The sequence below is a fragment of the Jaculus jaculus genome, chromosome 1 (genome assembly GCF_020740685.1).
Source record: "Jaculus jaculus isolate mJacJac1 chromosome 1, mJacJac1.mat.Y.cur, whole genome shotgun sequence".
In the NCBI taxonomy this organism is placed as follows: domain Eukaryota; kingdom Metazoa; phylum Chordata; class Mammalia; order Rodentia; family Dipodidae; genus Jaculus; species Jaculus jaculus.
Genome location: NC_059102.1, coordinates 156,180,504 through 156,322,254, shown reverse-complemented (window position 1 = coordinate 156,322,254; position 141,751 = coordinate 156,180,504). Strand labels below are relative to the sequence as shown.

At 47.4% G+C, this 141,751-nt stretch overlaps 2 protein-coding genes, 1 non-coding gene and 2 pseudogenes across 10 annotated transcripts; all 5 read left to right on the top strand.

Moving 5' to 3' along the window:
• Nucleotides 1–5,304, top strand: part of LOC101600415 — an 8,689-nt pseudogene extending 3,385 nt beyond the window's left edge.
• Nucleotides 5,305–13,497: 8,193 nt separating this feature from the next.
• On the top strand, nucleotides 13,498–15,040 carry LOC101600120 (annotated as a pseudogene).
• Nucleotides 15,041–28,226: 13,186 nt separating this feature from the next.
• Cars1 (cysteinyl-tRNA synthetase 1) lies at nucleotides 28,227–82,196 on the top strand. Of its 4 annotated transcripts, none has more exons than XM_004654230.2 (23): nucleotides 28,253–28,356; nucleotides 38,265–38,513; nucleotides 42,562–42,653; nucleotides 43,700–43,788; nucleotides 44,398–44,494; nucleotides 45,074–45,172; nucleotides 46,484–46,633; nucleotides 58,854–58,994; nucleotides 60,128–60,216; nucleotides 61,372–61,493; nucleotides 68,068–68,180; nucleotides 68,751–68,879; nucleotides 69,466–69,595; nucleotides 69,681–69,784; nucleotides 70,426–70,523; nucleotides 70,749–70,938; nucleotides 72,894–72,962; nucleotides 75,424–75,505; nucleotides 78,550–78,630; nucleotides 79,596–79,663; nucleotides 80,422–80,481; nucleotides 80,887–80,970; nucleotides 81,750–82,196. In XM_004654230.2, the coding sequence occupies exons 1-23, from the start codon at nucleotides 28,332–28,334 to the stop codon at nucleotides 81,882–81,884; spliced, it is 2,496 nt and encodes an 831-aa protein (XP_004654287.2). In that variant the 5' UTR covers nucleotides 28,253–28,331; the 3' UTR covers nucleotides 81,885–82,196. The 4 variants fall into 4 exon arrangements, with proteins under 4 accessions (XP_045010671.1, XP_004654287.2, XP_045010665.1 ...); XM_045154730.1 differs by lacking the exon at nucleotides 38,265–38,513 and adding an exon at nucleotides 31,926–32,118 and having other exon boundaries at nucleotides 28,259–28,356; XM_045154745.1 differs by lacking the exon at nucleotides 38,265–38,513 and adding an exon at nucleotides 31,926–32,125 and having other exon boundaries at nucleotides 28,259–28,356.
• A 9,729-nt stretch (nucleotides 82,197–91,925) lies between these two features.
• On the top strand, nucleotides 91,926–136,281 carry Nap1l4 (nucleosome assembly protein 1 like 4). 5 transcript variants are annotated; one of them, XM_004654229.2, is made up of 16 exons: nucleotides 91,945–92,004; nucleotides 103,759–103,788; nucleotides 104,885–104,943; nucleotides 107,193–107,292; nucleotides 109,940–110,081; nucleotides 110,216–110,302; nucleotides 115,023–115,157; nucleotides 117,268–117,339; nucleotides 120,810–120,949; nucleotides 123,074–123,219; nucleotides 125,519–125,541; nucleotides 126,009–126,128; nucleotides 129,419–129,448; nucleotides 130,427–130,483; nucleotides 132,141–132,178; nucleotides 135,181–136,281. In XM_004654229.2, the coding sequence occupies exons 2-15, from the start codon at nucleotides 103,775–103,777 to the stop codon at nucleotides 132,144–132,146; spliced, it is 1,131 nt and encodes a 376-aa protein (XP_004654286.1). In that variant the 5' UTR covers nucleotides 91,945–92,004; nucleotides 103,759–103,774; the 3' UTR covers nucleotides 132,147–132,178; nucleotides 135,181–136,281. The 5 variants fall into 5 exon arrangements, with proteins under 5 accessions (XP_045013475.1, XP_004654286.1, XP_045013478.1 ...); XM_045157540.1 differs by lacking the exon at nucleotides 132,141–132,178 and having other exon boundaries at nucleotides 91,926–92,004; XM_045157543.1 differs by lacking the exons at nucleotides 91,945–92,004; nucleotides 132,141–132,178 and adding an exon at nucleotides 92,006–92,028.
• On the top strand, nucleotides 117,875–117,997 carry LOC123457869. Its single transcript, XR_006635228.1, has one exon. It is a non-coding gene; the product is annotated as a small nucleolar RNA SNORA54 (small nucleolar RNA).
• Nucleotides 136,282–141,751: the final 5,470 nt, after the last annotated feature.

The following is a 141,751-nucleotide window of genomic DNA, read 5'->3' as shown; positions in this document are numbered from 1 at the left end:
GCGTACATTGAACCATCCCTGCATCTCTGGGATAAAGCCTACTTGGTCAGGGTGAATGATCTTTCTGATATACTCTTGTATTCTGCTTGCTAATATTTTGTTGAGAATTTTTGCATCTATGTTCATTACAGAGATTGGTCTGTAATTTTCTTTCTTTCTTTTTTTTTTTTTTTTCTATCCTTGCCTGGTTTTGGTATCAGGGTGATGCTGGCCTCATAGAAGGAGTTTGGTAGAATTCCTTCTTTTTCTATTTCCTGGAAAAGCTTAAGAAATAATGGTGTTAGTTCTTCCTTAAAGGTCTGGTAAAATTCAGCAGTGAATCCCTCTGGGCCTAGGATTTTTTTAGTTGGGAGATTATTGATAACTGTTTGGATCTCCATGTTTGTTATAGGTCTATTTAAGTGATTAACCTCATTTTGATTTAATTTAGGTAGGTCATATAAATCAAGGAAATCATCCATTTCTTTCAGATTTTCATACTTTGTGGAGTATATGCTTTTATAGTATGTCCTTATGAGTTTTTGAATTTCTCTGGAATCTGTTGTGATGTTACCTTTTTTCATCTCTAAATTTATTAATTTGTGTCTCTTCTCTCTTTCTTTTGGTCAGAGTTGCTAAGGGTTTATCAATCTTGTTTATCCTTTCAAAGAACCAACTCTTTGTTTCATTAATTCTTTGGATTGTTTTTTTGTTTGTTTCTATTTCATTAATTTCTGCCCTAATCTTTATTATTTCTTCCCGTCTACTGATTTTTGGTTTGCCTTGTTCTTCTTTTTCCAAGGCTTTAAGATGAAGCATTAGGTTGTTTACTTGCGACCTTTCTAATTTCTTAATACAGGCACTTAAGACTATAAATTTACCTCTTAGAACTGCCTTAATTGTGTCCCAGAGATTTTGGTATGTTGTATTCTCATTATCGTTTGACTCTATAAATTTTTTGATTTCCTTCTTGATTTCTTCATTGACCCATTCATCATTTAGTAGTGTATTGTTTAGTTTCCATGATTTTGTGTATGCTCTATAGCCTTTCTTGCTACTGATTTGTAGTTTAATTCCATTGTGGTCAGATAGAATGTAAGGAATTATTTAAATTTTCCTGAATTTGTTAAGATTTGCTTTGTGTCCTAATATATGGTCTACTTTAGAGAATGTTCCATGTGCTGCTGAAAAGAATGTATATGCTGCAGCCTTTGGATGAAATGTCCTGTATATATCTGTTAGGTCCATTCCTTCTATGACCTCATTTAGTCCAGATGCCTCTCTATTTAGTTTTTCCCAGGATTACCTGTCAATTGATGAGAGTGGGGTGTTAAAGTCACCCACCACCACTGTGTTTGGTGTTATCTGTGACCTTAGTTCTAATAGTGTTTGAGGAATTTGGGAGCCCCCATGTTAGGTGCATATATGTTTAGGATTGTAATGTCCTCCCTTTGGAGTATGCCCTTAATCAATATAAAGTGACCTTCCTTATCTTTCTTGACCAACATTGGACTGAAGTCTACCTTGTCAGATATTAGGATAGCAACCCCTTCTTGTTTTCTAGGCCCATTTGCTTGAAACACCGTTTTCCATTCTTTCACCCTAAGATAATGTCCATCCTTTGTAGAAAGGTGAGTTTCTTGGAGACAACAAATTGTAGGATCCTGCTTTTTAACCCAGTCTGCAAACCTATGTCTTTTCATTGGGGCATTGAGGCCATTGATATTAAGAGATATTATTGAAAGGTGTGTATTTATGTTTGACTTTTTTTTTTTTTTTGTCATTCCAGTTCTACCTTTGCTTTCTTGTGTTAACTAGTATTTGAGTATTGCTTGTTTTTTCCAGGTTTCTTATATGTGTGCTTTTCCTTTTCTTCAGCATGGAGGATCCTGTGAAGTATTTTCTGTAGAGCTACTTTTGTCTTCAAATACTCCTTTAACCTGCTTTTGTCATGGAATGTCCTTATTTCTTCAGTTATTTGAATGGATAGCTTTGCAGGATAAAGTAACCTTGGTTGACAGTTGTTATCTTTCAGAACTTGGAATACATCACTCCAAGTGCTTCTGGCTTTTAAAGTTTGTGTTGAATAATCTGCTGTTATTCTGATGGGCTTGCCTTTGTAGGTAACTTGATTTTTCTCTCTAACTGCTTTCAGTATTTTTTCCTTGGTTTGTATGTTTGGTAGTTTGATTATAATATGGCGAGGAGAGGTTCTTTCCAGGTTTTGTCTGGCTGGGGTTCTAAAGCCTTCCTGTATCTGCATTGGCACCTCTTTCCCAATTTGGGGGAAGTTTTCTTCTATGATTTTGTTGAAGACGCCTACTATGCCTTTGGAGTGGAATTCTTCTCCTTCTACTATGCCCTGAATTCTTATATTCGATCTTTTCATAGTGTCCCAAATATCTTGAAATTCCCACTCATACTTTTCTATAAGTTTGTCTTTCTCTTTGTTGGACTGTATTAGATCTGCCAGCTGGTCTTCTAGCTTAGATATTTTGTCCTCTCCTTCATCCATTCCACTGGTGAGATTTTTTGTTTGTTTGTTTGTTTTTGTTTTTTCAAGGTAGGGTCTCACTCTAGCCCAGGCTGACCTGGAATTCACTATGGAGTCTCAGGGTGGCCTCAAACTCACTGCAATCCTCTTACCTCTGCCTCCCGAGTGCTGGGATTAAAGGCATGCGCCACCATGCCCAGCCACTCTACTGGTGAGATTTTCTACAGAGTTTTTTTATTTCATTAACTGTGTTCTTCATTGCTAGCAATTCTGACTGGTTTTTCTTTATTATTTCTATTTCCTTATTTATGTTTTTATTGCCTTCTTTATTTCATGAAATTGGTGTCTTGCATCTTCTTTGATTCCTTTGATTTCCTCTTTGAGTTCCTCTTTGACTCCTTTGATTTGTTCTCTGACTTCTTTGAACATATTTACATTCTTTTGAAATCTTTCTCAGGCATTTCCTCTAACTCATTCCCACTGGAGGTCATTTCTGATGTTTTAATAGTGTTAGGCAGATTTATATTGTCTTGCTTTTTAGTGTTTCTTGTGTTATAATGTATATATTTTTGCATCTTGGATTAAGTTAATGTTTGGATTTTCTAGCTAGCTAGGTATTCTTAGCTGTATCAATTGATTTGATGTTATATATCTTCAGGATAGGAGCTTAAGATGTTAGGTGTGGCTCTTAAGGCTCTCAGTGTATCTACAAAGGTGTTCCTAGGGGTTGCATTTCCCTGATATGGGAGTATTCAAGTAAGCTGAGTGGAATAAAATACAGGTAGATTCTAAAATTTAACTAAACACTGTACACATTCAATCAAAAACAGCCCTGAATATTTATGCAAGAGTAGTTATTATAACAACCAGATCCTTTAGCAACAAAGAGGTTAAGATTTCTGATCTGTTGAGGGATCTAAGTCAGCTTGTGACCAAGTGAGACCCTTCCCTGGTGCAATCAATCCCAGTTACCTTTTTGGATGATTTTGGTCTCAGTCAAGCTGCTGGCTGGGTCGTTGGGCTGCTGTTCTGATTTCTGGAGCTGGGCACTGGCTTTTCCTGTGGGGCAAATCGAACCTGGCAACTGTGTCCCTGCAGATGGGCACCCCCGCTGCTGGAACCACTGCTGCTAAAGCTGCTGCTCCTGGGTCTGTCACTTCTTCTGGGTCTACTGCTGCTGCTGCTTTAGCTGCCACTGCCGGATCCTCCGCTGCTGCTGCTGGAGCTGCGACTGCTGCCCCTGAAGCTGCTGGGGCCACTGCTGCTGGTGCCGGAGCTGCCGATGTTGCTACCGGACTCTGCTCCTGCTTGGGTCTCGCTCTTCGCTCAAGTTGGCGTGGCCGGTCCCGGGCCGCTGCTCTGTTCGCTGGAGCTGTGCACAGGCGGTGGGGGAGGGGAGGGAGCCGCGGCTGCTCTGGTTCTCTCGCTGCTCCACGTGTTCTTCTACCTCGCGGTCTTCTCCGCTGCTCGCTGCCGCTCTCCCCTCATGTTTCCCGAGTTGCGAAGAGCGCGGTGTGAGGGGAAAATCCCGCACCTGGCTTGTCCTGCGGCTGGAGCCGAGCCTGGCGGCTTTCTGGTGCGCCCTGCCGCCATGGTGGGCAGACCTGCCAGGGCCACTTTTGCTGGCCTGTGTGGGCTCTGGATGCTCTGGATCTCTTTACTTCTCCACTGCTGTTTCATTTCCTATACACCTCACTTTTTAGTAAAAGTGTGTATTTTGCTGAGTTTTTTCGGTCTTTTTCCCCCCTAGGCTGCTTTGGCGTGGTACCTACACCGCCATCTTAACTGGAAGTCCCTTTTTATTTTTTAAATGAGAGAGAGAGGGAGAAAGATTTTAAAAAATTACTTTCTTTGGGGAGGCAGGTGGGAGAACCTGTGAGCTCAAGACAGCTGGCACCCAAGGTCTGGCCCCCACCCAGCTGCCGGTGCTGCCTCCTCCTGCCTCCAGGGGACTGTCCTCACAGCTGTTGCCAGTAGAGCTTGGGGCTGTCACCACCAAGTCCACTACAGAAGGCGCAGGACAGCATCCTGGATCTCAAAGCAGCTGCAGATAATTTGGCTGTGAAGCAGAAAATAATTTAATTTGTAATATCACCAGTGTCTCAGAAGGAATTGATCTGATTGGAAAAAAATCAAAAACTAGTATCCAATGGAAAGGTGTTGGTGCTGGCTATAATACAAAAGAAGTTAAAGATAAAGATTTCTTATAGCTGAAATTGAAGATCTAGAACTAAAGGAAAGGATCTAAAACTAACTTGACCAACAGAAATTGTGGCTACAACAGTACATCACAAATCTGATGGATGACTACATTAATAGATTTTCCTTTGTAACTCATGAAGACGTCTGAAATTGCTTTAATGCTGATACACTGTTGGACATTCAGGCACCCTCTGGTACACAGTTGGAGGTACGAGAAATGCGTCAGAAAGGACAAAAGAAATACTAGATACAGCTAAGGAGTCACTCAGGATCTCTATCCACATGCTGCTTATAAATAGAGTCCAGTTCATCTACACCTGTGGTGTTTCCTATTACTCACCTGATGACTTCACACACCTTCCTCCCAGCCTTCCGCTCCAGTGACTCCACAGATGTCCAGCATAGCAGCTGGACAGAACCTGCCTGCGCAACATGCTCTTGGAAGAAGCCAGACTTTCAGCAGACACCAGCTACAGAAATATCTTCAGCAGGATCTATTGGCGGAGATATCGATGTCTTCTGATGTGTTTCCTCTCTTACAGCTTTCTCCACCCCCAGCAGATAACAACTTTAATTTGAATGATAATGAAGGAGTTTGTGATCTGTTTGATGTCCAGATACCAAATTAATAGATTCCATGGAAACTTGGGACTGTTATCATCTACCTCTAACTGTGTAACGTTTTAGAATTCTTAGCAACCTAAATATTTAAAGTAATAAATGTGATACTTTCTTTTAGTTCACTGGTTCTGAAGTGTTCATCTAATGATTGTTTACATACTTCACAAAACCTCTACCATACAAACAAAGGGCTCTGGCTGCCTCGGAGGGAGTGGTAAAATGCCCACTAGCTGCAGCCTGTCTGGCCTCCGAAGTAACTATTGCATTATGCAATAGTATATTACTATTATTATATTATATGTTATTATACATTAATATATAATGTACATTTATTAAATTAAAATTGTTAACTATATAATATATAGATATATAGTATATTTCTATTGCGTTATGTAATAGTAACTATTGCATTCCATTCCCACTGCTGAGCCCTTGTTGTTTCTGCTTCAGAGAGGAAATTTTTTTTGTTTATTTTTATTTATTTATTTGAGAGTGACAGAGAAAGAAAGAGACAGAGAGAGAGAGAGAGAGAGAGAGAGAGAGAGAGAGAGAGAGAGCAAATGGGCACGCCAGGCCTCCAGCCACTGCAAATGAACTCCAGACACATGCGCCCTCTTGTGCATCTGGCTAACATGGGTCCTGGCGAATCGAGCCTCAAACAATGGTCCTTAGGCTTCACAGGCAAGCACTTAACTGCTAAGCCATCTCTCCAACTCCAAAGAGGAAATTTAAAGCAGATTTCAGGTCACCAAAAGCAAGACAGTTGGGCACTCAATAATTTATCTTTTACTGCAATGAAGTTATATTTCTGCATGTCCTTCAAACAGATGTCGACTGCCACTTATGAAGTGAAGGATGTAAAAGAGGATGTATAACTATTTCAGTGAACAGATTTTGTGAAGTGCCTTCAGTTTTAGCACTTTAAGTTAACAGCTTGACTTCTGACATTCCTAGAGCACAGGAAAGATCTGTTTATGTAGTTTGTTCTCAAAATGTGTTTATGTCTGTACATTAATAAGATTTTAAAAAATAAAGTTGTAGGGGTAGTCATGACCCCTAGGGGTGTAACGATTGCTGCTGTCTGGCTAAATGTATATACTATGCTCACCAAACTGCCCAGCTCTCTTAATGTTCATACCCGTATATTAATGCTACTCTCACCTTTGGTTCGAGAAGCTTCTCTTTTCAGATGGCAGTGACCTTGGGATGACTCAGAAGGCACCATGGTGCTGAGAAGAAGTGACAAAGGAGTGCTCAGCACTGAAATATCTCTATCACACTTTCCAAGGCTCAGGGTCCACTGCAGAAGAGGTGGCAGAAAGAATGTAAGAGCCAAAGGAAGGGTAGGACTCCTTACAACATGCTCCTCCAGACACAAAATGGCCTGGATATCCATGACCTCATAGTGCCTGACACTCCCTGCACAAGACCATCATAATAGGATAAAAAGATCATGACATCAAAATAAAAGAGACAAAGGGGAAAGTGGGGGGGGGGGGGGAATTACCATGGGATTTTTTTTATAATCATGGAAAATGCTAATTAAAATTAAAAAAATAAAATAAAATAAAAGACAGATTAAGAGAGGGAGAGGACATAATGGAGAGTGGAATTTCAAAGGGGAAAGGAGGGAATTACCATGGGATATTGTTTACAATCATGGAAGTTGTCAATAAAAAAAATTAAAGGAAACCCTAAAAAAATAAGTTGTACAAAACATTAAAAAGTTGAGCCTGGTATGGTGGCGCACACCTTTAATCCCAGCACTCAGGAAGCAGAGGTAGGAGGATCATCCTGAGTTCAAGGGCACCCTGAGACTACAAAGGAAATTCCTGAATTCTCAGGTCAGCCTGAGCTAGAGTGAGACCCTACCTCAAAAAAAAAAAAAAACAAAACAAAATCCACAAAAAATTACTTTTTAAAAAATATTAAAGCTGGGCATGGTGGCATGTGCCTTTCATCCCAGCACTCAGGAGGCAGAGGTATGGGGATAGCCATGAGTTTAAGGCCACCCCGAGAATACATAGTGAATTCCAGGTCAGCCTGGACTAGAGTGAGACCCTACCTCGAAAATAAATAAATAAATAAAACAACTTAGGGCTTGACAGGTTCAGTGCCATTGTTTCCTCCTGAGCTTCACGATCAGAGGAGACAAGCACTCAGTGAGTCACAGTGAGGAGGAAGCAGCATGAGGTGTCTTCCAGACTATGCTAGCTGTTATTTTTTTTCATTCTTCATTTTTTTTCTGAGAGAGAGGGAAAGAGAGTGTGAGAGAATTGGCACACCAGGGCCTCCAGCCACCACAAGCTAACTCCAGACATGTGTGCATGTCTGACCTTGTACACTTGCATCACCTTATGTGTCTGGCTTACTTGGGATCTGGAGAGTCCTCAGGCTTCACATGCAAGCTCCTTAACTGCTAAGCCATCTCTCCAGCTCTCTTTTTATAAACATTTTTATTTATTTATTTATTTACTTATTTATTTACTTATTTATTTAAGAGGGAGAGAGAAAGAGAGAATGGGCATGCCAGGGCCTCCAGCCACTGCCAACAAACTCCAGATGCATGTGTCACCTTGTGCATCTGACTTATGTGGGTACTGGGGAATCAAACCTGGGTCCTTCGGCTTTATAGGCAAGCATCTTAACCGCTAAACAATCTCTCCAGCCCTATTTTCCTTTGCTTTTCTTTTTCTTTCTTTCTTTCTTTCTTTCTTTCTTTCTTTCTTTCTTTCTTTCTTTCTTTCTTTCGTGTGTGTGTGTGTGTGTGTGTGTGTGTGTGTGTGTGTGTGTATTATAGAGATGGAGGCCAGAGAAAAACTACCAGTTTCATTCCTCAGGGGCATTTTTTCAGGTGCTTTCCACCTTTTGTTTGAGACAGAATTGTTTTCATTGGCCTGAAACTTTACCAAGTAGGCTACATTTAGCTGGCCTGCAGGCTGCAGGGATCTTCCCAGTTTTTCTTCCTATGTCCCATCGCTGGAATTACAAACTAAGGCCACCAAGCCCAGCTTTTAAAAATATTTATTTATTTGCAAGGAGGGGGGAGGGAGTGTGTGTGTGTGTGTGTGTGTGTGTGAGAGAGAGAGAGAGAGAGAGAGAGAGAGAGAGAGAGAGAGAGAGAGAGAATATGTATGGGCATGCCAAGACTTATTACCACTGCAAACAAACTCCAGATGTATGCACCACTTTGTGGACCTGGCTTTATGTGGATACTGGGGAATTGAACTTGGGCTGGTAGACTTTGTAAGCAAGTACCTTTAACAACTGAACCACCTCCTCAGTTCCCCACCCCCTGTTTTTTATGTGGGTTCTGGCTATGGCAACTCAAGTCCTCATGCTTGCAGGAAAAAGTGCTTTACTATCTGAGCCAAATTCCCAGCCCCTGCTTTTCATATATATATATATGGATATATATGGATATATATGTTATTTGAGAAGGAGAAACAGAGAAAATGGGTGTGCCAGGGCCTCTTGCCACTGCGAATAAGCTTTAGATTCATGTGCCACTTTGTGCATCTGGCTTCACATGGGTATTGGGGAATCAAACCCGTGCCAGCAGGCTTTGCAAGCACCTTTGATTGCTGAACCATCTCCCACCCCACTTTTCGGTTTTTTTAAATTTTACTTTTATTTATGTATTTATTTATGTGAGAAAGAGAGAGAGCATGCCAGGGCCTCTAGCCACTGCAAATGAACTCCAGACGCATATGCCACCACGTGCATCTGGCTTATGTGGGTTCTAAGGAATTGAACCTGGGTCCTTAGTGCCTTAACCACTAAGTCATCTCTCTAGCCCTGTTTTGTTTTGTTTGTTTGTTTGTTTTATTTCCAAGGTAGGGTCACAGTCTAGTACAGGCTGACTTGGCAACTCACTGGAAGGTATCCCATCCCTGGCACTGAAAATTTTCTAGCAACAATTTATAGCCCCTGAGTGTTCCATTGTCCAAAACAAGCAGGTTTCCATATGATTTGTTTATATCCTCTTAGATTTTGATTAGGCCTCCTTCTACCTTTCCATTACTCAATTTCTTCCCCTGACCTCACTTGGGCCTTTTCACCCCCATTAATCTATTCTGCTACTTACATATATACAATACCATCCTGTTAAGTACCCCCTCCCTTCCTTTCTCTTCCCTCTGTATCTCTTTTCTACCTTACTGGCTGTTGCTACTGAGTTTTCTTCCTACTCACACAGAAGTCCAATCATCTGTAGACAGGATCCACATATGAGAGAGAACATATGACATTTGGCTTTGTGGGCCTGGGTTACCTCACTTAGTATAATCCTTTCCAGATCCATCCATTTTCCTGAAAATTTCATAACTTCTTTTTTTCTTTACCGCTGAGTAGAACTCCATTGTATAAATGTGCCATATCTTCATTATCCACTCATCAGTTGAGGGACATCTAGGCTGGTTCCATTTCCCAGCTATTGTGAATTGAGCAGCAATAAACATGATTGAACAAGTATCTCTAAGGTAATGAGACGAGTTCTTAGGATATATGCCTAGGAGTGCTGTAGCTGGATCATATGGTAGGTCTATTTTTAGCTGTCTCAGGAACCTCCACACTGATTTCCACAATGGCTGGACCAGATTGCCTTCCCACCAACAGTGTAGAAGGGTTCCTCTTTTTCCACATCCTCGCCAGCATTTATGATCATTTGTTTTCATGATGGTAGCCAATCTGACAGGAGTGAGATGGAAACTCAATGTAGTTTTAATCTGCATTTCCCTGATGACTAGGGATGTAGAACATTTTTTAGATGCTTACATGCCATCTGTATTTCTTCTTTTGAGAATTCTCTATTTAGTTCCATAGCCATTTTTAATTGGATTGTTTTATTTCTTATTATTTAATTTTTTGAGTTCTTTGTATATCCTAGATCAGATGTATAGCTGGCAAATATTTTTTCCCATTCTGTAGTGTGCCTCTTTGCTTTCTTCAGTGTCCTTTGCTGTACAAAATCTTTGTAACTTCATGAGGTCCCAGCAGTTAATCTGTGGTTTTGTTCCCTGAGCAATTGGGGTTATATTCAGATAGTCCTTGCCAAGACCAATATGTTGAAGGGTTTCCACTACTCTTTCCTCTAGCAGTTTCAGAGTTTCAGGTCTGATGTTAAGGTCTTTAATCCATTTGGGCTTAATTCTTGTGCATGGAAAGAGAGAAGAATCTATTTTCATCCTTCTACAGACACATATCCAGTTTTCCCAGCACCATTTGCTGAAGAAGCTGTCTTTTCTTCAATGAGTATTTTTGGCATTTTTATCAAATATCAGGTGGCTATAGCTACCCGGACTTACATCTGGGTCCTCTATTCTGTTCCATTGATCTACATGTCTGTTTTTGTGCCAGTACCACACTGTTTTTGTTACTATGGCTCTGTAGTATAAGTTAAAATCAGGTATGGTGATACCACCAGCCTTATTTTTGTTGCTCAGTATTATTTTAGATATTCGAGGGTTTTTGTGATTCCAAATGAATTTTGGGATTGTTTTTTTCTATTTTCGCTAAGAATTCCATTGGAATTTTGATGAGGATTGCATTAAATGTGTAGATTGCTTTTGGTAAGATTGCCATTTTCACAATATTGATTCTTCCAATCCAAGAACAAGGGATGTCTTTCCATTTCCTAGTGTCTTCTGCAATTTCTCACTTGAGTGTTTTTAAGTTTTCATTGTAGAGATCTTTCACTTCCTTGGTTAGGTTTATTCCAAGGTACTTTTTTCTGATGTAATTATGAATGGAAGTGATTCTCTGATTCTATCCTGTGTGTGTTTGTAGTTAGCATATAGGAAGGCTACTGATTTCTGTGTGTTTGTTTTGTATCTTGCTACATGGCTATCGGTGTTTATCAGCTCTAACAGTTTGCTGGTAGAGTCTTTAGGGTCCTTTATGTATAGAATCATGTCATCTGCAAATAATGATAACTTGATTTCTTCCTTTCCAATTTGTATACCTTTTATGTGTGTCTCTTGCCTTATTGCTATGGCTAAGACTTCCAGTACTACATTAAATAAAAGTGGGGACAATGGGCACCCTTGTCTTGTTCCTCATTTTAGTGGAAAAGCTTCCAGTTTTTCATCATTTAGTAATATGTTGGCTGTAGGCTTGTCATAAATAGCCTTTATTTTGTTGAGATATGTTAGGAATTTTTTCTTTTAGCAGAGAGAAAATGAGAGAAAAGGATCAAGGCATATGCCAGGACCTCTTGCCACTGCAAGTGAAGACTAGATATATGCACCACTTTGTACATCTGGCTTTACATAGGTCCTGGGGAATTGAACCCAGGCCATCAGGCTTTGCAAGCAAGCACCTTTAAACACTGAGCCATCTCTCTAGCAGGAATTTTTAAAAACAGCTTTATTAATTTGTGTGTGTATGTGCCTACACGTGTATTGTGTGCTGTTGTTTCCTGGATCCTGGCAGACAAATCCCTACTTTCCTTTGCCAAGGAACAAACCCAGAGGGCATAATTGAGGTGTACTACACTGAACCGTTTGTGGTCATAAGGGATCTTTGACACGGGGGTAAGGAGCACTGGGTATGTACTTTGAATACTCTGGTTTATGGCTCAGATTCTGGACTAGTCAGTGGTTCCATCTGCTTTTCTTACAGGAAGTCCTGGGGTCTTATAGGGCGACAATGCAGAGTTTGAGGAGTCCATCCTCTAGGAGACCCTTAATAATTGGAGTTAATCCTTTCCTCCTGTGGGACAATTTCTGTAGGGGATGTGAGGTTTGAATGGGGTATAGTTTTAATCCCCCCCACCACCACTTAGTTCTCTGTTTCACCCATTCTTCAGGATTTCTTTTCCACCTCTGAGGCCAGGAGATGTGGGGACACAGAATTCAGCTTCATCTATTTTCAATCCTATTTTTAGTTTGCTCATCCCTTCCTAAGAGGTTTATCCTGGTTTTTGAGAAGAGGAGAAATTAGATACAGGCTTCATTCTGTTTATCTCTAACTTAGTATCTTTTCTATGGAAACCTTAAATCCTTTATTTATTTATTTATTTTTGTTTTTTGAGGTAGGGTCTCCCTCTAGCCCAGGTTGACCTGGAATTCACTATGTAGTCTCAGGGTGGCCTTGAATTCACAGTGATCCTTTTACCTCTGCCTCCCAAGTGCTGGGATTAAAGACATGTGCCACCATCCATAGCCTTCAATCCTTTCTTAATCTCTGAAATTTGTAAGTGTTCCCAGAAGGAGAAAGGAAGGAAAAAAGAAAGGTCAAGAGGAACAGTTTACCTCAGGGTCTATTAAAAAGGTTATTTCAGGCTGGAGAGATGGCTTAGAAGTTAAGGCACTTGCCTGTGAAGCCTAAGGACCCATGTTCAACTCTTCAGATCCCATGTAAGCCAGACACACAAGGTGATGCAAGCACAAGGTTACACATGCACACAAGCTGGCACATGCATCTGGAGTTAGATTACAGTGGCTGGAGTCCCTGGCATGCCAATTCTCTCTCTTGTTCTTGCTCTCACTCTCTCACATAAAAAAAAAAAAGGTTATTTCTTCTTAGACACTTCTACCGGAGTCAGAATGTCATATCCAGACTATCTCCCATCCCTGGATATCCTCCTGCAAGTCAGGAGTCATGTGCCCCCGGTTGGCATCTTTATCCTAGGGGCTTTCCTCCAATGGTAGGAGGTGCCTACCCACCAGAGCCAAGTAGTACCGACCGCCACTGGGGACTGTTCTGCACCTGAAGGTTACCCACCCCAGGAGGTGCCCCACAGCCAAGGGGAGCTCCATGTTATCCCAAAGCCTGACAATTTGGAGCCTCACTGGGTGAAGCAGGCTTTTCTGGGTATCCATAGCCACATTCACAGTTTTATTTTGTTGTGTTTTGTTTTTAGAGAAAGCATTTTATTCTCCCAGCAACACACATCATCTCATCAATTTATTTATCTATCTGGGCGTAGATGGTCCTACTGCTGCTCCATACTTTAGACACAAAACCAAAATGGAGATGTTAAGAAGCCAGCACAAAACCAAACCAAACAACAACAACAAAAGTCTACTGGGCGTGGTGATGCACACCTTTAATACCAGCACTCAAGAAGCATAGGTAGGAGGATGCTGTGAGCTGGAGGCCAGCCTGGGGCTACAGAGCAAGTTGCATATCAGCCTAGGATAGAGTGAGAGCCAAGCTTGTGGGGGCGGGAGGGTGGGGGGAGAAGCCAGTGCGAGGCCATGCAGTAATAGATGGCAGAGGGATCTGGACCCATGCCTACAAAACTACTGTATTAGTCAGGGTTCTCTAGAGGAACAGAACAGATAGAATAAATTGTTAAAAAAAAAAAAAAGGTAATTTATTAGATTACCTTATGGCAGCAGTCCAACATTAGCAATTTGCAGGCCTGAGAGTCAAGGAACCCCAGGAGCTGCTCAGTTCATGAGGCTGGATGCCTCAGTAGTTCCAATCCAGCACTGAAGGCCTGGAGGCTTCCTGGAAAGCAACTGGTCTTCAGTCCACGCTGGACAGCAGCAGCAGCACCGGCAGCCAGGTGGGAGAAGCCCACCTTCACAGTCTTACAGTGGTGAACTAGCTCCAGCCCCAAGGCCTGGCAGTTTTCCTGAATACAAATGCCCTCTCAGTACCCTGGAGGACACCCTCTGTTTCCTAGCCAGCCTACTGGGAAGACTCAGGGCACTGAAGACAATCCGAGCAGCTGCCAACTTTCATGTCATGAGAGATGCTTAAAATTCCCCGCAAAGCAATGAAGGGGCACTATGGATGTTGTAACCAACTGTGCCAATGATCAGAGGCAAAATGTTAAGTCAGCTCTTAAGACCATGTACAGCAAGGGTTAAAGATCTCAAATCAAAGTTGAGGAGAAACATGGAAGAACTAACTGATCCTCGCGCTGCTTATGCCATCGTTGTATTATGATGCCTTGAGTTTGTGGCAGGTAATGTAGGGACCACTGAGGAACATGTGTTAGGACTTTGTGCACAAGAACAAACCAAGAAATCTCAGAGATTATCAGATGTTATAAATCAGAATTTGGAGAAGCCATGTCTGGTGGCACATGCCTTTAATCCCAATACTCAGGAGGCAGAGGTAAGAGGATCACAGGGAGTTCAAGGCTAGCCTGATACTACATAGTGAATTCCAGGTCAACCTGGACCAGAGGGAGACCTTCCCTCCAAAAAAAAAAAGAAAAGAAAAAAAAGAAAAACAGAAAATAAATAAAAGAGTTTAGACAAGACCGTGAAAAGGATATTAGGTCTGATGCCTCAGGGCATTTTGAACGTCTATTTGTTTCCATGTGCCAGGGAAACTATGGTGAAAATGAGTGTAAGCCACCAGATGATTTGGGAAGATGCGCAGTGTCTCTAACGAGCCGGTGAAGGGAGACTAGGGACAGATGAGCCTTGCTTTACATGATCCTTGCCATAAGGAACTTTCCTCAGCTGAAAGCTTATTCCAGGATGGCTAGTTGAGATCTGCTAAGCAGTGTCTGCCTTGACTTTTCTGGACCTGTTGAAAGAGGTTTGAAGACCATCCTGCAGTGTGCTCAGAACCATCCCACCTTCTTGGCCGAGCTTGTAGACTAACTAGTCCAGGAAAGGCGCCGGCACAGATGACGCCCCCCTGGTCAGCATCCTGGGGAAAGTGAGATCAACCTTGTACAAATAAGACACGTTCACTCAGATGTGCCAGAAGACCCTGGCCACAATGATGGCAAGGGACACAAGTGGAGATTACCAAAAGCTGCTTCTGGCCAGTGTGGGAAAATTTTTTTTTTTTTTTTCGAATGAGTGAAGCTATTCCTAGCTTATCTTCAAAGGAATGAGGCCTACATGCATCAAGATGGGCAATCACCTAACCAAAACAGCTTTGACTGAGGATTGTCAGGGTAATGTGCTTACTTTGCACATGCTGTTATTGCCTTAATTCAAATGAGGTTTTTGGTTGTTGTTGTTTTGAATTTTTTTTGTTTTTTGTTTTTTGAGGTAGGCTCTCACTCTAGCCCAGGATAACCTGAAACTCACTATGTCGTGGCCTTGAACCCATGGTGATCCTATCTCTGCCTTCCAAGTGCTGGGATTAAAGATGTACCCCACCACACCCGGCTAATGTTATTTTTTCATCTATGTCCAATCAATGCAAAAGCCATTTCAGTGATGTAGTAACTGATCCACATGAGCAAATGTTTGCTGTTAACATTTTAGGCTTTTCAGATCACCTGGCCTCTGTACTCATTACTCAATTCTGCTGCAGCAAGAACAGAAGCCAGAGATGATAAGTAAATGAATGTGCTTGGCCATGTGCCAATAAAACTTTATTTACAAAAGCTGGTAATGGGCCAGAGTTAGCCTATAGGCTGAAGGCCATAGTCCCTATATCAGTAAGCAAACAGAACTTCAGAGACTATCTGCAGTTCCCCCCACCACCACACCCCTTCTGCTCCCTAGGCACAATACCACCAGGTCTCAAGCTAAGGTCCATATGAGTCTGTTTGGGTTTGATGTGTGTCTGTTGGCCAGGTTCTGCTTTCATGGTAGGTTATATCCAAGGCCTCTTTGTCCTCCTTCCACAGTATGTTATGAGCAACTCTCCATCCTGTGACATGTCAATTTATATCTTAAAATCAGCTTGTCCACTTCCATAAAAGTTTTTTTGTTTATTTTTTGTTTTTTTGAGGTAGGGTCTCACTCTAGTCTAGGCTAGAATTTACTATGTAGTCTTGAACTCACAGTGATCCTCCTACCTCTGCCTCCCAAGTGCTGGGATTAAAGGCATGTGCTACCACGCCCAGCTCCAAAAAGTTTTATTAAAAAGCCTGAGCTAGAATGAAACCCTACCTCAAAAAAATAAAAAAAAATGGATACTACCTTATGATGAAAGGATGAAAAATGCTATTTCAAGCAAATGGGCCTAGAAAACAAGCAAGTGTGGCTATTCTAGTATCTGACAGGATAGACTTCAAACCAACATTAGTTAGGAAAGATAAAGAGGGTGATTTTGTATTTGTTAACAGAACAATCCAACAGGAGGACATTAAATTCTAAATATATATGCACTGAACATGGGGGTTCCCAATTTCATCAAACAAACACCATTAGATTTAAGGTCACAGATAACATGAAACACAGTTATATTTGGTGACTTCAATACCCCACTCTTATCAATTGATAGGTCATTCCAGCAAAAAATAAACAGAGAAACATCTGGATTAAGTGATGTCATAGAACGACTGGACCTAACATATATCTATAGAACATTCCATCCAAATTCTGTAGAACACACATTTTTTTCAGCAGCAGATGGACCATTCTTTAAAATAAACCATATATTAGGATGCAAAGCAAATCTTAACAAATATAGGAAAATTGAAATGATTCCTTGCACTCGGTCTGATCACAATGGGATTAAAATACAAATCAACAGCAAGAAAATCTATAGAGGGGGCTGGAGAGATGGCTTAGTGGTCAAGCACTTGCCTGTGAAGCCTAAGGACCCAGGTTCGAGGCTCGATTCCTCAGTACCCATGGAAGCCAGATGCACGAGGTGGCGCATGCATCTAGAGTTCATTTGCAGTGGCTGGAGGCCCTGATGTGCCCATTCTGTGTGTGTGTGTGTGTGTGTGTGTGTGTGTGTGTGTGTGTCTAAATCTGCCTCTTTCTCTCTCTGTCACTGTCAAATAAATAAATAAGAATAAACCATAAAAGCAGTGAATAAAAAAAAGAAAAGCTATAGAGCATACACAGTATCATGGAAACTAAACAGTACACTACTAAATGGATAAATGGGTCAATGAAGAAATCAAGAAGGAAATCAAAAAATTCATAGAATCAAATGATAAATAGCTGGGCATGGTCATGCACACCTTGAATGCTAGCACTTGGGAGGCATTGGTAGGAGGAGTATTGTGAGTTCAAGGACAGCCTGAGACTTCATAGTGAATTGCAGGTAAGCCTGAGCTAGAATGAGACCCTACCTCAAAAAACATAAAAAGATGATAATGAGAACTCAACATACTAAAACCTTTGGGACACAATAAAAGAAGTCGATAGCTTTAAGTACCTATATTAATAAATTACATTTACGTCACATGTGTCTGGCTTACATGGGATCTGGAGGGTTGAACATGATTCCTTAGGCTTCGTAGGCAAGCGCCTTAACTGCTAAGTCATCTTTTCAGTCCCATGTTTTTGTTTTATTTACAAGCAGAGAGATATAGAAATGAGAGAGAGAGAAATAGAATGGATGCACCAAGGCTTCTAGCTGCTGTAAACAAACTCCAGATGCATGTGCCACTTTGTGCATCTAGCTTTATGTGGGTACTGGGGAATCAAATCTCACATCATGAAGCATTTCAGGCAAGTGCCTTAACTGCTGAGCCATCTCTCCAGCCACATCCCTTATTTTTGTTTACTTCAGAGAGCTTCTGAATTATAGATGGTGACAAATATGTTAATTAATGAACACAAATACATTCATTAACACAGTATGTTATTAAAAAATTAGAAAGGTTTCAAGTGAACAATTTAATGCTTCACCTTAAGGCCTTGGAAAAATAAGAACAAGGCAAACCAAAAATCAGTAGATGGGAAGAAATAACAAAGATTAGGGGCAGAAATTAATGAAATAGATTAGGGGCAGAAATTAATGAAATAGAAACAAAAAAAAATATACAAAGAATCAATGAAACAAAGAGTTGGTACTTTGAAAGGATACAAGATAACAAGATTGATAAGCCCTTAACAAATCTGACCAAAAGAAAGAGACAAGAGACACTAATCAATAAAATTAGAGATGAAAAAGGTACCAATACAACAGATACCAATAAAACCCAGGAAATCATAAGGACATATTTTAAGAACACATATTCCACTAAGTTTGAAAATCTGAAAGAAATGAATGATTTCCTTGATTTATATGTCCTACCAAAATTAAATCAAGATGAGATAAATCATTTAAACAGACCTATAACAAGCATGAAGATGAAAACAGTTATAAATTCTCCCAACTAAAAAGTCCAGGCCCAGATGGATTCACAGGTGAATTTTACCAGACCTTCATGGAAGAACTAACACCAATGCTTCTCAAACTTTTTCATGAAACAGAAATAGAAGGTATTCTATCAAACTCCTTGTATGAAGCCAGCATTATCCTGAAACCAAAACTAGACAAAGATAGAACAAAAAAAAAATTACAGACCAATCTCCCTTATGAACATAGATGCAAAAAGTCTCAGCAAAATACTGGCAAGCAGACTACAAGAATATATGAAAAAGATCATTCACCCTGACCAAGTAGGTGTTATCCCAGAGATACAGGCATGGTTCAACATATGCAAATTGATAAATATAGTATACTATATAAGTGAATTGAAGGACAAAAATCACATGAGCATCTCAATAGATGCAGAAAAGGCATTTGACAAAATCTAACATCCCTTCATGGTAAAAGAAACTGGAAACAAAAGGAATATATCTCAACATAATAAAGGCTATTTATGACAAACCTACAGACAACATAATACTAAATGGGGAAAAACTTAAAGCTTTTCCACTAAAATCAGGAAAAAGACAAGGGTGTCCACTGTCCCCAGCTGCAAAAAGGCAAGAGACACATATAAAAGGGATACAAATTGGAAAGGAAGAGATCAAATTATCATTATTTGTAGATGATATGATTCTATACATTAGAGACCCTAAAGACTCTACCAGCAAAATGTTAGAACTGATAAACTCTTTTAGCAATGTAGCAGGATACAAAATAAACACATAGAAATCAGTAGCCTTCCTATATACTAACAAAAACCATGCTGAGGGTGCTGGAGGGATGGCTTAGCGGTTAAGGTGTTTGCCTGCAAAGCCAAAGAACCCAGGTTCTATTTCCCCAGGACACACATTAGCTAGATGCACAAGGGAATGCACGTGTCTGGAGTTCATTTGCAATGGCTGGAGGCTCTGGTGTGCCCATTCTCTATCTCTTTCTCTGTCAAATAAATAGATTAAAAAATAAAATACTTAAAAAAAATCTTATTAGAAAAAACATGCTGAGGATGAGTTGGGTGTGGTGACACACACATTTAATCCCAGCACTCCAGAGGCAGAGGTAGGAGTATCATGCTGAGTTCAAGGCTACCCTGAGACTACATAGAAAATTCCAGGTCAGCCTGGGCTAGAGTGAAACCCTACCTTGCAAAACCAAAAAAAATGCTGAGGATGAAATCAGGGAATCACTCATCACTCCCTTTAACAATTGCCTTAAAAAAAAAAAAGCATCCTGGAATAAATCTAACCAAGTAAGTGAAGGATCTCTACAATGAAAACTTAAAAACACTCAAGAGAGAAATTGTAAAAGACACTAGGAGATGGAAAGACATCTCATGTTCTAGGATTGGAAGAATCAATATTGTGAAATTGTCATTTTTTTAACAATGTCAGTCTTATCAAAAGAAATCTACACATTTAATGCAAGCCCCATCAAAATTCCAATGGCAAAAAAATTCCAATGATATTCTTCATGGAAATAGAAAAAAATCCTAAAATTCATTTGCAAGCACAAAAACCTTGAATATCCAAAACAATTGTAAGCAACAAAAATAAGGCTGGTGGTATGACCTGAGTTTAACCTACATTACAGAGGCATAATAACAAAAACAGCATGGTACTGGCACAAAAACAGACAGGTGGATCAATGGAACAGAATAGAAGACCAGGTGTAAGTCCAGGCAGCTAGAGCCACCTGATTTTCAACAAAACTGTCAAAAATATTCCCTGGAGAAAAGAAACCCTCTTCAACAAATGGTGCTGGGAAAACTGGATATCTATACATAGGAGGATGAAAATAGATCCTTTCCTCTCTCTCCAAGCACAAGAACCAAGTCCAAATAGATCAAAGACCTTAACATTAGACCTAAACCTCTGAAACTGCCTGTGAAGCCTAAGGACCATGATTCAAGGCTTGATTCCCCAGGATCCACGTAAGCCAGATGCACAAGGTGGTGCATGCATCTGGAGTGCTTTTGCAGTAGCTGGAGGCCCTGGCTTGGCCCCCCCCCCCCTTCACTCTGTTTCTGTCTCTTTCAAATAAATAAATAATAATAATAAATACAAAAAAGTTTTAAGTACAGGACACCTTCAACATATTGGCATAGGCAATGACTTTCTGAATATAACACTAGTTTCTCAGGAAATAAAACCACTAATTAACCACTGGAACTTCACAAAATCAAAAAGCTTTTGTATAGCAAAGGACACTGTAAATAGAGCAAACAGGCAACCTACAACCTACAGAATGGGAGAAAATATTTGCCAGCTATACATCTGATAGAGGATTAATATCTAGGATATACAAATACCTTAAAAATTAAATAATATGAAATCAAACAACCCAATTAAAAAATGGGCTATGGAACTAAATAGAGAGTTCTCAAAACAAGAAATACGGATGGCATATAAGCATGTAAAATTTTTTTCTACATCTCTAGTCATCAGGGAAATGCAGATTAAAACTACATTGAGATTCCATCTCACTCCTGTCAAATTGGCTACCATCATGAAAACAAATGACCATAAATGCTGGTGAGGATGCAGAAAAAGAGGAACCCTTCTACACTGTTGGTGGGAAGGCAGTCTGGTCCAGCCATTGTGGAAATCAGTATGGAGGTTCCTGAGACAGCTAAAAATAGACCTACCATATGACCCAGCTATAGTACTCCTAGGCATATATCCTAAGGACTCATCTCACCACCTTAGAGATACTTGTTCAACCATGTTTATTGCCGATCTATTCACAATAGCTAGGAAGTGGAACCAGCCTAGATGTCTCTCAACTGATGAGTGGATAATGAAGATATGGCACATTTACACAATGGAGTTCTGCTCAGCGGTAAAGAAAAATGAGTTATGAAATTTGCAGGAAAATGGATGGACCTGGAAAGGATTATACTAAGTGAGGTAACTCAGGCCCAGAAAGCCAAACGTCACATGTTCTCTCTCATATGTGGATCCTAGCTACAGATGATTGGACTTCTGTGTGACTAGGAAGAAAACTCAATAGCAGAGGCCAGTAAGCTAGAAAGGAGATAGAAAGGGAACAGAAAGGCAGGGAGAGGAGGACTTACTAGGATGGTATTGTGTGTATGTAAGTAGAAGAACAGATTAATTTGGGTGAAAAGGCCTAAGTGAGGTCAAGGAAAGAGATTGAGTAGAGGAAAAATGGAGGGTGGCTAATCAAAACCCAATAAATCATATGTAAACCTACTTTTTTGGACAATGGAATACACAGGAGCCATAGATTGTTACTAGAAAATTTCCAGTGCCAGGGATAGGATACCTTCTAGTGAGTTTTTAGCCAGAGAGGTCCCTGATGCCCCCAAAACATTACAGGCCATTGCCAAGGCCCTTGGATTCCCACCAGGAATAGATGGTAAGATCCTATTGTTAAAGACTCCACATACTTGGGCCGCAAGGCCACTGAGAAATCCTGCTGGAACTGAGCTGATAACCTCTTCCATGTAGACCAGCTGACAGAAAGCTGAAAAAAGCCATTCTGCATGCAGTTCCATGGGAGAAAGAGAAATCAACAATAAAGATACTCCACAGTGGACACTGCAAGTCTTATATTTATCCAAACAGGCCAAATAAGCCAATGGGTACAATAGTGGGATGTCTGTTTGGGGGAAACCAACTGCCCTCTAATTTGACTGGAGGCCCACTCCATGGGAAGGAATATATCCCTAATACTGAAAACGTAAAACAGGGGAAGTCATGAGCCCTAGGGTTGTAATATCTGCTGCTATCTGGCTAAATGTATATATTATGCTCATCAAACTGCCCAGGAAGCACGTCTCTTAATGTTCATACCCATATATTAATGCTACACTCACTTTTTCATTAGAGAACTTTCTCTTTTCAGATGGCAGAGACCTTGGGATGACTCAGAAGGCATCATGGTGCTGAGAAGAAGTGACAGAGGAGCGCTCAGCACTGCAACATCTCTATCACACCTTCCAAGGCTCAGGGTCGATTGCGGAAGAGGTGGCGGAAAGAATGTAAGAGCCAAAGGGTAGGACTCATTACAATGTTCTCCTGCAGACACAAAATGGCCTGGATATCCATGACCTCACAGTGCCTGACACTACCTACACAAGACTATCATAATAGGAGGAAAAGATCATGACATCAAAATAAAAGAGAGACTGATTGAGAGGGGGAGGGGATATGATAGAGAATGGAGCTTCAAAAGGGGAAGTGGTGAAGGGAGGGAATTACCATGGGATATTGTTTACAATCATGGAAGTTGTTGATTATTAAATTCTTTTTTTTTTTTTTTTTTTTGTTTGGTTTTTCGAGGTAGGGTCTCACTCTGGTCCAGGCTGACCTGGAATTCACTCTGTCATCTCAGGGTGGCCTTGAACCCACGGTGATCCTCCTACCTCTGCCTCCCGAGTGCTGGGATTAAAGGCGTGCGCCACCACGCCTGGCGATTATTAAATTCTTTAAATTAGAGATAAATGAAACATTTTATAAGAATAAACGTCCAAACAAATAAGAATTTTAAAAGGAATTGTTCTAGCTGAGGCTAAAAAAAAGCCTTTGAAATTTGAGGAGATGGATCAGTGGGTAAAGTGCCTGTCATGCAAACATGAGGACCTGAATTCACATCCCCAGCACTCACTGAAAGATGCACATGGTGGTACTAACCTGTAATCTCAGGGTTAAAGAGTCAGAGACAGAAGGATCCTCAGGACTTATTTACCTAGTTAGTCTAGCCAAATCAGTGAGCTCCAGGTTCAAGAGAGATCCTGTCTCAAAAAATAAGGTGGTTGCCAGGCACTGTAGGGTATGCCTTTAATCCCAGCACTCAGGAGGCTGAGGCAAGAGGATCATTGTGAACTGAATGCCAGCCTAGAGCTACAAAGTGAGTTCCAGGTCAGCCTGGGCTAGAATAAGACTCTATCTCAAAAAAAAAACAAAAAATAAAAAAATAATAAGGTGGAGAACAATTGAGGAAGACACATGATGTCAGCGCCTGGCATCCACATGCATGAGCACACACCCACACACCCACATGCATACAAACACACATACATGCATACCACACACAGAGAGCAGAAAAGCATTTTGGATAAACAATGATGGTGGTGATGTGTGAAATGTTGACTCCACTGACCCTCTGTCACTCACTCAGGGGGTGGGGGATAGGAGTTATCATGGTTTATTGTCCATACTTATGGAAGCTGTTAATAAAAATTTTTTTAAAGATTTCATCCCTCTCTGCTCATTGACATCTGTGGTGTCAGGCAGCACAAGCTCCAATCATTTGATGATACAGGAGCCAGTGTGGGGGCCTTCTGTGTCCCCAGGGGTTTTGACTATGTATTGCCAAGTTCTGGAGGCACACGTGCACTACTTTGCTGTGAGTTTAGGCATTCCCGTTCACTCACAGAAGTCATTGTACCAGTTAGTGTAAACACACTCTCTATCTCTTTTCTGATTTCAGGAAAGCAGAGGGAGCCAGAGCCCTTTATTATGCTGGTATCTGGAACCAACCCTCCCAGGAATTCCTGACAGGCCCCACCTGTCACTGAGTGCTCAGGGGTCATGGTGGGGGCATGGTAGTGTGATCCTGGAGAGTCCAGGAGAGGTGTGGGGCAGCACAGGCCTTGCCTGTGCCCACTTGTGCTATGTATTTTTTTCCTTTATAAGAGCTGCATTCTTTGTTGGGAAAAGACTGATGTTGGGTTGGACCACTGAGTGGAAACTGAGGCACAGGGGTCAAAGAGCTTTATATGAGCATCTTAGACTGTTATAATAGATGACCACAAAGTAGATGTTGTCACGGCAAGAATGTACTGTCTGACCATAGTGGTGACCAGAAGCCTAAGATGTGGCCAGAGGTAGTTCCGTGGGCAGCTCAGAGTGTCAAGGCTGCCCCTCCTGCTTCTGGGAGTTTCCAGCAGTCCTTGACTTGTGACCATCACTTCAGTCTCTGCCGCCATCGTCATAGAGTCTTCTTTTGCCTGAGTCTCTTCTCATGAGGACACTAGTCCTTGGGTTTAGGTCTCACAATGACCCAGTGTGATCTTAACTTGGTAAATCTGTGAAGACCTATTCCCAAACAAGAAGATAGAAACCAGAGGTTAGGATGTAGGCATATCTTGAGGAGAGGGTACAGCTTACCCTATGACGGACTTGTCTTGGGTCTCCCCACGTTCTGACACTGACTGGTCTTGATTGCTAAAGCTTCTTGGACCTGAATAGCTTCTTAGATCCGTGTCATTTCTTCTTCCAAACATGGCTTGGGCAGAGTCCATCAACATATTGACTGTCTATTAGTCCAGACAGGCACTGTCACTCCTGGGTGCTGGAAGCCTCAGTGAGAAAGCAAGTCAAAGCCAACCCCCAGAGACTGTGCATCCCAAGGCTTCTGAACTTCCTGGGAGAAGGAACTAGAGGCTCCTTACAGAGATAAGGCTGTGCCATTCTGGGCTTGGATGGTCCCTGATCCTTTTTTATATGAGAGAGAGAGGGAGGATGGGTACACCACCAGGGTCTCTAGCCACTGCAAAGGGACTCCAGATGCATGGGCCACCTTGGGCATCTGGCTTATAGTGGGCCCAGGGGAATTGAACCAGGGTCCTTTGGCTTCACAGACAGGTGCCTTAACCACAAAGCCATCTCTCCAGAACCCTGATCCTTGAGTCACAAATGAAGAACAGAGTGAGAGTCATGATCAGCCCTGGGCTGACCTCTGGAATTACCTGAGCAGCAGAGTTACAGCAAATGCTACAAATTTCTAGAACATTCCAGGAATGTAAACAGACTTTGCTTCTTCTTGTTGTTGCTTTCAGCCATCAGTTACCTCAAATGTGACAAGAAGTTTTTGAGAGAAAATGGAAGATGTTGATGAGGTCTAGTTGACTTGAAGGAGATTGAGACTCAGAGAAGAAAGTCAAGGCATGGGAGAGCATCACAAGATGCTCCTCAAGGGAACATGCTAGGTCTAGACTCATGATTGTCCTCCTTATGATGGAGTAACATGTCTTTGGAAATGCTTACAAACAAGTGGGCTGCTTAAAAATGTGGTTCCTGCCGGGCATGGTGGTGCACGCCTTTAATCCCAGCACTCGGGAGGCAGAGGTAGGAGGATCGCGTGAATTTGAAGCCACCCTGAGACTACATAGTGAATTCCAGGTCAGCCTGAGCTAGAGTGAAACCCTACCTTGAAAAACAAAAAACCAAACAAACAAACAAAAAAAATGTGGTTCCTAAGCATGTAGGTACTTACACTTGGTTCCTATCTTCCAAATAACCAGTAGCAGCCGGGCGTGGTGGCTCACGGCTTTAATCCCAGCACTTGGGAGGCAGAGGTGGGAGGATTGCCATGAGACTTCATAGTGAATTCCAGGTCAGCCTGGGCTACAGTGAGACCCTACCTCGAAAAACAAAACAAAAAACAAAAAATAAATAAATAAATAAAAATAAACAAAAGAAAAAAAAAAAGAAAAAACCAAATAACCAGTAGCAGGGGTGCTGATTGTGACAGTCACTAAGACTTTCAAGGGCCCCTGCCCCTTCCTCTTGCTCATTTCAAACATCAAATCTAGCATCAGCCCTGGGAAATAAATATTCGCCAGTCTCTGCTAACCTTCATCCAGTGACAAGCATCTTCAACTTCTGGGTCTTCATTAAATCAAACGTCCCACCAGGCTCCTCCCCAGACTCAGCCTGGGGCTCCATTGGCTTCTTGCTTCCTGCCTCCTCCTAATCCACTACTTGCTGACCTCCTAGCCTAAGCCATTTCCTTGCCTGCACCTGTTTTGAGACAGGATGCCCCTTAGTCCAGACTAGCCTTGAACTTGAAGCAGTCCTCCTGCTTCAGACTCCTAAGTGCTATGATTACCAATGTGAATCACCACACCTAGCTTCTCCCTCCTCAAAGCCCGAATGTGGTGGTTTGAATTGGTTGTCCCCCATAAATTCATGTGTTCTGGGTGTTAGGTCCACAGCTGATGGTAGTTTGGAAATTGGAGCCTCTTGGAGAAGGTATGTTGTTGGGAATGGACTTATGGGTGTGATAGCCAGCTTCCCCTTGCCAGTTGTTTGGCACATACTCCTGCTGATGCTGTCCACCCAATATTGGCCAAGAGGTGATGTCCAGCCTCTGCTCATGCCACGTTTTCTCCTGCCATCATGGAGTTTTTCTTCAAGTCTGTGATCCAAAATAAACCCTTTCCTCCCACAAGGTGCATTTGGTTGGGTGTCACTAACCACAACACCTGGTTTACCCAGGAAGCGTGAATTGTGAACGAGGCTTCCAGGAAAGAAAATGCATCTCCAAGATAATCACCTTCCGTGACTCTGGGGAGTTGGGATGATTCAGGGCCACAGCCAAGTTGTCCTGGGCTACCCCAGCTCCCTAAACAGCCGTTTATTGTCTACTTCCTTGTGTGATCTAGCATCAGTATAACTATTAGGTAGGTCCTTTTGGAATGCATAAACAGACTCTTGTTTTCACCGACCCAAAGGCCAATAATGTCTTGACAGCATTTGAGGCCTGTGAGAGAGATTTTCCCACTTTCCTATAACTGGTTTACCTGACTTTTTTCCTCCAATGTATTTGAAAAGTGGTTTTGTTTTGTTTTGTTTTCAAGGTAGGGTTTCGCACTAGCTCAGGCTAACCTGGAATTCACTATGTAGTCTCAGGCTGGCCTCAAATTTACAGTGATCCTCCTACCTCTGCCTCCCGAGTGCTGGGATTAAAGGCATGCACCACCGCCAGGCTTGAAAAGTGTTTTGATTTATAACTTTCTTCGTTCTGTTACTATAAAAATTTCATGAAACTAGGGCTGTTGAGAGGGCTCAGCAGTTAAGGCGCTTGCCTGCAAAGCCTAGTGACCTGAGCTCCATTCCCCAGGAGCCACATAAAACCAGATGCACAAAGTGGCCCATGCATCTGGAGTTCATTTGAAGTGGCAACAGGTCTTGGCATTCCTATCTGTATCTCTTTCTCTCTCTCTCTCTCTCTTTGCTTGCAAATAAATAAATAAATATTCTTAAAAAAATTTCATGAAACTCTCACCATGTTGGAGCATGGACTTTGGAGAGTCACCTAAATCTGTGTTCTTGGGTCATGGTCACTCAGATTTTGCTCCAAAATAAACTTTTCCTTTTTTTAAAAAAATATTTTTATTTATTTATTTGAGATAGAGAGGGAGAGAGCTAGAGAGGGAGAAGAGGTATGCCAGGGCCTCTAGCCACTGCAAACAAACTCCAGATACATGTGCCACCACGTGCATCTTAAGTGGGACCTGGAGAATGGAACTTGGGAACCTCCAAGCCATCTGTCCAGCCCAGGAATAAACTATTCTTTTGAGTCCCAGATGAGATGTGTGCGCGTTTTCTGCTCCCCACCCCGCCCCGACTCGCTTTACTTCTTCCGAGACCTCTGGTAAGCCTGCCTCCCTGCGCTTTGCCGGCAAAAATGCTTCACAAGGTAGTGGTCCACCATTCCCATACCTGCCGTCCTGAACTCCTCACAGCGGGCTATCTCAGCGTTGCTGGGCAGGGCGTCCTCACCTGCACCCCCTATTCACCCTCCCCCTCTTCCCATCCGGGCCCTTCTCCCATAGCCCCTTCTACCGTAGCCCCGATCCATGTCCCCTACTCCCGGCCCACTGCCTTTAGCCCAGCCACGCCCCTCCCCCCGCCTTCCCCTCTCCCTCTGCCCTTCCGTGCCCGCCTTCTCCCCGCCCACCTCCCTTCGCCACGCCCACCTCCCTTCGCCACGCCCCTCCCGCCCTCGCCCCGCCCCTCCCGCCCTCGCCCCGCCCCGCCCCGCCCCGCCCCGCCCCGCTAGCCTAGCCAGTCTCGTCCCTGACCTGGCGGATGGCCCGGCGTCGTCTCCCGTGATGCCTCACTGCCGGCGTCGGCGGCGCGGTTGCCTAGCGACCGGACTGCCCGGAAGAAGGCCGGCAGGGCGGGACTTCCGGGTCAGCAGTTGCATCAGATTCTAGGAAGCTCCTGTGGCCGGGGCCACGGTTCGGGGAGTCCCAACGATGGCAGGTTGCTCCGGGGAGCAGGGTGAGTGGCGAGGAACGCGGGGCCGTAAGGGACTGCGGGCAGCGCGCGCGCATCGGGGTCCGGGGAGGCCAGGTGGGCAGGCCAGGACTCCGGGACTGGCGGGGCCCGAGTGGGCAGGAGGCACTCTAAAGATGTGGAGATCCCAGTGGGCAGACTAGGGACGTGGACACAGCAGGGCCGTAGTGGGCAGTTGGTACAGCATTGGGCAGGTGGGGCCTCTGGGAACAGCAGGGGCCTGAGTGGGCTTGGCCAGGCCAGGGTCCTGGAGACGGCAAGGGTCAGAGTGGGCTAGTGGTTAGGCCAGGGTTCTGGGGAAAGTAGGATCTTGAGTGGGCAGTGTCCAGACCAGAGCTCTGGAAGATGGCGGGTCTTTGCGGCCAGCACTTGGGACCTGACATCTGACGGGTAGCTTCTAGGATTTTCTGAAGCTGGAGCACCTGCTTGTTAGGGACTTGACCCCTAGTCTATACAGCCATCTCTTCCCCAGCGTCAGTTTCTTTTTTTTTTTTTTTTTTTCAATGGGTAGGAGCCAAGGTCTCCGAGCAAAGGAGATGCCCTGTGTTAGACAGCATGTCTCCAACCGATGCCTGGATGGGACCTCACCCCCTTCCTGCCCTTCTTGGACTTTGGGGGCCAGGCAAAGGCCCAAAGATTGTTTTGGTTTTCTGCCCAACCTGGTGGGCGGAACCAGGAAGTTTGTACTTGGAGAAGTAGGGCAGAGGAAATGAGAGCTCCGTGTAAACAATCATGAAAGGGCTTGGGGCTTTGTGAAGGCTTTCATCTGCAATGTGGCCAGCAGTCACCATAGGGACCCGCCTTGTCAGAGCATCACTGCGCACTTTATTGCCAACTGGGAGGTTTCTTCAGGCAGCCCTGTCAGCTCCCTCAAGTCACTCAGGTCTCTAGAGAGCAGGGTCTTTTCTCGCTTGTCCCTACAGTAAGTTTTCAGGTGCTGAAAAGAGTAGAGACTGTGGCCCAGATCCCTGACCATCAGGAACAGGCCTTCAAAAGCAGCGTACTCAGTGTAGGCTGTGATCTTGTATTTATTTCTTTTTGCTTTTTTCGAGGTAGGACCTACTGTAGCCTAGGCTGACCTGGAACTCAGTCTGTAGTTCCAGGCTGGCCTCTAACTCAAAGCGATCCTTCTACCTCTGCCTCCCAAGTGCTGGGATTAGACTGTAATCTTTGTTGGCAGAAATAACATGTGAATCCTGAGTCCTCCACTCTCTACATCCAGGGTGGGGGAGGTACCAAGATTTCTGTGGTATCCTGTGGTACCCAATTACTCTGAAGACCTTGCTGGGTTCTGATCACCTGTGTCACCCAGTGACATGGGCACCCAGATGACAGAACTGCTTACTTACCCTGTACCTAGTGGTAGAGATACCTACCTTTCAGGCGCACTGCATTCCACTCAAATTACATGCCCAGATTCCTACCCGTCCCAGAGCCAGGCAATTCCCAGCAGTCCACCCAGACTCCTATGACCCAACAACATGGCTGGCAGCCCCACCCTGAGTCCGCCTGGCAGGGCAGGGGTATCATTTCTGTTCACCCTCACAGCAACATGAGAGGGCACCATGAAGTGTGCTGTGGGCCTTAAATGAGTTTGTGGACAAAAAGAACTTGGGGACTGGGGAGATGGCTCAGTGGCTAAAGGTCCTTGTTCCACAAACCTGCTGACTAGAGTTCAGATCCCCAGCACCTACTTTAAAAAGCTGGATGCACAGTGGTGCATGCGTCTGTAGTCCCAGTGCACTTAACAGCAGTGGGAGGTGCAGTCAGGAGAATCCTGAAGCTTGTGAGCCAGCTGGTCTAGCCTTCCCAGGAGCAAAACAAGAGAGACTGTGTCTCAAACAAGGTAGAAGGAGAAGACCAGCATCCTGAGGTTGTCCTCTGACCCTCACATGTGTGCTGTGGCACATGCACACCAATACGTGCGTGCACACACACACACACACACACACACACAATAGTAATAGTAGAAATAGTAAATAATAATAATAGACAACAAGGACTTACAATAGTGCCTGACATGTAAGCACTGTGTCTGTGTTGAAAATGAGAGTCTACTGGACGTTTATATATTTATTGTTGTTTTTTAATGTTTTCATTTATTTGGGAGAGAGACATACAGAAAGAGAGCGAGTATGAGCTCCTGCCATTTCAGATGAACTCCAGACACATTGCCACTTTGTGCATCTGGCATTATGTGGGTACTGAGAAATTGAACCCGGGCTGCCAGGCTTTCAGGCTTTGCAAGCAAGCACCTTTAAGCACTAAACCATTTCTCCAGCCCCTCCCTGTTGTCAGTTTGGAGACAGCATCTCATTTATCCTCAGTTGGCCATAACCCTGCTGTATAGTCAGCAACTCCTGATCCTCCTTACTCAGCCTCCCAAATATTGGGATTATAGATATGGGCCACTACACCTGTCTTCCCATTTTTTTAAATATAAATGTATAACTAGTTCATTTGTGAATGGCATGTAGTGGGTTTTTTAAATAAAATGTTTTATTTATTTATTTGAGAGAGAGGAAGAGGCAGATAGAAAGAGAGAGAGAATGGGTGTGCCAGAGCCCCCAGCTACTGCAAATGAACTCCAGACGCCTGTGCCACCTTGTGCATCTGGCTTATATGGGTACGGGGGAATTGAACCCCAGACCTTAGGCTTCACAGCCAAGTGCCTTAACTGCTAAGCCATCTCTCCAGCCCGTTGTGGGTTTTTTAGTTGGTTTCTTGTTTGTTTTTACTTGCTTCAGAACATCAGGGCAGCAGAGCCCTGTAAGAATTGGCTTGTTGGGGGAGACGGTGTTGGCTGAGATGAAGCCCTAAGAGCTGAGTTTTCCAGTCTGAAGCCACGGGGCTTTGGCTCTCTCCAGCATGCGGCTTCTGTCCTCCCCTGCCCTGTGCTGTGTACACACACAGTCCCTGTATCCTCTGAGGAAATGATATCAAGAGCAGCCAGGAAGCCTGCCTGTAACTGCCAGAGGCCTTCATGGTTCTGTGTGTTTCCAGTGTGAGTGGCTTTTGTTGTTTTGAGGTAGGGTCGGTCTATTTAACCCAGGCTGGCCTCCAACTTGCCACCCTCGTGTTTCCCAGGGTGTAAGGATTAAGGGATGGATTACCTTGTCTAGCTCTGAGTCCCTTTTATTCCCAAGATTGCATTTGTCTAAATCACTGTCTTCTTGAATTTTCAAAGAAACCCTGGACCATCTTGAGTAGACTGAGAACCTGGGCATCTCCTTTATGGACTTGGTAGTCACAGCCTCTTGTCTCTGGTCTTGGTGCTGGTGGGATAATGTGGGCCTGTTTGATAGGACTGTCTCACTTCAGGACCAGAGTGGGCCAGGGAGACTCAGGTTTTTCCTGCAGATAGGATGCTACTTTGGTGGCCACTGTTGGACTAGACTTAGTTTGATTTTTTTTTTCTTCCCCCAAGTCTAGCCAAAGGGTCTGAACAATCAACACCACTAGCCTCTCTCAGCACAAGTCTGTGCCAGGCACTGTTCTCCCTGTGGTCCTGGAGTAGCTCTTTGTGGCAGATTCTGCTGTATCTTTCTGTGCAGATGGACACCCTGAAGTCCAGCAAGGTCAAGTGACGAGTCTGCCATCACATAGCCAGCAGGAGACAAAGCCAGGCCTCCACTGGAGCTGGAATCTCAGACGCCATGCTGGTCCACCTCTGCAGTTCTGTTAGAGTGACCAGGAGGGCTTCAGCGCTCTAGAGCATGAAGACAGGAGAGCAGCAGCAGTTGTCAGGTGGCTGGTCAGTGAGTGGAATCAAACACCTACCCCTTGCTGATTGGGCTGATCTCCCTGGGAACACAGATGAGCCTTTTAGTAGGCTGTCTGCCTGCTCCCTAGTGAGTCTAGAAGCCTGGTTCACAAGCACAGGAAACTCCCCCCCCCCCCCCCCCCGCCACACACACACATGCTTGTTTGAATCCATTTGCTTGGCCTACCCGTAGAAGTTCTGAGTAGCATGTGACCTGAGAATATGGGAGCATGGCTGGGAGACCCTTCAGGGAAAGAAGGGGGACAGTAACAGACTGGAGAGCAGGTGGAAGTGCTGATGAAAGGAGCCAGACAAGAGGGGTTCCTAGCTGTTCCTAGTGTGGGCCATTTGAAGTGTTTGGTTCACCCCAGTGCCAAGTGCTGTGTGGTCTCAGTTAGTGTTTGGCAGACTCCAGCATTGTAGGCTCTGGCACTCACCATCCACCTTTGGGACGTTCCTCCCATCAGAGGGCTCTTACTTGTGATGTTCATGGACTGAGCCATGGTCTGCCTGGCTGTGACTTACCCTCCTTGGAGGCAGAGCAGAGTTTGCACATGGCCAAGTTAGTCTTAGTGGGCCTGGGAAGAAGTCTTCTTGCTCCCAAGTGACCACCTCTGCCTGGATCAGGTAGATGGTCAGCCACAGTGGCTCACCACTCTGTGAAACCTCCTGTGCTTCTATTCCAGGCACACCCAAACCTCTCCCACCTATCCTGCCCACCCTGGAGAACCCTTACCTAGCTTCAGTGGTTCAGGCTATTCCTCACAGTATCTCTAGAGATGTATGTGTGATTCTGGCATATTGCCCCAGGAACTCTAGGAGTGACATGTGGTTATAATCACCTTCATAATGCAGGGATGATTACAGTGCTGGAGGCAGACAGGGTACTGGCTGCATGCCAGAGGGTTTTAAAGCATTTTATAAGTGTAATTCCACTTAGTGCGCCACAGTTTTACAAGGCGACTGTTGTTATGAGTGTGATTACACGTGAGGGAGGCAGGTGCTCAGCCGGTGGTCTGGATCTGACTCCCAGAGATCTTGCAGCCAGTGCCTTCCTCACCATATGCCACAGCACTTGCTGGGATGGTGTAGTTCCTCACCATGAGGCCACTGCACTTGCTGGGATGCTGTAGTTCCTCACCATGAGGTCACTGCACTTGCTGAGACAGTGTAGTTCCTCACCATGAGGCCACTGCACTTGCTGGGATGCTGTAGTTTCTCACCATGAGGCCACTGCACTTGCTGGGACGGTGAAGATGCTTTGCTCATAAGAGTGTCCTATACTTAGTGTAGAAACTAGGAACAGTGAAGACAGAGAAAATAAACCTTTGGGCAAGGACTGGGAGGTGTGGCTCCATTGGTAGAATGCTTGCCTAGCATGCATGAGGCCCTGAGTTTGATCCCCAGCACTGCATAAAACTAGGCATGGTGGCACTGTCTGTCATCCAGCACTCTGGAGGTTGTGGCCGGAGAATCATGAGTTCAGAGTCATCGTTGGCTGCATAGTGAGTTTGAGATCAGCCAAATGAGACTCTTGTCTCAAAAATAAACAAGGGCTGAAGCAAGCACTCAATGGGCAAGAAAACTTGCCAATCAAATGTGAGGATCTGAGAGGGCTTGAGACTGAGTTTGATCCCCAGTACCCTATAAACAGCTGAACATGGCCAAGCAATGTCTGTAATCCTAGTCTTGTGGAGGGAGCGTGGAAGTAGAGACAGGAAAATCTCTTGAGGCTTGCTGGTCAGCTAGTCTGACCAAAAATGGCAGCAAGGAAGCAATGTGGAATAGCCAGAGGATGCTGGACATTCTCCTCTGGCCTCAGTATGTGTACATTGTGTACACACACATATATACATTACACATACATTCACCACACCACATACCACACACACACACACACACACACACACCAAAAACTGTTTCCAGAGTCTCCAATGCTCTCTCATATTCACAAGAATGCACTGTGGGATCAGGTCCTTGTACTTGTTGTGGGGGAGTAAACAGGAATCCAGAGGCCACTCTGGGTCAGTGTGACCAGGAGTGCTCTGTCATCTGCACTGCTCTTTTTTACCACTGTTGAGCTGGCCCTGGTCTGAGTAATCTCACACTAGTGACCATGGAGGATCAGGTGAAGCGCTGAGGGGAACTGGCTCAGGTGGCTCTGTCATAGCTTGTGCAGGTCCTCCAAGGCATGTCTCATGAGCTGCATCTTCTTGGTCATTAGTAGAACACTGCTGGCTTGGCCTCACTGGCTGCCCAGCTCCCAGAGGAGAGCAGTCCTGTGAAAGGGAGTTGCTGCAGTTGAGTGTTTGAGCAGGCCCCATGACTCAAGGTTAGGCTTTCCTGGGCCTGGCATAGTGGTGCCACAGCAGGGGCTGCCTTTCTCTTCCCTGAATGGCCTCTTCAGCCATGAAGAGAGATATGCCATCATTCTCTGCCAGGTGGCTGGGAGACAGGGTGACAAAAGCAGGGTTGGTGGCTCCAGAGTGGCAGGCTCAAACCTGGCTCCTTCACTGGCAGCTATGCATGTGAGCAGTACATCCAAGGCCTGGCTTCAGGGGCTGCTCTGGGGCCCAAATGCCACCTGCTTGAGGAAGGAAGAGCTGGCCCTGGGAACCCCCAAACCGCACTGGCACCTTTGCAGGGACAGGGTCTGTGTTGCTCTGCGTTGCCAGGTGAATTAAAGTTCTGAATGAAAGATGCCTTCCTTGTTCTTAAGGGTCCTCATGTCCTTGGGCAGTGGGCTCCAGCTGAGCCCACAAGCCCACTGTGGGGTGAAGGGCAGCCATCCCCAGTGCTGGCTGCATGCTGGGGTCCTTCCTGAGAAGGGCACAGGAGACCCCCAAAGCCACAGTATAGTGCCAGCTTTGTGTCATAGGCACAATATGTGTTGCCAGTCACACCTGCAGCATCTTGGCCAAGTGTCTAGAAAGGTCTAGACTCCCCAATTGTGCATACTGAAGGTACAGGTATGAATAAAACAGAACACATGGCTGGGGTGGCAGGCCATGAAGGGGAGGAAGTGTTGTGGGGAGAAAGGGCAGGACAGCCTGGGACGGGGCTTGGCCATGGTGGAAGGTCAGCGTGTGCTCATAAGGCACCTCAGGTTCAGACTGTGTGGTTGGGGGCAGGCGGCTGGGCCCACTGTGAGGTCTGGCCGTGCTGGTGAAGCAAGGATTAAGGGAGACACACAGAGGTGGACCCTGCACTTCTTAGCTAGGAAGGCCAGGCCAGACTGTAGGTCTAGTCTGTGAGGTGGAACTATAGGTGACAGGTGGGCTGTGGCAGGAGGGCTGGGATTAGGACACCTTTCAAGGAATGTTCTGGTGTCCATGTAGGGACAGTGGGTGTTAGGAAGGAAACTCTGTGAAGGGTTGTGGTTCAGAGTTGGTCTGAAGGGGGGTTCTAAAGCCCCTGTGGCTGTGGGGTGCACTTAGCTGTCTTGGAGTCACCTGTGTGTGTTTGAGGGAAGCAGCATGAGTGGGGACCAGCCAGTAGACAGCAAGTCATGAGCAGGGTGCTTGAGGAGGCTGTGTTGAGGCACAGGCCCACCCCAAGACTGGAGGAGGGGCTTTTTGACCTGTGACTGCATAGCTTCTGCTCTGGGACATCCTGAGAGGACCTGGAATGGGCAATACTGCACAGCTTCATGTTTCATTCTCCAGACCCTGTATCTCAGAAAGTTCCAGTCACCACCGTTGGGAGGCTGGCGTGTATTTGTTCTCCCCTACGTGCACTCTCCTGTTTCAGGAGGGGCCAGCAGTGCACTCCAGGTAGAGGGTGGGGGTAGGGGGCTCAGAGAGGGTGCAGGGCTGCTTGTGTGCAGTGAGTGACCCAGGTGGTGTTAACAGCTGCAGAAAACACAGCAAGAAGTGTTCAAACATGTGCTTACCCACCTGAGCTGCCCGTCAGAGTGTGCAGTTATCTATGAGGTAACAAACCTGGGCCTTTTCCTGCAGTTTCCTCAGCCTTGGGAACAGCTTACACTTAAGGCCTTGAGCCACGTTCCACCATCCTCTGGCCAAGAGCCCAGTGCCACCTGCCTGTTCTGCACCTGCTTAGGGAGGTTGGAGCAGCACCAGAAGCCCTGCCCCCTACAGAGGTGCATACTGCCAGACACTGGTAAACATGGTGATGAAACACTGGCCTCACCTGCCACGATCATGGGGCAGAGGAGCCAAGAGCTCTGTTGTGGTCCATCTAGCAGAGGTGATGTTTATGATTTAAAGAGAAGACAAGGACTCAGGTACAAATGTGACAGGTTGTGGGGTCTGCTGGCCATGGCCAGACGTTGGTACTCTGTCCTCCTGATGGCCTTTGCAGGGCCTGGCACTTAGATCCTAGCCAGTGCACCAAAGAACAAGCCAGACCTGGTTGGGTATGCTTGGAACAGCCCCTCTGGCAGCCCCAAACATTCTCAGATGGCCCTAGACAATGTGAAGATGAGGCCTCTTACCGCTGAAAAGCACGTTCTCTCTCCAGTGTCCCACTGTGGACTTGTGCAAGGCACTGTCAGGTCCCCAGAGCTCTGTGCTTTCTACCCGTTCCACCCCATCTCCAGCATCTTCAGGGAGAGGCTTGCCACTGCTGAGAAGGGGTTTGGGACTTTCTGCAGTTTTCTTTTATGAGTTTTAATAAATTGAGGTGAAATTCATGCAATGTAAAATTGGTGTATTAGTTTTTTTCTCATTATTGGGACAAAATACCCAACCAGAAGCAGTTCATGGAAGGAGTAGGGTTTAATTTGGCTTACAGCTCCAGAGGATAGAGTCCATCATGGTGGGGAAGGCGTGGTAGGCTGGAGCAGGACACATGGTCATATCATCACATTGTCCTATCAGCAAGGAAGAAGCAGAGAGAACAGTAAGCGGGGCTGGACTATAAAACCTCAAGGCCTGCTCCCAGTGCCCTCCTTCCTCCAGCCAGGCTGTACCTCCTAAAGGTCCCACAGCCTTCCCACTACCAGCAGCCGAGGACTGAATGAACCTAGAGGGGACATTTTACACTCAAACCACAACAGGGAGCCGTTTCATTTCATAATTTGGTGCTGGGGATCAAACCCAGGGCCTTGTACTTGCCAGTGTAGTGTCTGAGGTCAACCATTTTAAGGTCCACAGTTCACTGGCAGGGCACTCATGCCATTGTGGAAACCACCTCTGTATACTTCTTAAGATATTTCTGTCACCCCAGTAGCAAGCCTGACCTACTCTGTAGATCTTCCAGTTTCCTCCTGCCCACCCTGTGAACCTCCTCTTCTGGATCTGACATCCAGAAAGGCTTTTGATATATATGTCTTTCTGGCCACTGTCTAACGGGCCTCTAGGCAGCTTTCTGCTTGCCTGTCTGCCTAAGATCCTGTGCCCTCTGCCAGCCTGATGCTCTGTGCCTGTCTGCCTGACATCCTGTGCTCTGACCTGCCTGATGCTCTGTGCCTGTCTGCCTGACATCCTGTGCCCTGACCTGCCTGATGCTCTGTGCCTGTCTGCCTGACATCCTGTGCTCTGACCTGCCTGATGCTCTGTGCCTATCTGCCTGACATCCTGTGCCCTCTCCCAGCCTGATACTCTGTGCCTGTCTGCCTGATCCTGTGCCCTCTGCCAGCCTGATGTTCTGTGCCTGTCTGCCTGACATCCTGTGTCCTGACCTGCCTGATGTTCTGTGCCTGTCTGCCTAAGATCCTGTGCCCTCTGCCAGCCTGATGCTCTGTGCCTGTCTGCCTGACATCCTGTGCTCTGACCTGCCTGATGCTCTGTGCCTGTCTGCCTGACATCCTGTGCCCTCTGCCAGCCTGATGCTCTGTGCCTGTCTGCCTGATCCTGTGCCCTGTGCCTGCCTGATGCTCTGTGCCTGTCTGCCTGACATCCCGTGCCCTGACCTGCCTGATGTTCTGTGCCTGTCTGCCTAAGATCCTGTGCCCTCTGCCAGCCTGATGCTCTGTGCCTGTCTGCCTGATCCTGTGCCCTGTGCCTGCCTGATGCTCTGTGCCTGTCTGCCTGACATCCCGTGCCCTGACCTGCCTGATGTTCTGTGCCTGTCTGCCTAACATTCTGTACCTGCCTGCCTCTTGGCTTAGAGGACGTCACGTGTCCTCTGCCCATAGCCTGATGTCCTGTGCCCTCTGTCTTTGCAGCTTCTGACTACAGGTCCATTCTGAGCATTAGTGACGAGGCAGCCAGGGCTCAGGCCCTGGACCAGCACCTCAGCACGCGTAGCTATGTCCAGGGCTATTCCCTGTCCCAAGCAGACGTGGACGTGTTCAGGCAGCTCTCTGCCCCGCCTGCTGACTCAAGGCTCTTCCACGTGGCTCGGTGGTTCAGGCACATAGAAGCACTCCTGGGTGGCCCCCATGGCAAAGGCCAGCCCTGCGGGCTCCAAGCAAGTGAGTAACAGCAAGTGCACCTTTGCTCCAAAGTCAAGGGCTGTCTCCATCATCCTGTGGATGTGTAGTGCTGTGGGGGACTCACCACTGTGTTTCCTGCATGTGGTGTGGTGGGATAGAAGCCACCTTTGCTGGGTCAGGGGTAGAATCATGCCTTACGCACTTGGTGTTTTGGAAACAAAGACAGTCCCATTGCTAGCACAGCAGAGCTGACCAGAGTGGCAGGGGCCCAAAGCCACCATGTCCAAGGGCCGCACTGTGTGCTTGGCTGCAGGCTTTAATCTTGGGGTTCACTTACTGCCTTGCTGACTCTGACTTGGTTCTTTATTCTTGCCATAGATTGCATGTGTTTCTCTCCATATGTAGTGTGAAGTCATAAACCATATTACTTGACATAAAGGAAACAAGTCTTCTTTCTGTGCTTTGAGGTACAGTCAGCGCAGCCTGAGAGTGCTGCCCGTTAAGGACATACAGCTGCAGTGAGCCTGGGAGGCGTGGCGTGAGTGAGGGGCCTGGCTCAGGGTCCAGGTGTTCAGCTCTCCGCACTAGCCAGCCCTTTCAAAACTGCCTGAGGCCTTTGAGCCCGCTGCTTCCCATGCCTGTGATAGGCTTCTCCTTTACACAGAGAGGACCAGGTGTGCAGTCCTCCAAACTCGAGGTGGGAGCCAGGGAGCATGCAGATGGGGTGCCGGCTCTTAGGGTTGGAGTGGCTTGGTTTTCTGGATAAACTCCTGCAAGCACTCTCCTCCAACCCAAGTGGAGCGCTTGGCTGCATAGCTGGTCTCCTCCCCAAGACAGCTGCTGCCCCTGCGTCCAGCACTGCAACCCAGGGGACATTGGTGGTATCAGGTGCCTCCTCCAAGGGTATCAAGAAGGTGAAACTGGGAACCTGGCATGGGCAGCTGCCTGTCCAGTCTTCCTTCATGGGACGGGAGCAGACATGTTGCCATCTGTGCTGGGAGGAAAAGGAGAGCTTTACTTCACAAAGGCCTTGTGACCACAGAGAGGCATGACACTCCCGAGTCAGCCGAGGACAGTACCAACAGGACTGTTCTGTGTCCTCCAGCTTCCAGGCCCCTAGTCGTCATGGCTGTCTGTCAGGACCAAGTGTGTCCTAGAAGGATGTGTCTTGAGGTGGTGTCACCAACCTCTTGCTCCCCGAGGCTGAGGCGTCAGTGAAGGGTCCTCTCAAGCATGGAGAGCCAGGATGCCCTTGTTAGCTCTCACAGCCCCTGTCCTGTGGCGCCAGCCTCTTCCTGCCTGCCCTGCCTTTCTACTTATCCTTCCTTCCCTCTGCTCTCCCTCCCTCGCCTGCTTTCCGTGGCTCCAGCGCCGAGATCCACTCAATCCCAGGGCCTTGGACTTGCTTGAGGGGCCCCCAAATTTGACCCTCTGCCTCTCTCAGCTCCCAGAAAGGTGGCAGGTGTGCCTTCCCTGAGGAAGGATGTGGGTCTGCTGGGAGGGTCATTAGAAAGGTATACATTGGGGTTGCTCCCCTTCTCTCTCAGGTAGTCCAGCTGTTTAAGTACTGCCTTAAGCTTCCCAGGGCTGGCTCATACTTCCCAACAGCCCTCTTCTTTGCAACTCCAGGGTCTGCACCCCTTTCTGTGTACTCCTCCTCAATACTGTTGTGCTGTCCTGTCATATCAAGGACTCTTTAATACTGTCTCATAGCACCACAGTGCCTGGCTGGGCTAAGAATGTGCCTGTGCCTCAGAAGAAACGTAAAGGCCGAAGTGCTCAAGAGGAAGTGGGCAGGAATGCTGGTGTAGGTCTCCCCTGTGACCCAGGGAGGATGTGCTGGTGAGGGCCTGACTACTGTGTAACCTCACTTGCCAGAGCTCCCAAAAGCTTTCACCAGCTATGGGGCAGTGGCCACCCTTACGAGCTGGAAGCAGAACCTGGCTCACCTTTCCTGGGCAGCGTCTGGTGTCCTCTGGTTCAGGAATTACCCACAGGGCCTTAATAAAGAAGGATAGTGACAGAATTCTTTTTTGTTGTTGTTTTTGTTTTCTGAGGTAGGGTTTCACTCTAGCACAGACTGACCTGGAACTCACTATGTAGTCTCAGGGTGGCCTCAAACTCCTGGCAGTCCTCCTTACCTCTGCCTCCCGAGTGCTGGGATCAAAGGTTTATGCTGCCATGCCCCCCCCCCAACAGAATTCTTTTTTTTTTCTGGGAAAAATATTTTTATTGTGGCTTACAGGCTTGAGGGGAAGCTCCACGATGGCAGGAGCAGAGGGTGGACATCACCCCCTGGCCAACATAAGATGGACTGTAGCAACAGGAGGGTGTGCCAAACACTGGCATGTGGACACTGGCTATAACACCCATAAGCCCGCCCCCAACAATACACTGCCTCCAGGAGGTGTTAGTTCCCAAATCTCCTTCAGCTGGGAACCTAGCATCCAAAACACCTAAGTTTATGGGGGACACCTGAATCAGACCACCACTTTCCACCCCTGGCCCCCATAAACCGATATCCATACATGATGTAAAATACAATGCATCCAGTCCGACTTTAAAAGTCCCCATAGTTTTTATCAATTCCAATGATGGTCAAACATCCCCATAATCCAAGGTCTTTTAACTGAGCCATCATACCAAAAAATCCCCCCAAAACCCATAATGGCACAGAATAAACATTCACACTGCAAAACTGGCAACAGAATTTTTTAACAGTGGTAGAACACCTTCAGGGACACTGGGCATATTTAAAGGGAGCTGTAAGACCGTGCTCGACTTCAGTGATTTAGGGTTTTCCTCCATCCCAGCCAGAGGCCACCTAATGAAGAGGCTCCGTACAGGTCTGCCTTCAGGGAGGGCCCACAGGCCCTGGACACATGCCGAGGACAGACCATGACACATAGTGACAGGAGATCAGGGGACTTCCTGGGAGAGGGGCTGGCCTCTAAGGCCTGCTGAGCCTGGAGCACCACTGTGGGTGGGGGACCCATAGGGTTGTATCCAGAGGTCAGAGTCTGCTCAGCTGTGAGGCCAGCACTGTCCAATGAGCATTTGCTGCCCAAGGACAGATTAAAAGGGGCTAGAAGCTGGGCATGGTGGCATACGCCTTTTATCCCAGCACTCAGGAGGCAGAGGTAGGAGGATCGCTGAGAGTTTGAGGCCAGTCTGAGACTACATAGTGTATTCCAGGTCAGCCTGAACTAGAGTGAGACAGAAAACGAGAAAAAGCGGGGGGGGGGGGGGAGGGAGTAGAGGCCGTTGTCACCCTGACAGCCGTGGCTCCAACAAGCAGCGATTTGTGTCCTAACCCCTGGACTCTATTACTTGGGAGGAGCTCATGTCCCACAAAGTGCCTGCACACTCTCACCTTGCCCAGTGGAAGGATCCTGCAAAGTAGGGGCAGCCCTGGTCATCATAACAACACTTGCATCATAGTCACAGCCTGTAGGGTCAGGAGATACCGTGTCCTGCTTGACCCTCAGCCACAGACAGCATGGCACATGACTGGGAGGGTGCTTGTTTGAGGAATGAGCAGTTGTGCTTGGCATGCCACATGAGCATTCTTTGGTCACACTGGAGGTTTGGGTTGTAGAGGCGTACCACTGTGCAGAATGTAGCAAAACCAAAGACTTGCTCAACATTCTTCCACTGAAAAATCATACGCCCAGTGTCATAGTGCATGCTTGTAATTCCAGTGGTGAGGAGGCTGACAGGGGGAGCCCAAGTTTGAGGCCAGTTTGGTCTACACAGGAAGTTTCAGGACAGACCAGGTTTTATTTATTTGAAGGTGACAGGGAGAGAAAGAGGCAGAGAGAGGGAGAGAGAGAATGGGTGCGCCAGGGCCTCCAGCTACTGCAAACGAACTCCAGACGCGTGCGCCCCCTTGTGCATCTGGCTAACTTGGGTCCTGGGGAATCGAGCCTCGAACCGGGGTCCTTAGGCTTCACAGGCAAGCACTAACCACTAAGCAATCTCTCCAGCCCCCACAGTTTTGTTTTTAAAACTAGATCTTGAGATGCAGTGGAAACCTATGCTTGTTACTGGCTGCTGCCATGTGACCCATCTGCTCTTCTCCCTCCAGGTAAAGGCCGGCGAGTACAGCCTCAGTGGTCTCCCCCAGCCGGGACTGAACCATGCAAGCTCCGTCTGTACAACAGCCTCACCCGGAATAAGGTATGGAGGGTGGATGCCCTGTGTCCTTAAAGAGCACACTGCAGTCTGTGTATCCCATGGGCTCCCAGGTTCCCTCAGTTCAGGTTCAGCGTCCTTCAGTTAATTCCTATGCCTCTGTAGCCCAGGCACGGCTGTGTGTCTTGGGGAAGCTTGCCTGCCAGTCTCCTGGCACTGCCCAGACATGAGGGCTTGAGATCGCTCACATTGGAGCCAATGCTGGCATGCTTTCAGGAGGACACGTGGCTGTGGCAGGCCTCACCACAAGCCAAGCAGGTCAGGCAAAGTGGTAAACTGCCAGGCGTTGTTGGAGTGCAGCAGGCTCCATGATGCCAGCACGGGCTTCTGAAGTAATGGGCTTGGCATGGCTTACTCTGCTTAGGCCGCAGCATAGCCTCAGGGCCTCAGGAAGGGCCACAGCTTACTTAGCTGGCAGGACATACGCTTAACAGGTAGGGAGACAGGTGTGGAACAGGCCACCATCTTCATATGGAATACATTGACAGTCATATCCCCAAAGTGGTCTTAGAGTGTTGGAAAACTGGCCTCCGAGCCAGGCTCCTCTCAGAGGGGCACTAGCCTTCTGCCCTGTCCCTCAGCTTTTTCATCTGTAGAAGAAAGCAGTGGTACCAACTCCCTGAGGTTGCTGTCTGGAGTAAGTGGGGTTCAGGCGGACACTGGTGGCCACAGTGGTTTAGTAGCATTCACACAACTAGAAGTGTCACTCCTTTACTGCCACCCTGAGGAGGAACAGGGCCTCAGAGAGAAGGGCCTGAGGACTCCCTCTCCCGCTCCTACAGGGCCACAGCAGCAAAAGAGCGCTGTGGCGGGCATGGCGGTGCCGGCCTGCTGTCTCAGCACCAGGGAAGTGGAAGCAGGAGCCTCCTGAGTTCAAGGGCAGCTTACATTGTGAAGCGCTGTCTCAAAAATAAGAACAGTCCTTGGCAGTCTGTCTTTGCAAAATAGTCTGTGTGATGGTTGCTGCTCCTTTTGGTACCCTGTGCAGTTTCTTGAGTCTCTTGTGACATCATTCCTTCATTTCTAACAAGGATGTATTTATACCTCAAGACGGGAAAAAGGTGACGTGGTACTGCTGCGGACCAACTGTCTACGATGCGTCCCATATGGGACATGCCAGGTAGGGTCTAATGCCGTGACGGTTGATGACAGCTAAAAAGGAAACGCCCACACCCCAAGCCCCTGCTTGCCATCCTGATCTCCACCCAGACACTTTTCCCACGTGTCTCTCCAGCTCTGGGGGTCCCCACCTCGGGGTGGCCGTACAGAGTCCACAACAATGTTGAGGCCTAGTGGGCCATAACCCCCTCCCATGCTCATGGGTGTGGCCTGTGGTGAGTGGATGGCTGTTGGGCAAAGACCACGAAACCTTTGCCCCTGTACAGGCTGTTTCCCTTAGCTCAGATGCTTTCTCCAGAAGATTATCTTCAGCTTTTGGAATATTTACATGTTCACAGCTATCTTAAGGATGGAACCCAAAATTCATTTGCTTCATGTACATCTTACACACATTGCTTAAGGGAAATATTATGGAATATTTTAAACAATTGTATGCATGAAATTGTTTGGTATTGTGGAAGCTTCCACTTGTGGTACCAGGCGCATGAGTGCTCAGGGAACAATTTTGGAGGACTTGGCGTTATGGAGGCTCAGTTCGTGCATGTTCTGGTCAGCACCAAGATTGTGTGCAGATGAGCTGGTTGGGTACGTGTGTTTGTCACTGCTTTAGGTCGTACATCTCCTTTGACATCTTGAGAAGAGTGCTGAAGGATTACTTCCAGTATGACGTCTTTTACTGCATGAATATTACAGACATTGATGATAAGGTAAAGAGAGGCCCATGTGAAATTCAAATGTGGGACATGATGGAAGGGGGACTTTCAGATAAGTCAATAAAACCATACCAGCCCTTAGGGGGCTGACATTGGAAGACTGCAACTTTGAGGCTAGCCTGGGCCACAAGGCAAGTTGCAGGACAACTTGAAATGGATGGATGGATAGGCAGGTTGGCAGATGAGCAGGAGTAGGCATAGCTGTCTTAGGTTTGATCTAGTAAACAACATCTGAGTTCCACAAACTGGTAACAGCATGGTTTATATAAACATTAAGTCATTTATATGGATGTGTAATGGGCTGGAACCACTGGTTGAATGTAGCCCCTGGTTCTGCAAGAGAAGTCTGGGACCCAGCAGCCTGTTCAGAGGCACCTGGTGTTACAGTAGACCTCTGTCCTACTCTACAGGCAGAGTGGTGGGTGGTGTGTTGTCCCACAGTGCCACATTTGGGATCCATGGCTGTCCCTGCACCACCTTCACCCCCACTCAGAGTTGACGAGCGTGAGAGCAATGTGGCATACACAGGTGGGTGTAGACTGTGAATACTACCTGTTTTCTCTGCCTCTGCAGATCATCAGAAGGGCACGGCAGAACTACTTGTTTGAGCAGTATTGTGAGCAGAAGCCCGTGGCTGCCCAGCTCCTGGAGGATGTCCACGCTGCCCTGGAGGTTGGCCCTAGACATACACCCTTGCTCCTCCTTGCCCTCACCTCTCCCCCCCCCAACCAACCTTTGCCTCTGTAGCCATCTCGTTCTTCCTCATGCCTGTCAGGCCTTGTGTAGGTTCCTACTCCCAGGGTGGTTCTGCTCCCAAGGTGTTACTTAGGCCAGCTTCAATGGGCACTGAAGTCTCAGTGGGCATGACCTCTGTCAGGCCCATGAGGCAATCACCAGAGCAGATATGCAGGACTCCATGCTATTAATCATACTTGCTCTTGCTGGTGCCTGGCAGAATTACTCTGGTCCTCAACATCAAGGTTATGTGCAGTACAGCACCCAGTTCTGACTGAGAGACAATCACTGTGCCGATCTTGAGATCATCATTATTTTTACTCTGCTGTAACCCTTCAGAACTGTTGAAGAAGTGTGCTCTCTCCACTTTAAAATTTTCACTCTGAAATAGCATAGTTCTAAATATGCATTTATTTATATCATGTATTATGGTGAGCATGTCTTTTTGTTTTCTTCCTTTAAAAAAAATATTTATTTATTTGAGAGTGGAAGAAGTAGAGAGAGGGAGAGAATGGACATGCCAGGACCTCTAACCACTGCAGATGAACTCCAGATGCATACGCCACCTTGTGCATCTGGTTAATGTGGGTACTAAGGAATTGAACCTGGGATCATAGGCTTTGCAGGCAAGCACCTTAAATGCTAAGCTGTCTCTCTTTTAAAAAAAGTGGTTTTTTTTTTGAAGTAGGGTTTTTCACTCTAGCTCAGGCTGACCTGGAATTTACTATGTAATCTGATGGTGGCCTCGAACTCACGGCAATCCTTCTACCTCTGCCTCCCAAGTGCTGGGATTAAAGGCGTGCGCCACCACACCCGGCTCCAGACCCTTTTTGTTTTCTTAATTACTAGAAGGTATCTTTAGTAATTGCAGTGATAATTATTAGCATGTTCTGGCAGGACGTTAGGACCTCGCCATCTTTGGGCTGACGTGGCTGGGGCCTGCTGGGCTGTGGGCACTTTTGACATGGAGGCGGGCCCCAGCTTCCCTGGGGCTCACTAGTGTCCTGCTCTGTTTACCAGAACAGCCTAGAAATTCTGCTTCCACCCCATTTTGCAAGGCATGGTGTAGTTAAGTGCACCAGGTATGCCTGGGCAGAGAGCTTGGCCGCCGCCCCAGCCTGGGGAAGAACTAGGGCAGCTGAGGTCATGTAGCTTCCTCAAGGAGAGCGACTCTCCTGCCTCAAGTTGGCTTTGGGAACCTGGTTTCTGCACGCTGTCTAACAGGTTGGATGGGTTTTATGGTTGTAGCCATTTTCGGTAAAGCTGAGTGAGACCACAGATCCTGACAAGAGGCAGATGCTTGAGCGGATCCAGCGGGCAGTGACGCTTGCCATAGAGCCACTGGAGCAAGCTGTGCGTGCCAGCCACCCCGGAGAGGACGTCAGTGGCCGTGTGCAGGTGAGCTCTCGCCCTTTTTGTAAGACAGCATGCTCTGCAAGCAGGCACCTTTAGCTCTGAGCCATCTCCCTAACCAAACAGCATGGAATTGATTTGCATTTAAGGTCAGGCGCCCAGCACCTGTGACTCATAGCTCTGCTATGGCCTGTGGCCCCATTCTTAGGTGGCTGAGTTAGTGTCCTCTTCCATCCAGGATCCCCAGCCCTGTTTCCTGGGCACAGAGCTCAGTGCCACTGGAGCGGGACCTGGGATGCTTTGAGTCCCTCCTGCTCCCCCTCCCCTGACACTGCCTACTGCCACTTGTATTTGAGATGCAGTGGAGCGGCTCTCTGCCCCATTCCGAGATTGTCCACTGGGCCCTCTCGGCATTTCTTGGTGGCAGAAATTGGAGAAAGGGAGCAGCTTGATGTGAGCAGCAGCCCGTGGTTCCTGTGGTGCTGGCCATCTCTCCCACTGCTCAAAAGGCCCCTTGGGACAAACGTGAGGGCACCACACCTGGGGTGTCCTGCCTTCCTCTGCAGTCACTAAACCCACATGGCCCTTCCCCTTTCTACTAGCGCCACCTGCTGGCCACCCATGAGTTCAAGGAAACCAGCAGTGGAGCCTAGCTTGTAGGTCATGAAGCAGTACCAGGAGGTGGAATTGCTGGTGGAAAACCACCAGCTCCAGACTATAGATTTACCCACCCTCATAGCTGTCCTGTGTGTCCCCACACCACAGATCCCAGGACTTATGAAAACATCATGCACATGGCTTCAAGGCCCTGTGCGGTCACTTGAGTTGTTTCTGAGATGGATTCGTTTTTAGTCCCGGTCATTCCTCAGTGCATATCCTGGGCAAGCTGCTTCCCTGTGCTTCTAGGACCTGCTGTCAGGTGTCCTTGTGGCCAAGAATCATGCATAAAGTCTTTCCCAAATTGTTTCAATAACATTTTTATGAAAAATATAAGCCAGGGCTGGAGGAATGGCTTAGGAGTTAAGGTATTTGCCTGCAAAGCCAAAGGACCCAAGTTCAGTTCCCCAGGACCCATGTTAGCCAGGTGCACAAGGGGGCGCATGCATTTGGAGTTTGTTTGCAGTGGCTGGAGACCCTGGTGCGCCGACTCTCTCACTCTGTCTCTTCCCCTCTTTCTTTGTCAAATACATAAATAAATAGAAATTAAAAAAAAAAATAGAAACCAGACATGGTAGCAGCACATGCTTTTAGCTCCAGCACTCAGGAGGCTGAGGTAGGAGGATTGCTGTTAGTTGAGGCCAGCCTGGGACTACAGAATGAGTTCCAAGTCAGCCTGGGGTAGTGTGAGACCCTGCCTCAAAAAAAAAAAAAAAAAACTGGACATGGTGGCACATGCTTGTGATTCCAGCATGGAAGGCTGAGGCAGGAAAATTGCTGCAAGTCAGTGCCAACTTCGCCTGCCTTGCAAGACCCTTTCTTTCTCCCCTATTCCTAGAAACACAGGAACTGTGGTAGGTACTTAGTATAAGGGTGCCCATCTTCACTGTGTCTAAGCACACAGCTCAGTACCATTGGGCACGCCCACAGACATGCAGCTGTCACCACTGTGCACTGCCAGAGCTTTCCATCTTCCCAGACCGAAACTGTCCCAACCCCCTTGCCTGACACTAGCAGCCCATCCTGCCTCTGTCCCTGCGGATCTGACCGTAGTGGAATCGTCCTGTGGTACTCGCCCTGTGGCTGGCCTGCTTCACTTAGCACGGTATCTTCAGGGTTATCCACATTGTAGCATGTCAGCAGCTCCTTCCTTTGAGAGGAAGAAATTTTTATTTTTCTTTTCTTTTTTTTTTTTTTTTTTTTTGAGGCAAGCCCAGCAGACTGGCCTTTTTTTTTTTTTTTTTTTCTTTCTTTGTGAGAGAGAGGGGGAGAGAGAAAGGACACACCAGGGCCTCCAGCCACTACTATCAAAATCCAGATGTGTGCGCCCCCTTGTGTGCAAGTGTGACATTACACACTTGCATCACTAAGTGTCTGGTATGTGTGACCTGGAGAGTCAAACATGAGTCCTTAGCAAGTACTTTAACCACTAAGCCATCTCTCCAGCCCTCTTCTAACACTTTATTTATTTGCAAGCTGAGAGATACAGAGAGAGAAAGAGGGCGAGTCAGTATGGGCACATCAAGGCCTGTAGCCACTGCAAATGACCTCCAGATGTAGGTGCCACTTTGTGCATCTGGCTTTATGTGGGTACTGAGGAGTCGAACCCAGGTCGTTAGGCTTTGCATGCAAGCGCCTTAACTGCTGAACCATTTCTTCAGGCCCACGTCCTTCCTTTTAAGGCTGAATGACGTTCCATTGTGCGGATGGCCACACTTTGGTTATTCATTTGTGTGTCTGTGCACACCTCAGCCGCTGTAGTTGTTAGCTGTTGTGACTAATGCTGCTGTGCACATGGGTGTGCAAATAATGTGTCTATGACCCACTGTTAGTTCTTGGGTACATGTCTAAGTGGAATGCTGGTTCATGCCATAGTTCTGTTGGTGACACTCCAAGGGACTGCCATCCTGTTGGCACAGCTCCTGTGCACATTCTCACCAGTGCTTGTCATCATCATTTGTTGGTAATACCATCCCACTGGGTAACAGGCCATCTCTCCTGTGGTTTGCTTTGCATTTCCTGTCTGCTAGTGACATCCAGCATCTGTGCATCCTGACCTGTGAGCTGTAATGTGCTGTAATGGTGTCTCTCAGGTATATTACAGGCCACATGCCAAGGATTGGAATTGCTAGATGGTAGAACACACATTTGGGGTGTTCTTTTGGAGTCCCCCAAATAGCCCACACATCCTGAGCTCCTCTGAATAACTCAGGGAACTCAGCATTGAGATGTCATGTCATTCCAAGTAAGACACAGTAACCCAGCAATGACAGCTAGTGAGACAGTCCAGGCCAGTTCCTGCAGGAATCCATGTGGGCCTCTAAACTGTCTTAGGCCCAGGACAGAGCATGTGCTGCTCCAGAAAAGACAGGCCATGCAGGAACTATTTCTCCCAGGGAAACCCAGAGAGCCTTGGTGCTCAGAGCTTCATGGTCACACAGGTAGTCTACCCATCACTGGACACAGTTCTGAATTCCGGAAGTGAAGAAGGGACTGTGTCTCCATGGCCCACAGTCTTTGAACAAAGCCCATGGGAGCTGCTACAGCAGGGCAGAGCACCCAGCCTCTGAGCAGAGGAACAGAAGCTTAGGGCAGCCCACAGCAAACTCTCCTCAGGGTGGCAGCCTTGCTCCTTCCCACTTGCCAAGGGTTCCGACATGCCTGTGAAGACCTCACTCCTGGCCACACCCCAGGTCCTGTGTGCTAGTGTGGGTTCTTTCCTTTGGGTCAGTTGAGACTCAGTTGGTTTTTTTTTTTTTATTTTTTATTTCTTTTAATATTTTTTGTTCATTTATTTATTTATTTATTTGAGAGTGACAGACACAGGGAGAAAGACAGATAGAGGGAGAGAGAGAGAATGGGCGCGCCAGGGCTTCTAGCCACTGCAAACGAACTCCAGATGCATGCGCCCCCTTGTGCATCTGGCTAACGTGGGACCTGGGGAACCGAGCCTCGAACCAGGGTCCTTAGGCTTCACAGGCAAGCGCTTAACCGCTAAGCCATCTCTCCAGCCCAAGACTCAGTTGGTATTATCTGTGGCTTGAGCATGCTTCGCCAGCCTCTGGTGTGGTGATTCTGGGCACCTGTCCTGCCCCTTCCCCGGAGGTTAGTGGTCTTTCACTGAAAGGTCTGAAATCACTCTCATCTGTGCACTAAGCCTTTGTCACACACGCCCTCCCATCTTACTGCCTTCATGTCCACTTTCAGTGAGCCCAGAGCCTAGTTTTTATTCAGGTTTGTCCCTCTTATTTGGGTGTTTGCTACTGGTCTCACTATGCATCTCAGGTTGACCTGGAACTCATGTAGTCTTCCTGCCCCAGCCTCCTGAGTGCTGGGACTACAGGCCTGCACCAAGATGCATGACCCCTTCCTCTTGTAGTTAACATGGGTTTGTCTTAAGAATTCTGTCCCGCCCTGAGTTGGAAAGATGTTTGCCTGTGTTTTCTGTTTAAGGACATAAGGTTTTGCAGTGCTCCTGGAAGTTCTGCCCCATGGTTTTGTGAGTGGTGAGTGGGAATTCAGTGTGCCCCTGGCTGGTGGGGGTGGTGCCTCCTTTCCTGAGTGTAGTACACTGGAGAGGTCTGGGTTCCATCCCCAGTACTGGAAAAAGAGAGAGAGAGAAAATGAGAATTAAGGCTAAGCCAGGTATGGTGGATCTTTCCCGTAATCTTAGAATTTGGGAAGAGGAGATAGGAAGATCATGAGTTTGAGTCCAGCCTGGTCTACATAATGAGACTTTGTCTCAAAAAAAAATCAATTAAAAAAAAAAAACACCTAAATATGGTATCACACACCCGCAATCCCAATACTTGGGAGGTAGAGGCAATAGAATAAGGACTTTAAGGCCAGTCTGAGCTACACAAAAACCTGTCTTAAAATGAAAAAAAATTAAGGCTGTAAATTTCTTTCTGTCATTTTTCTCCTTCATAAGTTTTGATATTGTTCACTTCTGAGCAACCCAGGACTTCTGTGAGGTGTGTGTGTCTCATTTCCAAGCAGATAGCCTTTTTGTAAATTTTTGTAAATTTTTTATTTATTTATTTGAGAGCCACAGAGGGAGAAAGAAGCAGAGAGAATGGGCACGCCAGGCCCTCCAACCACTGCAGACGAACTCCAGATACATGCACCCCCTTGTGCATCTGTCTAATGTGGGTCCTGGGGAATCAAGCCTCAAACCGGGATCCTTAGGCTTCACAGGCAAACGCTTAATCGCTAAGTCATCTCTCCAGCCCGCAGATGGCCTTTTTCACACTGGCTTACTGCTGTTTGTGGTGATGCAGTCTGGCCTATGCTATTGGAGCAGCAGGCTGGAGCCCTGGCCTCAGGCTGGGAACAGTCTCATGCTGGGGAAGAGCTGAACTCAGAATCAGTGGCATGGAGTTCAGTTCTGTGTGCTCCCTTGCCCTGCTGTTAGCTGTGTTGCTGGCTTTGACAATAGCAGTTCCACTCTGGTGGTGGGCTGTCTGAGTCTCTCTAATGTTTGTTTTTGTAGTGCTGGGAATAGAAATCCAGGCCTTGCGCATCCTAATAAGCCTTGTCTTTTTCTTTATTTCTTTCTTTCCTTCCTTCCTTCTTTCGTTCATTCCTTCATTTTTTGTTTTGTTTTGTTTTTGAGACAGTCTCCTCATCTTGCTCAGACTAGCTTTGAATTTAAAAACTAGCCCAGGCAGGCCATGAACTCACTGTCCTCATGCCTCAACCTCCCAGGTTGCAAGGATTACAGGCCTTTGCCACCAGGCCCACCTACTTGTCTCTGCAAAGGTCTTATTTTCTTAAAATAGAGCCTGTTTTGCATCAAAATTGAGAGGCCATGTGCACCTCCTCCTTCCCACACAGCTTCCCTCAGCGACAGCCTCCCCACGCACTCTGCCTTTGTCACTGTCCATGAACCCACATTGTGTGTGTGTGTGTGTGTGTGTGTGTGTGTGTGTGTGTGTGTGTGGTCTGTCATGCCCATATATGTATGTGCACATGCATGTGAAGGTCAGGGTCAACATTTGGTGTCCTCGTCAATCACCTTCCACCTTACTGTTTTAAGACAGGGTCTCTCACAGAACCTAGAACTCGGTGATTCACCTGACTAGCTAGCCTACAAGCCCCAATTCAAACGCAGGTCCTGATGCTTGCACAGCAAGCATTTTACCAACTGAGCATCTCCCCAGTCCACTAGGACAGGATCTCATGTAGCCCTGGCTGACCTTGAACTCTTGTTCCCCTCGTCCGTTTCCTCATTGCTGGGATTATAGGCATATGTCATCACACCAAGCCTGTGGTTGGCATTAGGGTCACTCTTGGTGGGATACATTCTTGGTGGTGTCATAGTATCCATCACATGGATCAGTCAAGTGGATCTGTCCCCACAGTATCTCAGTGATGTTAGTGCTGAAAATCTTTGTGCTGCCCCTGCCTGTCCCTCGTCCCTTGAGCTCCTGGTCACCACTGACCTTCTCAGTGTCCATAGACATGCCTCTTCCAGCTTGTGACAAAGGTAGAATTGGACAGGATGTGCCTTTTCAGACTAACTTCTGTTTGAAATAGGAAAAGAAATTGCTTAGTCACTTAGTACAGGCATTCAACCTCTGATGACCAAAATGTGGGTGATTCCCCCCCATCCCCTATACACAGAGCAACCCTCCAGCAACACTCGATGGGCACTGTAGAGTTCACAGTACACTCAGTCCTGACACTGTTTCTGCAGATGGCATCAGATCCTAGGAGTGGGAGGTCACTGTATTAACCAGAGGAATAGAACCAGTAGAATGAATATTATGTTAAAGATATTTGTTATATTGGGAATGAATATATATTACAAAAAGAACTTATTAGATTGGCTTGCATGATACAGTCTGAGCAGTCCAACAATGTCTGTGGGCTGGAGAGGCTAAGAATCCCATAGCTGCTTTTCAGTCCCAGTATGGCACTGAAGACCTGAAGGATACCTGGAGAGCCACTGGTCTTCAGTCCACATGGGAAGGCTGAAGGAGCTGGGTTCTAGTGTCCGTGAAAGATGGCAGCAACAGGGTAGATGCTCTTGCCAGCAAGGAGTGAAGGCGAGAGGCAAAGCACTGCATTTTCCTCTGACCTCTTTTGGCTGGGCCACCTGCTGGATGGTGCCCTGCACCCTGAGGGAGGGTCTTCCCCCTTGTTAATCCTTCCAGGCAATACCCTGCCAGACCTGCCCAGATGCATGTGGCTCTTGCTTCTAGTCAGGTTGACAGTTGACATTAACCTTTATAGTCACCTAACTTCAGGTGCCAGCCACAAGTTGTCACCTAACTTATGACCAATCAGTTGTGAACCCAGGCTTCCCACAGCCCCTCCTCAGATTGGGTCACTTGGCTGAAGTGGCTCACAGAGCTCAGGGAACACATGCTTAGATGGCTAGTTTGTTAATAAGGGGCCTCACGGATCTCAAGAGACAGTGGATGCAGAAGTGCACAGGGCTCAGCATAGCAAATGGGAAGAGGCTGGTGCTTCCGGTCTTCTCCAGCAACCGTGTCCCTCCGGGTTTAGGTGTCCAGAGCTCTCCCAGTCTTTTTCTTTTAATTTTAATTTAATTTTATTTATTTGAGAGAAAGAAAGAGGCAGAGAGAGAATGGGCATGCCAGGGCCTCCAGCCACTGCAGACAAACTCCAGATGCATGAGCCACCTTGTGCATCTGGTTTACGTGGGCCCTGGAGAGTCGAACCAGGATCCTTTGGCTTTGCAGGCAAATGCCTTAACTGCTAAGCTGTCTCTCCAGCTCCAAGCTCTCCCAATCCTATCCTTTGCCTTTTTTTTTTTTTCTTTTCTTTGTTTGGTGTTTGTTTATTGACAGAGAGTCTCTGCATAACTTAGCTGGCCAAGAACTGATCCTCTTGCCTCAACATCCCAAGTGCTGGGATTACACAAGTGTACTTCCCTACCTGGCCTCCTTTGGGTTTTTATGGAGACTTTGTTACATAGACCTGCTTGCTTGGCAAGTCATGGGCCATTGGCGACAACTCAGCCTTTGGGCCTTTCTGCTCACAGTCCTCAGTTCCTCAGGCGGTGGCAGTGAAAGCTCTAGCCCTTTGAGTGCTATGGTTGGTCCTCTTGGCAAGCAGACCCCATCCTGAGCTGTCCCCACGCTAGAGCCAAGGTGCTTCTTTTACCCAAGGAATTTGGGAGCTCAGTGTCAGGAACCAGGGGCAGAGACCAGCAAGTATCTGCACAATTATTTCACTGTATCATGGCTTCTCGGGAATACAAATTTAAGTTTCCTCCATGTCTTTTTGTGGCTTGATAACGTATTTCTTTTTAGCACTGAATAACATTCCGTATTCCATTATGTGGATGTATCAGTTTGTTTATCCGAAGGGCATCTTGGTTGCTTTCAAGTCTGGCAGTTACGAGGAAAGCTGCTGTAGACATCTGTGTGTGGGTTTTGTGTGGACCTACATTTTCAGCTTTATTGGGTAAATACCAAGGAGTGCAGTTGCTGGATCATATGGCAAACGAATGTTTGGTTTCTTAGTTTGCACTCCACTGACAATGACTGAGTTCCCATCTCCATGTCCTCACCAGAGTGTCTAAGTCTCAGCTTTGGAGACTTGGCCATTGTAATATGTATGTTGCTGTTTTAATTTTCAGTTCATTAGTAGTATGTGATAACAAGCTTCTTTTCATCTGCCTGTTTGGTTTAGCACAGTTTCAAGGGGCGTTTTTAATGTTCTTGGCCTCCGGTTCTTCGTTGCGACAATACTGAATCAGTGATTGATATCTGTGAGGTTGTTTTATGTGTTAGCTTGTGTCACTGTCGCAGATGCCTGAGGGAGTAAGCTTACCGGGACTCCCATTCCAGCAGTGTCAGCCCTTGCTCGTTAGCCCTGCTGCTTGGGCCTGTGGTGAGGCAGGGGATAGAGGAAGCTGCTCCTGGGAAGCAGGGGACACAGGAAGAGGCCAGTGTTCCCATGGCAGTGACCTAATTGATTTCAACTAGGCCCCACTTCTACAGGCTGGGTGCTGATCCATTATGCATGGCCTCTGGGGGACAGTGAAGAACCAAGCACCGCACCTTACCCTTGTGACCTCAGAAGTTCGCTTACTGCCTCAGGAGGTGTGGTCAGGGGCTTCGATCCCCTCAGAAGTTGCTTACTGCCTCTAGGAGGTGTGGTCAGGGGCTTCGATCCCCTCAGAAGTTGCTTACTGCCTCTAGGAGGTGTGGTCAGGGGCTTCGATCCCCTTTGGAGGTAGTCTGTTGGCTGTGGATCTGAATAACTATTTTTCCTTTTGTCTTTATACTTCCCCTCCCTGGTACCTCCCATACCCATACACCCCTGAGGGCCAGGGGTGGCAGCAACTTCCTAATGCTGGTTGGTCCCCTGGTGTTTCCCCATGCTCTGTGTAACTCTGCCTCTCCTTCGAGAACAGTCCTTTCTTTGGATCGCTGCCAGTCTCTTTCCCAGCAGTCTGTACTTTGACCGCTAGGGTCGTTCCACTGAGGGATCTCTGTACTTGAGAATGTGTCATAGTGAGTTTTTTCCTCTCACTCACCTGTCCTCAGTAGGGGTTTCTCTTGGTGAATATCCCACATGAGCTTGAGAAGAATGTGTGTCCTTGATGTTGGATTCTGGAGTGTTGTTTAGAAGTCCATTGAGGGATGCCATTGTTGTGTTCCATATGTGTCCTTATGATCCACCTGCCTGCTTTGTGTAGTTCTGATAGGATGTGGGTGTCTCCAACTGTGATGATGAAATCATCTATTTTCTTTAAATCTCTGAATATTTGCCTCATCTGTTGTTTTTTTTTTTTTTTTTTTTTTCTTTTCTTTTGGATTTTCAAGGTAGGGTCTCACTCTAGCCCAAGCTGACCTGGAATTCACAATGGAGTCTCAGGGTGGCCTCCAACTCACAGCGATCCTCCGACCTCTGCCTTCCAAATGCTGGAATTAAAGGCATGCGCCACCACACCCGGCTACCTCATCAATTTCCTGTTGTTAGGCACTGTGATCTCAGGTTCCTGGTGTCTCAGAGAGCCCCTGCGGGGTGCTGGCCAGGGCAGGGCTTGTCTCTACAGTGCAGTAGCATGGGCTTCAGGCTGCATTTTGTGGCTTTGGTGGTATGATTTATTTGTTTTTATTTATTTATTTACGTTTTTTGAGATTGAGTCTCACTATAACCCATGCTGACCTGACATTCACTCTGTAGTCTCATGGTAGCCTCAGATTCATGGCAATCCTCCTATCTCTGCCTCCCAAGTGCTGGGATTAAAAGTGTGTGCCACCACTCCTAGCCCTGCTGTGATATTTTGATAGTACCAAGCTTTCTTGGGAATAAGAATCCCCCAGAGCACCTATGGAGAGGGTTGCCTCTAAGCCTGAGGTCTGACCAGCCGCTGTAAGTCCTCTCAGCATTGGGAAGCTTTGAGAAACAAATTAATTTTCATATGGGGGGATAGCATACCAAGACCTTTTTCCACTGCACTTGAACATTGGACACTTATGCCACTTTTTGCATCTGGTTTACCCAGGCCAGCAAGCTTTGCAAGCACGTCCCTTTAATAGCTGAACCATCTTTCCAGCCCCTCCAATGGGTTTTAAGAGGTGGTTTGCCAGGGTACTTGGCTCAGATGCCAATCCTTTTCTCCAAGCCCTTGGGGTCCTCCCAGTGGCTGACTGTGCCCATGTTAGCAGTGGCTGAAATAAGCTACTTCCTGTCTGGCTCCTAAGGATATTGTCTTGACCTCCCACTGCTCACTAAGGCACTGTAGGACTGAGTTCTGTTGGGTATGTTGTGAGCTTTCCCAAGCATGTGGTCCATGGCTTCAGTTCTGATAGGTCCTGTGCTGTGTCCTTGGATGTCATCTCGGCTCCCTTCTTTCTCACCTCCCTCTGGAATTCCCATCAGATGCAAGCCCAGCTTCTTGCCTCTGCCTCTGCACCTTCCTGCCTCTGCTTTTGTCCTTCTGGTCTTTTCTGTGTTTGGTGATTTCACCCTGTCTTCCATCCACGAATACTCCAGAGTGGTTTTATTTCAGCACTTAGTAGAAATCATCTCTCACATTCCATTTGTTTTTCTTCAAAGCTGCCTTGGCCTTGTGGATGGCTTCTTATGGTTCACTGTTGCTTGTAACCTTAAGATCTTGCTTCTCTATGCTGGTAGTATTTGCAATTTTTGTTGTATGTTTGATAATTCTCACCCCAGAAACCTCATGTATCTCAGTCTCTTGTTTATCTCTGCTGACCCCCTCATAGTTGCTTACCCTTGGTACTTGGTGGCCTAACTAGGTCATCATCCTGTCTGGGTCATGGGCTGGTGATCCTAAGGACCAGGGTGCAGCACCCACTAGAGTCGTCTGGCCTGCACTTGGGGCAGGCCCTGGGCTTGTTTTCTAGGCATCAGCAGACCCACAGCTTATACCTCCTAGGGTGCATAGTCTGCTGCCTTTTGCCACTCCCTCCCTCCCTCCCTCCCTTCCTCCCTCCCTCCTTCCCCCCCCTCTCTCTCTCTGTCTCTCTCTCTCTCTCTCTTTCTCTGTGTGTGTGTGGGGGGGGTGATGTGCCTTGCTGTAGCCCAGGCTGGCCTTGTGCTCATAACATTTCTTCTGCCTCATCCTCCCAAGTGCTGAGATTAAATGCATGGTCACCACACCTAGATTTCTCTTAAGGAAGACTCTTGGGTACCCACCCCATGTCACCACCATATAGGGAAGAATAGAACCATCCTGGCAGTTTGCCTAGCCTCCCCGTAATAAGTCTGGGCTGTCCAGGAGTAGCTGGCAAGAGTGCTGCCAAAAAAATTAAAAACAATAATCTTGGCCCATACGATGTCTTGTGCCCTTTCCCACTAGGGTAGTGGGGGTCCTCTGCCATCCTGTGTCTTTGCTCTGCCAGATCCTCTTCCTGTACTTTTTCTATATTTTATTTATTTCATTTTACTTAGTTGTGGGGGAAAGAGATAGAATGGGCATACCAGGGCCTCTAGCCTGCATACAAGCTTCAGATTTGTGTGCTACCTTGTGCATCTGGCTTATGAGGATACTGGGGAATTGAACCTGGGTCCTTTGGCTTTGCAGGCAAATGCCTTAACTGCTAAAACACCTTTCCAGTCCCCTAGTTATTTATTTATTTGAAAAGAGAGAGATTCCTATACTCTTTCTACCCTTCACCCTTTGCCTTCTATCCCAGTGCAGACTGCCTAGCCCAGCAGCCTGCCATTGCTCAAGGTAACTTATATGAAATTTGGAGCTGGAGAGAGAACTCAGAGGTTAAGGCACTTGCCTGCAAAGCCTAATGACCTGGGTTTGAGCCCCCAGTACCCATGTAAAACCAGATGCACAAAGTGGTCCATGCATCTGGAGTTCATTTGCAGCAGCTGGAGGCCCTGGTGTGCCCATTCTCTCTGTCTCTCTCTCTCTTCTGTCTCTCTCTCTCTCTGCTTGCAAACAATTAATTAACATTTTTAATATATATATTTTTTTAAATATCAAATTTGTCCTGGGAGGACGTGGACAGATGTCCACACCAGTGTGAATATAATTGGAACATGCTTCCCACCAGCAGGGGGTTCTGCAGTGTGTGACATTGATGGGCTCATGCCCCTTACTAAAGTGAAGCCTTGTTCATGTGTGGATATTCTGCATCTTTAGGTGCTGCTAGAAGAGGCAAAGGACTTGCTTTCTGACTGGCTGGACTCCATGAGTGGCAGCGAGGTGACCGATAATTCTATTTTCTCCAAACTGCCCAAGTTCTGGGAGGAGGAGTTCCACAAAGACATGGAAGCCCTAAATGTAAGTGTCTTGGATCATCCTGTTCTTGCTTTCTCAGGCCACAAGCCCTGTTTCCTAAGTTCCAGTTGCAGGAAAACCCAAGGGTCCACATGACCCATGGTGATCCTGTTGCAAGCTCAGGGAAGCATTTGAGGAAATGCAATCTGAGCCAAAGGCAGAGGGGTGCCTTAAAAAGAAAGAAAGAAAACTAAACTAGAGTTTTCATTGTTACTGTCTTTATGCCTGGCACATTCTTGCATTTCTAGCACTCGAGACAGAGGCAAGAGGGAAGGAGGAAGAACAAAAGAAGCAACTCAGGGTAGAGGGTTCTTGAAAGCAAGAAAAGTCTCTTACAGTCATTACTGCCCAGAGTCCTGTGCTCCGGAGGGAGGCACCTTCCTTACAGGCCCCAGACAGGGAAGGAACAGGTCTTCTGTCTTACACCTATCCCCGAGACAGACTTTATTATTCACACTTGGCCTGTGTGCACAAGGGAACCAAGACCAGTGGCCCAGGGTCGCATACAGCTAGTAGGGCAGGGACACTATGGTGAGCTAGTGTGGCCTGAGCCCAGAGTTATCTGTCCCTAAGACCATAGAGTTTCTTAGTTCAAAGTTGGCGATACGGTTTTCTTTATTTTTTTCCCCTCCCTCCCTCTTTCTCACTCTTCCTCCTTTCAAAACTCTCTCCCTTCTTTATACTAGGGATGGAACCAAGGTTTTGTGAATGCTAAACAAGAGCTCTACAACTGGAGCTATATCCCCAACCCTCTTTTTACTTTTTATTTTTATTTTTTGTATTTTATTTTTATTTATTTATTTATTTGACACAGAGAGAGAGAGAATGGGTACACCAAGGCCTCTAGCCACTGCAGACAAACTCCAGATGCGTGTGCCCCCTTGTGCATCTGGCTAATGTGAGTCCTAGGGAATCGAACCTGGATCTTTTATTTTAAGTCAGGGTCTCCCTAAGTGGTGCAGGCTGGCCTTGAGTTTGTTATCTTCTGACTCAGTCTGTTCAATACCTGGATGACAGGGCTGTGCTGCCAGTCCTTCCTTGCAGTGATGTGATTTTCGTGGAACATGATCATAGAAGGCTGAAGTTCTCCAAATGCTCAGAGGGAGAGATGCCCAGATGCTCCCTTGTCCCCGCAGGTTCTCCCTCCCGATGTCTTGACCCGGGTTAGCGAGTATATTCCAGAAATTGTGAACTTTGTTCAGAAGATTGTGGACAATGGTTATGGGTAAGCATGAACCACCCAAGCCACAGTGGCTCTCCAACTTCATGTCCAGTTCCAGGGAGCAGAACTCATGCACAGGGCCACAGCACCAGCTCTGCTGTCAGAGTCTGGGATTGCTTTGTAGATGAAGAAGACTTGTCTTCTAGCTGCTATAAGAACAGGCATTGTACTGGGCAGAGACTTCCTTGTTTTATAAGACAGGTAGCAAGAGAGGTAGAGCCAACCCCAAGCCAGTCCTCAGCAGTCATCCTCTCGTAGCTGGGGTCCAGCCCAGGGTGGGGGTGAGGAGCACCAAGCTGACTGACCAGCCCTTCTCAATGGCCCAGCAGACTACCTTGTGGGGTGGACTGGCCTGCTCAGAAACGGGGCAGTGAAGACCTTCGGTCATGGGGCTAGAGCAGCATGGTTGTGAATAAAACATGCACAGCCTCTGGGGCCACAGCACCACCCAGACACTTTGAGAGGACATGTCCTCTTGCCTGGCTGTGCTTTAGCACAGTACCCTGCCCAGGTTTGCCTCTCTGGCATCGCCAGTCATGGGAAACATTTCCATACAGCTACAATTAGTCTTTTCAGAGGAGCCACACAGGAGGTGTGGCTGGGACCCAGGTAGGTGACACTCAGCACCTGCTCACCACACTCCTGCACCTGGCCTCAGGTTGCTTCCTCCCCATCCGCTGCTCGGGCTGGGCGAGAGGTGTGAGGACTCCGTGGTCTATGCCTGCGGCTGTGCTGGCTCGGAGCTGACAGAACCACCTGACACGAATGGCTGTGGGGCAGCAGGGGCTGTGGCGACCAGCAGGCATTGATAAGTCTGAGTCAAGGAGGACGATCCTTCTGGCTGGATACTCTAGAGATTGTTGGGGAGCTATGGCAGGGCCACAAGATGGAGAACAGATGCAAAGAGAGGAGAGGGCATGCAGCTCAGGGACTTGCCATCAGGCCAGGCCAGGGCCAGAGTTGCATGACCAGAGAACACTAGGCAGAGGCTCTGCATGAGACACCCTGCCTGAAAGTGAGCAGTCCTCTGCCACAGGAAGTGTCCCTGTTTCTTGCTTCTGACCACCACAGGGAGAGCAGAAATGGCAGAGGTGTGGCAATTTTCCTACTAGCCTGCAGGTGCCTCTATAGCTTAGATGCCCTCTTCTCATTTTCCAGCTATGTTTCCAATGGCTCTGTCTACTTTGACACAGCAAAATTTGCTGCTAGTGAGAAGCACTCCTATGGGAAGCTGGTGCCTGAAGCTGTTGGGGACCAGAAAGCTCTCCAGGAAGGGGAAGGTAAGAGAAAGACCCTGAATGAAGCCCACAAGTAAAAGCTACGCTGGGCTCTGAACCTTATCTATCTCTCGGTCTCTGTGGGCATCCTTGCTCATTGCCAGGGTTCACCAAGACCAGTGCTGTTTCCCCAAGGGAACTGTGGGAGTTTCTCTACACAACCACAAAATGCATGGAGACACAAAAGCAAGTCTCCATGGCGCAGTTCTCATGCAGAGGCCTTGGCCTGCTCTCAGCTGTGTGACTGAGCGTATGGCTTAGGTTGCACCGTGGGACTCTGGTGTGTACAGTGCTGTGTGATTGATGATGATGTTCCAAGCACTTTAACCATTGTGTCAGGGTTTTCCTCTACCAGGCTGAGCATGTACCATGAAATCCAAGATTGGGAAAGTGCAGTCCTGCAGGTCAGGACTTGCTCTTACACTGGACACACGCTCTCCTGCTCCCAGGTTTCTGGAACGGAGTTGAGCCATAAAAATGTACACTCTGGCCGGGCGTGGTGGCGCACGCCTTTAATCCCAGCACTTGGGAGGTAGAGGTAGGAGGATCGCCATGAGTTCAAGGCCACCCTGGGACTACATAGTGAATGCCAGGTCAGCCTGAACTAGAGTGAAACCCTATCTCAAAAAAACAAAACAAAAAAATGTACACTCTGAGAGTTGGGGAGATAGTTCAGTCAGTAAAGGTCTTGCCTTGCAAGTATGAGAACCCCAGAGCCCTTCTGTAAAAAATAAAATAAAAAAATAAAATTGAGCCAGGCGTGGTGGCGCACGCCTTTATTCCCAGCACTTGGGAGGCAGAGGTAGGAGGATCGCTGTGAGTTCGAGGCCACCCTGAGACTCCATAGGGAATTCCAGATCAGCCTGGGCTAGAGTGAGACCCTACCTTGGAAAAAAAAACATTGTATGGTATTGCACACCTGTAATCCCAGCACTGGGGAGGAGGAGCCAACAGAATGCCTAGGGCATACTGACCAGTCAGTCTAGCCCTTTTGATGAGTTCCAGGCCAGTGAGAGACCTTGTCTCAAAACAAGTGAACGAGGGTTGGGGAGATGTCTCAATAAAGTGCTTACCACACAAGCATGAGGACCAGGAGTCCAACTCCTAGCACCTCTGGAAAGGCTGGGCAGGTGTGGTGACCAGCCTGTCATCCCAGTGCTCAGGGACTTTCAATGGCAAGCTGGCTAGCTAGATGAGCCATAACTGGGCTCATGTGAGAGTCCCCCTCTCAATAAATAAGACAGAGAGCAATTGACGTCCACCTCTGTTCTCCACACTCAGCTGCATGAAGTGTACCCACATACATCCAGACACGTACATATGCAAACACCACACACATTTTAAAAGGGGGGGGAGGGTTACACAGCATTCCTGAGGAAGGGTACTGGAGGTTGTCTTCATCTCCACATATATGTGCACGTGAACCTGGACGTATAAGTGAACCCACACATACAAACATGTATACACACAAAGTGCATTCTTTTGCATGTGTATACTGGTGTGTGTATCTGTATGGATGTGCACATGTGTATGCAGGTAAATGTGCATGTGGAGACCACAGGGCAACCTTGTGTCATCCTCAGAAATGCTGCCTTCCTTTTTTGACAGGGCTCTCCTGGCCTAGAGCTAACCAATCAGGTTAGGTGGTTGGCCAGCAAGTCCCAGAGATCTGCCTGTTTCTACCTCCCCAGCACTGAGATCACAGGTCCATGTTCCGTGTCTGGCATTTTTTTAAAGTAGGTTTAGGGCATCAAACTCAGGTCCCCATCCTTGCAAGGCAAGTCAAGCCCTTTTACTGACTGCATCAATCTCTGTAGCCCCAACATATATGTTTTGTATAGTAATTCAAGTATAAGTCTCTATTCTAAAGAGATGCCAGAATCAAAAACTCAATAAGACAATAGTAAAACTTTGAAGAGAAAGAAGTGGAGCCAGTTTAACCACATTTTCAGTCCCAGTGGCATGTTAGGCTGCAGTGTCCATACACATAAAAGGGGCAGGTTCTTGGTAATGATGTCCCCCAAGGATCCCACAGAGGCCAACACACCATATTCAGCATTTCGTGGAAACAGGTCAGACAGGTTTGAAGTACAATTAACAGGTGTAGTCTAAGAGATAAGGATTCGAGTACTGTCTTTCCCTTTAGGCACCAGAGCCATAGGCTAGGCACCAAAGGAAGCCTGAGTACATCCCAAAGAAGGGCTCTTGTGGACCATAGTGCAGTTTTGCAGGGCGTCTGTACTACGGGGGCTCCTGACACTGGCAAGGCTGCCAGAGAGTTAGACTCCTAAATTCCTCAGAAGAGAGACCACAGAGGCACAGGAGGTGCCTTGAAGGCTGGCAGCAGCAAAGGTGTCTACACCTCGGGAGGCCCAGAGCACCAAGTAAACCTGGTCATGAACTAAAAGCAGACAGAGAAGAGCTGTGTGTGGAAAGAGGAGAGAGGGAAAGGTAATGGCTGAGGAATGTAACAAGCCAAGAGCCGGTTCTTCACTGTGATTAATAACAGAAAACTTCGGGATGTTAAGATGACAACTGGACACATCTGTAGACGTAGTAGACAGGGAGTGTGGGTAGCTTGTGCTGCCCTGCACTCGGGCACAGGGTAGCATGGCCCAGCACAGAAGGGGCAGGGCCACAGCCAAGGCTGAGGGCTGGGAGGCAGAGAGGGACATTCCAGAGCTATGAGAGCTGTTGGCACTCACCCTTTTGCCACCTAACTGTACCCACCGGGCCTGTTCTTTGTGACTAAACTCACATTCCTACCAAGCTCTACGATAGCAAGAGTAGATCCCAACCACAGGGGCCCATAGAGGAGTGTTACAGGACATTGCCCCATATCAGGTCAGACATCAGACGACAAGGGTGGTCTTTCCTTTGTACAGGATCCACCAGTGACATTGAGGGACACAAATAGTTGCAAAGGGGCCAGGAGGTGTGGGGCATACAGTCTTACCTGAGGGGAAATAGGGTGCAGGGCTGTCCTCATGGAGGGTGATCCTCAAGAGAATTCCTCAAGCTTTTGAAGGTCACAATTAGAGATGAAAAATGAGCCGGGAGTGGTGGTACACACCTTGAATTCCAGCATTTGGGAGGTAGAGGTAGGAGAATTGTCGTGAGTTCAAGACCACCTGAGACTACATAGTGAATTCCTGGTCATACCTCAGAAAGAAGGGGAGGGGAGGAAGGAAGGAAGGAGAAAGAGAGAGAGAAAGGAAAAAAGAAAGGAAGGAAGGAAAAGAAAAGAAAGATGAGACCAAGGAGAATAGGAAAGGGCTGGAGAGAAGGCTCATTGGTTATGTTTCCTGCACAAGCATGAAGGCCTGAGAGGGCCAAGACCTCTTAAGTTTGAGTCTTCAGAACCCATATAAACTGCTGGATATGGCTATGTGTGCCCCAGGCCTGTGGGGAAATGAGACAGAATCGCTGGCACAAGTGGAAAGCTCCAAACAAACTTCAGAATCAGTAAGAGACTTCATTGCAAGGAAAACATTGGCAGCTGAGTGGTGGACAGAGACACCTGATGTTTTTCTTCAGCCACCACAAGCAAGTCCATGGGGTGCCATGTCAACACGTAACACTTACACGTTCCACCTACATATCACGCTTGCCAAACCTCACACACACATACTCATGCGAAGGAAAAAGATACTGTCTTTTATTTCTCTTTAAAACTGAAGCAAGAGCTGGAGAGATGGCTTAGTGGTTAAGCACTTGCCTGTGAAGCCTGAGGACCCCGGTTCGAGGCTTGACCCCCCCCAGGACCCACGTTAGTCAGATGCACAAGGGGGCGCACACGTCTGGAGTTCGTTTGCAGTGGCTGGAAGCCCTGGCGTGCCCATTCTCTCTATCTGCTTCTTTCTCTCTCTGTCTGTCACTCTCAAATAAATTAATAAATAAATTTAAAAAACTGAAGCAAGCTGGGCATGGTAGCACATACCTTTAATCTCAACACTTGTAGGAGGATGTTTATGAGTTCAAGGCCAGCCTGTGCTACATAATGAATTCCCGGTCAGCCTGGGCTAGAGTGAAACTCTGCTTCCAGAAAACCTAAAAACATAAATAAATAGGGACTGGAGAGATGGCTAGGAGGTTAAAGTGCTTACCTGCAAAGCCAAAGAACCCAGGTTCGATTCCCCAGTATCCACCTATGCCAGAAGCACAAGGTAGTGCATGCATTTGGAGTTTGTTTGTAGCCACTAGAGGCCCTGGCTTGCCCATTCTGACTCTTTCTATCTCAAATAAATAAATAAATAACAAAAACAACTGGAGGGTGTGGTGGTGCACACCTTTAATCCCAGCACTCAGGAGGCAGACATTGGAGGATTGCCATGAGTTCAAGGCCACCCTGAGACTACAGAGTGAAATCCAGGTCAGCCTGGGCTAGAGCAAGACCCTACCTTAATAAATAAATAAATAAATAAAATTTAAAGATGAAATAGTAAAACTGAAGCGAGACCTGGGAGTTCAGTCCAGTCAGTGGTAGAGCACTTGCATGTGTATGAGAGGTGCTGGATTCCATTCCTAGCCCTGCAGTTAAAAAAAAAAAAAAAAGAGGATGGAAAGAGGAGAGAAACAAAGGAAATCAAAGAGGAGAAAAGAATACCAATGTGGAGCAAAAAGTGAGCATTGCAAACACACAGACTAGGCTCTTCAACGTGATCAGCTGGAGACACTGAAGAGCAGCAGTTACAGCCCTTGGGGCTTGTTGTCTATCAGGGTGGCTGAGCGAGGGAGGGCACCGCACTTGTGCTGAGCTGCAGTTCCGGATGCGCTTTGCTGGTGGTGGAACAGCGTGAGAGAACTAGAGCCGGCTGAGGTCTGGCCTGGGTGCCACATGTGTGTCTGTTTTTTATGGAGAGATTATTTTTCCTTCTTTTTTAAATTAATTTTTTTTCTTGTGTGTGTGTTGGAGGTGAGGTATATGGATATGTATGTGCCCAACTGGCACCCCATGAACTTGTCTGGAGTGGCCAGGGCAGAATGACAGCTGTCTACTCCATCCCTCTTACTTGAGCTGCACTGGCTTCCTGATCCCAGAGCTTGCAATTTTTTTCCATGAGCCCCATCACTTCTCAAATGTCTGCTCCCCTGTGGGGCTGGGATTATGCCCAGCTGCTTATGTGGGTCCTTTCCTGGGGATTGAATTTGAGCAGTCTCTCTTAAGGCCTCTTCAAGTTCTCATGCTTGTCTCTGCAGCCTGAGAGGTTACTTTTCTTTTTCTCTTTTTTCTTTTTCAAGGTAGGGTCTCAGTCTAGCCCAGGCGGGCCTCCTACCTCTGCCTCCCAAGTTCTGGGATTAAAGGTATGCACCATCATGCCCAACCTGAGATTTTTTTTTTCTATATTATTTATGTGCAAGCATAGAGATAGGAGACAGAGAAAATGGGCACTCTAGGGTCACCAGTCTCTGCAAACGGACCCCAGATGCCTATGCCATTTTGTGCATCTGCCTTTATGTGAGTATTAGGGAATTGAACTCAGGTCCTTAGGCTCTGAAGGCCAACGCCTTAACAGCTGAGCCATCTCTTCAGCATGCCAGAATGTGATGATGGTGATCTGTGGGTAAGAGGTGACAGTCCTGCTCAAGCCCTCAGGGTTGAGTGTCTTGCAATCCTGAGTTGTTTCAGGGTACCCTTAGTGCCGCCAACCCCCACTGTAGCTCAGAACCTCAGACCTGTGTCCAGTCAGCTCCCGGAAGCTGGAGCTACACTTGTCCTCTGAGTTGGCATCCAAGGGTGGTATGTGCCCTGCCCATTCAGGGCTTTTCCCCAGGGCACGGTGGAACCTGGGCATGAATGCAGGGCCTGTGCCTGGGGCAGAAGGAAGGCCTTTGCTCTGCCAGTACACTTAACAAGTGTTGATCCGCAGCCTGGGTGGGGGCTAGGGGAATAGTTCCAGGTATTATATCCACAGCAGCTGGTTTCTATGGGTCCTCCATGTGCCTGTGGTGATGGTACCCTCCTTCTGGGGTCCCAGCCAATCTTGAACCCGGGTTCCATGTCCAGGTGCTACCAAACCAGTGCAGAGTCCAGCCAATGGTTTCCAACACCACTCCTGTGGGGCCCCAGAGGGCCTGGCAGGAAGTGCACCCAGCAGGTGCCTTGTTCCCCTTGCTCAAAGCCTTCTTAGCTACACCTCCTGAATCCTGAAAGGACAGTGTCACCACTGACTTCTGACTTTCTTGAAGGGGTACACAGCAGCTCAGCCACATCCTTATGCCTCTCAGCTTTGTGGGCTATTGGCTAATGGATCTCCCCAGGGAGCTGCACATCATGTTGCCTCTTAGCTTTAGTACTGTGTGCTGTGTTCTTTCCAGAGGCATAGTGGTCACAGCCATGATGAGACAGGGACACTGGCCCATTGTCATGGACTTCAGAACCAATATCAGTGTTTGCAGATCTAGACACCAATGGTACCCATGTCTGTCACAGCAGACTTGAGGCTGTTTGAGCCAAGTTTATAAGCTAACAAGAAAGGCTAGCCCTGGACACCCAGAGTGGCCATAAGGTAAAGCACCATCACCTACAGGCACTGGCTACTGAGTGACCCTGTCCATTCCCCTCATCTGATCATAGGTGACCTGAGTGTCTCTGCTGACTGCCTAAGTGAGAAGCGCTCTCCCAATGACTTTGCCCTATGGAAGGCCTCCAAGCCAGGAGAGCCATCCTGGCCATGCCCCTGGGGAAAGGTGAGTGAACACTGCTGGAAGGTGTGGAGCTGAGGCAGTGGGAAGAGGTGGTGTGATGGAATGCTGGCACTGGTCACTCCTTGGTCTTCCAAGAGATAACTGTGTACGAGGAACAGTGCCACTGGGACCAGAATCCATCGCTGGGCCAGTGCAGAGCTGCGGGGTTTAGGGAACCACACAGAGACTCCTTGTGCCTCTAAGCAAGCTGCTTTTCTTCTTGAGACCCTGGTCTAGAGTGCTGTGCAGTTGGCTTCAGCACCCTCAGAGGCCTGGCTCTGGGTTCTCATGCCTAGAAGTCTTTGTTCTAGAGAGTCAAGTGTCCTGTGACATTCTTGTGGTAATGGAAGGGATGTGGCCCATTATCTGCCCTTTATTGAGTGCCCCTCTGGAAGTAATCTGGAAGTAATTCCCAGGTTTCAGCTAGGCCTCAGCCACAGGAACCTGGCTTTAAAGTGCTCCTGAGAGGATTTTAAGTTGTTCCAGTGAAGTTCAGAAGGCTCTAGGTTGTTTCCTGGAGTTACAAAGGCCTAGGCAGACTTGGGCTGGTCATCAGGAGCTTTCTGTCTCTAGGGTCGTCCAGGATGGCACATTGAGTGCTCTGCCATGGCCAGCACGCTCCTGGGAGCCTCAATGGACATTCACGGTGGAGGGTTTGACCTCCGCTTTCCCCACCATGACAACGAGCTGGCGCAGTCAGAGGTAGGTGAAGGCAGCTAGAGGAAATCTGGCGCTCTTGCCCGCTGCACTGGAGAGAAGTCAGCAGCGCTGGAGATGAACTTGTCATCTCTGTGTGTGGAGGGGCGGGAGCTTGTGCAGTAGGGGAATCCTGATCATTTGGGCTGAATTCCCATGGTAACCACTTTGGCCTTTTATATTTTATTTATTTATTTGAGAGAGTTGGGGGGCCAGAGAGAGAGAGAGAATGGGCACACCAGGACCCCCAGTCACTACAAACAAACTCCAGATGCTTTTGCCTCCTTGTGCATCTGGTTTATGTGGATCCTGAAGAATTGAACTGGGATCCTTTGACTTTGCAGGCAAATGCCTTAACCACTAAGCTATCTCTCCAGACTAACTTTGGCCTTTTGTAACAGGCTTGGATTTGAACCAGTGTGTTACTTGCTGGCAGGTAACCAGGGTGGTCCCTCCAAGTCCCAGGTGCCTTGGGAGAGGTGGCACCTGCACCTACCGTGTGGGAGACACTAGGTACACAGGGGAGATCCTCCAAGCACGCGAGGCCCCAGGCTGCACTGGCCAAGCCGTCCTCCTGTCTCTTTGTACTCAGGCCTACTTTGAAAATGACTGCTGGGTCAGCTACTTCCTACACACGGGCCACCTGACGATAGCAGGCTGCAAGATGTCCAAGTCACTGAAAAACTTCATCACCATTAAGGACGCCTTGAAGAAGCACTCAGGTAAGCGCACTTGTCCCTGGACTCCTGTGCTGCGCAGTCCCGCGGCACTTGGAGTGAGGGTGGCTCTGTGGTGTTCTCCTCTCAGCGCGGCAGCTGCGGCTGGCATTCCTCATGCACTCTTGGAAGGACACTCTGGATTATTCCAGCAATACCATGGAGTCTGCGCTCCAGTATGAGAAGTTCCTGAGTGTAAGTCCCTAGCTGTTGCAAAGGTTGGGGGGTACCATGGTCACTGGTGGGACATCACCCTCCCCTTTTTCTGACCCAGGCCTGGGCACAAGGAAGGCCACTTGGTGCCAGTGGGAAGTGTCTTGGTAGCACTTCCTTTCCCCCCAGCACCTTAGCTGGTTAGTTTAAGGAAGCCTTGTCCACGTGTGGGGCTCGTCACTCTGCCGTGGACTTCCTGCCAAGCAGATGTCTCACAGGCCCAAATAGGAACAAATCTCTGTCCCGGTGAGAAAGTTTCCACTGTCTTTTTGGACCATGTGTACAATATCCATGCATTATGGCCTTTTTTTAAAAAAAATATTTTTATTTATTTGAGAGAGAAAGAGGCACAGAGAGAGAATGGGCATACCAGGGCCGTTAGCCACTGCAAACAAACTCAAGACGTATACACCACCACACGCATTTGGCTTTACATAGGTTCTGGGGAACTGAACCTGGTTCCTTTAGCCTTTGGTCCAAACGCCTTAACCACTAAGTCATCCCTCCAGCCCCAATGATGGTCCTTTATAATCTGTCAGATGTAAAAATAACCACAACAGAATGTCAGGTGCTTTTAGATAGACAAGTTGCCTGTTATTTACCTGACTTTTTTGTACCCTCAGGAGTTTTTCTTAAATGTGAAAGACATCCTCCGAGCCCCTGTAGATATCACCAGCCAGTTTGAAAAGTGGGAAACTGAAGAAGCAGAGCTCAATAAGACGTAAGCTAGAGCCTTTTTTTTGGTTGGGGGTGGGGGGTCTGTGAGCACGTGCATGGCCCAGGCTGGCCAAGGGTCTTACCAGCCACAGCCAAGGAGATGAGCCCTGTCACATGACAGAATGTGCTTTCCCTACTGATGGTGGTGGTTGTGGTTAACAACCATGGAGAACTTCTGGAGTGTGGTATCAAGTCTGATCTTTGATGTCCTTTCCTCTTTCTTGCTCAGTTTCTATGATAAGAAGGCAGCAATTCATGAAGCCCTGTGTGATAATGTGGACACTCGCACTGTCATGGAAGAGATGCGGGCCTTGGTCAGTCAGTGCAACCTTTACATGGCAGCCCGGAAGGCTGCAAGGAGGAGGCCCAACCGGGCTCTGCTGGAGAGCATTGCTGTATACCTCACCCACATGCTGAAGGTGAGCCAGGTCCCCGTCCCCCAGAGCTGTGTTCTCCCAGGTAACAAGCTCATGACAGGCAATAGGCTTCTGGAAAGCACCATGCCCCGAGACGGCTCTCCCTCACAGACCCATGGACCTGAGGGTTACTGGCCTGCCGCCTCCTCTGTCCTTGTCAGCTTCCAGTGGCTTCTGATGTGCCCTCCCGGATGCATTAGGGTACTCCGGGATGTGTTTCTAGGGCTCTTTGTTTCTGAAGCAGAGTTTTAGTTAAGAGACTTTTTTTTTTTTGCATGTGTTCAGGTGTTCCTTTATGTGGGGGGGGGGAGTGTACACGCATAGGTGTTGTTGCAGTCTGGTTCACGTTGCTGGTAGAAATCACCCAACCAAGAGCATCTTCTGGGAAAAAGAGATTTATTTTGGCTTACAAGCTCGAGGGGAAGCTCCACTATGGCAGGGGGAAACGATGGCATGAACCGAGGGTAGATACAACCCTTGGCCAACAGAACGTGGACCACAGCAACAGGAGGGTGGCCAAACACTGGCATGGGGAAACTGACTATAAAGCCCATAAGCCCGCCCCCAACAATACACTCCCTCCAGGAGGCATTAATTCCCAAATATCCGTCAGCTGGGAACTTAGCATTCAGAACACCTAAGTTTATGGGGGACACCTGAATCATACCACCTCAGGTATGCACCTGTGTTTGGAGACCAGCAAATGAATGCATATGTTATTCTTCTGGTACACTGTCGACCTCTTTTTTTTTTTTTTTTTTTTTTTTTTTTTTGAGGTAGGGTCTTACTCTGTCCCAGGCAAACCTGAACTCAGTTCCAGGCTGGCCTTGAATTCAGCAGTACTCCTACCTCTGCCTCCTGAGTGCTGGGCCCCATCATCTCTTTTTCAACATGGTCTGTCTTTGGCCTGGAGCTAGACTTGCTGTCCAGAAAGCTCCAGGGATCTGTCTCTGCCTCCCCGGTGTTGAGATTACAGGTATATACCACCACTCCTGGCATTGGTGGGGGGGGATACTAGGGATCAAACTCAGGTATGCAAGACAAACACTGTACTGGCATAGCTATCTCCTGAGCCCTGAGCTAAAAGAGATGTTTTTTCATATTTATTTATTTGAGAGAGAGAAAGAGGCATGTGTGTGTGTGTGTGTGTGTGTGTAGAGAGAGAGAGAATGGGTGCACCAAGGCCTCTAGCCACTGTAAACAAACTCCAGATACATGTGCCGCCATGTACATCTGGCTTTACTTAAGTATTGGGAATCAAATTCAGGTCCTTAGGCTTTGCAGGGAAGTGCCTTAACCACTGAGCCATCTCTCCTGCCCTTAAGAGAGATTTTAAACATGAAGGTCAAAAAAGAAAGGAAGGGCTGGAGAGATGGCTCAGTGGTTAAGGTGTTTGCAAAGCCAAAGAATCCTGGTTTGATTCTCCAGGACCCATATAAACCAGATGCACAAGGAGGCACATGCATCTAGAGTTCATTTGCAGTGGCTGGAGGCCCCGGCATGCCCATTCTCTCTCTCTCTCAAATAAATGAATGAATGAATGAATGAATGAATGAATAAAATTTTAAGAAAGACAGGAAGGTAGGCAGGCACACACCTTTAATCCCAGCACTCAGGAAGCAGAGGTAGGAGGATCCCTGTGAGTTCAAGGCCACCCTGAGACTACTGAGTGAATTCCATGTCAGCCTGGGCTACAGCGAGACCTTACCTCGGGAAAAAAAAAAAAAGGAAGAGGTGTGGGAAGAAAGCAAGACACACCCAAAAATGTCTTCTCCAAGAAAAGTCGACATCTCCAGGTCTCTTAATGCTGTTCTTTCCTTCCCAGGTTAGTAATAGGGACCCATCAGGAAGTGCCGCCCTCCAGCTGACCCCCTTAAATGTGGGACATGTCTGACGACTGTGGGTAATGCCTCACCTCTTTGTCCAACACACTGTTTGAATCCTATTTCTGCCCTTAGATCTTTGGGGCCATAGAAGAGGAGAGCTCATTGGGTTTCCCTGTTGGAGGGCCCGGGAAGAACCTAAATGTGAGTAGAATGTTCCTGGGGCCAAAGCTCCCCATGTGTGGCCTTGGGTCATCTGCTGCCACCCAGTGACCCTGCTTGGTCTGCATGTCTTGGGGACCCAACTCTCCCTGGTATTGTTCCCCTGGGACCCATAGGACTCTTACCTCTATCTACCAACCCACATCCCTTCTCCACCTCACTCTTCCAGGCTCAAACTCAATGGTCTTAGATGTGACTCTGAGAGAACAGAGTGGTCCAGGTGCCCCTCAGCATGAAAGGTCAGCTCATATAGGACAGCAGTGCTTCTGGTTGTCCGAAGGGGTGCTTTGACCTGACTTGAATCCCCAGTCAGGGATTGTTTTCCAGCCCTTGCTACCCCTCAGCCGTGTGTCATCACAAACTCTTCCCAATCTGTGGGGGCCGGTGCCAGGCCCCTCTCAAGTCTTAAGTTGTTAAGAACTTACACATATCCTCAATAGATTTTCAACCATAACTCTACAGTGCAAATGCTGTGCAAATGGTCACAGTGTGGAATAATGGTACATGCTTCATGCACATACAACTTGCTTTGTCCCCCAAGTATTTTCAAGCTGTGGTTAGTTGACTCAGACAGGAGGTCTGAAGATGTGGAGTGCAGACTGCACCCAGTGGACATTGCACTAAATGCTGTGTCTTGAGGGAGTTTCCACTGTCTACTTCCTCTCCATGGAGCTGAGCAGAAACCCATGTCAGGCCGCGTCCAGATCTGACACTGGCCCAGGGTCTGCCACACAGCCCAATCCCCTGCTCCACCAGCCACTGCCTGGATGGCAGAAGTCTCACACGTTTGGGGACCTGTCCAAGTATGCAAGAAAATCCGTCCATGCAGACCCACTATCTGCAGCTGCCAAGTGGGCTGAGACAACACACGTGTCACTTAAGTTCCTCTGTAACATATGGGTGGTTTATTTTAAGTCCTCCCTCCGCCCTGGGGCTCTTTAATTACTTGGCTAGAAAGCATCTATAAATGTTCAGAAGTAGCAGCTGCTATGTTCACAAAAGCATCTCCCACCCCCTGCTTCCTCCCTGTGAGAAGAGCAGCAAATGGGGCTGCAGATGCCCCAACCCAACCAAGGAGGAAGCCTCTAGTGCATGCAGCCCCACCCAGCTTCTCTGAGTTTCAGAGTGAGCTGTTGACTGAGGCTTTCTGCCTTTGCCAGATAACAGTGCGGATGGTGCGACTCAGGAAGAAAATGCACATGAGCTCTTCTGTTCTCATACACAAATGCTGCTAGCTGTTTATTTTCTTTGAAAACTAACACCAGGACACAACTCCTAGGCAAAAGTCAGTCTGCCTTTGAACTTAAAAATAGCTTTTAATCTTCAACAGCGCAGTGGCCTTGAGGAAGGGCCCTCAGGTCATGCTGTGTCATGCACCGCCAGGTAGCTCCATGAGCCTCCTGAAGTCAGCTCAGTGGAAACAGGCAGTATGAGTGAACTTGGTGAGACTGAGGCCAAGGGTTCTGAACCCCACAACTCAGTGTGAAGTTCCTGGGGCGCCTTCCAGTCCAAGTGCCATGGGAGCTAGAGGGAAGACCTGGACCTGGGCTTCCTCAGAGTGGTCTTAGGCTCCAGTGCAGTCAACTGGGTGCTGGACAGCAGGGTGCCTGCCCTAGACCTCCTGGAGACAGAGCCTACCCTACCAAGAGTCCTGGGTGCTGGGCGCAGAGGCTGGTGGGACGATGACCTCCTCATTCAGCCTCTGCAGGATTGTAGGTAACTGTCTAGAACCCCTGCAGTAGTTCAGAGCCTCCATCTTGAGGACACAGCTTTCCTATGGCCATCTAGTGGACGACTGGGCCCAGGATGATTAGCTCTCTTCCCTGCCACTGGTACATCTGACACTCTTAATTTGGTTCTATTTTTATGTATCACTAATTTATGACTATGATTATTATTATTTCCTGATCTGCTGCATAACAGAGACAGAGAGACCTTACTCAGAAGCCTAAAGCCTTTTTGGTCTTACTGGACAGATGGGAAAATATCATCGATATTTTATAAAATTTTATAAAATATATCATAGATATTCATAGATCAGACTCCACTGGTTTTGGTCAGTATGGCTCTACATGTTCCCTGACCGTATCTAATCCTAAACGAGCCTATGTGTGACCACACATGGCCAAGCGAGACTGAGACCCATGAGCCATTGGTAATGGAACAACAGATTATTAGAAACCATATGTCTACCCGAAGGGAAACACATGCTGTTAGCAATGGACAGTGTTTGCCACCCACCCATAGCAAAAAGGCAGCTTTGTGCTCACTCTCTGACCCATGTTGCCTGTGCTGGGCCCCAAAACATGGTACATGAAACCTGTCATGGACAAAAGGACATGTGGGGTCTGAAACATGCTCCCTGTGCCATATCCCAAATGGTTCAATGTTTAGTCATAAATCCAGTGGCAGCTCCAGCAAACCAAACCTGTTCTTCCCACAGCTTGAGTCAATGGTAATGCCCTACCTGAAGGTATTGTCGGAATTCAGAGAAGGCGTTCGGAAGATCGCCCGGGAGAACAAAGGTAAGATCCTGTCACTCTGCGTGGTAGTGGCTCTCCACGCCTGCTGCTCCCCTCAGCTGGATGACCGTGGGGCCATTGTGTACTGTGGGTACTTAGCATCAGTCCCAGCTAGACCCACAGGCAATCGCTTCTGGTCAGAGCTTTGTTTGACTTAAAACAGCTCAGGCCAGGCCAGGGTTTCTGCACAGCTCTTGTTCCAAGCAGAGGCAGGACGGAGGGTCCTGTGTGTGCCCAGCTGTGCCCTTGCTCTTTGGTTTACTCTGGGCTGTCTTCTGTTCCTGGTGACCCAGGCTGGGCACACTGGAGAGTGGCTGGTCCTGCTACCCAGTCTCATGGTTCTTAAGGATCTTCCAGTTGCTGCTAGAGCTGCTTTTCCTGGCTCATGGTGGTGGGGGCGCAGAACTCATGGTCCCAGCAGCGTTTTCCTGTGCACACAGCCACCTGACCTCTGGGTTCCGAGGGAAGTGGCTGAGAAGCACAAGGCCCTGGGCCGGTGCCTCATGGTCTTGGCCAGTGTTAAATGTTGTCAGGCACCGCACCGAGCTGGGTGTCTCTGGGCCAACTACTCTTCCCATATTCACAGGAGAGGAAATCTGGGCCCGGTGACCTTGAGTTCTTGCCCATGGGCACTCTGGGATCATGGGTCCTTGATGTGGTGTGCACCTGGGGTTTGGCCTAGCAGTACATACATAGTCTGTCACATACTGCAGTGGCATAGCACCCAAGTCAGGCATCCTGAGGGTGGCAAAGGCAGAGTGCCCAGAAGAGCCACAGGATACAGAGGTCGTGTCAGGTAGAGGGACTGAGGAAGGGGCAGGAGAAGACCCAAGGTCCGTGTATAGCAAGTCGAAGTGTCTGGCTGGGTTTTGGCTTAGCTGCCGCCCTCCCACCAAGTATGGCCAGAGTCTCCTTGAGGTTTGCAGAACTTGGCAGCCAATTTCAGAGACAGCAAGAGGAGAGGACTAAGGGAGCAGAGATGGATTAGGCTACCCAGATGGGGTGAGTGGACAGAGACCCTACAGGAGCAGAGCGGGGCAGAAACCTGCAGGAAACAGCATGTGTCCACTCAACACAAGCAGGACTGAGAGTCAGTCACAGCCAGGCCAAAGTCCAGTTTCAGAGTCAGAGCTTATAAATTGGAGAGTTGCAAGCAATCCATCTTATGGGTAGCCATTGTATATTTCACCTCTGGATGTCTTTTTGAGATGGCTGGGCAGCCCATTTGCCCTGTCATGTATGTCCGCAGTGTGGGCTGGGTAGCGATGAGGCAGTGGAGGTGGTATGCAGGCCAGCTAAGGCCAACTCTGAATGGAGGGACCGGCCTGCAGTTCTACATGTGGAAAGCCTATGGACTGCAGGTATTCACATTTCTTTCTCTTTGAATCATTATGATTTTTTTCTAGTTATTTATTTGAGAGAAAGAGGCAGATAGATTGGGCATTCCAGGGCTTCCAGTCACTGTAAACAAACTCCAGACACAGGTGCCACCTTGTGCATCTAGCTTACATGGGTCCTGGAGAACTGAACCTGGATCCTTTGGTTTTGTAGGCCAGTGCCCTAAATGCTAAGTCATCTCTCCAGCCCAGGTATTCACATTTCTAAGTAGGCAGGGCTGGTGCTTTCTGAGAAGGTGGCTCTGGGGCTGGCAGCGTGCCTGATCCATGGTGTCAGGCTTCAAGTGTCTGGGAGTGCTGTGACATTCTGGCCACGGGTCCTCCCTAACAGCCAACTCGATGTTTTCTCGGGGAAAAGACTGAGCTGTGGTTGGAAGAATCATGTAGGATCACTTAAGTCCTTTAGGAATCTTGATTCCTAAATGCCTAAAAGATAGGGACCCAGCCTGAGTGGGTCTAGAAGAGTGTGTTATATGCCTGCTATGGACCATGGTGCTGGCCTTACAGAGCAGAAGCTCAGCCCTTGCCTTGAGCTCTTGGCCTTCCAGTACCCTTTGACCCATGGCAGGGAAGGGTGAGGCAGCTGGTCATGGATTGTGACTCTGGCACTGAAAAAGAAACTGACTCACAGGTTAGCAATGCCCAAACCTGCAGGGACCATGTATACCTGCAGTCCTTTGATCCCCATCTGTTCTGTCTGCTTAGCTTCTTTTTCTCACCCCTCCCTCCCTCCCCCTCCCTTTCTCTCTTTCTCCCTCTCCTTCTGCATATTCTGGCCCACTCTGGGGTGGCCACCTCTTGTGGGGGCTGGGCTGGCCCTGGCCAGACCCACTGAGCTCCATACTAAGCCAGGTCCCCTCCTCTTTCCCTGGCCTCCCCATGCCTACAGCCTGGCACTCCAACTAGGTGGTCTTTCCAGATGAGATGATAGGTGTCAGATCACCCTACCCTGCAATTCCTGCCTCCGTCCTGGTCCTTCTTCACTCCAGCTGTGTTCTGGCTTTCTCAGTGTCATTCAGAGTCATTGGGGGCCTGGGTCTTCCCTGATCCTGAATACCCTAGGAATTCTTAGCCCCTCGGATACATGCAGGAGGCTGCTGTCAGGAGCCTTTGTTGGGTGTACCTGGCAACGCTGAAGGGGATGAGGGGCCCTTGCAGGACTTCAGGTGTCCTGGGGCAAAGACCCCGAGCAGGCATGACATTGTCCCAGAGACCTGGATAGTAGGACTTGGTCACTCTCCAGAATGGTGCTGCATGCGGGAGCAGGGCTCTGTTGGGCGGGGGGGTCATCAGAAACGTGTCCCAGGAAACAAGTTCAGCCACACCTTGCTCTGGGTAGCCCTGACTTCTCAGCATCCCCACAACAATCCACTGAGCCTGGTCAGACAGGTCCCAGCTCCCAGCACTGGCTGGCAGAGTGCACCTCTGCTGTCCTTGCCAGGCCAGTGGGCTCACCATGCAGGTGGCTCCCGGGCCTGTGCTCTGTGCAGGGCTCCTGGCGGTGGTGGTGTAGGTAGCCTCCTGGCTTCCACATCGTCTTGCAGAATCAAGCAGTCAGTACCTGACCTCCAGCACGAGCGAAGGAATGTGTGTTTTCAGAGGACCTAGGCCTCCCCATGGTTTCACAGGACTACTTTTCCTTGCTGACAGTCCCCGAGGTTCTGCAGCTCAGTGATACCCTCCGGGACGACATCCTGCCTGAGCTCGGGGTGCGGTTTGAAGACCATGAAGGTGGGTGAGCCTTGAGCTATCTGTTGCAAGCAGGGCAAGGTGTTGATAGACATGAGTGAGTGGTGGGAAGGATGCTGGAAGTCATGTGACATAGCACAGATGTACCAATGTTTTAGTGTGGCTGCAAAATCAAGAGCCATAGGCTATGTCCTCCTCAGATGCCCCAGGTGTCACTGAGGAAGTTCAGCTTATTGCATGTGATGTGTGTATCTCTTCTGTGACTTAGCCAGTTGTGGCCCATTCCACTGCTGTCCTCACGCTGTAGGTGAGGGAGTGGGCCTACGTTGTTCTCCCATGTGCTCACTGGCCTTGTGCAACGTTTACCACATAGAACAATGTGGGGTTTTTTTTCTTCTTAATTTTCAGTATTTTCATACATAACACATGATAGAATGCAGAAATACTAAGTCCACTGGGTGCTATTGGTACTTGTCTGAAGGTGACTGGCAGCAGTAATTGCATTAGTTGTGCAGAGCACGTCAGAAATGCTTTTTCTCTTGACCAGAAGGAAAAAAAGACAGTGAAACGCACTGTAGCCCAGGTTGGCCTTCAATTCAAGGAAATCCTCCTGCTTTAGCTTACCACGTGCCGGGATTGCAGGCATATGCCACCACACATGGCTAACATAGTTCATTTTAAATTCTTGAATATGACGACTCCTGGCAGGCAAGGTCTTCCCACTTTACCATGGCTTTACTTTTGTATAGTGCTGGGAGTGGAGCGCAAGGGCCTAGAGCCATGCTAGGCAGGCACGCTACAGCTGATAACGTGGCTTCTGGTTTTGTTTATGTTTGTCCGGCTCCTCCACCTGGCATTGATTCTGACTGTGTGAGCCAAAAGGCAGGCCCCAGCTTCCCATAGGGGTGTGGCACGGGGGCCTCAGCCATGAGCTCAAGGCCTATGCTGAGTGGCCTGGCAGGGTGGGTATGTCCACAGGCTCTGTTTCTCACTCAATCTGTTTTCAGGACTACCAACAGTGGTGAAACTTGTGGACAGAGACACCTTGTTGAAAGAAAGGGAAGAAAAGAAAAGGGTTAGTAGAACCAGAGTAACTGAGCTTGATGTCTTGAAAATGAAAAAACCATTGGGTTGTTGCATGATTTGAAGAATTGATATTTACGCTTTGTGAAAAGTAATTTCCTCAGCTGAAGTGAAGCAGGTTACTTAGTGTGTATTGGTGACCAGGCATGGCCCCTTGTTCCATTCCTTCCAATCTGCCCCTCTCTATCTACCCCTCCCCTGCACATCCCTCACCTTGCCCCCCTTCATCATGGAAGAACCTTTGCCTCGGCTTCAACCTCAGGGATTGAGGAGGGTCTCTGCATTCAGTGACTTGAGTGTCTAGTAGGAGAAAGAACAGAAAAAAATGTATGCATTGTCAGAGATGGGTGTGTCTGTGATTCTAGTACCTAGGAGGTTGAGGCAAGAGGATCATGGGAAGCCTGGGCTATATAACCAAACCCTGCATCAAAACCAACAAAAACACCAGGACTCATTATCATAACTGCTGGGTACAGTGCATTTGCACCTCGGGGTTACAGGTGGCAACAGTGAAGGCCCTGCAGTTCTTGGCCAGGCAGGAGGCATGGACAGGCACTGTGGTGGACACTGGCCTGGAGAGTAGGTTTGAGGCAGCTCTCCCAGAGGCCTCTGAGAGGGAACAAAGGGAGAGGTGGTGGTGTATGACTGAGAACTGACATTCAGGGTCAGGCACAGACACCCTGGGAGGGATCGTGGCAAGACAGCAAGGCGGTCCCGGGGATGCATCTCAGGCCTGTGCGTTTCTCGTAGGCTGAAGAAGAAAAGAGGAGGAAGAAGGAGGAGGCTGCCAGGAGAAAACAGGAGCAAGAAGTAAGACATTTGCTTCTTTGGGATGTGGGCTGCCCTGGGCAGAACAGCATGTTGATCCTTGGCCCATGGCTCTCTGCACTCTTTGGGCTGCACTAGTCATCTTGGGAATCCTCCCAAAAGGCACACTCAGTTTTGCCTTCACCCTGCTGAGGAGCAATGAAGGGGTCACCAGCCCCAGCAGTCCCTGCAATCTGGCCATGTTAGGATTTCTGGAACCTTCCAGGATGCCCTGGGGAACAGACACGAGTGGTCTTGCATTCCTTCCTTTTCAGTTCCCCACCTTTTTTTTCCCACTGAGCTTTGTTGAGTTTAGGGGCTTGAAAGCTTGAAGTAGGAGTGTGTGGTGTGGTAACAGTGGGAAGCTCTGTGTGCTCTGCGGCCATAACCATGTGTTGTGTGTTTCAGGCAGCAAAGCTGGCCAAGATGAAGATTCCACCCAGTGAGATGTTCCTGTCAGAAAGTGACAAGTATTCCAAGTTTGATGAAAATGTAAGTGTTCCCTCTGCTCTGTAGAACGTGTTGGTCCATGAATTTCAGGCTGGAGTAGCTGGGGGTGTTAGCCTTCAGTCAGTGGTTTCCTGTTTTGAGAAAATTATCAGGGCGCTAGGACTTGCTTATGTTAGGTCCAAGGCCTCCTAATAGAAAGTCTTTCTGAGCAAGGCTGAGCTGTCTCTGCCATTGATGTGGTGCCCTCTGGCCTTTTGCACTCGAAGTTGTGGCCTGGGCTCTGTTTGGAGTGATAGAAAATGGAGTCTGTAGGTACTGCAGGGACCCTCCCAAGCTGACCATATCCCTGCCTCCTGATCCCCAGGGCTCCAGATCCAAACTCTCAGGCCTCTCCCTGCTGGCTCTTGGACTTGTCAGTGCTTACCTTCTTCCTGGCTCAGATGAACCACTGTGGTCTCTAATGGCTCCTCTCACATCTCTTCATTCTCAGCTGCCAGAGACCCACTGTCAGATCAGCACACTGGACCCTGGGCAGAGCCGTGACCAAATGTCCACACACAGAGTGTAGTGGTACACCCTATAATCCCAGTACTTGGGAGACAGAGGCAGGAAAATTTTAAATTTGAAGCCAGCCTGGGCTATATTGTGAGACACTCAAAAATTCAAAATCACAATGTTTAGATGTGTGTTCCTCAGGCTAGATATGGCCATATAATGGCAGTAAGAGGTTGATGAGGCAGGGAGGCCCAGCCTTGGTATGGCACTGTGGCATATGTGCAAATGGGAGGAGGAGCTTGACAATACCTATGCTGTCATTGCAGGGTCTGCCCACCCATGATACCGAAGGCAAGGAACTGAGCAAGGGGCAAGTCAAGAAGCTAAGGAAGCTCTTTGAAGCTCAGGAGAAACTCCACAAGGAATACCTGCAGATGGTGCAGAATGGTAGCCTGCCATGAGCCTCCACAGCCCACTGTGAGCTGTACTGGGACAGAGGGCCTCCACAGCCCACTGTGAGCTGTACCGGGACAGAGGGCCTCCTTAGCCTGCCATGGGCCACACAAGGCCACCTCAGCAGTCTGGCCTCTGCAGCTTGCCACCGTGGACTGAAGGCCTTTGCCTGCACTAGTGATGGCTGCTGTGGACTAAGGGACTCTGCCTGCTGGGTGATGGCGCCCTGTGCTCTGGCCATGTTTACAGTTGTCCTCACACCCTAAAACAAGCAGGGTAGAGGAGGCTCTGAGACGCTGACAATAAATTCTTCCAACTGATGAGGCGTGTGCCGCCCTCCCTGCCATGGCCCTGCATTCTCAGCACTTGGCAAGCCGGCCCCCAGGGTGCTTGGACAATTGAGCCCCTCCAGCCAGGCGAGGAATTTCTCTGCAGCCAACAGGTTAGGCTAATCTCTGCTGTGTAGGCGCATTAGGAGGTATTCGGGTAGGAAAAAGGCAGGCTCAGCCTGGCGGATCCCACTGAGCCCTAGACAAAGGCCGCTTGGAGGGCCCTGGGGCTCCGATGAACATACACTGTGGGTTTCCCAGAGCAACTGAGGGGTGGCAGTGGGATTGTCACTCTACAGGGTGGGCCCTGGCCAGCTTCCCAGGACTGGTATGGGCAACAACCTAGATGAATAGCCCCAGCCTGGTGGGTGAGATAAGGAGTCTCAACATACTGCAGCATTGGCCATGGGACCAGCAGCTGGCGTGTGGCCTCGCCACCTGCTTTCTCCAGGTTGCTCACTCCTGCTGAAAAGCAGCGCTTGCACTAGACCACCGAGTCTGCCTTGATAGGTGAGGGTTGCAGCAGCCACCTTATGCCTCGTGCCTGCCGAGCCTGCCGCCAGGTTGGCTCAGAGCAGCCAAGGGCAGTGAGTGTCCTCTAAGTCACAGGTGTTCTCAGGTTCCTGGATACTATTCTCACATGAACACAGCAGCTCAAACGGGGAGAGTGCTGGTGTCTGCTGAGGACACACTGTACCTCTGTCCCCACAGTTGGACTTGTTGAGAACTGTCCTGGAAGCACCTGCACCAACCTAAGATGCCACATAGCCTGCCTGTCCTCCATCTCCCGAGGCCTTGGCCCCTGTGAGGGACACTGTAAACAGTGGCTGCACTGCTGCAGCCATTTCAGAATGTCATCTGCCACAAAGCCATAAACAAATAGACCTCTGAGAAGAGGTGGTGAGGTTGCTGTGCATCTCAGTGGGCGTCTTCCAAGGCCACAAGGGCATAGTATGGTTTTGCTGCTTGGAGTATTAGCAGGTTTTGTTTCTTTATGCTGAGAGTTAACCCCAAGGCCTCATGCATGTTGGGCTCTGTCACTGAGCCACACCCAGCCATATCCTAAGACAAGGCGACAACCCAGAATTTCATGAAACAGACAAGTGACAAGTCCAAGAGGATAGGGAACATCATTGCAGTTAAGTATGAGCTGGACAGAGCGCCATGGCTATGTAGATGTATGGAGGGCACAGCAAGGCAGCCTGAGATAGCAATGGAGTGGACAGGCCTTAACTACTACCCTTCTCCAGCAGTGGGGCTTCTGCCATGACAAGTGACACCCTTGGGCCTCCCCATGCCAGTAAGGGATGCTTCCAACAGGCATACAAGACCTCGGTACTGTGAGTGTGCTTTCCTGAGACTCGCTTATTTGGAAATAAAAGCCTGTGGGAGCATATGCTGGCCTGGTTTGGGACGGTTTGAGCACTGAAAAATGATTGAGACCAGCAGTCTCCGCTTACTCTCAAGATCAGAAAAAGCCAAAAGCCCACTGGAAATGGCTCTCACCTCACAGTCAGAGCTGGGCACTTCCTGAGCCTGGATGAAGGGCAGGGTGTTCTTTACCCAGCAGTGGCAGCTGGTGCAAGTGAGGGAAGCAGTGGGAGTAAAAATCCCCAACTGGCCAGGACAGGACTGCCTGCGGCCGGCTCTGGATCATCTCCCCATGGCAGTGGCTAAGGTGGAGGTCTGTGCTCCTCCAGTCTTGGGCACCACATTCTCTCTCTAGGTGATGCTGGGCACAGCATTGTCAAGTGACGCATACCTTCATTCTCCAAACTTGCAAGCCCCAAAGATGGTTTCTTTTCTTTATTTTTTTTATTACTTGAGAGAGAGAGAGTATGGATGTGCCAGGGCCTCCTGCTATAAATGAACTCCAGATGCATTCACACTTTCTGTGTCTCGCTTTACACGGGTACTGGGGAATTGCTTCTTGGACCTTTGCAAGCAAGTACCTTTAACTGCTGAGCCATCTCTCCAAAACCCCCCCACACACACACACATAGTTTCTGTCTCAAACTCAAACACATACAAGATGGCCTCTTCTCCCTCCTGAAGGGCTGCTTCTCCCAGAGCCCACTTACTTTTGTCCCTGTATCTTTGGGGCTGGACTGAGCCAGTGGGTACTTCCAAATTCTCAGTCCAGGGTGGGTGGCTGCAAGTTACTGGGGCACACTGTCCCCAGCTGGCTACCTCTCCCTGGGGATGTACATCTGGCCCTAGGCCTGTAAAGACTGTGCCAAGGAAAGGGCAGAGCAGAGACCTATGAGTAGGAGGCAAGCAGCAGGAAGGGCTCAGCTCCACCACTGAGCATTCTGTGGTAATGCCCAAGAGGTGGAGGCCCCACCAGGCTTGCAAGGGGCACCCTGCAGGGTATGTCCCCAGAGGATGGAGCTGGCATAAGGGAGGCACCAGTTTGTCCAGGACAGACATTGTAGTGAGTTAAATAGCATCTGCCCAAATACATGTCTACCCAGAACCCGTGATATAACCTTACTTAGAATGAGTGTCCTTGCAGTTGTAAGTAGATGAAGTCACCCTGTCATGGTAGAGTGACCCAATCAATACGACTGGGGTTGCTGTGAGAGGAGGAGCCACAGAAAATAGATGAAGTCACTCTGTCTTGGCAGAGAGTGACCAAGTCAATACGACTGGGGTTGCTGTGAGAGGAGGAGCCACAGAGACCTTCTTGTGCACTGGAGAGGGCAGAGGAGCTTGTCTAAAGCCCTCACAAGCTAAAGAGGCAGGAAAGAGCTTCCCCTGAGCTCTGTCCACACTTGGTTTCACACTGAGAATGTTTCTGTTGCAAGAAGCCCCTGCTTTGCGGAACTGTGCTACAGCAGGCACAGGAAGCAAAAGGGACACCTGTCCCTGCCACTGTGCTCTGTGGCAGGAAAACACAAATGATGGGATCACCACTAGTGGTTGATTTAAATGACAAGCAGGGCCTGGGGAGATGGCTCAGTGGCACAAATGTGAGATCCTGAGTTTGGATACCCAGCACCTGGTAAAATGCTGGTGTAGGGACACAAGCCTATAATCCTAGCACCGAGTAGGTGGAGGCTGCTGGATTCCTGGGACTCTGGATACCTAGTCTAGCTGAATCAGTAGGTTCAGTGAGAAAGTGGAGAACAATTTTGAAGAAGACACCTGACATTGATCTCTGGCCTTGACGTGAATGTGCGCACATGTACATGCACACCTGCACTCACATGCTCACACACAGGCATGCATGCATGCACACCGTATGCATATATACATGTATGTGCATATATATATATATATATACACACAGAAAAAGAACTAAATAAAAAATTAGCCGAGCATGGTAGCATACGCCTTTAATCCCAGCACTCGGGAGGCTGAGGGAGGAGGATCAGCATGAGTTCAAGGCCAGCCAGAGAATACATAGTGAATTCCAGGTCAGCCTGGGCTAAAGTGAGACCCTCAAAAAAAAAAAATTAAAAACTCTTAGGAGGCTGGGGAGATGCTCAGTGGGTGAAGGGCTGGCTGTGAAAGCATGAGGACCTGAAACTGGATCCTTAGCATTCATGAAGTGGTAGACGTGTGGTGCAAGCCTGTCTAATCCCAGCCCTGGAGAGGCAGAAACGGAATCCCAGGCCCAATGGCTGGCTAGTCTAGCTGAATTGGTTACCTCTAAGTAAGTGTGCTTCCTGCACAAGCATGAGGACCTGAGGGGGCTTTGAGACCACGGGTTCTAATCTCCAGCACCCCCATGAAACAGCTGGGCATGGCCACGCATGCCTGTAACCCCAGTCCTGCATGGGTGAGACCCCAGAATCAACAGAGCTCATGAAAAAATGGCAAGCTCTGTGATCAGTAAGACACTCAGGCTCAAATATGAATGGATACAAAAATTGATGGAGGGCTGGAGAGATGAGTTAGCAATTAAGGCATTTGCCTGTGAAGCTAAAGGACCCAGGTTCAGTTCCCCAGTACCCGCATAAGCCAGATGCACAAGGGGCACATGTGTCCGGAGTTAGTTTACAGTGGCTGGATGCCCTGACATGCCCATTCTCTGTGTCTCTCTTCTATCTCTCTCTCTGCTTGCAAATAAATTTTTAAAAAATTGTTAAGTGATGGATTGGGATACCCTACATTTGCTCAGGCTACTGCAGGTGCTCACCTCAGGCAGGCACACGGGGTGCCTCAAGGGTACGTGCACGAACATGTACCACATGTACAGGAAAGAACAAAAAACATTTAAGCCATTCAGGGCTATATTGGAGGACAAAAAACAGTCTCAGTACAGGCAAGCAAGAAATATTACCTACAATTTTTATTTTTTTAAAAATTTATGAGAGAGAGGCAGATAGAGAATGGACACTCCATGGCCTCCAGCCACTGCAAATGAACTCCAGATATATGTGCCACTTTGTGCATCTGGCTTACGTAGGTACTGGGGAATTGAACCTAGATCCTTTGGCTTTGCCAGCTAGTGCCTTAACCACTAAGCCATCTCTCCAGACATATATATATGTATATAAAGGTAAGAGTCTCACTGTAGCTGTACTGGAATTCACTATGTAGTCTTAGACTGGCCTCAAATTCACAGTGAACCACCTACCTCTGCCACCTAAGTGCTGGGATTAAAGGCATCTCTACTATGCTCAACTCCTAATTTTTTGATATAGTAGTTTAGTCATACTGGTCTTTTTTTATTTTTATTTTTTTGTTTTTTATTTACTTATTTGAGAGCGACAGAAAGAGAAAGAGGCAGATAGATAGAGAGTGGGCACGCCAGGGCCTCTAGCCACTGCAAAGGAACTCCAGATGCGTGCGCTCCTTGTGCATCTGGCTAACGTGGATCCTGGGAATCGAGCCTCAAACCGGGGTCCTTAGGCTTGGGAGGCAAGCACTTAACCACCAAGCCATCTCTCCAGCCCTATTCATACTGCTCTTAAACTTACTTTGTAGGCCATGCTGGCCTGAATGCTAGGATTGTAGGTGTGAACCATCACACAAAACCATGTGTGGCCTGTTACATAATTTCAAAACAAACACAAGACAGACATCATTCAGTTTGCAAAGAGCCACTCTACAGGAGTCCGACTTCCTGGGGTTCCTAGTCCCATTTCTCCTGGGCAGTCCCAGACCCGATATCCACACTCCTCAAAAAATGTCAGAATCTTTGAGACTACTGGGTGCCCGCACATCTCCCCACTCCCCACAGTCACAGCCTGAAGCTACCTACTCTCTACCCAGATCCCTGTCACATCAGTAGGCCAGTAGCACCTGCTTCTGGGGACACCTACTCTGTACGCTCCTCTGCACTCCAGGGACACGAGCTATTCCAAGGTTGTCAGAGGTTCTGGAGTGTGCCATGCTGCTGGCCACTCCTGTGTGTCCTTGGCTATCAGCTCCAGAAGCCAGCTGACACTGTTCAGTGGTGGGGAGGTGGGGCAGGAGACAGAGAGCCACATAATTTGAGTAACACAGTTGAGGAAGTGGGCAGCAGTGGTTCGTGATGCTAGTAAGTCGGTGTGTTGGGGGTGGCGCTAGACAGACGAGAGGATGTCTCCACGGAGGTGACGTGGGAGCCAAACAACAGGAAGGGTTTATGAGGGAGACTAGTATCACTCTCCACCTTCTTCCAACCCTCCTCCTGCTGCCGAGAGCCCTGGAGAAGCAGCTAGCACGTGTGCAGCTCCAAGTGTGGTGACATCCAGGTCACAAGTAGACCCGACAGATGACTCTCTGGCCTCTTAAAGGGCTGTTGGAGCTGAGTGTGATGACATAGGCCTGTCATTCCAGCTACTCAGGAGGCTGAGGCAAGAGGATCTTGAGTTCAAGGCTAGCTCAGTGGTAGAGTGCTTACCTAGTATGTGCAGAGGCCCTGGGTTAAATTCCCAGAGCTGCTGGGCATCAGCCTTGGGCTCAGTATGCAGACCCCATGGACAGTCAGTTCCCAGCTTCACGGGGTGTTAACTCCCCCAAGCACAGGGCTGCTCTGTGCAGGCTGAGTGGCTCCTCGGGGGTGGGACTTAAGGGAATCAAGTGGAGATAGCTCTAAGACTTCTGCCTCCTGAGAACTCCTGTCCAGGGAGGTGTCCTTACTACACGGGGTGGGGGTGGGGGCGGCGGGTAGCCGGTAGCTGTGGGAATGGCTAGTATAGGAGTGAAACTGACCTCTCACAGGTGTTGCTCCAACATTCCAGAAACTTTCAGTGCCTCCATGCTACAGATGGAGTAAAAGAGACACGAATGCTTGCCCTAAAGGTTACCAGCTAGAATTTCAGCACAGGGACTTGGCATTAGGGGGTGTTCTCACAATCCCTGGCCTTTAACACCCAATAGCATCTACACAGCCTGTTGCCTAGGGCAACAGGCAAGGCAATGCTTCAGTGTCTGCAGTGGGCCACACACTGCCCCCACAAAAGTTCTTCAAACACCAACCCTTGGTACATGTGCATGTGATGGAATCAGAGTGGGCTGTAATCCAATAACTGGTTTTCTTATAAAAAGAGCAGAGGACACAAGGACACATTAAGGCCTAGTGAAGACAGAAGAGAAACCAAATTGTTGCAGACAACCAGAGATGGAGCAAACGGAAGGAATGTCCTTCCTCTGGAGACTTCACAGGAAATAGAGCTGCCATACTTCAGTCAGCTTTCTCAGTCTCTGAAACAGCAAGCTTTCTTTTTAAGCTACCCAGCTTGGGCTACTTTGTTGCAGTAACACAGGAAACTAATAGAGCACAAATGGAAAAGCATGGGCTGGAGAGATTGCTCATTGGTTAAAGGTACTTGCTTTTTAGGCCTGACAGCCTGGATCTGATTACCCAGGATCCATGTAAATCCCGACTCACAAAGTAAGTGTGTCTGGAGTTCCTTTGCAGTGGTAGGAGGCCCTGACATACCCATACACTCAAGTAAATAAAACAATATTTTTAAAAATTGAAGCTGGACATGATGGTGCATGCTTTTAATCCCGGCACTCAAGATACCAAGGTAGGAGGATTGTATTAAATTGGAGACCAGCCTGAGACTACAGTGAATTCCAGATCAGCCTGGGCTACAGCGAGACCCTACTTTGGGGAAAAACAAAAAGAGGAAGGAAGGGGGGAAGGGAAGAGAAAGAAGGAAGGAAAGAAAAGCTTTGGGAGATGTTGCCAAAGAAAGACCCATCCCCTCCATCTCCATCAGGTCTGAGAGCCAGGCATAGCTCCCATGGAAGCTCCACCACCTTGGTTAATGCCACCCACACCAGTCCATAGGCAGGGCAGATGCAATGATGGAAAGTGGATCTGAAAGTATTAAGAGGAGACACGTGGCCTTGAAAGCACTCAAGTTCTCTTGTAGCTGCTTTTGTTTATAAATCGCGGGGGGAGGGGGTTGGCACTGGACTGACAAAGTATGGCCACTATGGGAAGGCCAGAAATTCTACTTAAGGCACATAGAAAGCTAGATGCCACACACGTCCTCTCACAGCTGGCCATGGGGGCACTTCTGAAGTTTGTAAGCAATCTACATCCTTAACCCTCCACCAGGGTAGGTAGATGGCACACCCTTCTTGGTACTCTTGTCAGCAGCAGTGGGGAGAAGAGCCCATCCCTGCAGCCAGGAGCCTGAGTAATTTCCTCCTCCTTAGAGGCTTCAACTCGGGTAAAGCTGGACCCTTGTCTACGTCACAGAAAATCTTATCAGGACAAGTTGGAGGAAATCAAAGGCAGCAAATGTAGTAGCAGAGATAAAATAGTACACACTTTAGACTTCAGCACAGGCAGAGAAAGAGGGGCTCCCAGAGGGAGAAAAGGGGAAGGGAGAACTTCTTAGGAGACAGACAGTACACATCCAACCAGATGCCCCTTCTCAAGAGTGTGCTTAAGTGTCTTTACAGTGGCTATTTATATGGCCTTGTGGCTTTCCAAGTGACAGTCCTCAAAGGGTGTAATTTTCCAGGGTTTAAGGATGAAAGAAAGCTTACAATTTAAACAGAGTTTAAAACTTAAGCAAAGATACATGAACTGGCTTATTTCTCTTAAAGAATTTTCTATTGTAAATGAAACTAGAAAGTGGTTTTGTGGTTAGCTTTAGGGATGAGAGGAATGCTAATACTGTAAAAGCTCAAGGTTACAAACATTCAGGCCCTAATTAAGCAGAATTCATTTGGGTACTTGTGGTTTATTTTTTAACATGTGTATATGTGTATGGTGTGTGTGCATGCATGTATACATGTTTGTATTGTGTGGGTGGGTACAAGTGGATGTGTGGACCAATACCACCATGGAGGCCAGATATTCCGCCAGGGTGTTCTCACTTTTTTTTATTTTATTTATTTGAGAGCGACAGACACAGAGAGAAAGACAGATAGAGGGAGACAGAGGGAGAATGGGTGCGCCAGGGCTTCCAGCCTCTGCAAACGAACTCCAGACGCGTGCGCCCCCTTGTGCATCTGGCTAACGTGGGACCTGGGGAACCGAGCCTCGAACCGGGGTCCTTAGGCTTCACAGGCAAGCGCTTAACCGCTAAGCCATCTCTCCAGCCCCCTCCACCTTATTCTTTTTTTTTTAAATGTTTTTGTTTTATATTTATTTATTTATTTGAAAGAGATAGACAGAGAAAGAGGCAGAGAGAGACTGAGAGAGAATGGGCGCGCCAGGGCCTCCAGCCACTGTAAACGAACTCCAGACGCGTGCGCCCCCTTGTGCATCTGGCTAACGTGGGACCTGGGGAACCGAGCCTCGAACCGGGGTCCTTAGGCTTCACAGGCAAGCGCTTAACCGCTAAGCCATCTTCCCAGCCCTCCACCTTATTCTTGAAGGCAAGGTTTCTCACTGAATGTAGAGCTCACCTATTCAGCTTGAAAGCCCTAGGGTTTGGAAGTGTGCCCTAAAAGTGCTGAGATTGCCAACACTTTGAAGTTAGGTCCTTACACCTGTGCAACAAGCACTTTACCCACTGAGGCAACATCCCAGCCCTGTTTTTGTTTTTTTTGAGGTAGAATCACACTAGCCCAGGCTCACCTGGAACTCACTCTGTAGTCCCAGGTTAGCCTCGAACTCACAGGCATCCTCCTGCCTCCACCTCCCAAGCGCTGGGATTACAGGCCTGCAGTTATCATACCAGGCTTTCATTTCTGTCTAGCATCGTTTGATTTGTATTTAGGAAAATACACACTAGGTCTGAGGACAATTTTGTCTTATCAGTGGTGTTTAATTTTAACGTCAGCAGGAAAGGCAAACTGTATCCCAGGGTGAGGGGCTTCTTTCCTTCCCGCGTCCCTTTAAGTTTCCCCTTCTGTCCTGCCTCACCCTCAACCCAGGCCCAGGTGCCCTGCAGCTCCACCTGGGTCGGCACAAGCCAAGCTGGGCGAGAGGGCCTGGGAAGCGGGCCGGGCCAGGGAGATCCGAGGACCGAGAGGGAAGGCGATATGCGGCGGCTGCTGCAGGCCAGTCTCCAGCAGTTGCAAGGATGGAGCCGCGCCACATGCCCCGTTAACGGAACCGCGGAGGCAGGCAAATCACGTGCCGCGCCGGCCCCTTTAAGAAGGCGCGTAACTACGCGCGCGCCGCCGGACACGTCACACGCTCTATTTGCGTACGGCTCGCGGGCCGGGGCGCGCCCGCCTCCGCGTCTCAACAGCTTGGGACTGGACGCCGCCCCGCGGCTCCCGAGGCGTAGTTGACTCGCACAGCTGCCAGCCAATCACAGCTGGTCTTGCTCGCGGAGGGCGGCGCCTGGCGGTGCGGCCAATGGTTGATGACTTTGTTGGAGGCCACGGCGGCTCAGAGCCCCGGAGCGAGCGAAGGCACGGGTGCCACTGCCGCAGGAGGCGCGAGGTGCGGGACGTGCGGTGCCGGCGGGTAACGGCGCGGCCGGGGAGGAGGCCGGGTGGGCCGGGGCGGCGGGCCGGCGTCGTGTCGGGGCCGAGCGTGTCGCAGCGGCCCACCGAGGCGGGGCCGCGTTCTGCTCCTCCGGGGCAGCAGGCTGGGCCGCGGGCGGGCGGGCGGCGGCGGCGGCGGTGGCGGCGTCGTCGTCGTCCCCTCCCCTCGTCTCCGCCCGCCCCGCCTCTGGCTGAAGGTCAGCAGCGGCGCTTTGTTCGCGCCGCGGCCTCCGCGCGCACGTGAAGCCGCGTCCCGCGCTCTCCCGCGGCGTCCCGGAGCGGGGAGCCTCCCTGGGCGGGGTTCGCGGAGGAATGGAGCTCGGCTCCCGCACGGACGCCGTGCTTTGCCTCGACTTACCCAGGCGCGAGGGTTCTCGGGCCCTGCGAACCGCCTCTCCGGGGAGAGAATGTGTCTAGGAGGAACCTAGAAGCCCGCCGCGCTGGGTGGGAAAGCCCCCGCCCGACGTTTCCCGCGGTTCGGAGACTCGGGGGCCTCCCTTCCCTCCTCCGCCGAGCCTCCTTCCGCGTCCCGTCCTGATAAGACAGCCCGCGCGGTGTGGGGGCGGGGAGGCCGGCGGCGGCCCGGTGGGGCCGGGGGTCCCTCGCTGGCTGCTCCCGGCTTTGCTAGCATCTCCCGCTACCTTCCCGGAGGGGATCTTTGGGCACACACGCCACGCGTCTGCGCGCTCTCTGGTTCCCGCTCTTAATTTTGCCGCCTTCTAGGAAGCCGAGCAGACGTTGTGAGCCCACCGCGGTGGGAGGAGGAAGACACCGTATATGTGGTGTGATGTGATCGCGGCTGCGGTAGTCACCATGACCCCCGCGTAAACACAGGCGGGTGGAAACTCAACTCCGTTAAAAAATGCCCGTGTGTAGATTTAAGTTCTTAAACCTAAACGTTAAGCGTTTAAGTTACTGCCCTCGTGTGCAAAAGAAGCTGTGTGGTGTGGCGCTCTTTGAAGTTCTTGGGGTGTTATTAACTCAGATTTAATAATTTGAGATGGATGCAACAGGTTGAGGATGGCTTACATGAAATACCTAGGCCCAGAGTTGTTTGCAGAGTTGTCTGTTCCTAATCTGGAAACCCAGCGTCCAGCATAATGATCGAAAAGTTTAGGATTTGGGGGTGCTTTGAGGTTTTTATTTGGAATAGGAATGTTCACAACCTGTATTGTTTTTCCAGTGAATTACCGGGGATATGGTGCCGGAAAGTTTGAACAAGGTGACAGTGTGGGTGATCTTAACTGCTGGGGCTTGATTCTGTGCAGGGAATGAGAAGTTTTAATGAGGACCTATGTTTGCTGTTATTTGCCCTGAGCATAGTAACTAAGCTCCTGCCTTTGTGTTTTGGTCTGGTGAGCTTTTACCACTTCAAAGTTCTGCTATCTGATAGAGAGCTAGGTGTTTCCCTATGCCATTCTTTTTTTTTTTTTTTTGCCTTTATTTGGAGAGACAGAATTGGCCTCATGCCAGTGAAAACGGACTCCAGATACATGTGCCACTTTGTGCATCTGGCTTTACATGGGTACTGGGGAACTGAACCCTGGGCCTTCATGTTTTGTAAGCAAGTGCCTTTGACTGTTGAGACATTTCACCAGCCCCCATAGAATCTTTTGTTAAGAAATTTTATTTATTACACATAGGGTTTCTTGCTGTAAATGCCCTCCCAGCTTTATGTTGGAGGTTGGGGGATTGAGCCCACTCCATAGGCTTTGCACCTTTTAACCACTGAGCCAACTCCCTAGAGCCTTTTTTTTCTCTCAATTTTTATTAACATTTTCCATGATTATAAAAAGTATCCCATGGTAATATCACCCCCCCCCCCACTTTCCCCTTTGAAATTCCATTCTCCATCATATCCCCTCCCCATCTCAATCAGTCTCTCTTTTTATTTTGATGTCGTGGTCTTTTCCTCCTCTTATGATGGTCTTGTGTAGGTAGTGTCAGGCACTATGAGGTCATGGATATCCAGGCCATTTCGTGTCTGGAGGAGCACGTTGTACGGAGTCCTACCCTTCCTTTGGCTCTTACATTCTTTCCGCCACCTCTTTGGCATTAGACCCTGAGCCTTGGAAGTTGTGATCGAAATGTTACTCAGTACTCCAGTCACTTCTTTCCAGCAGTATGATACCTTCTGAGTCCCTAGAATCTTAAGATAAATTCAGACAGGAGTTAAGTTGCTGGAATCGCTACTGTGCAAAAAGCCCAATGAGCTGAGAAAGGAGGGTGGTGATGGGATTTGGGTAAGGTATAAAAATTAGAGATGACTCAGAAACCAGTTACCAGGCCTGGATTCATCTGTCAGGTGGAGTTAGAACTTCCTTGTCTGGGTAGAAAAAAACATGTTCTTTCAGCTTTTGAAAGTAAATTAGTCTTCTAAGATTTAAAAGGAGTGGTGGGAAGATCTCTTCAGTCCCTTATAAAAGACTGATTTTTTTTTTTTAATGAAAAAGACTCAAACAAAACAGGTGTAGGAATTATACAACCTTCCCAAGTTTACTTACAGTCATGTATAACTCTCTTGTGCCTGTGATTTTATGGTCATTTAACACTTGTGTCTCAAGCAACCATTACTACACAATATTCAGATTATTTTTTTCTGGTTGACCAGCATTGTTTTAGGTTACCTACTGTTTTGTATGCCCTTGTGCCATAACATTTAAGTAAATACTTGGCTTTTAAAACGTTGTTGGCTTTAAATCTTGAACAGTTTTTCAAAATGAATATAGAATATTGGAGGAATTGGTCAAAATCATAATAGCTGATTTTACCACTTTCAGCTTTAATAATCTTGATTTCGCAGATTCGGAAAGTTACATCATTGCAGGATGCCCTCAGAAAGTGCAAGACATGATGACATAAATTGGCCATTTAGAGGGGAGAGCTAATCTGTAGGAGGTGGTTTATACTTCCATAGGATGAAGCTCTTCTACTGGTGGGATTGTTCATTGTAGGTCACAGTCTGAATTTGGTTTTGAGTCTTAAATGTTCCTATTAAGATAAGTGTTACCATACAAACCTATAATCCAAATTGTTCCGGAGCTCAAAAATTCAAAGCCAGCCTGAGCAATATAGCAAGATCCCATCCTCAAAAAAAAATTTTTTTTTTTCCTGTTGGCAGACCTTCCATTGTGTGCAGGTTTGTGTTGTACTTCCAAAAAAAAATTTTTTTTAATTAGGGCTTTTTCTTTTTTTGTTTGTTTATTTTTGTTTATTTGAGAGTGACAGAGAGAGAAAGAGGCTGTCAGAGAGAGAGAGAATGGGTGCGCCAGGGCCTCCAGCCACTGCAAATGAACTCCAGCTGCATGTGCCCCCTTGTGCATCTGGCTAACGTGGGTCCTGGGGAATCGAGCCTCTAACTGGGTTCCATAGGCTTCACAGGCAAACGCTTAACCACTATGCCATCTCTCCATCCCTTATTTTATATTTTTGAGGTAGGGTCTCAATCTGGCCCAAACTGATGTAGAATTCACTGTGTAATCTTGGCCTGGAGAGATGGCTTAGTGATTAATGCGCTTGCTTGCAAAGCCGAAGGACCTAGGACCCCGGTTTGAGGCTCAATTCCCCAGGACCCACTTAAGACAGATGCACAAGGGGCGCATGCATCTGGAGTTCCTTTGCAGTGACTGGAGGCCCTGGTGCACCCTCTCTTCCTCTCTACCTGTCTATTTCTGTATCTCATTCCCAAATAAATAAATAAAAATAAAATATTTAAGAAATATTTTTTGTTTTGAAAGAAAAATACCTTGTGGATGAGAGTGATTTAAATTTTTGAAGGCCTAAGGACAATCAGCTGTGTTAAACAGGTGCAGGGCCTTTGCTGCTAGGATCCAGTCCCCCAGTGATGACCTATACCTGAGCATTGAGGTAGTCTGGGCTTACTAGGCAGAGGGCTTTTCTGTTTGTTTTTTTCAAGGTAGGGTTTTACTATAGCCCAGGCTGACCTGGAATTCACTGTCAACTCAAGCTGGCCTCGAACTCACGGAGATCCTCTGGAGTGCTAGGATTAAATGTGTGCAACACCACACCCAGCAGAGTGCTTGCTTTCTTGTTTGTTTAGAAGAAAGTGTAATTCTAGGGCTGGAGAGATGGCTTAGTGGTTAAGGCATTTGCCTGTGAAGCCAAAGGTCCCAGGTTCAATTTCCAGGACCCACATAAGTCAGATGCACAAAGGACACGTGCATCTAGAGTACATTTGCAGTGGCAAGAGGTCCTAGTGTGCCCATTCTGTCTCTGCTTGCAAATAAATAACATTGAGAAAAAAGAAAGTGTAATTCCAGCACTTGGGAGAAAGAAGCAGGGAAATTGAAGGCTACAACATTCAGGCCATCTAGTGTAAGATTTTGCCTCAGAAAAAGCTACTGAAGCAGGGAAGGGGATGGTTGTGTCAGGAATCCAGAGGTGAAACCGTGGTGGTTGTGGCTGAACTGTAGGAACCCCCTCCCCTCTCCCACCTCCTTTGCATGTGCCTCTATTAACAGATTGGAGACGCCCTGAACAACAGTGGAGAGATGTCTAAGCATGTGCAGTTAGTAATTGGAAGGCCTTTAATGACGGTAGACAATGGAGTTTGAGTTGGTTAGGACATTTTGAAGAAATAGCTTGTGGTGGTGTATAGATTGGTTGTCATCTGGCCCTCATTGGGTTTCTACTCTGCCTGCTGAGGAAGCTGGGTTGTTTTCCTGGCTGCTATTGATTTTTATATTCTGAGTTTTAAAAAATATTTTATTTATTTGACAGAGAGAGAGAGAGAATGGGTGTGCCGGGGCCTCCAGCCACTGCAAATGAACTCCAGATGCATGTGCCCCCTTGTGCATCTGGCTGACGTGGGTCCTTTGGCTTTGTGCACAAACACCTTAACCACTAAGCCATCCCTCCAGCCCTGAGTTTTATTTTTTAAATTTTTTAAAAAATTTATTTGAGGGCTGGAGAGATGGCTTAGCGGTTCAGCGCTTGCCTGTGAAGCCTAAGGACCCCGGTTCGAGGCTTGGTTCCCCACGTTAGCCAGATGCACAAGGGGGCGCACGCATCTGGAGTTCGTTTGCAGAGGCTAGAAGCCCTGGCACGCCCATTCTCTCTCTCTCCCTCTATCTGTCTTTCTCTCTGTGTCTGTCGCTCTCAAATAAATAATAAATTAAAAAATTTAAAAAAAGAGTTATAAAAAATTTATTTGAGAGAGAGAAGCAGATAGAGAAAGAGGGAGAGGAAGAGAGATGAGGAGAGAAAAATGGGCACACCAAGGCCTCTAGCCACTGCAGATGAACCACAGACACCTGCCTCACCTTGTGTTTCTGGCTTATGTGGGATCTGGAGACTTGAATGTGGGTCCTTAGGCTTCACAGGCAAGTGCCTTAACCACTAGATAATCTCTCCAGCCCTGCATTCTGAGTTTAGAATAACAGAAAGTGTTTTTTTTTGTTTTTTTTTTTTTTTGTAGTATGAAGACTAGAAAAGCTCACTTTGTGAACTTTACTTTCTAACCCTTGAAAGCATCTGTGTTGCTCTAAATTCCCTTGTCCTCTGTGTTAAGCTCACTCTGTCAGCTTTTACAACAAAATTTGCTTCCATCCCATGTCTGGGAGGGAAGCCAACTCAAAACCAGGTGAGGGCTGGAGAGATGGCTCAGTGGTTATAGGCACTTGCTTGCCAAGCCTGGTGGCCCAGGTTTGATTCTTCAGTACCCATGTGAAGCCAGATGCACAGAATGGTGCATACATCTGAAGTTCCTTTGCAGCGGCAGGAGGCCTTGGTGCTTTTGTTCCCTCTCATTCTCTGCAAATAAATATTTAAAAAACAACAAAAGTGATGTGTCTTCTCTTTAATAGTTGATGGTGGAAAGATCAGCTCTGAGCTTTGTGTCATAGTTAACAGTAGTACTCATGTACTCAGTTACTGCAGTGGCTTTCTGTTCTTTGTGTGACCTTATTGCAGGAGGGCTAGCACAGTTCTCAGGTCTGGGGCCTCCCAGTGACTAAAAGAAACAGTAGCCTTGGCCTCCTATCTGCATTGGGAGCAGACAAGCAAGTGGATCAGTATAGATGCTCTCGGGAAAGAAAGGCACTAGAGTTTTGGGATGTTGTAATTTGAGATTGTGTGGGGAAGGAAGTGCCCTACAAGGTGACAAGATATTAAGTAAGGAAACATTCACTTTGTTCATATTCTTAAGACAGAATTTCTAAGAAGAATAGAGGGAGGAGGGAGGTAACAGTGTAGCACAGAAGACAACGTTGCCTCTAGTCCCAGAGGGGTGTTTTAGTTTAAGGAAAGAATGTTGTTTTTGCTTTCTTCCTGTAGCATAGTGGGTTGGACTCCAGCAAGTCGAGAGAGATGGCCCAGTCATTTATTTGGCGGTGGTTATTTCAGTAGATCTTGCTAGCAAGCATGCACACGCCTTTAATCCCAGCACTCAGGAGGCAGAGGTAGGAGGATTGCCTAGAGTTCCAGGCTACCCTGAGACTAGATAGTGAATTCCAGGTCATCCTGAACTAGAGTGAGACCCTACCTTGAAAAAACCAGAAAGAAAGAAAAAAACTTAAAGCTTTATCCTGTGTCTTGAGAAACTGCTTAGGAAGGCCAAGGTATGCACAGAATTCCTGGCTCCTTGTTTGATGTCAAGTCCTGTGCTGGGCCCTGGACTGCTGAATCCAGCTAGTAGACAGAGTCCTGCCCTCATGGAACTTGCTCTTCAGTGGGGTGACAATGTGTTATTTATTCATTGTTTTTAGATGTGAGCACACAGGACAGTCCTGACCCCTGTATCACTTAGCACCTGCAATTGCCAGTTTTTATCTCACATGTATATGTGGTTTTAAAAAACATGTATTTAGAGCTGGAGGGATGGCTTAGTGGTTAAGGTGCTTGCCTGCAAAGCCAAAAGACCGAGGATCAATTCCCCAGGACCCATGTTAGCCAGATGCACAAGGGGGTGCATGCATCTGGAGTTTATTTGCAGTGGCTGGCAGCCCATTCTCTCTCTCTATCTCTGTCAAATAAATTAATAAATTAAAATAAAATATTTAAAATGTATTTTGCCAGATAAACTAGAAGTTGCATGGTGGGGTTATTTTGTTTTGGCTTCTAGCACTAAATATTTACTGTGTTTAGGAAGTTAAGGGGACAAAAATCAGGGTAATGGCAGGGTCATACTGTGTCTGCAACTTGCATGTGGGGAACTTTTCCTTGCTTCTTCCAGCATCTATTGATGGACATGGATCCTTAGTACCTCTTAGCCTGCAGCTCCATTACATTGGTCTCTGTTACTGTGTGGTATTCTCCCTCTGAATTTTTTGCTTGTTTTTGTTTATTTGCAAACAGGGAGAGGTGTCGTACACCAGGGCCTCCAGCCACTGTAAATGAACTCCAGACACAAGCACCGATTACGTCTGCCTTTGTGTGGGTACTGGGGAATTGAACCCAGTTGTTAGGCTTTGCAGACAAGTGCCTTAACCCCTGAGCCATCTCTCCAGCTTCACTCTTTTTATTTTTTTTTAATTTTTATTTAGTTATTCACTTATTTGCAAGCAGAGATAGAAAAGGCACAGGCAGAGAGAGAAAAGGTGTGCTAGAGCCTCTAGTTGCTGCACATGATCTGATGCATGTTGCACTTCGTGCATCTGGCGTTATGTGGGTACTGGCGAATTGAACTTGGGTTATTAGACTTCTTAGGCAAGCACCTTAGCTGTTAAGCCTTCTCTCCAGCCCCTGTTTTTATTTATTTATTTATTAACATTTATATTTATTTGACAGAGAAAGGGGGAAAGAGAGAGAATGGGTACACCAGGGCCTCCAACCATTGCAAACAAACTCCAGACGCATGCGCCCCCTTGTGCATCTGGCTAATGTGGATCCTGGGGAATCCAACCTGGGTCCTTTGGCTTTGCACGCAAATGCCTTAATTGCTAAGCCATCCCTCCAGCTCTTTTTTTTTAAAAAATTATTATTTTGAGGCAGGGGCAGGGTCTTACTGTAGTCCAGGCCGACTGGGAACTCAAATTTAGAGTTTTGTATTTGAGGTTCATGACATGTTTTGAAGTGAGCATAGATTGTGGAATGACTGAGTTAAGCTAATTGGCCTAAGCATTGCCTGATACTGTTTTAAGTGGTGAGGACATGAACTGACTGGCGAATTTCACATGCGCAAAACCTCAAGTGGAGATAGTTGTAGGTCGAGCTGTTGATGCCTTACCGTTGAGATGGGTACTTTGCTGCCCACGCTGCCCTCAAATGCACTATCTAGCTGAGGGTGAAGAACTTCTGAACTCATACTCCTGCTCCATTTCCCAGGTGCCAGGACTACAGGTGTATGCTACAATGGCTGGCTCTTGATGTTTTTTCAAAGTGGTCTTCTTACTTCTAACAGGACTTAGTACCGTGCTTCATTCATAAAACCAACATTAAACATAGTCATTCCAACATTTGAAACTGTTGTTTCTTTTTCACAAACCTGAAAATGTGATAGTTCTTTATGACTTTCACTGTTCGGTAAACAGAGTACTTAACTTGTGCTGAATGAATCTCTAGCTCATCTATAGTATCTCATCCCTACACTATTTGATTTATGAAGGGAGCCATATTTAGCTTGATTTGATGGATTCATAACCAAGCTGCAGGCAATTCTGCATGAATACTATAGTCATAAGAGTTGATGCACTTACGGGCCTTTGTGGGTGAGATTCTTAGTCTTAACTGCCCCTCAGGTGGGTGCTGCTTCCAGTTTACAGACCACAGGACTGAGGTGCTATACAGAGGACGGCAGTATAGGTAGGATTGTTTGGGGAGTAGGGGAGGATCAGGGCAGCAGACCAGTTCAAAACCTAGGCGTGGAGTTCTGGATTGGTTTTTACTACTTGAATTTCTTTTTTATTTATTTATTTGAGAGCGACAGACACAGAGAGAAAGACAGATAGAGGGAGAGAGAGAGAGAATGGGCGCGCCAGGGCTTCCAGCCCTCTGCAAACAAACTCCAGATGCGTGCGCCCCCTTGTGCATCTGGCTAACGTGGGACCTGGGGAACCGAGCCTCAAACTGGGGTCCTTAGGCTTCACAGGCAAGCGCTGAACCGCTAAGCCATCTCTCCAGCCCTACTTGAATTTCTTATTGTTTAGATTCATTCACTAATTTTCTATGTGTTTTTAAATGTTTTATATATTTGTTTGTAATGGAAGTGAGAGAATGAGAATGAATGGGTGCACCAGGGCCTCTAGCCACTGCGCACGAACTCCAAAAACCACCACTGTGCACATCTGGCTTTACATACATACTTGGGGAATAGAACCCAGGTTTGTTAGGAATTGCAGGCAAGTGCCTCAACTACTGAGCCATCTCTCCAGTGCACCCCCTTCCCCGCCTTTTTTTTTTTTTAAAGGTAGGATCACTCTAGCCAGGCTGACCTGGAATTCACTTCAATTCTCAGGGTAGCCTTGAACTCACAGCAATCCTAGCAATCCTAATGTTGGAATTAAAGGCGTGCACCACCATGGCTGACTTGTTTTTCTATTCTTTCTTATTTATTTATTGGTTTTTCCAAATAGTGTCTCACTCTAGCCCAGGCTAACTTGGAACTCTCCATGTAGTCTCAGGGTGGCCTCAAACTCCTAGTGATCCTCCTGCCTCTGCCTCCAAGTGCTGCCATTAATTATGTGCACCACCATGCCTGGCTATTTTTCTATTCTTTTTTTGTTTGTTTGTTTGTTTGGTTGATTGGTTGGTTGGCTGGTTTTTGTAGGTAGGGTCTCACTCTAGCCCAGGCTGACCTGGAATGCACTATGAAGTCTCAGGGTAGCCTCGAACTCATGGCAGCCCTTCTACCTCTGCCTCCTGAGTGCTGGGATTAAAGGCATGCGCCACCATGCCCGGCTTGTTTTTCTATTCTTGATGTACTTGTGTTTTTTGTTTTGAGGAAGAATAGTTTCAGATCTTAACCACCTGTCATCACATCACCAAGTATAGTATTAGACAGCATATACCTCACATAGATAGAATCAAGTGAATCATTTATCAGGGGAGCGTGGGAAGTTGGAACAGGTGTTAATCCACAGAGAGGCACACCTCATTTGGCCTGTGTCTAAAGTACCTTGTGTGTACATTCGTCATTGTGTGGGTAAGAATGGCAGGGTTTTGGTCTACAGGGAGTGGGTTTGGATTCTGTAGAAGGCATTGGAGACTATTGAAGGGTTGTTTGGAGTTGAGGCAGGATTTGGGAAACTGCCATAGTGGTGGTACTGTGGTGTGGGCATGGTCACCTGTGGTATCATTTGTCGCCTTTTTTTTTTTTTTTCCCATAAAGTAACTTCGTTTTTTCAGAACAGTTAATAGCAATACATTTTTGCACATTTTAAAATATTTATTTATTTATGAGACAGAGAATGTGTGCACCGGGCCTTCTAGCCACTGCAGACGAACACCAGATACATGTGGGGCCCCCCCTTGTGCCTCTGGCTTTACTTGGGTACAGGAGAATGCCAACCTGTATACTTTGGCTTTGCAGGCAAGCACCTTAGCTGCTAAGCCATCTCTCCAGCTCCATTTTGCACATTTTTCTTCTGAAACAATAAAAACCTAGTAAGAGGGCTGGAGAGATAAGAAAATGGAGTTTAGTTAAATAGCAAACAGTTCTAAGTCACAAATTTTGAAAACTATTTTACATGAGTACTAGTTTCTTAAGTTTTTCCAGACCTTTGTGGATGAGTGGTTGAGATTTTGTGTGGTCACTAGGAACAAAATAGTAAAATCAGCTAGACAGTTCTCTGAGAGGCACTCTTGTTTTGTTTTGTTTTGTTTTGTTTTGTTTTGTTTTGTTTTGTTTTGTTTTGTAGGTAGGGTCTTGGTCTAACCCACGCTGACCTGGAATTGACTATGTAGTCTCAGGCTGGCCTGGAACTCAGAGCTATCCTCCTACCTCTGCATCCCATGTGCTGAGATTCAAGATATGTGCCACCACACCCACCTTTATTTTTATTTTTATTTATTTATTTATTTTTTGGTGTTTTGAGGTAGGGTTTCACTGTATCCCAGGCTGACCTGGAATTCACTATGTAGTCTGAGTGGCCTGGAACTCATGTTGATGCTCCTATTTCTGCCTCCCAAGTACATGGATTAAAGACATGGACCACCACTCCCAGCGCATCACACCCACCTTTAAAATACCCATTTGCAAGCAGAGGGAGAGAGAGGCAGAAAAGAGACAGAATGGGCATGCCATGGCCTCCAGCCACTGCAAACGAACTCCAGATGCATGTACCATCATGTGCATCTGTCTTTATGTAAATACTGGGGCATCAAACCTGGGTGGTTAGACTTTAAGTGCCTTAACTGCTGGGCCATCTCTCCAGCCCTCAGTCGATTGTTTTTGCTATGGGTTCTGGGCACTTAATGTCAGTAAGAACGCTCAGTTGGTAGAGTGCTTGCCTAAGCATACATGAAGCCCTGGGTTCCATCTTCCAGCCTGCAAAGACCAGGCATGAAATTATCCCAGCACTTGGGAGGTGGAGACAGGAGGGTAAAATGTACAGATAATGAAATGTAGATATTGAGCGTGTACCTCAGTGAGTTTTGGCAAATATTTGTGCCTGAATAGCCACAGGCAAGACCTAGGATATCTCCTCAGCCTGCTGGTCCCTCTACTGCCACTTGTAGTATATCTGTTGATATTTAAACATTAGACACGTGTTTTTGTGAGTATGACTTTTATTTTTAACTCTTTCTTTTGTAGGGATAAAAGCGTTCAGATGGCAGATAACAGGTAAGTAGAAATAGATTTTGTTTGTTGGAGCTGGTTTATTACTTTTTGAAGGCAGGGTCTTATTCTAGCCTTGCTGGCCTCAAAACTCACAGGATTCCTCCTACCTCAGCCTCTCAAGATTAAAGGCATGCACCACCATGCCCAGCTTGAATTTTTAATTCCAGAACATTTCCTCCTTTGTATCTGAACTAGTAAAAGAAATGGCTGTCAGACATGAACTGAATTGTAGATACTAAACCTGGAGATCTAACTTTTTAGGTGGCATATAAAAGAATAAGAGCCATTATGACTTTTGGAGGGGTCTGTTGAGGTAGGCTCTCGCTCTAATCCAGGCTGATCTAGAATTCACTATGGAGTCTCAGGCTGGCCTCCAATTTACAGCAGTCCTCCTACCTCAGCCTCCTGAGTGCTGAAGATAAAGTTGTGTGCCACCTCACGAGCCATTATGACATTTTCATACATTAATATCATGTACTTTGCTCATATTTGCCTCCCTTGTCCTCCTCCTGGCCCTTCCTTTCCCAGATAAGTCCCCCTTTTCTGCTTTCATGAATTTAGATATTGTGTATCTTTATCTTTCATGAGGATGTTATGTATAAGCATCTGAAAGCTGTTCAGAGCCTTATGGCCATTGTATTTTGTGGGCATGAGCTGCAGACTAAACAGTAGCTTGGTTTGATTTGGGTGCTAGCAGCAGATTTGTAGAAAAGAGATTGTAAAAATAAAAATCATTCTGGGTGTGATGGCACAAGCTTATAATCCCAGTACATAGGAGTTTGAGGCAAGAGGAGATAACTGTCTTTTTCTTTTCTTTTATTTATTTTTTAATTTTTTGGTTTTTCAAGGTAGGCCCAGGCTAACCTGGAATTCACTATGTAGTCTCAGGGTGGCCTTGAACTCACGGTGATCCTCCTACCTCTTCTCCCAAGTGCTGGAATTAAAGTCTTGTGCCACCATGCCTGGCTGAGGTGTCTGTTTTATTAGTGTTTTCTTCTACTTAAACCTGAAGTTTTACTATGTTGGAGAGAAAAGAAAAATACATTTGGCTGTTTATCTTTAGAACTTATTTCATAGTAATACTCTAAACCTGTTTTAGTTTTTCAGATGGGGTTCCTGCAGATTCCATGGAAGCTGCTAAAAATGCAAGTAACACAGGTCAGTCCACTGGATTAAACAGGGCTACAAGTCTCTCCTTGTCTGGAACTGTTGATCATAAACTACTACTACCAGTCAGGAATTATTCCCTTCAGAGATTTGAGTACTGTTAGAGGAGTTAGATGAAAATTTAGTTTTATTCTTAGAATTAGAAATTCCAGCTCTATAGAAGAGAATAACATGGTCCCCTCTGGCACCAGACTTAGCCTGGGCTTCACAGATAGTGACCAGACTTCCATCTACGCTCTGATTCCCTTCCCGTTTTGTAGCAAAATTCAGCTGTGTCATTGTACTCATAAATTCATATGTGTGATACTTTTGCCCATCAAGAAATCTGTCTTAGCTAGACGTGGTGGTGCATAATGTAATGCTAGCACTCAGGAGGCTGAGCAGGAGGATCTTGAGTTCCAGGCCAGCGTGGGCTACATAGAACCAGTCAAAATCAGGAGGGAAATTGTTTGATTAATGGTTGTCCATGAGCAAGGTATTGCTCTACTCCACCAGCTAAGTGAAGGACAGATCTTACTTTCTTTGTATCTCCTTTGTTAAGTCTAGCACAGAGGCATGTGAGCTGTGAGGGAGCGAGATGGTCTAGGAGATGGGCTTGGGAGAAGGGCCATCTCTAAGCAGAGGAGCCATGAAACTGGTGCAGACAACAAGCTAAGGATAGGTGTTTGTTTGTTTGTTTTTTGTTTTTATTTATTTATTTAAGAGCAACAGACAGAGAGAGAAAGAGGCAGAGAGATAGAGAATGGGCGTGCCAGGGCCTCCAGCCACAGCAAATGAACTCCAGATGCATGCACCCCCTTGTGCATTTGGCTGACGTGGATCCTGGGGAATCGAGCCTCGAACTGGGGTCCTTAGGCTTCACAGGCAAGCGCTTAACCGCTAAGCCATCTCCCCAGCCCTAAGGATAGGTTTTTGAACTGAGGAGTAATGGCACAAGTGAGTGGAGGCTGTTTCACTTTGAGAGGCTGAGCTGAACTCTTCTCTCTCTCTCCCTACTTAAGTTAGTAGTTATTCCTATCCTCAGGCTGTAGGTTAGAGTTTAGATAGCTACAGGTGTGAACCAAGAATCCAGGAATCCCAACCACCCATTCAACAAAAAGTAATGAATACTTCTCAGGTCATTTTGTTCTCAAAACAAGTACTTTGCTATATTTAGAAATTGGTAGCTGGGCAAAGCCAAGTAGATATACATATTGGTAATTTTTAAATTTTCTCTTTGACCTGTGTAATTTATTTTGATCACATTCACTCACAGCCCCTTTCTGTCATTACCTTCCCTTATCCCTCCTGTAAATCATTTTTTCCAAACTTGACCCTTTCCTACGTCTGTGTTTTTTGTTTGGTTGGTTGGTTTTGGTTTTCCGCGGTAGGGTCTGACTCCAGCTCAGGCTGACCTGGAATTCACTATGTAGTCTCAGGGTGGCCTTGAACTCGCGGAACTCCTCCTACCTCTGCCTCCCGAGTGCTAGGATTAAAGGCATGTGCCACCATGCCCGGCCTTCTGTGCTCTTTTTTGGTGCACACTGACTTGAATTGGAGTTGCTTGCATGAGCATGAAAGGGGCCATATTTAGGGCTGGAGAGATGGCTTAGTGGTGAGACGTTTGCCTGCAAAGCTAAAGGATCCTGGTTCGATTCTCCAGGACCCATGTAAGCCTGATGCACAAGGGGGCACATGCATCTGGTGTTCATTTGCAGTGGCTGGGGGCCATGGCATGCCCAAATTCCCCCTCCCCCCCCCCGCCTTTCTCAGTCTCAAATAAATAAATGAAATACGTTTTAGGAAAAAAAGAGGGGGGGATAATTATTGATTCACAGGCTACACCACCGAAAAATACTACTCCTTCCCCTGGCAGCTAATTTCCCTTTTTCTCTTTTCTCCTTTCCTTCTTTCCTCTCTCCCTTCTTCCCCTCCTTTCTCCTTCCCCTCCCCTCCCCTTCTTTTATACCCTTTTGTGCTAGGAATGGTCCTAAGGCCTCACACATGCTGGGCAAGTGTTCTACCTCTGAGATCTACCACATCCCCAGCCCTCTTTTTACTGCTTACTTTTGGCATAGGGTCTCATTAAAGTGCCTAGCCAGGCCTTGACTTGGTATTCTACCTCAGCCTCCTGAGTAACTGGGATGGCAGGCCTGCTCCACCAGACCTAGCTCCATGTTGATAACTTTAGTTTGTGTTCTTGGCTGCACCTTAGTGGGCATACTTTAAGTAATTCTGGTCTTGTTTCCAACTCTTAATAGAAAAGCTCACAGATCAGGTGATGCAGAATCCACAAGTTCTGGCAGCCTTACAGGAACGACTGGACACTGTCTCTCACACTCCTTCCAGCTACATTGAAACGTGAGTATGCTTGCCAGTGTGATGTGTGCCACATCAGGCAACACAATAAAGAAACTGGTTTCTTTGTGACTGGGTAGGAATGAATATAATTCTCAGTCTTCAGATAGTGCCTCAGACTAGAACCTGAGTATTGCTGCCCTGTGCCTGGGCACAGAGGCTGCCTGGCTGGAGGTGGGAGTGTGGAGGAGCAGCTCAGTTTGTCTGCTAAGCAAGTGCACAGTGCTATTTTGTGGTTGGTTAGAGAACTTCGTAGATCATTAGCCAGCATTGGCAGGGCAAGAGTTGACAGCAGGCAGAATGCTATCTGGCTCCTAAATTAGTTAAGGCGGCTTCTCCCTGGCTCACCTGAAGAAGCCTGCAACACCAACACTTCTGCGTTTTCCAGGAGGTCTGTGTCCTAGCTGTATTGTATATAACACAGAGGAGATACCCATTCTGGGATAGAGTTCCTTAAGGTCTGCCAGTCTTCCTTCTGGAAGGAATGATCATTTAGGGCTTCCATATATAGTCAATCAGGGGATACTGGACATTTGTTCTGCCACTTCATGGATTCTCTGGATAAGGTTTGGTGTGTGTGTGTGAGTACGCTTGCTTGCTTGCTTTCTCCCTTCTTCTCTTCTTCCCCCTGCCCCCAATCTGTGTGCAGAGTTGAACCACCACCTCATGCATGCAAGTCAAGATTTTGCAAAAGGTTATAGGTTGTGTAGTGATACTGAGTAGGGGTGGAGAAAATGTTTTCTGGTGTAGGGGCTTTAGAAACTGGGCAGACAGGATACCTAGTATTTGTTCACTGAGAGGGGTGAGAGGATTGTTTGGTACATAGCCTTGGTTCCACATTGGCCTTCCTGCATGGGGATAAGTAAAGTGCTTGTGCTGGAGCTGGCCTCCTGCTTGGATTCAGCCACTCTGAACATGTGTTTACTCCATGAGTATTGGTTTGGATCTGTGATGAGACATAGGTGTCTGCTCTTCTTTCCCCATGGTTGTGACCATGGTTTTATTGTAAACAATTTTTAGGAGTTAAAATTTTTTCTTAAGGTTAGGCATGGTGGCCCACACCTTTATCCTCAGCACTTGAGAGGCTGAGTAGGAGGATTACCATGACTTCAAGGCCAATCTGGTGTTACCGAGTGAGTTCCAGGTCAGCCTGGGCTAGAGTGCGACCCTGCCTTAAAAATAAACTGAATAAATAAATAATTTTTTTAAGGTAAAGTCTTACTCTAGCCCAGGCTGACCTGGAATTCACTCTAGTCTCAGGGTGGCATCGAGCTCATGACAGTCTTCTTATCTCTGCTTCGTGAGTGCTGGGATTAAAGTATGGAACAGAATGGAAGAGTAAAGAAACTTAGTTGATCTGACTAGAAGGGAAACTTCCCATGTGGGTGTGTTTATGTGAGGACTTCATGTGGCAACTAGGTAGTCCTGGATAGTCAGGATTATGGACTTGGACATGTTTGAGTCCGGATGAGCTTGTTGAGACAGGATCTCCTTGTAGCCAAGATTGGATTTGAACACCTGACCCTTCTTCCTTCATATCCTAAGTGCTGCAATTTCAGGTGTATGGTACAATACCTGGCTCTTATTTATTTTTATTTTGTGGTGCTGGGAATTGACCCAAAAGCCATAGTGTATGCCCTCTCACAGTGACTTGAATTCTAGCACACAAACCCTTTGGTTTTCATATTTTTTGTGGGCAGAGGGAGGATACAGGGTCTCAGTCAGGCTTGCTTAAAATTGACTGTGTAGCTTAGCCTGGCCTTGCACTCTGGGCAGTCCTCCTGCCTCACCTTCAATGCAGTAGCATTACAGGAGGGCATCACCTTACTTAGATTCCTTTGATCTATTTTTTTAAATTTATTTTTATTTATTTATTTGAGACCGACAGACAGAGGCGGGGGTGGGGGAGAGAAAATGGACATGCCAGGGCCTCCAGCCACTGCAAATGAACTCCAGACGCATGCGCCTCCTTGTGCATCTGGTTTATGTGGAAGCTGGGGAATTGAGCCTCGAACCAGGGTCCTTAGGCTTCACAGGCAAGTGCTTAACCACTAAGCCATCTCTCCAGCCCCTTTGGTCTATTTTTTATCATCAGATTGATTAGGAGGAAAATGGCAACCCTTGCAAATTTGTATTTGAATATATATAGATTGTACCTTTTTCTGTCTGGCAGTTTGTGGGTGGGATTTATGTGTTTGGGGTATGGTATATGCATGTTTGTATGTACATACACATGAAAACCAGAGAACATTGGATGGCCTCCTTTATTGCTCTCCCTCTTCATTTCCTTGAGGTGTGGAATCTTACTGAACCTAGAGCTACATTTTTTAGTCACACTGGCTGACCAGCAAGCCCCAGTGATCCTCCTCAGCACTGGGTTTACAGGCAGGCATAGCTATGCCCTGCTTTTTTCATAGGTGCTGGGATGAAACCTAGGTTCTCATGCTTGTATTGCATAGCAAGTATTCTTACTCTCTGAGACGATCTCCCCAGCTTCTTGTTTTTTTCTTTCATGAATTACCTGTTTCAGTTTCCTCTATTAGCTTCTTTTCTGCCCTTGACCATTTCTAGAAGTGCTTGATCATATGGATGTTCATTCTATATAATAAAGTTTTGTAGGCATAAGGATGTTCTCTTGTTCCTCTTCTAGTTTACCCAAAGCAGTCAAAAGGAGAATTAATGCTCTGAAGCAGCTTCAGGTGAGGTGTGCGCACATAGAGGCCAAGTTCTATGAGGAAGTTCATGACCTGGAGAGGAAGTATGCTGCATTGTACCAGCCTCTGTTTGACAAGGTGAGGCACTGTTGATGGGCTTACTGAGAGCACTGTTGCTCTTTAGGTGCTTGCTACATGTGTGTACATAAATGTGTGACTATCTTACTTAGCTTTCCAGTGTTCGATTCTAATGAACTCTTGGTTTTATGCAGAGAAGAGAATTCATCACTGGTGATGTGGAGCCGACAGATGCAGAATCAGAGTGGCACAGTGAAAATGAAGAGGAGGATAAGTTGGCTGTAAGTGTCTTTTTATTATTATTTATTTATTTGACAGAGAGCATGTGTGTGAGAGTGTCAGAGAGAAAGGGGTTGCCAGCCAGGCCTCCTCCCACTATGAACGAACTCCAGACACATGCACCACTGTGTACATCTGGCTTACATGGGTCCTAAGGAATCGAACCTGGGTCCTTTGACTTTACAGGCAAGCACCTTATCCACCACGCCATCCCTCCAGCCCTTTTTTATTTAAATGTTATTTTTTTTAATGTATAACTTCCGTTAGACCAACTTTTAAATTTTATTTTTGTGGGTATTGGGTATGCAACCCAAGGGGTGGTAACATGCTATTGATGTTTTTTGGTTTGGTTTTGTTTGTTTGTTTGTTTTTGGTTTTTGAGGTAGAGTTTCATTCTGGCCCAGGCTGTAGTCTCATGGTGGCCTCAAACTCACAACAGTCCTCCTACCTATGCCTCACAAGTGCTGGGATTAAAGGTGTGTGCCACCACGCCTGGCTGCTATTAATTTTTTTGTTGTTTTGTTTTTGTGTTATTTGGTGTCTATATGTGTGTGTGACCATAGTGTAGTGTTGGGGTCAGGAAAAAACTTTCAGGTGTGCCTCACCCATTTTGAGGCAGAGTCTCTTATTGTTCACTGCTCCCTTTGCCAGGCTAGGTGGTCCAAAAGCTTCCAGGAAATTCTCCTGTCTCTGCCTCTCGTTGCAGTATGCATGCTGGAATAACAGAAGCTGCCACAGTGTCGGCTTTACATAGGGTCTGGTTATCGACTCAGGCAGGCAGATAGACCGATCTGTTCACCCCCAAAAGTAAATGCCAGAGAACAAAGGTACTTGTTGCCCATACATAAAATTGGGCTGGTGGGGTTTGGGGTATGACTCAGTGGAAGAGCACGGTGAGGGCCTGGGCTCATTAAAAAGCAAACATGAAAAATAAAAAGGAAACAAAGCCACGTGTGGTGGCTCACACCATTAATTCCAGCATCTCTTTGAGTTCAAGTCCCCTTGAGAATATATAGTGAATTCCAGGTCAGCCTGGGCCAGAATGGACCCTACCTCAAAAAATACACATAAGTAAATTAAAAGGAAATGGGCTGGAAAGATGTCTTAGTGGATAAGGCACTTGCCTTCAAAGCCTAAGGACACAGGTTCAGCTTATCAAAAACCAGGTAAGCCAGGTGCACATAGTAGCACATGTATCTGGAGTTCGTTTATGGTGGCTAGAGGTCCTGGCACACCCATTTTATGTGTGGTGTATGTGTGTCTTTCTCTGAATAAATACAAATTTTAAAAAAAATATATTTTTTTAAGAAAAGAGGAGACAAGGGGGTGCTGGAGAAATGGCTTAGTGATTAAGGTGCTTTCCTATAAAGCCAAAGGATCCAGGGTTGATTCCCCAGGACCCATGTAAGCCAGATGCACAAGGTGGCACATGCATCTGGAGTTTGTTTGCAGTGGCTACGGGCCCTGACGTGCCCATTCTCTCCCTCTCTCTCTCCCTCTCCCTCTCAAATAAAAATAAAGGAAACAAGTCAGGTCCCACCTATAAGCCCAATACTCCTGAGGCTGTTGTAGTAGTATCACCATGAGTTCAAAGCCAGCCTAGTACACTGGTTACAGGTGCTCTTGCCCCCTCAATTTGGGTCCATTTTGACCCTGTTTGGTTTTCAGTGCTGTGCTACCAGTATTTTATTTTATGAGGCAGTGCCTTACTCAGTATCCCAAGCTGGCTCTAAAATCATGGTTATCCTACTATTTAGCCACAGGAACACTGAGGTTATAGGTACAAGCCAACACACCTGGCCTGTTTCTTTCTTTTTTTATTCTTTCTTTCTTTTGGGGGAGCAGGGGAGTGTTGGCTTACGTGGATCCTGTGGAATCCAACCACAGGATTTGGCTTTGTAGACAAGCATCTTACTGCTAAGCCATCTCTCCAGCCCATGTAGTGCCTTTTCTTTCTTTTTTTTTTTTTTTTTTTTATTTGAGAGAAGGAAAGAGGTGCAAAGAGAGAATAGTCTCTTTTTTTTTTTTTTGGAAATCATATCAGCCGTGGTGGCTGGTGGCACATGCCTTTAATCCCAGCACTCGGAGGCAGAGATAGGAGGATTGCTGTGAGTTTGAGGCTATCCTGAGACTGCATAGTGAATTCCAAGTCAGCCTATGCTAGAGCAAGACCCTACTTTGAAAAACATAAGATAAAAGCCGGTCATGGTGGTGCACTCCTTTAATCCCAGGATTTGGGAGGCGAGGTAGGATCGCTGTGAGTTCTAGGCCAGCCTGGGCTAGAGTGAGACCCTACTTTGAAAAAAAAATACATATTTACACACAAACATATGTGTATTTATGTATAAATATTTATTTGAGAGAGAGGCAGAGAGAATGGGTGCACCAGGAGCTCAAGTTACTGTAAGAACTCCAAACACATGTGCCACCTTGTGCATCTGTCTAAACGTGAGTATTGGAGAATCAAATCTGGGTCCTTAAGCTTTACAGACGAGCTCCTTAACTGCTGAGCCATATCGCCAGTCCTTGTATTTATTACTAGAGAATGTGGCTGTGCCAGGGCCTCTAGCCACTGCAGATGAACTCCAGACACATGCACCACCTTGTGTATCTGGCTTATGTGGGTTTTGGGGAATTGGACCTGGGTCCTTAGGCTTTTCAGGCAAGCCCCTTAACTGCTAAGCCTTTATTAATGAGTGAGGAGATGGGGGGATGGATGGGTACACTAGGGCCTCTAGCCATTGCAAATGAATCTCAAACACATGTGCCATCTTGTGCTTCTCGCTTTATGTGGGTACTGGGGAATCGAACCTGGGTCCTTAGGCTTTGCAGGCAAGTGCTTTAACCACTGAGCAATCTTTCCAACCCCTTTTTTATCTTTTTTTTTGGGGGGGGTTGAGGTAGGGTCTCTTATCTAATAGCCCAGGATGACTTGGAATTCACTATGTAGTCTCAGGCTGGCCTTAACTCACAGTGATCCTCCCACTTCTACTTCCCAAGTGCTAGAATTAAAGTCATGTGCCACCACACCAAACCATTGTTTGCTTCTTAATGGTACTGAGGCTGGACCCCAGGCCCTCACAAGTGCTCTTTCAGCAAGTCGTACCCAAGCCCTCATCAGCCCAATTCTTTGTTTGGCAACAGGTACTTTTGTTCTCTGGGGATGTGTCTGTCCGTCATCTATCTAATCTGTCAATCATCTATGAGTGACAGAAAGAGTGAATGTGGTGATGCCAGGGCCTCTTGCCACTGCAAACCAACTCCAGACAGAGGGGCCGCATTGGGCATCTGGCTTTAAATGGCTATTGGGGAATCTTTCTTGCAGGTTTTTAAACAAGTGCCTTTAACTGCTGAGCCACTTCCCCAACCCCAGAATTTACTCATTTCTTTAGTGCTTGTCTAATTTCCCTCTATCTACTTTTTCCCTGGGCTGTGATACTGTAAGACTCTTCCACGGTGCTGGATTACCAACCTGATGTTGGCCCAGGGTCTGTGTACCCATATGTGTGCTCTCCTGGGAGCTGCATGTTGAAGTTGCCAAGTAGTTTGTTGAAGATAATGCTGCAGCCAACAGTTTCAGGTTTGGGTTTGCTTGAGACAGTGTCTCACTATGTACATACATCAGGCTGGCCTTGAACTTTTAGCAATCCTTCTTCTGCCTTTCAAATGCTGGGGTAATAGCGCCTGACCTTAAACCTGGGATTTTCTTCCACCTAAGCAGTAATGCTTTGATTACATGCTTGTACAGTCTGAAAGCTGATGTCTTTTACTGATGTTTTGGTTTTAGGGGATAGGGTCTCACTCTATTCCAGGCTAATCTGGAATTCACTATGTCGTCTCAGAGTGGCCTCGAATTTAAGTGATCCTCCTACCTTAGCCTTCCAAGTACTGAAATTAAAGGCATGCACTACCATAACCAACCTTAAGATTGATTTTTGTTTTGTTTGTTTTTTTTGTAGAGCTGGGGATTGTGCATGCTGGGAAAACAACCACACTATTCCCCTAGTCTTGCTTTTTTGTTTGTTTTTTTCTCTTTGTTAAAAATATTATTTATTTATTTATTTATTTGAGACTAAGAGAAACAAACAGAGAGAAAGGGAGGTAGGGAGATAGAGAATGGGCACACCAGGCTCTCCAGTTGCTGCAAATGAACTCCAAATGCATATGCCACCTTGTGCATCTGGCTTACATGGGTCCTGGAAAATTGAATCTAGGTCCTTTGGTTTTACAGGCAAATACCTTAACCACCAGGCCATTTCTCCAGCCCTGTTTTTTTTTTGTTTTGTTTTGTTTGTTTGTTTGTTTGTTTGTTTGTTTTGCAAGGTAGGGTCCTGTTTTATCCCAAGCTGACCTGGAATTCAATATGTACTCTCAGGGTGGCCTCAAATTCACAGCGCTCCTCCTACCTCTGCCTCCCTAGTGCTGGGATTAAAGGTGTGCACCACCACATGCAGCGAAGCAGTTTTTAATTCTCATCTGATGACAGCTAGCTCACCAAGTCAGACTGGACAGCCTTCTCCAAGTCTGGTGGCATTTTCCATCTCTTCAGTGTTCTCCCTTTGTTGTACAGTTTTACTGCGGAGCCATGAACACAGTGCCTCAAGTACCTTTCCCAACTTTGTGATTTGGAGATGATAACTAGGAAAAATAAATATGTTAAAGAGTTGTATATAAGCTGGGGGGTTTGCAGTAACATTTATGTTTTGCATCTTCATTTTGTAGGGAGATATGAAAAATAAAGTAGTCATAGCTGAGAAAGAAGCAGCAGCAGCAGCAGAAGAGCCAAATCCCAAAGGAATCCCAGAATTCTGGTTCACCATCTTCAGAAATGTGGACATGCTCAGTGAGCTGGTGCAGGTGAGCAGCTTCCTCCCGGGGAGGTCTCCTGCAGTCCTTGAGCTGACTTGCTTTGGTGCTACTCACACACTACTTACAGGGTGTCCAGAGGACCTTCAGAATGAGTGAAAGTTGCTTTCCAGGGGCAGACATATGGGCAACAGGTCAGGAGGACTCTGCTGAAGGAACTCTATGCTCTCTTGCAGTGTGGCAGCACTGAGCCTGAGGGTCATCCCCTCCCCCACGTCCCGCCAAAACAAACAAACACACAAACAAACACATGTTGACAGGTTCTTGCTGTGGTATCGGAGTAGTGAGGAGCACTGACAGCATACACACGTCGGCTTGTTATTTTTTCAATTGGCCTTTGTGCACACTTACTTGCTGCAAAAGTGTATTAAGCTGCTGGTGTGTTCTGACCATTGCTCTTGAAAAGTTCTATTTAAAAATAATTACATGAGAGCCAGGTGTGATGGCGCACAACCTTTAATCCCAGCACTCAGGAGGCAGAGGTAGAAAGATCACTGTGAGTTCGAGGCCACCCTGAGATTACACAGTGAATTCCAGGTCAGCCTGAGTTAGAGTGAGACCCTACCTCAGAAAAACCAATAATAATAATTATTATTATTATATGGGAGCCAGGTGTTGTGATGCACGTCTTTAATCCCAGCACTCGGGAGGCAGAGGTAGGAGGATTGCTTTGAGTTCAAGGCCACCCTGAGACTACATTGTGAATTCCAGGTCAGCCTGGCCTAGGGTCTGGAGTCGTTAAGGTACATGCCTCCAGAAATCTAACTGCCCGAGTTCACTTCCCCAGTATCCATGTCAAGCCAGGTTCACAAAGTGGACTAAATGGTAGTTTTGGGATTGAAGCCAAGTAATGAGGCTACTGACAACATGCCTGTTAACTAACTAGTCTCAAAAAATTCAAGTCTTAGCCGGGTGTGGAGGTGCACACCTTTAATCCCAGCATGGGAGGCAGAGAGGAAGGAGGATTGCTGTGAGTTCAAGGCTACCCTGAGACCACATAGTGAATTCCAGGTCAGCCTGGACTAGAGGGAGACTACCTTGGGGGGGGGGGGGAATTCAAGTCTTGGGCTGGAGAGATGGCTTAGTGGTTAAGGCATTTGTCTGCAAAGCCTAAGAACCCAGATTCAGTTTCCCAGTACCCATGTAAGCCAGATGCACAAGATGGTACATGTGCCTGGAGTTCATTTGTAGTGGCTGGAGGCCCTGGCACACCCATTCTCTCTCTCCCTCCCTCCCTGTCTTCCTGTCTCTGTTTGTCTCTTTACTTGCAAATAAATAAAAATTTTTTTTCGAAAATTGAAGTCTTGGGTTGGAGAGATGGCATAGCAGTTAAGTGCTTGCCTGTGAAGGCTAAGGACCCTGGTTCGAGGCTCGATTCCCCAGTGCTCACATAAACCAAATCATATAAGCCAAACACACGAGGTGGTACATGCATCTGGAGTTCGTTTGCAGTGGCTGGATGTAGGCCTTGTTGTGCCCATCTCTCTTTCTGCCTCTTTCTCTGTCTCTCTCAAATATTAAAAATTTAAAAATTCAAGTCTTTTAATTCCTCCAAGGCTTTTCCCCATGGACTCTTTAAAAAATGACAGGTTTAGGGAAACTTGAGTTTAAGCAGTGGTCACTTCTAAAAGCTAACAGCTGCCATATGAGTTGTTAGCTCTTACACACTGGACCTTAGATAGGTTTTTGCATTCTGATATGGACTATGGGTTTGAAGTATTTACTGCTACAAGTAGAAAACTAGCTGCCAGGGATTTTTGCCTTCTGTTCTGTCTCGGGGGTGCTGGTGGCCAAAAGTTTTGGTGGCAGCCTACTCTCTGTGCCATTGAAGTGGTGGCAGTGGGATTGCCCTGGCATTGGAGATAAGCAGATGTTGTATGTGCTGCCCTATGGCCAGCATGATGGTTGTCAGTTGTTCCAGGCACTTTATACTTGCCAACCAGAGATACCATCACTGACAAATTTGTTAGTAAACAAATCTGAGTAGCTTTCTGGAAGTTACTACTAGACAAGAACAGAATCACGCGGGAGCACATGCTGCTATGATTGTTGGGAGATAGGTTTGTTTTGTAGCCTGATAGAATTTTCTCTCTTCAATCAGGAATATGATGAGCCCATCTTGAAACACTTGCAGGATATTAAAGTGAAGTTTTCAGATCCTGGACAGCCTATGGTGAGTATTGACTTCACTCCTTTCTGCCTAGCTAAGGGAACTGCAGGGGCAAGAGATGCAGTTCTTGTCCCTCAGTGCCAGGTAGGCCTGAGTGAGACTCTTACTAGGCATTATTTCACTGGGCCATGCTAGGTGCTAGGTAGCAGCTGGTGCAGGAGTCAAGACAGGTCTGGACTGCTGGCTATGGCCATGTCCCTTGGGGAGGTGATTCCACACACCACACTAAACTAAGTATCTCACAGGTTTATGCACATTGTGGTCAAGACCAGCCTGAGTGTTGTAGTGAGACCATGTCTCAAAAATAAACTCAGGTACACAAATATGAACAGACTGACATAGACCTCCAGATGCCAAGGAGAGAAACCTGTGCAGGATTTGTCCTAAAACCTCAATGCAGATATGACAAAGTAGTCTTCCTACTCTCTCTTTGTCGTGAAGTGTCACTCCCAAGAGTGAGTGGACTGGCCTCCACTTGGGAAGACTGACTTGACAGAGGACTGATACCTCATGTCCAATTTTGTCCTCCACCTCCCAGGAGCACTGTTCGTAACCTGTTAGCCTTGCTGTGGCTGGTGGGTTCCATTCCAGTGCTAGAGCATTTCCAGTGACACATGACTGACTGACTGATGGCTTTCAGTTTCAGGTCTTGGAGACACACTGTGAGGTTCTTGGGCTAGGGATCTCTGTCTCCTCAGCCCTAGGACCCTGGTCAGTGGGTGGAGGGAGTGATTCCTTCATCACAAGTTGGATAGGGGCTGCCCCACCCCAAAGCCTCCTGTTCTGTGTGATTGCTTTGCTTTAGATGAACCCTACCTGTGGAAACTGCTTGAGCAAAGGCAGTTTAGAGATGCTGCATGTTTTTGTCAGTGCTTTTATTTTTTATTCTTTGTTGTTTTTTTGGTTGCTTAAGGTAGGGTTTCACTGTAGTCCAGGCTGACCTGGAATTCACTATGTAGTCTCAGAGTGGCCTAGAACACACAGTGATCTTCCTACCTCTGCCTCCCAAGTGCTGGGATTAAAGGCGTGCGCCACTGTGCCCAGCTGTGCTTTTATTCTTGGGAGACAAGGTCTTGCTACATATCGCCTGGGCTGGCCCAGTACTTGATACATAGACCAGGCTTCCTCCAGTTAATGATGATCATCCTGCCTGCTACTTCCATGTGCCAAGATGATAGGCATGCACCACCACAGCCTGCTTTAAAAATGTGTGTGTGTGTGTATTTGCAAAAAGAGAGGATTTTTTAAATTTTTCTACTTAATTTATTAGAGAGAGCTCGCACAAAAGAGGTAGGTAAGAGAATGGGTGTGCCAGGGCCTCTGCAAACGAACTCCAGATGCCTGTGCCATCTTGTGCATCTGGCTTACAAGGGTAATGGGGAATCGAACCTGGGCCTTTGGCTTTGCAGTCAAGTGTATTAACCACTAAGCCATCTCTCCAGCCCTTCACCCTGCTTTTTATTATGATGAGGAGAGGGAAAGAGGCAGAGAGAGAGAATGCGCACACCAGGGCCTCCACCCACTGCAAACAAAAACGAACTCCATACTCGTGCCACCTTGTGTATCTGGTTTACATGGGTCATGGGGAATCGAACCGAGGTCCTTTGGCTTTGCAGGCAAATGCCTTAACCTCAGCCTGCTTTTTTTTTTGACAGGGTCTTTACACTATACTTTAGGCTGCTGGAACTCATAGCAATGCTTCTGCCTCAGTCTTTCTTTCAAGTACTGAAGGTACAAGCATGAGTCACCAATCCTGCCTGTATCAGTTCTCTTTCTTTAATTCCCTTTTTTTTTCCCCTAGGTAGGATTTCACTGTAGCCCAGGCTAACCTGGAATTCACTCTGTAGTCCCTGCATGGCCTCAAACTCAGGGTGATCCTGACCTCCTGAGTGCTGGGATTACCACACCCAGCTTAATTCCTTTCTTTTATTGGACACCTCTTTGAGGGTTTCTTAATCCTGTTTTTTGTTTGGTTGGTTGTTTTTTTTACTTTCTTGGCCAATCTTGTCTCCCTGTACCTTGTAGCTTATAACCAGAGCCTAATATGGTCTGTGACCAGGTACCTCCTTTCTATCTTCTTCTCCCACTATAAAAAGCAAATCACTCACATATGGTGTCTCTATGCCTTGTAATACCAGCATTTGGGAAATAGGGAAGAGGATTGCTATTTGAAACTTAACGTAGGCTATAGAGAGAATATCTCAAACAAAACTCCCCCAAAACAATAAAATCATGTGGTCCTAGTGGACAACATGTGACATACAAAACAGGCCAATGCAGAGAAGACTGAAAATCTCCATCTTTAGGAACAACTGTCTGCAACTCAGCATTCATGGCCACTTCCTGTTGCAATTACTGTTATGAGAGAGTAAAATGATACTAATGAAGATAAAGCCAAACTGCCTCACTTCCAAGAGAAGCCTTCTGACCTGACCAGTCCTTGATCTCTTCTTTCCAGAGACCCCCGCACCTGTGTTCACAGTATGGGCATAGGGCATGTCACATTGGCCACAGCTGTATGTAGTCTCCCTGATGTTCCCCAAGAATGCCACCAGCTCATGAGCATATGTGAGCCCCCTCTGTCTCGATGGCTAGTGGTTCCCGGGTGCAGATTCCTTTTTTTTAACCACTAGGTTAAAGAAGGTGAGCCTTAGAGCCCTACTGTTGTTCATTGTGCAGTCTAGCTGGCAGTATTTTTTGTGTTTCCTTTCTAGTAAAATCTTTTTCACCCTGTAGTTTGAAAAAATTATAAACCTAGAGTAGAGAGTTGCAACAACTGCAGAGAATCTGTATGTGTTTCTCTTTCTCAGAATGTCCATTGGCGAAAATAACAAACATATACTCTGCTGAGTGCCCCCTCCCCCAAAAAAATGAGCCTAAATTTACATCTTGAAGTATGTAAGATCGGGTATGCTTAGTGTGTTGATGGTCTGCTGGAGGCAGCAGTCTTAGCTCTCTGGACTGCTGTTGGGCAGTTAAGTAATTCCTTCAGTTCACTCCATCTCTGTTGGAGTTATACTTGACAATTTATAGTTCAGGGAATATTGTTTTCAGAGCTGCCACACTGCTCTTGATAAATTTGCTTGTGGTAATTGAGTATATCTAGTGTCCTAGAGCATAGGCCAGTCCTTAATAGTACTTTAGTACATTTGTCCCTAGAAAAGGACATCCTGTTTGCCCTGTGAGTTGACTGAGGTCTTCTTGCTGTTGTCTGATCTAAGTGTTCCTGGTCTTCCGCATGTGCTTTCTAAATGCTCTGCAGTGTGTAAGCGAACAATCCCTTTTTATCCTTGCCACCCACTCCCACCATGAATTCCATTTTTACTGAGACACACAGAATGTTACCCAGGTTTCACATGCAGGGGTTGGGCTGGGCTCTGGGTGCTGATTTCCATTGAGTTTTGTGCTCATGGGACCTAGGACTAAGCTTTTTTCAAATACTAGGCAGTGCTTACTCTGGGGTTTTGCTTCAGTCTTTTGTGCTAGAGTTCCACTTTGAACCCAACGACTACTTCACCAATCCTGTCCTGACCAAAACGTACAAGATGAAGTCTGAGCCAGACAAGGCTGACCCTTTTTCCTTTGAAGGTCCTGAAATTGTGGACTGTGATGGGTAAGAATATATCTTTCTGAAGTAAAAGCAGGAATGTTTCTGGAATTTTAAGAGAGAACAAGGTGTGGGGTGCAAGAACTTGCCTCAGATAAACAAAAAGGCAGACAGTGGGAATAGTGCATGGGGAAATGGCTCATGGATGAAGCACTTGCCCCTCAAGCATGAACACCTGAGTTCAAATCCCTATACCCCACACTAGAAGGTAGAAGCAATGCCATAGCTGTCTGTATTCCTAGTGTGCTTGTGGAGAGAGGAGGTAGGAAGACAGGATCCCCTGGGAGCTCACAGCCCAGCTAGCTTGGTGCAAACAGTGAACGATGAAATACTCTACCTCAAACAAGGTGCAAGGCAAGAGACCACATCCAAGGGCTGTCCTTCACATAGAAAATGGAAATTTAAAAAGTTTTGAACCTACTTAAGAGCTCAGCAGGATTTAAATACTGTAGTTTTTAGGTTGAGAACCTGTAGGTCTGGTGTGGCTAAATCTGGGCACGGTGGCACACGCCTTTAATCCCAGCACTTGGGAGGCAGAGAGGTAGGAGGATTGCTGTGAGTTTGAGGCCACTCTGAGACTACAGGTGAATTCCACGTCAGCCTGGGCTAGAGTGAGACGCTACCTCGGGGGAAAAAAACAAAGAAAGAAAGAAAGGAAGGAAGGAAGGAAGGAAGGAAGGAGGGGAAGGGGAAGGGAAAGGAAAGGAAAGGAAAGGAAAGATTAGTCAAAGTTCACAGACCAACATGTAGGCACATACTCAGTTTGTATTGGGGGGGAGGGTGGATTTTCTATATGCTGTTTATTTAAAAATTTTTTTTGTTCTTTTTTTAAATTTATCTATTTGAGAGCGACAGACACGGAGAGAAAGGTGGAGGGGAGTATGGGTGCGCCAGGGCCTCTAGCCACTGCAAACGAACTCCAGACACGTGTGCCCCCTTGTGCATCTGGCTAACGTGGGTCCTGGGGAATCGAGCCTCGAACCAGGGTCCTTATGCTTCATAGGCAAGCACTTAGCCACTAAGCCATCTCTCCAGCTCTATATGCTGTTTATTTTAGAGATGGAAGAACATGAATGTATTTTCTTTAGTACTGGGGAGTTGAACCCAGGGCCTTATGCATGCTAGGCAAGTGCTCTTCCACTGATCTTTATCCTCAGCTCTGTTCACCAATCACAGAAGTGCAAGTCAGTATTGTTTGGGTCATAGCTTTGGAAATTGGCTGTGTATTTGTAGTTTACCTCATGTCAGTTTTAGTCTCTGTAGACTACTCTGGAGAATTACTTGCTTTAGAAATAATTTTTATGGGTGGATGTGACTGAGGAGCTTTTGTAGATGAGTTGAAGCACCTTTACTAGAAGCAAGTGCTTGCTGCTGTGAATGCTGCCATGTAAGTAGTTGGGCTTTATTAAAATCTTTCTTGATTCAAATGCTTGGGGTAATTCAGAAAGATCTTTTAACTCAGGGCTGATCTGTCCTGTGAGAGGTCCTGGCTTTCTCATGTGTCTCTGAGCAAACATTGAGTGGCTGCTAGAGGTCACCAATACGCAAGATGACAGTCAAAAGCATGCTTGCCAAGCCTGTGGTCTGCATTGAGCATCAACATTCACGATGACCCCTACTGGTGGACTCATGTAGTTGACTTAAGATTTGGGGTACTTGAATGGTAATTCCCTGGGTATTCAAAGACAGCAAGTGACAAGTTCTTGAGCATTGGGCATATTTGATGGGGCCTTGTCTCAGAAGAGATTTCACTGTCCTTGTAGAGCATCTTAGAAAAGCAATGTCATAGTCATTTTAGAACTAGAGGGTTTGGACCAGTGTGATACCCACAATGAGAAAACCAGCTTATTTTTCTCAGTGGACCTTCAGATTAACTTTGGGAGTCTTGTACTTGGTTGTCAAAAATGTGCAGGCTTAGCTGGGCTTGGTGGCACACGCCTTTAATCCCAGCACTTGGGAAGCTGAGGTAGGAGGATTACTGAGTTCAAGGTGACTGTGAGACTATATAGTAAATTCCAAGTCAGCCTGCACTAGAGTGAGATCCTATCTCAACCCCCCCCCCCAAAAAATGCAGGTGTAGCATAGAACTGTGCTTGCTTTGTGTTCATGACCACAATCTTGCCCCTGCAGGTGCACAATTGACTGGAAAAAAGGAAAAAATGTTACCGTCAAAACCATCAAGAAGAAGCAGAAGCATAAGGGTCGGGGCACTGTTAGGACGATTACAAAGCAAGTGCCCAATGAGTCCTTTTTCAACTTCTTCAGTCCCCTGAAAGGCAAGTCAATTGGGCTGTTGGGTATGGAGTTGCATGAAATAGGTTCATTCCCCTGATATATTGTTAGCTGTCCCTCAGAAGTAAGTCCTATGCAAGTTCTTAGGTTTCTGTTTTGGAAGACTGGGCAGAACCATAGTTTTTGAAGCTTCTTGTTGATCTTCTGAGCAGTAAAGTCAAGTTGGGACCTTTACGGAATAATGGCTGCATTCAATTTGAAGTTTCTTCAAATCTCAAGATAAGTCTGTAGTCATGATAAGATGTGACCAGACTGCCTTGTGATGTCGAACCATGGTATGAAGAGAAACCATCATTTGACATGAATGCCTGCCCCTAATGCTGAATCAGCTTGGGGGGGGGTGGGGCTAGGCTCTTGACATTTCCTTTGTCTATGAGTCTGGTCCACTTGTCCATCACACTGCCCTTTATAGGCCAGTCTTGTGAGGTCCTCCCACCCCCAGGTAGGATCTCACTCTAGCCCAGGCTGACGTGGAACTCAATGTGGTCCTAGGCTGACCTCAAACTCACAGTGATCTTCTTACCTCTGCCTCCCCAGTGCTGGGGTTGAAGTTGTGTACCTGGCTCCAGTCTGGTGGGTTTTTTTTGTTTTTGTTTTTAATGTAATGGCCACTTTCTATGATTTGACTTTGAACATAGACAATATAAGGTATGTTTGTTTTGAGATATATGAATAGCCATGTTTTGTTCTTGGTCTTCTGTTTGAGGAAATCCATATTGGGGCCTGCTCTGGCATGTCAGATGATGGCTATGTGATTCCCTTGGAGTGGGATTCATAGGATTCCTAGAAAGCCTTGAGTGCTTGGGCTGGAGAGATGGCTTAGCAGTTAAGCGCTTGCCTGTAAAGCCTAAGGACCCCAGCTCAAGGCTCAATTCCCCAGGACCCACGTTAGCCAGATGCACAAGGGGGTGTACTTGTCTGGAGTTCGTTTGCAGTGGCTGCAGGCCCTGGCACACCCATTGTCTATCTGTCTGTCTCTGCCTGTTTCTCTCTCTGTCACTCTCGAATAAATAAATAGTTTTTTAAAAAGCCTTGAGTCCTGGAGTCAATGCCTCTTTGGGAAATTTTCTTAAATCTGATTTAAATATAAATTTTAGAGGAAACGTGGGATTGATAGGATACACAAATGTGAATTGGGGGTGGGGTAATTGAAGTGGAAAATTTAGGGTGATGGTGACAACTTGGAAATTAATTTACTGAGTTACTAACCTACTTCCAAGTGGGGAGATTTTATGACTTGAGAATTCTACTTCCACAAAACTGATTTAAGAAATTGAGTATATAATGCAGTATCAGGTGGTGTGCTATGAACAAGAGGATAGAAGAACAAGGAGAAAAAAAAAACAAACTGATGGGAATGAAGGAGACACTAGGTAGCTAATCCAGCTCCTACTGGGTCCTTCAACCTGCAGAATCAAGTATTTATGAGCTGCTTAAAGCTGGGGCTCTTAACTACAATGTGTTGCTAGCCAGGGGCAGCTCAGCTTCTTGGAGTGTGGTGAGATGTCCTGCTACTTTGTCTGGTTTACTGGTTCAGTCTCATGGTCTTGTGTGTTGACCCAAGTAAGCATTAGCCTCAGGCAAGGAGTTGCACCTTCTGCAGGTAGCATTGGCAAGCACTTTGCATACTCTTCCTCTCCCTCAATGACAGGTAGAGTACAGTTTCCATTATCCCAAGTGCACTGCTCCACACAGACTGGATTGTGGGGCACAAGTTCAGTCTCTTCTTACCTTCAACGACCACTAACTCATTAAATGGCCAGCCTGGGGCAGCTAGCTCACCTTTCTTTCCCTGGTCTTTCAAACTTCTCTCGGGTCTCTGTGTGTGTGTGTGTGTGTGTGTGTGTGTGTGTGTCCGTCCGTCCGTCTCTCCCTCCCTCCTCTCCCCCACCTCAGAGAATGAGTGTGCCAGGGCCTCTAGCTGCTGCAAACAAACTCCAGACACATGTGCCACCTTGTACATCTGGCTTTTGTGGGTCCTGGGGAATTGAAACTGGGTCCTTTGGCTTTGCAGGCTTTGGCTTTGAAAAGGCTTTAACTACTAAGCCTTCTCAGGCCTTTCTGAGCCAGGACCTTCTGTGGCTGGGCCTGACAGGGGCCTGGGGCTAGCTGTAGTTGTGATGATAGATGAAGCTTGTAAAAGTGTTGGTGGGGAGACAGAGCTTCAGTGGGGTCTAAGAGCCCTTGGGCTATGTCAAGTCCACTGCTACCTAAGCTTCTCCTGTGTGGGTTTTAAAACTTAGGTTCACACTATGTTGACAACCTGTTTCATTTTTCTTCCAGCCTCTGGAGATGGAGAGTCACTGGTAAGATATTATCAAAAGTGCTGTTTTTCCCATCCAGTCTTATATTTCCCACATGAGCATCTACTCGTGCCAATTCACTCTTGGGCCTTTTGTTCCAGGAGCTTAAGTAGTTAACACCCTGGGGCTGGGGAGAAGTGTATGTTCCTAATGTCTGCCTCAAGCATAGACAGGTGTTCTTCATGCCTCCCTTTCAGTCCCTAACTGGGTTCCCTAGTATCCCTAGAACTTGGGTAGGGTGAAGAAACCCTGCACTTCAACCTGCTTTGTTTTTTGCTTTCAAGTTATTTTGAAACTCAAGCTTACACTAACTTAAGGCCCATTTTAAGGAGCTTTGAGTATGTGCTGACTGTCACCATACAGTGTAGGAGTTACAAAGACCAGTAAGCCAGAAGTGAGGGCTGTGGGAGGGGCTGAATGAATGGTTTATTCCACTAAAGTGAGTTAACATGTTGGTTTTATCCACTCAGGATGAAGATTCTGAGTTCACACTAGCCTCTGATTTTGAAATTGGACACTTCTTCCGTGAGCGGATAGTGCCGAGGGCTGTGCTGTACTTTACTGGGGAGGCCATAGAGGATGACGACAATGTATGTGGGGCCTGGGGGTGGTGAAGTGGCCACCTGGGTACTACTACTTGGGGCCAACAGGTTCTGAACTGTGGCCTGGGAAGTTCCAGGGCCTAAAATTTTATATTCCATCATCAACCAGATCATGGTCTCCACTTCTCTTCTGTGTTTGCAACAGTAGAATAGGAAAAGGAGAACCTTAGAAGCAGCACTAGAAGTAGGTGTCTGACGCAGTCTATCAGCCATCTGGTAGGCCTGATGACTTACCTCACCTTGTTCTGTGAACTCCCTTCACTGCAAAGTCTATATTTGCTACCTAATCAGCCTAAGACCCAAGCCTCTGCCACTGGCCACCAATGCAGAGCTGCTTCTTTATTCCCTGACCCCACAATCACTTCTAGCCCTGGAAAAAGCAAGGCCTCATGGCTTATACACATCGGGAGAAGTATGAGGAGAAGGGCCAGGCCACTGGACCTCACCTGAGCCCCACTGTGCTATCAGAAGCCCCAACAGATTAGTGAAAACTAGACAACTTGCTACAAAACGACTTCTGCAACCCAAACCATGGCTTTACCCCAAGAGCTGTATGTAACTAAGGTCTGGGGTTTGTCTCACAGTATGCTTGAAACTGCTATGACACAAACAGCCTGAATCCAGTGCCAGTAAGTGTTTTGGCAGAGCCTGATCTCCCTGTGTGGGTCACTCAGGCACTCCATGCATTTATTGCCAATAGGCACTGGTCGAGAGGTTAGTAGTGCCAATTCCTATCCAGCAGCTCCAGTGAGTCCTCTTTCTACCCTTCAGTAACTAGAGACTCATCTGTAAAATGGGGCTAATTATAGCACTTGACATGGGATTTCTTGCTAAGTACACCAGCACTAGGAGGTTGCCTGACTTCCCTAGGCCTGTCCTATGTTCTCTGCAAATGTGAAGTGTACTTGGGACAGGCTGTACTAGCCCCCATCTTTCCATAAGACAGGCTTCTCAAAGGAGAAGTACTGTACTTGAATCTTAGCACTAGAGCAGCTCAGATCTGAATTCCCTAAAACAGAGAATATCAAAGTCTTTCCCCTTTAAACTGGGTGAGGTGTGACATGCCAGTAATACTGGCACTAAGGAATCTGAGGCAGAATTGAGTTTTGAGGCTGGCCAGCAGGTTTTGGTTTTGCCTGAGGTGGGCCACACCAGCATGGCCGGATTCTTTCAAGGCCCACGTAACATTGTATCAAAAGAATATATGAGTGGTTTCCAGTGCATAAATGAAAATCCAACTGCATTCTTGTGTGCCTTGGCTCTTCAGCCACTAGTGATGGGTTCACCTGAGTGTCTTTGTCAGCTCCACAGTGCTGGGATGAACATCCAGCCAAACAGTTTATGGGTGGAAGGGATTTATTTCTAGCTTACACATCCAAGGGAAGTACCATTTATGGTGGAAGAAGCTGTCCCTTTTTCATAGATCCAAACACAGAGAAACCACCAAAAAGCTACAAGCGGGGACCCCCAGACTTCACTGTTCTCCATACCTTTGGGCTAGAATTCTGATCTGCCCCCAGTGACATGCCCCCTCCAGCAGGCTGCAGGAAGCTTAGCCTTAATTAAAATAAAAAAAAAAAATACCAGAAAGCCAGGCATGGTGGTGTACACCTTTTTTAATGAGCTCCTTGATTCCCTGTCGAGGGCTCTTTTTTTTTTTTTTTCAATTTTTTTTTTAAATATTTTATTTATTTATTTGAGAGAGAAATAGGCAGATAAGAGAGCCCCAGGGCCTCCAGACACTGTAAGTGAACTCTAGACGCGTGCGTCCCCTCGTGCATCGAGCTTATGTGGGTCCTGGGGAATCGAACCTGGGTTCTTTGGACTTGCAGGCAAGCGCCGTAACCACTAAGTCATCCCTCCAGCCCTTTTTTCAATTTTAATTTTTTTTTTATTTATTTATTTGAGAACCACAGACACAGAGAGAAAGACAGATAGAGGGGGAGAGAGAGAGAATGGGCGCGCCAGGGCTTCCAGCCTCTGCAAACGAACTCCAGACGCGTGTGCCCCCTTGTGCATCTGGCTAACGTGGGACCTGGGGAACCGAGCCTCGAACCAGGGTCCTTAGGCTTCACAGGCAAGCGCTTAACCGCTAAGCCATCTCTCCAGCCCGTGGTGTACACCTTTAATCCCAGCACTCAGAAGGCAGAGGTAGAAGGGTTGCTGTGAGTTTGAGGCTTCCCTGAGACTGCATAGTGAATTCCAGGTCAGCCTGAACTGGAGTGAGTCCCTCCCTCAACCCCATCCCCACCCCACACGAATAAAAAATACATCTGAGACTATGGGGCACATACATTCAAACTAGCACACTTAGCCTTTGAGGTCAGCCTCCCGTTGGGAGCTTAACATCTGACCAGCAGTGCACTGAAGGAATAAGACATTGACAAAAGATCCTGGCCACAATGTTAAAGGATTTCCTGTGAGTGTCTTTTTTTTTTTTTTTTTGGCGGAGGTGGGGTGTTCAAGTAGGGTCTCACTCTGGTCCAGGGTGGCCTTGAACTCACAGTGATCTTTCTACTCTGCCTCCCGAGTGCTGGGATTAAAGGCTTGTGCCACCAAGCCCCGATGCATTTTTACCTTTTTATTTATTTAAGGATTAAACACCGGGGCTACGGAGATGGCTCAGTGGATGAAGTGCTTGCCACTTAAGCCATAGTACGGCATTTTGATCCCAAGACCCCATACTAGAAAGCCACAAGCTGCGGCAGGCTTCTGTAATCCCAAAAGAACAGCAGCAGAGTACTGGGAATCCAAAGAAACCTTGTCTCAAAATGAGATGAAAGATGAATGAGTACTGGCCCAAATGTTGTCCTGTGACTTCTGTCGGTGTCTGCACACACATACAAGAAAAAAAAAACCTGAACACCAAGATTTTATTATGTTGCTTAATAAAGATTCCTTTCCCCCTTGTTTGAGGTATGAAATACCAACATCCCTACATGCAATAAAATTATATTATTTGTTTACTTAATTCAGCCTTGCAGAATATTAAGAAGAAATACATTCATCACTTTGCCTGCATATTTTCTTGACTTTCCCTGCATAGCCAGGTCCCCAATTGTATCTGGTACCCCTTCCCAACCTTAATCCTGCATCCTGGGAAGATTTCTATTCAAATGCACATGGCTACTCAGCCATACTGAGCCAGGCAGCACTGCCCTGCCCAGCAGGCAGCTCTGGGCTTCCTTTTCTCCTTGGATGTGACTGGGGCTAATGAGTAGGCATCTAGAGATATCCATGGTTTTATGAACCTAATGGTTTTCTGGTTTCCCCTGCAGTTTGAAGAAGGTGAGGAAGGAGAGGAGGAGGTAAGGAATGGCTGCATGAAATGTTGTTACTCTCTGAGCCTGTCTGTCTGCTGGCTTTTTTATGCCTGGAGTGAGAAATTGAAAGGCTGGTGGTGTGCCTGCTTTGACACCCTGCTTAACACAGTGCTGCCCATGGAGCTTGGTTTTGCTGGCCAGTTATTTAATAAGTGTGTTTATTTTAGCATTATCAGGAAAAAAATGATGCCCATAATCACTCACAGGAATTAATGTGATCACTGGTGAACAGGAATTGTTGGCTTCTGTCTAAAGCAAAGCACTGCTTTCCTTGGTTTGTGGATTGTGGACACCATAAGAAATGAGTCTAAATTAGTCCTTAGACATGATTCCCCTCCCTTACCCCTCTCATTTAAAAAAATCTTATTTTTGCCAGGTGTGGTAGCACACTCCTTTTTTTTTTTAAATTTTTTTTATTTGCTTGAGAGAGAAAGAGGCAGAGAATGGGCATACCAGGGCCTCCAGCCACTGAAAATGAATTCCAGTTGCATGCACCCCTTGTGCATCTGGCTTATGTGGGTCCTGGGGATTCGAACCAGGATCTTTTGACTTTGCAGGCAAATGCCTTAACCACTAAGCCATCTCTCCAGCCCAACACAACCCCTTTAATCCTAGTATTTGGGAGGCTAAGGTAAGCAGTTTGCTCTAGGTTTGAAGCCAGCCTGGGCTACAGTGAGACTCTACCTCTGGGAGTGTAACAAACAAAATATTTACTTTTATGGGTTTTTGAGGTAGGCTCTCACTCTAGCCTAGGCTGACCTAAAATTCACTGTGTAGCCTCAGGCTGGCCTTGAACTGACAGCAAACTTCTTACCACCACACCTGGCTAAATTTACTTTTTAGATGATCTTGTATTAATTGTACAAAATAAGTGGTTTCATTGCATCTGCATGTATGTACTTTGTTCATATTCACACTGTCAACTACTAGGTCCCCTTTTACTTTTGTCTCCTTTAAACACAGGAATTGGAAGGTGATGAGGAGGGAGAAGAGGAGGAGGATGCCGAAGTTAACCCCAAGGTTAGTTGTTTCAGGGCTCGTTAAGCCCACAGGTGCTACACTGTGGGACTCTTAAGAATTCTGCCCACTTTGAGCCATTGAAGCTAAGAATATGGCATGTCAGGAAAGTACTTGGGTGAGGACAGGCTCATCGCTGGAATGTTACTTTCAGGAAAACACTTCTCAGCTCTTGCACCATACTTTTATCTCATTAAGCACATTGAACAGAGTGCCAGAGTTTTCAGATCTTACCTTCTTCTAAGGGATTGATTAATGGGCAGTGTGAATCACCTGTGAGTATCCAGAGAAGGGTGCATGTACACAGGGCCTGGGAATAGTGTGTTGTTAATGAGTGACGAAGTGGAACTCTAGGTACTGCTGCTGAGAATGAGCATAGTGACAAGATGTCCAAGTACATGACACTGCCAACACCTCAGAAACATTGTGTTGAGGCGGGGAGAAGTAATTACATGTATTTCTTTTGATCTAAAGGAAGTAGAAAGATATGCTAAGGAAAACAGATTTAAAGGACAAATGAACAGGCCAGGCCACTTGACCAATTTTATCTGTTTGGTTTTATCTGTGGCCTTAGGAGAGTCCAGTTGGGGAGCTAGCACTCCACACTGCTGACACCTGAGCTGCTCAGGTGAAGCATGCAGCTGCCCTGTGTTTGAGAGGAGTGTGCACTGGGCTGTCAAGAGTGCACCCTTCCCCAGTGTTTGTGCTGTGCATTCTCTCACCCACCGGCTGGTGTTCGTTCGTTGTCCTTGTTTGCCTGTTTGGAATGTACGCTGGAAGCTGCCAGTGCCGTGACCCGGTGCTGTGGTGAGAGCGCTGTTGTGAACATACGCACACAGATGTTTACCCTGGAGAAAGAAAGGATGGGAGAAAGATGCTTCTCTGTACACAAATGCCACTCTGGGAGTAAGCTTGTGGTGACAGTGCCCCTCTAAAGATTGCCTTTGCATCACAAGGACTCTATTGCCTGGTGAGGCTGAGGACCAACTGTTGTGTGTTGGGTTGTTTCTGCCCGGTGGGCTGTGAGTGAACACACATCGTCACTGTTGCAGTTAGCAGGATGAGGGACAGCTTGCCACATGCACATCCTTAGACGTAGTGCTGGCACCTGCACCTTGGCCTCTGCTGTGCTTGTTTTCACTGTGTCTGTGGTTTACCCTCTCCTTTTTCTTTTTCCTTTGTTGTGTGTTCTTCCATTTTGTCACCCTGCACAGTCTACTATCTCCTCATGTCCCTGTTTTCTAAGAGAGCCTCTCATCTGGCAGCCCAGGTGTTTAAGGATGGTTAGTGTAAAGTAGTACATCACACCACAGGCAACCTGCCCCATTGCCTTGAATGGGGAGAAGTAACTAAAACCAGAGTAGCTGATGGGGTGCTATGGAGAGCATCTGGCATGGACAGACCAAGGGGTTGTCCTGCTGTCCTTGGATGGAGATGTGACAGTTCTGTGACGGTATGTGCACCCTCCAAAGTTATTGGAAAGTGAAAATGGCATGTTGTGACCATGTTTGAAGGAGAGCTTTGTTGTGATGAATCTGTCCCACTCGGTACCTCAAAGCCCCATTGTATCATGAGAATGTGGCTGTTGCTGCCTGTATAATTTTGTGCGTTTCATTTTCTTTCATGCTGACAGTTCCTTTCAATTTTTTTCCCCATTTAGGTGTAATTTTTGTCTGTTAATCATTCATACGTTTCTAGGTAAGGTGGAATCTTCATACTAACTTCCAAACTGCTGTCTGTATTTGATACGTTGATGCATTGCTTTGACTTGAGGGACACACAGGAAGGTGTACAGTCATGCTGGGTGGGTGATAGGGTTGTCTCAGGACTTTGTAAGTGTTGGTTGTATAGTGCTCTGTTAGCTACCTGTGTTTATAAAACCAACGGGGCAACTAGACATGGCTCCTGCTTGACTGAGCCTGGGGTTTCTTGGTAACCAAGCAGTGGGCTGTATCTCAGGTGGCATTGTCACTGGAGACTGTTTCTAGGAAAGAGGCCTTGGGGGTCAGCAGCTGGTAGGATGACCAAAGAAGAGTTCTTGAATCCCAGAAGGCCCTGGCATTGTTAGGATATGGACAGTAAAAAACACTGCTGTGAAGTTGATGGGGAATGTGAGTGTGGGAACCACCTCCACCTTGTTCAGTTGGGACCTTCCCTAGTCCTTTGGGCAGGTAGGAGAGGCTCTTGTCAGTAACAGGCCTTTCCCTTTGGGGTGCTCACTTCTGGTACATGATGTGGTAGGTGGAAGAAAGGTCAGGACCAGTGGTACCACTGATAAACTTCTGCCTTTTGGCATAAGCAGGGACAAGTTTAAAGGGTTGGCCAGAATGGCTGCATGGCCTTGTAAGTCCTCTGGCCTGGTGCCCTTGGAGAACTCTATCTGAGGCTTTCATCCAAGCAATTGCCTTTAATCTCAGCCCTTGGGAAGCAGGAAGATTGCTGTGGATTCAAAGCCAGCCTGGGACTACAGAGTGAGTTCCAGGTCAGCCTGGGCTAGAGTGAGACCCTGCCTTGGAAAGGGGGTTGGGGAGCAAGTTCTAGGTGCATGTTACATCAATATTTAAGAGTTACTCTTCACCAAAGCCATGGTAAGAAGCAGCACCCTGGGTGGTGGCCACTGCCTGGATAGTAGGCTTTGACATGTAGTTGGTATAGTGGACCATAGACGACCCCTCTTCCACCCTTCTTAGCCCCATTGTGGTCTGTCAAAACCCTGTATTACCATTCCATGGTGAGCTTGGTCTTGGCTAAGTTGCTACATTTTAAAGTGTTAGCTGTCTTCCCTTAAGAGTCATGTTAGCGTTGAGTGACAGGACAGAAGATGTCAGTTTTGCTTTAGACTGTTGACGTTCCAGAGCTCTGTAACCCATATACAGTAGTTCCAGTGTGTCCTGCTTCCTGTCCTGGTGGGGGTGCTTCTCACGGCATTGTCCATCCACACACATGCCTACCTTAGAGCTTCTTGCCTTACCAGCAGTCTGCCACTGCCTCATCAGTTAAGATTCTGTTCTACTGGCATTCATCACTTAAGTTACTGGGTCCTTTGTTTTGGGATTCTTTTGATGTTGGGTTTAGACCCAGGCCACCTTGTGTAATTAATAAGCATCTATTGTACCACTGACCTCTACCCTAAGCCTTGGCTTTAAGGGGTGTGATATTCTTGTGATTGAATATGACTTCACTTTTGCAGCACAGGAGAAAATGCAGAATATGTGTGTTCTGTGACATGGAAATTCAGTGTGGAGATGTCAAGGCTTTCGCCTCTCATCTGCCACATATATCTATAAAGCACCTTGTGTGGAAGATAGAGCCCAGGGCCTCACCCTCAGCCTCTGGTTTACATTCCGACCCCCACTTTCTGGAAACATGCTTTCCTCTTTCCCTCTGCACTGCTTGGCTGCTTCCCTCCTGTCTTTGCTGAGCTTGCCTGGGCACTCCATTTCTCTACTCCAGAGGAGGGCGTGTTAGTTCTTTGGCCACTGCATGGAACTGTCTCCAAGCCCAGCCTTGATTAGGGCTTCTGCCCTTCATAGGCATCTTTTTAGCTTGCAGTTGGTCAGGTTTATTTTGTCCTTGGATTGGGTTCCTTGAGCAGCCTGCAAGGCCCCTGGGCTTGACAGAGATTTCAGGGTCTGACCTGGGGGCTCAGGCATACTTCTCTTCCTTCTCTTCCTATTCACTTAGAAGCAGAGCTCAGACCAGGCCAAGGTTCCTTTAAGTATCTTGTTTCCTATATAGCTATTTTTATCCCTTCATTGTGACTTCTCAGAGTAAGGCTACAGTTTACTCCATAGGAAGTATGGTACCCTGGAGGTTCATGTAGTGCAAGTTTTTCTTTGATTCCCTATAAGCATGCCTGTTACAGGTGGTGATTTTTATTATTTATTTATTTATTTTACATTTTAAAGCCTCTTTTGAAACCAGGTCTCACTGAGTAGTTCAGACTGACCTTAAATTCAGTCTTCCTGCCTCACCCTCCTAAGAGCTGAGAGTGTAGGTATGTGTCATCATACTTGGAAGTCACAGTAATTCTTAGTCGTAGCTCCCAGGTATTTGGGGTTGCAGAGCCTCTTGGCTCTGAAACAGCAATATTATCTTTGTCTATTCTTCAGCTCTTCTGGCCTCCACACGTACTTTCAGCTTCTGAATGTAGTTAAAAGGTGATGCTAGCTATATGTGTTGGGTTATTGAAGTTGTTTTCCTCCTCTGGACCCCAGGTATTTTCTAGGCACCTGCCCTGGGAGGACAGGAATGGGTACACAGCTCTTAGCAAGAGCCACTCTGGCTCTTTGCAGCCGCACCATAGGCCACTGGAGTATCAATGCACTTGGGTGCTGTTCTCCGTGAGTGTGCAGAGTGTGAGTGTGCCCAGAGACAGCTGCTCTTATAAGAGGACTGCTGGCGTAAGGCGGGCATGGCTCCACACAAGCTGCGCAGCCTGTAAGTGGGGACTGTCTGCGACCCCAGCAGACCTCTGTCGCGCTAGTGCTTCCTGTCGATAAAACAAAAAGCAGCCCTGCCTCGACATGTTTTCTGGGAAATTGGCTTTGTATGTATACCAGTTTTTTAAAAGTCTGTGGTATCTGTCGTTTTGGTAAGAATGAATGAACTCTTTGAGTTTTGGTTTGGCTGTGGGTTGGAAAGATGGTGAGTGGCATTGGTTTTTTGTTCTCTACAAGGCCTTTCTTCTCTCATTGCAGAAAGAACCCAGTCAGCCTGCGGAGTGCAAACAACAGTGAAAAGCAGGACCTGTGGGCGGTCGGCTGCCTAGAAGATGGCTGTCAGGACCCAGGCCCGCCAGTGGGGGCCAATCCTGTTGACACTGCTGTGACATCTAACCGTTTCAAGTGCATGATTTCACCTCCACCTTTCCCTTTCCTTCTGATTTTGCTTAACTTGTACAGTGGCAACTGGACTGCGTTTCAGAATAGGAGGTTTAGTTCTAGCGCCTCTGCGGCCTTGGTGCCTGCAGCCCTGGACTCTCCCAGCCCTGCCCTTGGGGAGACCCTGAAGACCACCACGTAGGGTCGGTTGGGGTCACACCTGGAGCTGGTGGAGCCTACTGGTGCTGTTTCTGCAGCCCTTCCTGATTTGAAGAAACCACACTGTTTCCAGCCACTGAACTGCTGTGTGCGAAGCCGCTCCAGCCTTGTGCCTGACTCCTCTCTGGACAGCTAGTCAAGTGAGGCCGTGTTCTCAGAGTGTGGGTTGTGATGCACACCCGAGGCCAGGGCCGTGGTGGCTCGTCCTCGTATTTATTTATTCATTCGTGCTTGGAGGACTGTGAACTCACAGTGTCCTCATCCTTACCATTTATGAGACCATGTTGGTGACTTGACCAGGAGGATGTGACATGTAGTGGAGCAAGGCCTGTGTGGAAGAAACTGCTACTTCCTGTCATGAGCTGGGGAGGGCAGGAGCTATTCTGTGACATGCAGAATATGAGCTATGTGTTGCCTTTGGGGGGTGTGGGGTCATAGCCAGGGGGCTGAAGTCCTTCTCTCACTAGGGCTTGCTGGCCTACAGAATAGCTTCTCAGCTTGCAGTGTGCATGCCAGCTCCTGGACCCCTCGCTCATCTTATCTCAAAGCCCTTGGGTTGGTGACCAGTCGGTGGCTGGCATGTGGGGTTTCGGAGCGTGTGGCTGTGGTCTCTGGCAGTCAGCAACAGCCATGCCCACAGTGACAGGCATGTAGAGTGCGTTCAGCCTTACCTGATGACACATTTGTAACTGAACATGGTGTTTTCAATTTGTACAGAATAGTTAGGATATTCTATTAAAGTTGTGAGACAAGAAGTGAGTGCTGTGTGGGTGTGTCTGTTTGTGGGCAGCCAATACCCTTCTTGACTGACACCTCAGAGAGTGGGCAGATCCAAGACTCCATTCTTCAGATTTCACACTTGGTTGTTGAGCTTTTGAAACCTCACTTTTAGGAAGAGACTGTATTTAGTTTCTGCCCGTGGACCTGCAGTCTCTTGCCCATTGTCACAGAGACCCTTGCTCCTGCTAGAAAGCCTCAGAGAAGTGACTGCAATCTGAAACCATATCTTATACATTAGAATCCAGGAGATCCATATGTGACGATCGTTTTTAGTGGGTGGGAGTGAGACAGTCTCATGCTAACCCAAGCTAACCTCAAACATGGCTACCCTCCTGCCTCAGCCTCCCAAGTGCTAGAATTACATGTGTGAGCCCCTACATCTGGCTCCTTAACAAGGGGAAGAGATCTACCCAGAGTGCCTGCCTTGGGCCCATGCTCAAGTCAGTAGCCCTGCATACTAGCCCAGCATGGTGGGGTGATGCCAGATTTGCCCACTTGATGAAATCTCTCCAAGGTCTAGATGCTGGTCCTCCCAGGTGATTAAAACAAACTTGTTAGAGCTGGAGAGATGGCTTAGAGGTTAAGGCCCTTGCCTGCAAAGCCAAAGGACATCTGTTCAATTCCCCAGTACCCACGTAAGCCAGATGCACAAGGGGGCACTTGCATCTGGAGTGCATTTGCATTGGCTGGAAGCCCTGGAGCGCCCATTTCCCCCCCCCCAAATAAATAATAAAATTTAAAAAAACAAACTTGTTCATAAACATTTTTCACAAATAATTTAAAGATACCTCAGTAATTTTCAGGAAATTCATGGGGACAATGTTCAGTGTTGGGAAGCCTGGCTACCCAGCTGACCAGGTCACAACTGCGCTGAGGGTTCCTTCATGAGCCTGGCCTTGCATCTGGCTTCATCCTGTACCAGGGTCCACACTTGAATGTAAGCAATGGGAGCTCACCTGGCAGAGACCCAGCAAGTTGAAGGAGCAGAGACGAGGCAGGCCTCTTAGGGCAGTCCCAGCAGGTGGATGCCATGCAGACTGGTGCTTGCAGTGGGAGACATTATGAGTAAGCCATGCAGTGAGGGTGCTACCCTTGGTGGGAAGGCAGGATGCAGCCCATCAGAGTCCTGAGAGCAGCTGGCAGTGGGATGGAGACCTTAAGGTACATACTTTTTTATTTCTGAATATATGAAGTGTATAGGGACCCAGCTGAGCTCCCATGGCTCAGGTTCTCAGCTCTGCCTATTGGCTGTCCTGTGTGGCCCCTTTGCTGGGGTGAATCTCAGGGGTCAGCATGTCCAGTGTTTGTATTTGAGAACAGAGAGAATGGACTCACCAGAGCCTCTTGTCGCTGCAAGTGGTCTCCAGCCACATGTGCCACTTTGTGCATCTGGCCTTATGGAGGATTGAATTTCAGTTGGCAGGCTTTGCAAGTATGTACCTCTAAGCATACCCCCAGTCCCTACTGTTCTTTCTAAGGCTCCTACAGTTTCTGGAAAGCTCAGAGATGTCCCTTGCATTTAGCCCCATACCCCAAACTTCCTGTTTGTTCAAGTCTCTGCCTTCTCTGTGTCACCAAAGTCCTATAAGCTTGGCCTGCTTTTAAGTAACTTCTGGCTGAGATAGATCCCCATCTTCCACTTTACTCCTGCACAGCATCAGCTCTGCTGGCTGCTGGGGTGTGGGCACTTGCCATAGCTGTCATGCAGTGGGCTAGGTCCACGTGGTCGAGCATGAGGGCCTGGATCATGAAAGATCCAAACATAGGTACCAAGCTGCAGATGACCACACAGGGACCCTGCCTCTGAGAGCAGCATAGGAGGGGGACAGCCAGGTAGGGACCTGATGAGCAGATGAAATAGGGAGCCATCTGGGAGGTGGGGATTAGCAATGGGTGTGGCATGTGCCCCAGCCACCTTGAAATGGGTACCAAAAAGGTGTGTAGCTGAGACCTCAGTAAAACTTATGAAAGTTCCCAAAGGAACTGGTAGATGGCTCAGTGGGTAAGGCGCTTGTAGCTCAAGCTGGGCTACCCAAGTTTGAGCCCCAGGCCCCACACAAAAGTCTGGAAGCAGTGGCAGACTTGTGTAATCTCTGCATGCTGGTGCTAAGATAAGACAAGGAAACAGAAAGTGTCCCAGAAATTCACAAGGAGTGCAGCAAAGAGCAGAGCAAGAGTCCAGAGAAAGAAACTGGTTCAGATGAAATAGACAGGCAAGGACCAACCCAAAAGTTGTCCTCTGGCCACCACACATGCTGTGGCCCATAGGTACCCATACATGATGGAATTTTTTCTTTTTTTTATTTCAATTGACAACTTCCATAATTGTAAACAATATCCCATGGTAATTCCCTCCTTCCCCCTTTGAAACCACTCTCCATCATATCTCCTCCCCCTCTCAATCAGTCTCTTTATTTTTAATTTTTTTGTTGTTACTTTATTTATTTGAGAGCAACAGATAGAAAGAGGCAGAGAGAGAATGGGCGTGCCAGGGCCTCCAGTCACTGCAAAAGAAACTCCAGATGCTTGCGCACTCTTGTGCATCTGGCTAATGTGGGTCCTGGGGAACCAAGCCTTGAACTGGGGTCCTTAGGCTTCACAGGCAAGCGCTTAACCGCTAAGCCATCTCTCCAGCCCAGTCAGTTTTATTTTAATGTCATGATCTTTTCCTCTTATGTAGGTAGTGTCAGGCACTGCGAGGTCATGGATATCCAGGCCATTTTGTGCCTAGAGGAGCACATTGTAAGGAGTCCTACCCTTCCTTTGGCTCTTACATTCTTTCTTCCACCTCTTCTGCAATGGACCCTGAGCTTTGGAAGTTGTGGTAAAGATGTTTCAGTGCTGAGCACTCCTCTGTCACTACTTCTCAGCACTTTGGTGCCTTCTGAGTCACATGATTGAATTTTTTAAATATTTTATTATTTATTTATTTGACAGAAAGGGAGAGTAAGAGAATGGATGTGCCAGGGTCTCCAGCCACAGCAAACAAACTCCAGTTGTGTGTGCCTCCTTGTGCATCTGGCTAATATGGGTCCTGGGGAATAGAACCTTGGTCCTTTGGCTTTGCAGGCAAACGCCTTAACAGCTAAGCCAACCCTCCAGCCCATGATTGAATTTTTAAAAGTATCCAAGATGAAGGCTAAGACACTTAGAACCTAGGTTTCTCCTTGAGGAGGCAAGTTGTGGAACCCCCAAGTGCCTCAGTCCCTATTACTACTGCCTGCGCCTGGACAGACAGTGAATATACAAGGCATCCACAAGCAGCCCGCCCTAGTGAACAGTGCCTTTTGCCTCATGATCTCTGTGTGGGGTGGGAGCCAGAGTTGTGGCTTTATACTCTGGCACACATAACACATCCCCACCCCCAGGCCAAGGCATCTTATAAAGCCAAGCTGCCCTTCTTGGTTCCCAGCCCAGGCCTGGCCTCCTTGCCTGTGAAGCAGGATGCACCATGGGGGGAGGGCTGATTGCTGCACGCTTGTCCAGTCATTCCCCAAATCTGCCATCCCCTCACCAAGCTTGACTTGTTTGGGCAGACGGTGGGTGGGAGGAAGGATGTGGGGAGTGGACTCCAAAATATCACCCATCGCCCATCCTGACCTGACCTGCCTCCTCCAGCCCCAACTCCTTGAGGAGCCCTTGGCCTGCAGAGAGGCCCCACAGCAGGGCCAGCCTGTGCCAGAGCTCATAGTTCCCAAGGACATCTCAGGCTCAGTGCCAGCTGCCCACACATTCTGGACCTGGACCTGTCAAAGGAGCCAGGAATGACTTCCCAGGGCCTTCCTCTACAGGCAGGCACCATCCACCCTGCCACCCTAGACTAGCTCTGGCCCTGCCCACCAGCTGGTGCTGGCTCAGCAGGGCCATCAGAGCTTTCTGACCCACCTGTCCAGCTTTCATGTGTGTGTGTGTGTGTGTGTGTGTGTGTGTGTGTGTGTGTGTAGTTTTCTAGGCAATATTGAGACATGTGGACCTTGAAGCCCAGACAGGAACTTCTTGGCTAGCTAGAGGATGAGATTGGGGTGCACCTGAGAGGCCAAGTCACCTTGAAGTGCCTGAGCAGAGCCCTGCCTGCTGGGCTGTCACTTGTGTGCCAGTCACTACCTAGCTATGCTGACTCATCTCCCCAAGGGCGGTGGCCGGATGTTACTTTCCATGACAACCCACACTCTCCCTCAGGGTGCCTTGAGGAGTCTGGTGTCAGCCACTTCTCACTTTATGGACCCTGGCCTTGGCAGGACTGCCCACACCAACCCTTACCAATCTAGCAGTGCAAGACAGAAACAAGCAGGACAGCTTCAGCCCTGGCAGAGGGCCACCAGAAGGCCTCTGGTCCCAACCTGTCCAAGTTCTGGCTGGATCAGGATCCAAGACCACACAGTGGAGTCAATCCTGGGAGCCAAAGGAGCTCTGACCTGCTGTGATCCTGAGAAGCCCTGTCGCTACCCCAATGGACAGACACTCCCAGCTCTGTTGTGAGGTGAAGAAGGGGAGCTGAGGGCCACCTCCTGGCCCCATCCTGGGGAGTCACCTTAGAGGGTGAAGCTGGGGACAAGGGAGTCTCTTAAGTCTGTTCAGCAGAAGGCCAGGCCTGGACACAGCCCAGCAAGGTTTAGAGGCTCACCTACCTACATGCCCATCCTATGTAGAGGAAGGAAGAGAGTACAGAAAAATAGGTACTGCATGCTGATCCCCAGATATGCAGAGGTGACCTTAAGTAGCAAGGTCTTTGCAGATGTGGCCAGGTAAGGGGGAGGATCTTAGCTCATCAGGTGGACCCTTGAGGGAGGCTTGGGGAGGTGGGTGGTGCAGGCCAGAGCCAAGCAGAGTGACACGGCCTCCAGAAGTACGCACCTGCTCTCATCCTGCCTATGCCTTGGGGCCCACTGGTGTGTTGTTCCCACTGCCCCCCAGCCCCCTCTTCAGGCACACCCTGTCACGAGGTATCTCAAACCTGCTCTTGTGGGCCCCTAAGGCAGGTCAGAGGTGACCCATGATCTGGAAGCCAGAGTGTCGTCAGACCTCTCCATGGCCCACGGTGCTGTGCACACATTCTTGGAGTGAGGTCAGGGAAACCTGCTCCCAACTCTGCACCTGGCCCTGGATACCTGAGGGGCACTGGAGCACCTGCTGCCTTGTCCTAACGGGGTAAGGCCAGCTAATGCAGGCAGCCCCTCCCCAGCCTTGAAAACAGGCTCAGAGTACTGTGAAGAGCTAAGAAAGCCCAGATCAGCAGTGGGGACTTGCCAATCAACCCCCAAATGGGAGCTGGAAACCCAGCACCACTCATGGTTCCATGAGTCCAAAATTCAAGCATGGCAGAGCCCTGCTTACCCCCGCCCCTCCCCAGCCCAGGGGTGTCAGAGAAGGGTACTTCCTGTCTCTCCTTGCTTCCAGGGCTCCCAGCATCCTTGGAACGAGCATTTCCCTCAGTCTTCATGTGGCCTCT

What these genes read in the sequence shown, in the direction of transcription:
- Cars1 (XM_004654230.2), top strand. Translation starts at nt 28,332, where the DNA reads ATGGCAGGTTGCTCCGGGGAGCAGG. An exon ending in TTACAGACATTGATGATAAG is followed by an intron (nt 44,495 to 45,073) that starts GTAAAGAGAGGC and finishes CTGCCTCTGCAG; the next exon opens with ATCATCAGAAGGGCACGGCA. An exon ending in GGAGAAAACAGGAGCAAGAA is followed by an intron (nt 80,482 to 80,886) that starts GTAAGACATTTG and finishes TGTGTGTTTCAG; the next exon opens with GCAGCAAAGCTGGCCAAGAT.
- Nap1l4 (XM_045157540.1), top strand. An exon ending in TAAAAATGCAAGTAACACAG is followed by an intron (nt 104,944 to 107,192) that starts GTCAGTCCACTG and finishes AACTCTTAATAG; the next exon opens with AAAAGCTCACAGATCAGGTG. An exon ending in ATGCCGAAGTTAACCCCAAG is followed by an intron (nt 130,484 to 135,180) that starts GTTAGTTGTTTC and finishes CTCTCATTGCAG; the next exon opens with AAAGAACCCAGTCAGCCTGC.